Genomic DNA, 144,179 nt, shown 5'->3' with positions numbered 1-144,179 from the left:
TAAATTAGATGGAGAGGAGAGATAGTTACTTGCTTCACCCTCACCCTTCTCCACCCTATCATTTAACCACAAAAAAGACTGATTTATAACAAGAGTAACTTCTGTACTATCAGACATCTACAAGTTTTTCAGTCTGCAATTTTACTTCACATGGATAGATCCTGCAGACTTAACATGCTTCAAAAAGTTAGAGCCATTTAACGAACTACTACTAATGTGACTACTCTTCTGAGGACATGCAGTTCTTTCAAATGTGTTTCCAAGTGAAATAATGTTTCTGAGATTTATTATAACACATATATTTTTTCCCCTGAAAATTCAGGGCTCAACTAGTTGGAAAGCTGAGAGTGGTGTGTACAGACCTTGTTAGCTCTGGACTGGACCATTTTCAAGATAGATGGCTTTAAGTATAACTGTGCTTAAATTATTCTTAAGTGTTTGAAAGCTGTTTTTTGGTTTTTTTGGTTTTTTTTTTTTTTTTTAATCTGTTTTGATCCAAGCTTGGTTTAAAGAAAAACCAAGACAAACTAAATGCAAAACTGTCTATTTCTGCATTTGTTGTTTTGCAGTCCTACAAATGTTTTGCATTAGGATACTCCAACTCAGAGTAGAATTTTCCCACATCATTTCACAAGCTTCAAGATGGAACACCGATTCTTCTGATAAAATGTTTGTTTAGAGAAACCTCCCAAGCTCCTCAGTGACGGTTTTGCCACCTTGGTACATATTTATAAATGAGTCACAAGCCTCTGAACAAAAACTTTGGATTGGAAGCCTGACTGAAGGGCTGATATTAGTACCCATATTCATATTTCCCTTGCTGCCCTTGTATCTCCCACTTTTATGGGAAAATCAAGTGTTTGTCATTATTACATTAAATTTCTGTCTTATATTTCAAGCCACATCTAAATTCTACTCTTTGAGGTTCATGATGGTATGCTTCGTTATGAATCATAGAGTTGTCAGCACCATGAGTCTTGGGTAAAGTTAACACACCTGATGAAGCTAAACCATAAGAGACTTTTTGTTGGGTCTGTGAGAGTGAAACGGCGCATTTAAATTAATTCTGTTTATATCCAGTGCACAAAAGAAACTTATTTTTATACTCTGACATACCTTGGTATCAAGAGGTGAAACATCAAGGGTGATAAGAATAAAGGGGTTCACAGACATTCCACCAAAACAAATATTCTTTTTTGTACATGAGATGCCATGCCAAGGCTAATCCCATTTTTAGCTCTGTGGTGGACAGTCCATAGGGACTGTGGTGTCTCCACACAGCTGTTCTACATAAGCAGCCCATGTAACTCTCATTGGGCCAGTAGATTCCAGTAACACACTGTTTTGGAAAAACATCAGACTTAAATTAGATTAATTGTTTGGGATTTTTTTTTTAATTAAGTGCCAAGGAGAACTTAAGAATGATATGAACCGTGTGAGGTCCATCCCCAAGGGATTCCTGGCCATCATTTCTGTCCAGTTGTTCACAACCTCAAAAAGCCAGGCCAAGTTTTCTTAGCCAGTTTCATCTCAGGATCAAAACAGAGTTCAGACCAATGAGGTTCTCTAAAATTACAGGAAAAAAAAAAAAAGGAATATAGTCTCAGTTGCAATCCTCATATTGATCTTCATGAGGCCCAGATCATTCCACCTACACCAATCACAACCCCCCTGATGCAACTGGAGACCCAGAGATGTCAGGCTGATCACTTTCCATGTCTCTGTAAAAGAATGTTGGGGACATGTATCCCATCATTCTCACAACACTGGAAAATGCGCCTCCTACAGAAATGCAGGGAATGTGCTGGAAGGAAAAGACCTTTCTTTCAGGCATGCAAAGTAAAACCACAGCATACTACCTGGACCTGTTAGGTGTTGGAATTATATACTTCCTGATCTACAGCAGAACAAAAAAAGCTTTAAAACAAAGAAAAGCATTTATTCTTTTTTTTTTTTCCCCAATGCTTTAGACTTGGAAAGATGTGACAAAGAAACCCTAAAGTTGAGACCAAACAAGACAATGGAATTAATAGCTAAATAATTAACATTCTTACTTATTACAGTCACAACAGCTGATGGACTGAGGTCAGGCTGCTCATGAAAAGGTGAGGGATATAGGACACAATGGAGAAGGGTTTGAGGAGACAGTAATACAAGTGATACAGAGTAAAAAATAGAGTTATATTTCCATCAGTGTGCAACCTGCTGACATGGTTTCAAACAATATTACTCTTATTTGAAATGTGTTAAAACACTGTAATTAGCCTGAATTGTAGTGTGGCTCCTTTTTCTAGGGCTAATGGTCAGGATTGCAAGAAGAAAAACTATGAAGACCATAAACTAATGGGCATATGAGAATACCTCCATGTTTGTGGACAGACTGCCCCATTTATTGCAAAGGCATTACCTGGGACATTTCTCATGGTGTTTGAAAGGGTAGCAAGATTATCCTCAGCAATATACCAGTTAAGAAAGTGTGCAGGAAAGGCTGATTATCAGAAACAGCACAAATATTTTATTTTCCTGCCTGAAAATAGTTGAAAGCAATAGGAACAAGTATCTGGTGCCAAAAAAATACAAATATTATCACTCCAGCATGGGATTCATGAGCCAGCTCTCAAATTTGAGTCCAAACATTACTGACAATTCTTTTAAAAAAGTTCAGTAACATATTTTTAAAAAATTCAAATGTTTCTGCAATTACTGTTTTCATCCAGATCACAAAGAGGAAGTATCAGAATGTGAAGAGAAAGGTCTGGCAGTCCTGCTGAGCAAGATGAAAACACAAGAAGAGCTAGAAGACTCACAAAAACAAACAACCCCTCCCAGCAATTTTTTTGGTGGATCTTTTTTTTTTGTTTTGTTTTTCCCATTTCTCCAAACAAGAAGTTAGGAGAAGTGATTGTATATTGAAGACAATATCCCTACATTATTTCAAGTATTCTTTTCAATGCTGATTACTTATCATAATATTATTTATTCATACTTGTCAAGTGTGTCCTCTCAAACTGACTGAAATTAAAGGAATATTAAGGTGAATTCCCCTGCTTCACCCCATTTTCTGGGACAGCTGTAGAGGGCTGTGAGACAGAGGGCAAGCCAGTCCCTGAGTGCCTACATCTGCTGGGTGACTGCAGAGACAAGCAAGGGTCCCAGGAGGTTGCACAAACATCTCCTCGTACAGGAGCCACAGAGATCCACATCCCAAATGTGTATGTTGCTGAGCCCTGGACTAGCTGGGGTGGACAAGCAGCTTGTCACCATTGTCCGCAGAGAGGAGGGACAGAGGGAGATGCCTGAGCAGTTCCCGGGGTGAGATCTGAGAGGAGCAGGGACTGGGGCTGTGGAGGCAGACTCAGGCACAGGTGTCCATGACCAGAGTGCCGGAGGGAGGGTCACCTAGCCAGCGTGGGTCCAGATGGCATTGCACATGGCTCTCCTCTTGCCGGAGCTGTGTCTACTGAGGCAGCACCTAAGGTCACGGCAAGCCTTGGCAGAGACCTTGCAGACCTCCCTCTCCCCCCACAGTTGCTTGGATTTGGAAGGCCAGTGGGTTAGCAAACGACAAGCTGCTCTCCCCCTAGCTGGAGAGAGCTACCTGGTGACCTTCCAGAAGACAGTGCCTACCAGCCTTTGTTGTGGCATAAGTGACTTGCCTGCTCCAGAAAAAATAAAGAAAAAGAAAAGCAAAAAACAGTGGAGCTCCTCCACCTATCCCAAAATTACAGGCAGAGGGTCAGTTGTTCCTTACCCAGGAGACCACTGCAGCATTATTTGGCTTGTAACAGGCACCCGGAGCAGCTGAGAATATTGGATCTGGGCTCAGAGGTAGCAGCTCTCACCAGCCAGATGCTGTGCACTAGGCATGGAGTTAACACTGGTGCTTGTCAAGGTGCTTTAGATGGTAGATATGGTGCCTGATAACTGGTTTTCATGCTCCGCACAGAACTAGCACTTTCTACTCTAGGCTGGAACATTGTGTTCTTCTTCCCGTCCTTCTACAACCCCATGAGTGGCCACATACTGCAGTGAGCATGCATATTGGTGGGACCTTCATGTGGGATCAAGTGTTAGGATGGCTTTACCAAGGATCCCACAGTGACTATGGGAGTGGAGACGAGTCCAATGCATGTCACACAGTGTGGGCCCCAAGGATGACATTGAAACAGTCCAGGAGACTGTGAGGGTACCTTTCTCAAGAGGAAATGACAGGAGTCAGAGAAGATGGTCGTCTCTGGTTCACCAATAGTTAAAGATACCCTGAGATTGACATATAGTGGTAGGATAGTCCAGCTTCTGCCCAGAACCACAAACTCCAGGAGTCTTGTGCCTTATACATAGTTTTTATGGACTTTTTTTACAAGTTCCAAGAGTGTGAAAATATGACCTAAATATAATGAATTCAGCTACAACTATACTAAATCTCACTCAAGCTGAAGCAAGAGTACTGTGCTGAATGGTGCTGTGCATTTCTGTAAATTATAAATATAATAGAGGGTGTACCAGCTTAGCTTATAAAACATTCCTCATTCTCATCCTTGATTTTATTTTGTTGTTGGGGCACATACCATAGGTTGAGCATTTCAGCTCATTTAAGGAGTTATGACCCAGCACCATACCATGGCTACCGTATTCCAAAAGACTGAACATCGCTGTTAATCACAGCTTCCCAGCAGATCCAGAGAGGGAATACCATAAAATTGTTTAGTAAACAGTGTATCTGCTTTGAATAAAGATGAAAGCCCAATTTGAAATATTTGAAAGTGATTTTTAAAGAAAAAAGAAAAGGCATAAATTCTTACTACACGTTTCCACAAAATCCTTTTCTGCTGCTATTACAGTGTACCTTCCTGGGATAAATGTGTGGTTTACAGCATCTACATTACAATGTATAACTTTTAGCACTCACTCTCTTGATGCTGTAACACATGCAGAGACACTTTTTTTCTCCTCAAACTTCTTTTGGATATGATTTCTTAAGGCTTGTCTACTTGGGGAAAGTTAAGAAGCATAGCAATTCCAGGATAACTACTCTGTGATAGCTCCCTGTGGACACTTCATTGCAATAAAAAAAAAAAAAAAGACTTTATTTTGGAATAATTACCATGCATTGTGACTAGTGGAATAATGATTCTAAAATAAAACCCAACCTAATTCTAAGATAAAGTATATCCACCCATGCAGAAGGTTTTGTCTGTTTGCTTGGGGTTTGGATTTTTTACCACAGAATATTAATTCTGTACATGAGTAGTTAGAACACTTTGTTTTTCCCCTAGAATAGCTATGTCAGTCCATTTTTCCTGATGAGGTTATGATATTGAGTTAAATAAAACATAGGTCACCTGGATCCTTGTTAGTTTGAAATGTAGTTTTTCTCGGTCCAAAATATTTGTGTTGGCAGCCTGTAACAGGCTGATGTGCCTTTCCTTGACAAAGATTTTCCATTCCTTGGTAACAGGAGGACTTGTCCTCCCCAGCATATTCCTTAGATAGGAAATCTGTAGCTGGAAGCCAAAGTGTTACAAATTTTATTTGGAACAGTATGAAAATCGTGCTGGAAATTATCTTCTTTTTTGTATATATCTAGCAAAAAGAACAATTGTCTCTGGCCCATAAATCCAGAAGAATCATATTGTGACTGGCAAACTCCTATCTAATAGTGTTTTGTCTCTCTTTTCTCTCTAAAGGCGACTGGCTATTTATTTTAAGCAATTGGGTAATAGACAAAGATTTGAGAAGGCCTTGATGCTTTGCCTGTTAAGCAAAGCTGAAATAGTTCTCCACCTGGCCGAGACACCAGCCAGCCACAGGCATCTCTCCTGGTCTTGTAGCACCGATCTTTCTCCAAGTTCAGTCAGGCATTTCTTACCTCCTGTATTTATGACCTCTCCTGCCTTTGTATTTTAACTGGTTCTGCTCTCAGGCTGTGGGCGGAGAGAAATGTGTAAAACCACCTGCCCATGATGATGTGTTTCCATTCAGCTTCAGGAAAAAGGGTTTATTCAGTAATTAAAAACTCTTTTTCGTCTTTGGATATGCCTAAGCGCTTCTAGCAGAGCATAAGATGCAAACATTCCATTCCTCATCCATCTTGCTGGCCCGCCTTTCCCTTTTAAAGTCATGTAATTCTGTAATTTTGGTGGAAGGTGATCTTCAGTTTTCTTAGCCCTTTCATAATATGGCCTTTCATTTCCCTTCTTGCCCTTTAGTATTTTTAAGATCTGGCAGCAAGGGCTGTTTCAGATACAGGATGTGTTCCTGATACCAACAATGTTTTAATACATAAGCCAGTGGAGATATTTAAAGCATCCCATCAACCATAAGGAGTTAAATTCAACTGTCTTCAATATGAATCAGCTTTATGTGCAGATGAATTGCCAGGCAAAGAGCAAACTGCAAATGTTGCTCCTAATTCTGTGTACACCAGCATTTTTGGTAATTTTTAAACATTCTATATTATCTTTTAAACAACAGATGGTGTTAATAAAATTATAAACCACACCCCATAAAATACCAAGCAGCAATAGCATTTTGCATGGAAATAATACAAGGTATAATATTTCTGCATTTATAAAAAGCTGAGCCTGAAAAACATTCAGGTTGCAAAAGATAAGACCCAAAATACTCCTTTTCATTTCTTGTTAATGCGGCTTCAGCATTTTAATTAGTATCAATTACTGCGAAAGCAGTTTTTGATGTGTTTTAACTTGTTCAAAACTTTCAAAAAAGAAAGTTTTTATTTGTTTGGTATTAGTCTCACTGCAAGTTCAGATGTGCAATGTGTAAAAAAAAAAAATCTACTTTAAGAAATGCAGTTTGCTTTTAATCATTTAAACTGAAAGAGATGGATGACATGTTAAGTTTTCTGTGAGCTCTAAGTATTAAATTACTTAATAAAAGAAAAGTAAAATTTGGCAATGCTGGATAAGTAATCAGAAAATAATGAAAACACTTAAATAGGTGACAAGTCAAAGCTCTATCTAAAGGGCCAATTCATATTCCAGGAAATCTCTCATTAAGTTTGACTGAAGCAAGAGCTTTTGGTTCTTCCACAGATGGAAAAAAATACAGACTAGTTAATGTAAAGATCTTTATTCTACTGACATTTTTCAACATTTTATAAACTAGATGGAAACACACTGGCTTTCTCCTTCAGACTAAACTTGTGGTCTGAATATCAATCCAGAAGAACACTGCAGTAGTTTCTCAGCTACAGTATGGATATGGAGACATATGGACAAAACAAGTGTCTTCTATACATGCAGGAGAATGCCACCAAGCCTGTCATCACTTGGGTCATTCAGCACTTCCTCTGTCTATTTTGAGACCAGCCTGCTGCCGTATCACACTATGCTGAAGGGAGAATCTGTTTCTTCTCTCGTCCATCTATATTTCTGATATTCACAAGGCAGTTCTCTTTCCCCCAGAAGGCCAGTAGTCATGGCAGTTCAGCTACTGATCTTAAAGAAATGAAAGTGTTTGTTACGGAGCTGGGCAAGGAATCTGGTAGTGAGGATGTGAGTGCAGCTAGACTGCAGCACAATGAAGTGTGAACCCAGTCAGACTCTGCACTTAACTATGGAAAGTAGTGATTATGCAGGATGAAAGTCTCGTCTCAGCCAGCTGCTGCCAGGTCTACCTGTCTTAAGGTGTTCCAGCAAGGTGTGTGGCTGAATCCTTGTAGCTCCACCCTCCTTTTGCAGTCTCCTGTGGCATGTGTGCGTCTTCATTTTATAGTCTTCAGGGCTAGTCCTCTGAGTGCAGTTTGTATGAGTCAAGACACTCACGCTGGCATTACCGAGATCAGAATCTAGCCATTTGTATGTCTGAGCACATATTCTCCTTGAAACAAGTTTGTGGTAGTGTATTCAGGAATGTTTCGCACTCAGGTTCAGATCTGGTTCCAGCTGGAGTTCCCTTGTAATGTTCCAGATCTCATTAAGTTAATGAGAGTTTTTTCCAGCAATTCCAACGGGATTCCCTGTTTCTGTGCCCACATCCTCAGCTCAGCCATGCACTCGGGACGCCAGGGTGAGCGTTGGGAACAAGAGGTCAGACTCCATCCTGGCTGCTCCCTTTGCATCAGGACACTGAGCAATGAGGTAAGGCAGACAAGTAGCCACCCCTTCCTGCCTCCCTCATGCCTTGCCTTCTCCTGCTCCCCAGTTTTTTCTGTTTATTGGTACAGTCAGAGACTTGAATTTAGGAATGCAGGGGTAGGACATGCAGAAGAAAATTTAAACATGAATTCTGTGGGGAGTGCACAATGACATTATGGTGATGGGAAACGGTGACCCCACCTACAGGTCAAGTCCAAGCACTTAACACGTTTTTTTTTCCTTTCCAACTACATTATCAAATTGCCCTGTCACACCTGGCTGCCTTGTTGACCACTCCAAAATGAAAGAGATCTCAGATAGCAGAGCTTGCCCTCAGATGAACCGGGATGGCTGGAAACCTTGCACAGCAGGTGACAAAGCTGACATTTTCATGGAAAGAAGACAGTAGCAATCAGGACAGTCTTACCAGTACCTTTAATGAGAACTAGATTCACCCGCACAAACAAGTTGAATGGACTCAGAGATACGCATCTTCTCATATCCAAATCATATACTTCCTATTAGCAGTACAATTATTATACAGACTCACTAAGAGAAGACAATCTTCCTAAATATTTATTCAGTGTTGATAGAATTGCTTACAAAACCTCTCTCTCATTCTGAGAACCCCTTACAAGACTCCCTTGTTCCCAAGTTCATTATTGCTACTTATATTATTACTGTAAATCTTTCTAATGCCTCAAATGCTTGGCTCAGAAGAACATTTTTATAATGAGGGTGGGGCAATGCAAAACTTTTCCTCTCCTAAATCATTGCTAAATTGTATTTGCAAGTTCAAATGCCGGAGTGATGAAATCACAATATTATTCATTGGATTTTGTTTGATTATTTGGTAGTGTTGTAGGGAACGTATCTGTAAAACAACATGAAAAGCAAAGCAATAGAGCTGTAGGGGTTTTCCGGAATTTCTCTTCCGCACACATCAATTTTACTGGATGACTGTCCTGAAAGATTTATGCTTTGTGTTTTGAGGGCCAGGTTTTAAATGGCTTCACAGAATAAAAATATTAAAATTTAAATGCAACTTTAAAAATGTGTGTTGGACCTTTGGGCCTTCTGAAGAGGTCAAGTTCAAGACACTTATAAAAAGACCATTCCCAGAGAGACTGCATGGGAAAGCCTATTAACATTACTGCTTTCCCTTTATTTCCCCTTTGATCATAAAATAAGGTTATGGGTGGCAAAAGCTGTAATGGTGGGAAGATCCCATATAGGATAGTATGATTTAATCTACTGAATATAAAAAACCCCAAATTACCAACAACAATGTGGTGGGTTGCCAAGCAAGAGTATAACTACAAAATACCTTACTAAGGAGAAATAAAAACAATAACAACAAAAATGGGGGGGGAAAGCCATGTACAATTCCACAGTAGGAATGAGGTTTGCTGGTTTGTTTTTTTTTAAAAAAAAGGAAAAAGAGAATTTTCATTCTACTTCTTCTTTAATTGTCTTATTTTGTCCATATGAAAAAAAAAAAACAAAAACAAAAACAAAAACAAAAACAAAACAAAACAAAACAAAACAAAAAAAAAAACAAAACAAAAAAAAAACCAACCAAACCCTACTATTTAAAGTGTTCCTAAATATTGACTAAAAATAAACAAGCTCTGCATCTGGCTTAGAAAATACCAAAGGAAAATTTTCTGTTTAGAAAATTGACTTGAATATCTCCATATTCCACACAGAGGATATAAAAACCATTCTTTTTCCTACTTCTGCAGGTCTAATAGTGATAGTGAATGATTTAGAGGAAGACGGAGAATCTACACGTCTTCATGAGCAGTTCTGAGCTCATATTCATCCAAACAAACTGACTTTGGACTTTTGTTCATATTTTATATATTAAAAGCTGGGGGCTTTTTCTCAATTTTACTGCATGAGGTAAAATGTAGAAAATATACTCCATGACCTTTGTAATTTCTTCAATTGCTGCTAAGGCCATTTTTTACTATGTGGGTATGAAAAGGTCTATAGTGCAAAACAGACTTAAGCTCATTGATTTTAAATAGTCCCATCTAAATAAAACCAAAATTTGGCTCTGAACACCTCTAGCAGAAATCTCTGCTACTGTAATGAATATCTTAAATGTAATCTTTTTTCTTTTAATTAACATTCAAAAGAGAAGAGGAAGTTGGAAATCCAGATAAATCTGTTATGAGTCAATTAAGAAGCTGGGATTAGCATATGCAATCAAGATGGGTGCAGCAAGATTTCATGGAAGAGTTCATGAGGAAGCAACCAGGATGTATCATTTGCATGGGCGGCCTCCTTGGGTTGTGTTCTGCTCAACCTCAGTATTGTTGACTTGACTCACTGCATGAATATTGCCAAGCAGTAGCAAACCACGATTTCATTTTCCTGCTTGCACAGATGCAACTTACCTTGACATGCGGTTTTAAAAGAGACAAATATGAACTGTGACCAACTGTAGTGGTACTCTTCTTCTTCCTGTAGTTCTTTTCAACAAAATCTCTTCCTAAACCTCAGTTGTTTGAATGTCATCAGCAGACATTGTAGACTCTTCTACCCTTTCCTTGATCTGATAAATGATATTGAATACCCCAATGGGACTAAAAGTCCCACTAAAGTGGGATACTTCACACGTAGGCCACCTGAGCAATGGAAGCCTTTAACAGGGTGTGATTGATTAGCAGATGAACACGTAGGAATTGATGAACTCACATAAGTTACTATCAGTCAAGCATTTATATTCTAAAGCCAATGTCTAGTCTACAAGAGAACACAGCACTTTTTTTTTTTTTTTTTTTTTTTTTTACTAAAGCAAAAAATACATTACATTTATGGTGCAGAGCTTGAAACCTTTTACATTTTAACCTTTTACATTTAAACCTTTCAACTGATTCTTCTAGAATTTGGTCATCATGGAGCATCTATGTTTGTATGTATGTATGTATGTATCTATCTATCTATCTATCTATCTATCTATACATGATTTACCTTTTCTACAAATAAACTGAAAGTATGAGTATCCTGGGACAAAATGTAAATGTTTTCCTAGCTTAACCTTTCACAGAAAAAAGTTCAAGCCTTTTAAAATGTGATACTCAACAGTAATAAAAATAATTAAGTATATAAGTGTGATCTCAATTGTTTTGAAAAAAGCTGTCCATAACACTGCAGAACAATACAAATTTAGCACAGCTGCTGAAAGACAGTCACTACTGAACTCATTTTCAACATATGGTGTGATTTTTGCTTAGATCTACAGATTGAGGGAGTTTGATGAAAACTAAACAATCGTTCATAAATCTCAAGCCTCGGTTACCATGGTTCACAGGAAGCCATACACCTAATGCCAGTTAAGAAAACTATTTGTTTTGCAATGACTGCAACAAGATTACAGAATGTGAAATAAGAAAAACTGCATTTCAGCCACCTTTAAGCCTCTTTCAGTGTTAGAAGATCATGTCTCCTTTCACTGATTTCACATTCAGTGGTTATGATAGGCTTTGCACAACACTGCTTTCCCTCCTATTGACCAAGACTTATGTTGATACTGGTGTAACGCAAGATTTTATCCCTAGAGATTCAACCAAGAAAATTATACTACAAATGTGGTTTCCTAATTTGAAGTTTTTGAAAAAAAATATGTATAGGGGTATGTGGGTTTTTTAAACATGCTGCACAATGAAAGATGGTAAGGCCCTGACAGTGCACTGTAATTGTGGCAAACATAAGCCTTTATTCTAGGACAGAAACCTAAAAGTATTAAAAGAAACACATCTACAGGATCTTCTTTTGTCTTACTGAATGATCATAGTCAATCTAAAAAGAAAAAAAAAAAGATTAAGGAACCCTGCAATTCAGAAGTGCTCCACATGGACTGCATTTTTAGAGGGTGTAAATACATTAGAATATATCAATGTATATGAACAAATTAGGGTAAAAAGGTGTGTTCCAGAGGCTTCTGAATGTGTGCACACTATTAAAATCTGTCTGAGATCTGTTTGGCAAAAGCAACAATTATATTTCTTATTAAAGAATATGCAATTACAGCCCTCTTAGCACTTCCTGCTTCCTTCAACAATGAAGACCTGTCTGCACTGCAGATTATAAAGTCCTCCACTGTTTCTCTGGGTCACCAGACTAAACAGGCCAATCCACTTTCATGGCAATTTATTCCATATTTTCTCTTTTGGGCCAGCTGACTTCTTTTATAATAAAACTGGGCCTACCTAGAGATTTACAGGACTGTCACCACAGGAGAGTTAGCCCCTGTAAAATGGCATAGAATGCTGTTTAAATTTAAGCACCAAAAACTTTTGTCAAGTCCCGAGTGTATTTGATTTCATATCTATTATCTTTGAATTCTTCATCAGACATTGAAAAATATGATCTTCAGACTTCTCACGCTTCCACAAAAGTTACCACAGCCATAGAGCTGGTGCAAATGCTTTATATATTAAACTACTATTTTAGTTCACGCTATTTGTCTGTCATCAGAAAAACCAGAAAGTCTACAGTTCAGATTTCTCAGGATCATAAATGGTTTGATTAAACTGCAGATGTTAATTAAGACCCAAATCTGTATCTTCATGCATAGCCAGAATAACCAGCTTGTTAGCTAGGGAAAGCCCAAGATATTTAGAATATTCCATATTGTAGGATGTAGATCACAAGTGGAAGGGTTCCAGGACAGCTTTGTAACCTACTCTTCAGTTGTATCAAGCAGGTTTGGGGAAGGAAACACAGATGGGGCAGACTGTCTGAACTGTGCCCATACATCCTATATGTGGCAAAAGCAGTCAGTTATGCCATGGCAGAGGAAGTCCAAGCAATGGACTGCTGTCAAGTAGTTACCCTTTTTTTGGAGGAATATATTGTCCCTTGATTTTGGAAGTTTTCAAATAGGCAAAATAAAAGTATTTTTGAAGAAGAAATAATAATCTTTAAATATTATCACACTTTTCCTAGAGAAAGCCAAAATTTTTGTGTTTATTTCCATTTTAATTTAGATAAATTCTATAAAAAGATAATTATAACCTTGCATCCCATAGGACTCAAAACAAATACTAGTGTCTAGCCATGTTAGCCATTAGAGCTTCTAATGGGAAACACTTACAGAGAGAATTTTCATTATAAGTAATATGCAATCCAACAGTTTCCTGTGCTGTCCTTTGTGATGCAAAATAAAAATGGACCAGAAACTGTACTGAGAGAACAGTTCCCAGCAGACACCAAGTGTTGCTGTTATTATGAAATAAACTGTTATTAATAATTAGATACTGATTTATATAGTTTATGGCCTAATCCTATAAAGCCTCCTGGTGCTCCAACACTGAATTTTTTGTCCCATGGGTCCCTATCAGGTATCCAAAACCATGTTTTGAAAGCAGAACTTTCCTGTGGTGTAGCAAGAGAGACACCTGGGTGGCCTGGAAAATAGCCAGCACAGCGTGTCTTGACCTCAGCACAAGACAACTGGAGTTAACCAGGGGAAAAATGAGGCTCGTCCCACATCTACAATCCTGCCTCCTTCTAAAGCAAAGGCTCTACCTGAGGGTTACTTCTAAAGACAGGGCTCTACCCAGGGCTGTCTGAGAGATGCCTCCATCCACTCAGTATCTACACCCTCGTTCTTTTTATGAAAATAGGTCCCTGTGATCTTTCCTTCAAAACTTATGTTTTATTAAAACATAGCTGGAGGAGAAGCTAGCTTCCCATCTCCCTCTATATAACAACTCTGTGATTAGAGCACTAATGCAATCATGGGATTCATCTCTGCTGCCCTGAAAGGCCCCAATTTACAACTCCTCTCACCCCAGGGAGGACTCTGACCACCAGGCTGATGGTTATTTTAGAAGAGGCAGTCTCGACCCTTTTGCTGAAACAGTGCCCTTGAGCACAAACGAATTCAAGATTCCTTAGATCATAATCTTTATGTTTAGTTTATTCCCAGGGCTGGGGCACACACTGAGTTTTCTTGGGATTATTTTTGTCTTCACTGTTAAATTGTTGTGAAATACATACTACATTCCCCTAAAAAAAAACTAAAAACAAAAACAGAGTAAAAATAAAAATAGTCCTGAGATTAAGTCCCATTATTACCACAGTGAGCCTGCTGCATTTTGTCAAGAATGCAGTCATGTCAGCAAGTTTGGGTACTCTCCACGAGTAATCAGGAGGCCAAGCTGACCAAGACACTCAAACAGAAAAATATTGCAGGTCTAGAGGACTTGGGTGGTCATGAAGAGTCCTAAATGGCCACTTAGGAGTCCCAGGTAGAAAAGGAACTAGCTCTAAGGCAAACCCAGTGCTCTAAGGTTTAGGCAACTTCTCAGAAGAGGTTTTGTGAATCACAGCTGTTTGTTCATAGGTTTGAATTCCACCCAATTCCCACATTTCAACCCATCCAGATCCTTTTATTGACCAAAACACAAGTATTGACAGACACATCTTTGTGCTCACCAAAATATCTTTTTATTTAGGAAAAAAACAGCAACAGTTACTGAAGATCATTAACATTGAAAGCATTGAGGGGTTACCTTCACAGCATAATGCCTGTCTTAGCTCATCTGACAGCCTGATTATTCAAAGTCTGGTGCACCTATGGTTGGGAATCATATTGCAAGGCTTAGGGCTTGACACTAAAACTGCCCTGTCTGTCCACAGGAAGAATGATGCTAAGTCCTGTTTTTGCTTCACAATATTCCTGAGGTGAAAACATAATTTTGCAGAAGTAAAATGCTTATTTTGACATGGTGAATGATGTCTTCTACTCTGTGACAAGAAACATTAATAAAAGGCCTCACTAACTAGACGCTGCAAAATCCAGACCAAAGACATGTTTCTCTGAAACTTCCTTATTCTGGGCACATTCTGTTTAGGCCCTTACAAAATCTCTACATTTCTAGAAACCAAGTGTACTTTTGTCTCTAAACAGCACAGCAGTGAGGCATTTATATTATCACCTATAGCAGGAAAAGCTTTTTCACTAGATTTAACAAGAATACAAGAAAAAAAGCTAAATTTCTCTTATTTCTTCTGGGTTTGCAAACCTATTTACTAAGATCTAGTGGCACACCTTGTAACTCCTAGTTAGGTATTCAAAATTGCAACATGACTACAAGTTAAATATAATTTGTGAAATATATGCCATATTTGATAAAAAATGCATGTAGTCAGAATCATATGATGATTTAATTTGCATAGATGTAAAACCAGAATTTATTATACACAACCTATATTCATAAAAGTAGACAGTCACCTGGTTTCTCTTCACTGGTTTAATCTGGCAGTCTCTCAATATAGGCAACAGAATTTTTAAAAGCAGCCAAGACAAACCAGACACCAAATGGAAGGAGAAAAGAAGAGACAATGTGCAGGAAAAGTGGTTCACACAAATAATAATATATCTCCGTCAATCCTTTAAAAAATGATACTTTTAGGCTGATGGAAGAGGGAGACGGCAGCCAGGCAAAGCAGAAGTGAGTCTGACATCACTGATGCACCTGCAAAAAGTTGGTCTTCTTTTCCAAAATGTTTTTTCCTCCAAAGTTTTACGAGGAAATCTACAGGATGCACTTTACTTTTTTGCGGCAATCCAAAGATCTCCTGTAATGGAGATGTGGAGCAGAAAGCAGTTACCATCTCAGAGAGAGGCCCAATGGACTGAGGTACTGTGTAGCATAAGGACCTGGAAACATGGGCCTTCACTCTATGATTGGAGAGAATTTAGGCCAGTCTGGAGATAGTCAGATGAATATGTTATTATTGACATGATGCCCACTTCAGTAAAGAAATTTTCAGAACAAACATTCAAGTAGCAAGGTGATATAGGCCTGAGCTCAAGAGACTGGTGTTTAACCAACAGAGTAGAATAACCAACAGACTGCAGAAATGCACGGAAGACATATTCAGAAAAAGGCATCTGACTATCTCCCACTGATCCACTAGCAAGATGAAACATCAGAAAAGGTTGTGGTACAGCTGGTAATGGCCACTTGCATTTAAGATATGCACAGAAGGCTACTTCAGCATGGCTGTATCTGTTGATTACCATTCTCATCTCCAACAGATAACATTTATAACTGGTTGGAACACAGTTCAAACCAAGTCTTAACATTTCATCAAGCGGCTGAGACATCTATGTGTACTCCATGCTAATACGCAGGTTTCTTTGCTAGGTTTCACAAATAATAGCATATAAATAGTTTTCAAAACGTAGGCTGGAGTTTTTGTATGTTAAGAAGGAAAAAATACCCAAATGTTATTTTCAGTTTCTGATGTGCTCAGCTTAAGCAAGCCATGATGAAAGCAAGCAATTATAAAGAATGATAGGTGGCATGTGGTGGTTTTCACTGATATAGCATTATCCACACACTAAAAGCTGGAAATAAACCATGCTTGATAATGTACATATAACTTGAGAACGACACAAGTATCTGAGCTCTACTGAGAGTTCTGTTGCTCATCTGTAATTTCAGGCAGAAGATGGCCTTCTCTGTCAACCATGGGTCAACATAACTCTCAAGTAGGCACACGTTCCTGCAGCGTTTCTTCTGGATAATGAACATTTCATTTCAAGCCCCAGGTAATATCAGATACAGAAAAAAAGCCCACATATGTATGTATTTGGTTCCTGGATCCATGTGGATGCTTTTAACCCCACTCTACTCCTCGCTGAACTTCACTTTCCACCCCTCTGTACTCATGTCTAAACATAAAGGTATTTACATGTCTGAAAGGAACTGGAAAGCAACTGTGATATTTCCCAGAGCATTTTAAAGCTCTTCTCACACAAAAGCAACACATCATTATGTCACAGTAGCACTTCAGTAAGGGGCACCTCAGGAAGGGTCTCTGACATGGTTATGATTAGCAGATTCATCACTTTCACTACCTCACTTGAAAAAGAAAGACTGGAATAGAAATATTTTCAGTTAGTATTATCCTTCTCTGGAATCAGTTATGTCTGTAGGCCTTATAGAATGTGCCATCAATAAGATGGTCTTTGGATAAATCTACTTTTATGTACTGCTGGAAGTACCTAAAACTGATGGGTCTTTGAAATCGTGTGTGTATCTGTTGTTCCTTGGCAGGTTCTAAATCCACAAATTCATGAGTGGCTTATTGTGATTCATATGCCACTTTCATTTTTGGCAGGTAATGCTAATGGTATTGGAGAATGACTATTTGAATGAGATCTGCACCCACTTCCCTCAAATCAGGACTCTAAAAATGCTCAGAAAGGAGCTGTCAGCATAAATAAAAAAATAATTAAAAAATAATGTGAACACTTATTCTCTGTAGGGTTTCAACTGCACAATTCCAGGCATCAGGGATGAGCAGGATGAACAGGACTTTCTATAGGTCCTGTAGAAGGCTGGGCAAGCAAACATAGGGGGGAAAATTGAGGAAGAGTAAATATCTACATGTCAGTAATGGGAAAGTTATATTGTACACCTGGTTTTTAGGCATGCCATCTGTGCTCAGTCATACCAAATAGCTTTGATGACATGCCACAGCTAAAGGGCAGGCAATATATGTCTTGCTTCAGTGACATGAATGACACAACTTGGTAAAACTCACTGCTTGATGATGTAAATCATACCTCTCAAACACAGTATATGGTTGTCCCATAGGTTTTTCAGTGTTTAGACTCATACGAGGTATTTTGATACTAAAAGCACTGAAGGAGCATTATGGTGAAAACAAGTGCACACCAGGTAAGCAAGAGCACCTTATCTATACTAATCCTGGACTTCCCATCATAGTTTGTTGGTTTGTAACAATACCATAACATTCAGCTAATATTGTTTACAGTAGCCTAATAACAAGCAATTCTATTCCCATTACTGCTCACAGTCTGGTATTAAATATTTGTTTCCAAAGTAAACTGCCTGATGTAGTTGAAAAGTATTACCACACTTCTTTTTTTTTTTTTTTAAGCTGAATAAACCTTATCTTTTAAAAAAGTGTGACCTTAAAAAAAAAGTGTATTTTGTGTATTTTGACTAATATACAAAGTTGATGAAAAATAAGGTTTATGTTACATTTCTATTTTAAGGAAGGATTTTCCATAGTGCACTTGAGGATCTTTAAGAGGGAGCTTGGTCTAAACTCAGTCCCAGTTCTGGATCTGGTCTTAAATCCATGTGTAGCCTCAGGCAAATGTGTTAATTTTCCTGTTTCAGTTTCCCTGACTTTAAAGTGGGGATAACGTGACTAACCCGAATAGCTTAGCTGCAATTTGTAGTAATGACTAACTTGATTATTAGATTTCTGAGACATGAAACATGATTGTTATTAGGGCTTACTGACCAGCTAGTCAGAAATGTGATACAAATAAAGGAGACGGGTCTTTGACAATAGAAGGATATAGGTTAGTCAGTCAGTCAGAGTAGCTCTGCAAGGAGGCAACTCCAGGGAGTGGAGAGTTGGACCTATAAAAGAGAGAATGTTCCCTTTGTACTGATCTCCTATTTATTACCCCATGGTATCAAAAGACCATAAAAAGCTAAGTCCTCTCTGAGAAATGAATAGGTCCAAAAGCACTACAACAAATCAGCTGCAGGCAAATAAATTTTTATCTGTGTAAGTGAGCTCAATGTTATTTTCTAGTGGAAATGTCAGAATTGATTAAATACCTAGCATTTCTATTTAAAATGAGGGAGTAGGGGATGATACGTTTTAAACAGAGAAAAAGTCAGAGGACTGATAACATGGAGATAAAGGGGTGAATTAATTTCTGGTGTTGATGCAGTAATTTGGTATTCAACATATTGAGTCCAAATTTGCACCACTGTACATAGTATAAATAGTAGTGCCTTTTAATAACTGTGACAAAAATACTCTCCCCACTGGCAAGGTCAGTATTATTAATTGCTATTCCTATTATTAACCTTTGGGCTTGTGTATCCTCCATGGATTAATGATTATTCAATAACTGAGCTACAAGGTTAACTTACTAATAGCAATTAATAGAAGGACATACTGCTGGCTAACTGGGAAAAGCAATGACAAATCAACTTCTTGGCCTTGGTCTTGTTTCATGCAAAGGTGCCTACGGGAATTGTACCTGTCAGTTCCCAGAGCTGAAAGAGAAAATCTGCCTCAAAGTCAAGACAAATAAAAAACGGAGATTGGGCTGACATCCGGGATCCCCTCTCTCGTCAGTCTCCTAGGGAATAAGAAACTGCCTCAGCTTTCAGGGAAATCTGCGTTCATTGCCAGGGTCATTCTCCAGGAACTCCACTTCCAAATCCTGCAGCAGTGAAGAGGGGAAAGAAGGTCTTAAAAACAAAAACAAAACAAAACCAAAAAAAAAAAAAAAAAAAAAAAAAAAAAAAAAAAAGAGAGAGAGAGAGAGAGAGAGAGAGAGAGAGAGAGAGAGAGAGAAAAGTACTTCCCTTAGGAGAAGTTTCATGAATAAAGGCAATTCTCAAAGAGCGTTATGGAGGAGCACGTGGTGCCAGGTGAAACACCAGGCAGGAGGACCACAGTGATGCGGGACTCGGCCCCGCTCCCGGCCGGACGGGGCAGGGGAACTGCCGGCAGGCAGAGGCCTCCGGGGGATGCCTGCCCTCGCCCGGGCATCCCCAACCCGCGGAGACCGCCAGCGCGGTAGCGGAGCTTCTCTCTCTCCCTCAGCCACCTCAAATCGCGGGTGGCCGTGGAGCGCTGCCTGCCCGAAAGGGGCCGCCGCCGGCGCTCTGGGAGTAGCGGCGGGGGGCGGCCAGAGGGCGCGGGGACAGCTGTGGAAATAAAGGAGCGGGGAAATGATGGAGAGAAGGGGGAAGAGGGGGGCGGGGGCGCGGTGCCGGGGAAGGCAATGTGGGATCGGTGGAGGGTTTCGACCCGAGTTCCGGGGGGAAGGGGGGCACGGCAGGCACGGACACACGCACACCACCATCCCCCGGCACTTCCACCAAGTCAGCCCCGCCGCCCCGCGGGGCCCGGAGCCGCCGGAGGGAAGGAGCCGCCGCGCACACACACAGACACACAGACACACGCCACCGCTGCGCTGCAGCCGCCGCTCGCTTCTCCCCCGCCTCCCACCGCCGCCGCGCAGGCAGGAGGCAGCGGGCGCGGAGCAGAGCGGGCGGCGCAGGGCTCGCAGACCCCCGCCCCAGTCGGACCGGCCTCCAGCGGCCGCGCTGCCCCGACGGCACCGCCGCCCCCTCCCCGGGGGCAGAGCGCACCTCCCCGCCTGGAGGGGCCGTGCGAGGCATCGGGCGGGGGGAGCGCGGGCGCACACACACACACACACACACACACACACACACACACATATACACACACACACACGCAGGCACACCCGCACAGACACACGCAGGCAGAGGCAGGGCTGCCCCACTCCGGTACCTTGCTGCCCTGGTGTTTTCCGTCCGGGCTCCTCCTTGCTGAGGCAGCTCGGGAGCGGAGCCGAGCGGGCGGGTGCGTGTGCGTGTGTGTGTGTGCGTGCGTGCATGCGTGTGCCTCTGTGTGTGTCTGTGTGTGTGTGTATGTGTGCGAGAGCGAGCGAGCGAGAGAGACTCTCCCCCCTCCCCCTCCTCCTCCTCGCTCTCCTTCCTTTAAACGCCCACTCCTGATGGGTGAAAAGACAACTTGAACTTCAGTGCAATTAACTTCGCCGGCGCCTCGGAAGCCGGAGGTGTCGCCGGCCTCGCCCGCCGCGCTCCCATGAGTGAGTCGGTCCCGCTCCTTCGGCGTCTCTCCTCGGGGACGTGGGGGACGGGGGGGACAGAGCCGTGCCGGGGGCACCCGCCGCGGCGATTTACCCGGCTGTGCCGGCCCGGGAGGGCGGGCGGGAGGGAGGCGCGGGGCGGGTGGCTGCGCTTGGCGCTGCCGCTGCCGGAGCTTCCCGGCCGGCACGGGCTCACACCTGCCGCCGCGCCGCCGCCGGTCGCCGGCTCCGCTCCGCTCCCTTGCCCGCCGCCGGCACGGGGGGAGCGGGGGAAGGTGGGGGTGGGGGCAGAGGGAAAAACCCCCGAAGTTTGGCAAAGTTCTCACCCAGCGCCGCGCGCCTCCCGGCAGCGGCGGGGCGGCCGAGCGGCGGCGGCTGCCCCGGCCGGGGGCGCGCCCGTGGCGGTGGGTGGCACGTCCCCCCCGCCCGCCCGCGGCACGACCCGGCGCTGCCGCTGTCACGGGGAGCAGTGCCAGGAGCTGGTCTGTGTGCTCCAGGATTTACTTTTGATTTTTCCGCTCCGTCTCCGAACCCGCCGCCCGAGGTTTTGCTAAATCCTCGCCCCTTTGTCGCCGTCTCTGCCGGCTGCCGGGGGGTGCGCTCCTGACAGGCACCTGCCCGACCCGGAGTTTCCCTCTGCCAGTCTCCAGCTTTTTCTGACTGCGGAAGAAACTTCGCTACAATCTAAGTTTTCTGAAACACTTTGCACCAGCTCCTAGGCTGAAATGAGTTTAAACTGAGAAAAGATCTCCGCTGGTTTTAGTTCGTGCAAATGAGCCCAGCGCTTCTGCGAAAATAATTCACAAATTCAGATGCAGAGACTCCAGGCCGTGTGATCTGGAGGTGCCCTTTCATTCTGGTCCGTGCTACTTGGGTGGGAGTTAGCAGCGGCCCCTTATTTCTACTTTATATTATTTTGGTACAGTGCATTCATATATTTGTCTGCTGTAGTCTGCTGGCAAACATTAGCATTCAAGCTTACATTTTTGACAAATGTGCAGACAGGAATAGCATGAATAGGCATCTTAAATATTAACAACCTAAGCATCTGTTGTGAAACAAATTTAATATATTTACTCTGTTTTTCTCACATTGTTAGGAAAGGTTACAATAAGTGTAAAATTTCAGCTGTAGTTAGCACAAGGAATGCTTAGATATTTCACTATCTGTTCAAGCATTTAACACAATCACCAGATAGAAATGTGTCAAATCAGGCGCACTATTCAAAAACAACTTGAAACTGTAAGCGTAGAGTGTATAGACATGAATATAGCATGTTCTCTGCAATTACTATCTTCTAATTACTCTTCAGCACTATTTGTAGGATTTGAGAATGCTCTTTTCAGTCCCGTACTCCTATATGCTCTTTAATATGTTTATTCCTACACACATGCATTTTCTAATTCACTTTCTGTTTGAGATTGTTATTGGTATTACTTTGCTTTTCGAGTAGAAGCAATGGTTTTGTGAGGAAATGTGAAATAACATAGAGTAGGTAAAAAAATGAGCAGGCAGAAAATGCAACGTGTTCACATATAAGCATGCGTCGGAACAGATAGTGCACACACATAATAAGGCAATAGAAGAGAAATTAAAATCCTTGGCTAGTATGCTATGTATGCCCACTCTTCAGTACAGCTAGTGGAAAAGAAACAACTGACTCCAAGGAATTCCTCTGTCCCTGTAATAAAACTGTTCAGAGTAGAACAAGAGCACAGAACAGCAAAGCCTCCAAAAAGGCTGTAGAGTTATTTCAGGAATCAGTGCATTCCTTCCCTTTTTCCCACAAGTTCAAATATGTAATAAATAAGTCCTTTGTATGCAAAATAGTTTACTGAAACAAAAAATATTTAAATGAAATGCTTTTTGTGCATGAATTCTGAAAAACTGTCCATTTCCTTTTTATATTCTTTGTTCTTGATACTTTAAATAGCAAAGTAACTCTCGCAGTTTCCCCTCTCATGCTATTTTAGCGACTCGTGTGAATCCTAACCTGCTGCTGTGCTCCTGAGAAAGCAGTGTGAAGCAGAGTCGATCTGTAACTCACTGATGGGACACAGTGCTTTGGCAGTATCAGAAGCAGAGAGAGGCTGCCACGGCAGCCCCAGCTTGTAGACGAGCAGGGCACCTCTTTGGTTTGCAGCGTAGGCCCAGCGGGTCAGCGGATGGGCACCTGCCCTCTGTGCTTCCCAAGGCAGCGTCAGCCCTGCCTGCAGCCCTGCCAGCATCCCACAGGCACCAACCACCATGCTCAGCCCTGCTGGGGACGTGGGCACATCCACCCCAGCAGCACTAAAACCTCTTTAGAGAGGTTTCTCTAAAGAAAATCTTTCTCCCACGTTACAGGTTTGGGATAGAGAGGGCTTTTCATGTGTGCAACTGCCATTTAGATGATGATCTGCTGAAGTCTGGTGTTCTTCTTAAAAAAAAGATCAAAAAAAAAACCCCACCAAATCTTTTAAATGTATCAACTACTTGATTTTTCAAAGTACTGTTACCTTTTTAATGTCACTTATTTTTTTAGTCTAAATATTGTCAGAGGAATTTGAATTAATTCCTTAGGTTTCCAGCTGTATTTGAAAAAAAATTAGGAAGATTACTTTTTTTAAAAAATAGTTTGTAATATATAGAAAAATACATTAAAGTAGATTTCTGAATTAAAACTGAAGGAAATACGACTTCTGAAACGTTTTAGTCATATTTCTAGGAACTATGGTATTTTAACATAGACTCTAGTGAAGCATTTTATTGCCTTCTTGTATATAACTGCCATTGCTCTCTCTAGATATATTTAATATATATCCAGTGAAGCCACAAACTTTCCTTCTACAACAGTTTAAACACATCTGGAACATTTTACTTTCTTATAATTTATGTTAATAGATGTAGAGTGTATATACAATCTTCTCAGACATCATTGCTTTTTCCAAAGGGGAATTTTTTTACTTTCAGTCAGGGAATATATTTATAAGAACAAAATAACTCAAAGTATAGGCAATTCTATATATCATTTTATTTTCTGTTATATTAGGTTGATTATATAAAGCTTTCATTTAGAGCGATGGGATGATGAAATTACAGAGGAGTGATTGGCTTTTGTTTTTTCAAATGGTTCAAGTTGAGGGCTGCAAAAATGAATGTTTTTTTGTAAAGTTCTTTGAGTGCATAATATTTTTCATAGAATTCTGACAAATTAATTTAATAGAAAAGCCACAAGTCTCTTAGCCAGGTAGAATGGAAGTTCTGTTTTTGCCGTTATAGGCATCAGGCTTCAGTAACCTGCTGCTCTTGTGGAATGAACACTTTCTACTTAAAGCTATCATGCACCTACTGTTTATTTACGCTGCATTAAACTGACAGCACGGCAATCAGAGGAAAAAATATGACTTACTTTCCTGAAGTAAACACCAGTTTATAGGTTAGTGCCTGTATTTATATTCCTGTCGCCACTAAATAATGGCTGTCTCCATTTTAATATCTACCTGTGGTGTTACCCAGGGCAGCTGGCTCTTCCTTGTTTAAAACAAGCAAAAAAGGAAGGTGGGGGTGAGGAAGAGAAGAAAGTTTTGTTATCATTCCACTCTAAGAGGAACTTAATAGAAAAGTGATTCAGTATTCGTTTCTGTGGCAAGCCGAAGCCAGTTTTAAAGGCATAGTATTCAGTTTTACTTGGTGTAATTTAATTGCATCTCAAACAGGGAAAACAGAATTCCTTAACAGTATTTGTCTATCCAAGACACTGTAATTGTATATTCAGGCAATGGCAGATTAAGGGCAGAAGCATTTTATTAATAACTGAAAGCACATATGTGTGTGTGATGAAAAATGTTCTGCAAATCTGTCACTATGCAATCAAGTGCATTTTTTAAACTTTAGTTGTCACAAAGTTGCTACTGATTCTAAAAAAAAAAAAAAAAAAAAAAAAAAAAAAAGAAAAAAGAAAGAAGTAAAACAGTTTGACGGTTAAAGAGTAACTTACAGTTCTTACTGCCTGCTATACGGAAATTTTGCAACTTTATAAAGTCAGTCTCAGAAAGCCCTGTTGATGTTACTTTTGATCTTGGAGTGATGAGTCCAAGTAGCCAGCATTTGAACTGAAGATAACTGCAGTCAGAATAACTTCCAGTTTGCAAAAAGCTTCTCTAAATTCTCTGTTGAAGGATTCCATTAATAACTTCTACCTGAGAGGTTAATTCCTCCCTCAGATTCTCCAAGTGTTATACCTAACACTAAGCTGGCTTGTTGGTCAGTTCCCTTGGCTGTGGTATCATGAACTCTCAACAGCCCTGACCACAACTTGTAACTGTTACTTCCAAGAGGATATACTATGATGTTCCCTTCAAAAATGCTGGTGGTTTTGAACATTTGCCATCCTGTGGCATCTAAGTTTACCACAGCTATCACCAACACTTCATTACATAATGGGTATCCATTCTATTGCTTTGCAAATGCCAGCTTTCTCATGGTTTCTGCACAGCATTGCTCTCAGTAGGTTTGCCTTGATAGAGATTAATTTTAAGGAGACTTGCCAGCACTGATCTTGTAAATATGTTCTGATCTGGTGCTTGTGCCCCGTACCAGTTGTAACCTACTCTTAATCTGTTTTATCTGGTGCCGTGTACTAGGAATGGCATAGTAATAGTAGAGTACAGTAGTAGAGTGTAGTAACATACCTCAGGCACTGTCTGAATTCTAAATATTTCCTTTTAAACTTGCTGAGCCTGACTTTGCTCCCATGCACACTGGTGTCTCACTGCAGATCTTGGTTTTCACTGTTCCTGTAGAGGATCAGTGTTAGGTGCTCAGATGGGCTGAGGGACACAGTTAACACTTAGTATTTGTGGCAAGGTCCACCTTTCAGCTGTTTATTTAGAACACCAACACACAGCAATCTCTTTGGAGATTGATTCCCCTGTGAAACACCGTGCATTTGTGTTTGCTGGGAGTGGGACTGTAAGACTTGCTTCCACCGGAGCGCAGGCTAGCTGCTGGCTCTGAGCTGTTGTAAAGCATTGCTGGTGACACCTCTGCACAGCTGTAGGCTCACAGAAGTTAGCTCTTGCTACCTCGTGCTTCGCTGCTGTGAACTGCGGGTTAGAGAGGCAGAGGAGCCTGCTGGCTTGCAGATGGGCCTCGGTCACCCCAGCTGCACCTGGGTGCAGAACATCAGGATGGGCCACGTCTGTCGGCTGCGCTGGCCTTACATAACTTCCAGGGACTATCTGCTCTATCTCTTTCCCGTGGCGCATTATGACATGATATGACCTGAGGAGATGAGGGAGGTGCTTTAAACCTCAAGTGCATCTCGTCTTCCCGGGATCCTGCTCTGACAGGATTTATTTGGCCAGCAGCAATCATTTGTGGGTCGTTACACTTGCTGCGCACTAGACGAAGTGGTGATGCACTCAGACCACCTGTGCTTGGAGGACTGTCTCATAATCTTTTCTGGTGTCTTGACTCCTGGTTCTGGTTTCAGCCCTGAAAAAAAAAGTGTAATTTTGGGTTAATAACTGTCCATGCCGTATTTGCCATCTTTGATGCTGCAACCCTGATTTTGAAAATGCTCAGCACATAACTTTATATGAAGGAAAAGGAAGCTGCAGCACACTATCCTTTTATAAATGCGGCCTTAATATGCTCCTGGTTTATTTATCCAGCTATAAAATTAGTAGTATACGTGTTTCGTAGAACAGTGAAGGATTAGTATACGTGTTTCGTAGAACAGTGAAGGATTAAGTAATTCTTTATATTTGTAAATTAGTCCTAAAGTGGAAAACATTTTTAGCAGAAGTGCCAAGAATTGCTGCTCTGAACTCAAACCCACATGCAAAGGTATGAGAAAGGTATTTCCTTTTCAGTAACTGCACTTCGAATATGTGTCTGGTCATAATAGCCAGGTAATTAAAAAACATTTTCAATGAAAAGGAGGAAAGTTCTAAACATCATACACACCCTGTATTCCTTCTCCTTTTACATTAAATAAAAGACAGAAAAGAGAGGAGGGAAAAAAGAGTGAGAGAGAGCGTGTGTGCATGCAGGGTCTCAGAAGGACCAAAGGCAAAAAATGAAGTGGAGAGGAATTCCAGACTGAGTTTTAAAATGTTTGTAATCAAAGATTAAATGAATATTTTTGTGGAGAGCAGTATTAGAAAGATTTTAAATCATTAGTGCTTTTCATCATAGGTGGGCTTTCTTGATAAATGTAAGAAGTCTCAAGAATAATTAAAGGCATCTTAAAACTTAAAAATGACAGTTTTAGCTTCTAAGGATTCATTGTAATGTAATAATACTGTATGCTTTTTAGTGTTACTTCTGCACTAGACATTTAATTACAGTCTTTGTGAGACATGTTATCTGTATACTAACCAGTGCATAAAAAGAATGATATTTACTTTTACATACAAGCTCTTGCTTGCCAGCTTTCTTTTTAAGATTATAGATTAAGATCTCCAATCCAGAATGTTCATGACTTCAATGAAAACAACTTAATTTGACACAATTTTGGGGAGGAATTGAGCATTTATTGTAATAGTACTGCTTCTCTAGTCACACTTTTTACAGTAATACTTGAACTGCTGTTTAGCAGTGGAGCTTTTTCTGTGCAAGGGCCCAAACTCAGCATTTCTTTGCTTGTTCAAAGGGTAGATTTTAGAATATCAAATGAAAAAGCATGTCTAATTTTTATACTGAGAAGTAGGATTAAAAAAACTTCTAAGCGTAGTATGGTAGGTTTTTCACAGATACAGTTTATTGCTGAGAGGAAATTTGCAGCTTGCTTTTGCTATGTCAGATATTGACTATTGTCTGAAACATGCACTGGATAATATGAATTTATGGGGTTCATAGCTTGGTTCACCCACTGCTGTGAAAAAGTGAGTACATTTGCAAAAAGGTGCATACAATTAGTTTTGCTTTTGATATGTTTCCAGATTCCCCTAACTGTGGAAGGTGCTCCGTGACATAGTGAACTTCCCACAGTTCCTAGGTTCTGCACTGCCGTCATTGCAGGATGAGCCATAAGGGAAAAGAAACCGCATCCAGCTGTTTTAAAGTACAGCTTTTCAGTCAATAATATCTATTATAAATCTTCTTTTAGGTCTTGTTTCTCATTTCTTATCTAGCAGTCCTGTGCAGGAACGGTATGATATAGGTTTTGAGCCCCTAGTTTCGGTATGCTTTGTAAGAAAATCTCACAGTAAAGTCAATCGGTCAAAATCAATCTCTGTCCCATTGACTGTATTTTATTGACTTTCTTTTTCTTTTTTTCTTCACTTGACTCACTGAATACCATAATAATTTTTGCCATTCCTGATGACTTTTGTTATAATATTTTCAAGACAATTTAATAGCATGTTTGCATTGAAACTTGTGATTCCACTACTTTATTTGGCCTGCGAGCCCTACTAGTAACCAACTTATACATTGCCACTTAAAATGACAATTAGGATACTCATAGGTGTAGTTATTGTTTTCTAAGCATTCCAGAAGAATTTTATGGATACCATGCAGGAGAATTGAACCAGTAGAATTTCTTTATATGTTTGGCAGGATGACAGATGTGCCGTAAGAAGCATTATACTGTCTGATAAATTGCATTACCAAGCACTATTTCGTATAGGTTCTGTCTCTTTAAAAATGCAGTCTCCTCTATTTGCCCTATTAATTGTTGATATGTTGCCATCCACGAGACAAAAATTAGAGCTGTAATTAAATAATCATGTGATGCTCCTTAGTGCCAGTGAGAGCAAACTCATTTTTCCAGGCCCTGATGGTCACTGATTATTGTATTACTACTGGCTTGCTTTATTTTTTTTTAATGGCTCTATATTGCTGGGTTACCTAACCACTGCCCTTCTTTTCAAAATTAAAGGAATTGAAGAACATTAAGTCACTTAATTGGCCAGTAGTCTGTGGGGATACAAAGTAGTCATACCTTCTCTGCTTTTTGGTCACTCAATTGGTTCTACTGGGAGAACTACATCAGTGGTGTGGTTGTGTGCCATTTAATTTACACTGGTGTTTTGGCTGGGATGGATGCATATAGGGAATGCCAGGAGAATTACAAAAGGAGCAAGGTATTAAAATTCAGAAATGATTAAAATTGAAATAAAAGGATGCTGCTGCTTTGCCAGTACTCTGGCAGTCATAATGACACATAGAGATTAGTTTCCACCTTCATCTTTTCCTTCTTTCTCATTTCCTCTTGTTTATTGTTGACACATTTTCCTTATGTCTCTGCTTCTCAGCGCTTTTTTTTCACTGTTACATATTCCTACTTTTTCTCTTTCCTTAAGCATGGAGAAGCTTACTTAACCTTATTATAACAATAACAGAATAGGTTATTAATATTTAATATGCACATGATTAAAATTTCTCTCTTAAACATAGGTCAGCTCTATTATTAACTGACATGTTATTTTTCATTAAAAAATTTTTATTCTGCCCTTACGGTTTCTCAAACACCCTTTACTTTGGTGGTGATTTAACACATAATGTTTAGAAAACTGTGTTAGGCTAGTGAAAAAAAAGAACTTACCAGTCATGGATAATCAATTATGCATGAATTCAGATATAACAGATGGAAACTGGTGAGTTAAAGTTTCTCTTTAGCTTCGTGATTTTTTTGTTTTGTTTTTGTGACACCTGTCTCTTATGTATAGATAAACATCTAACATAGCATACTGCTTTTCATGCATCTTTGTGTTTTTTTGCTTTTTGGGTTTGGGTTTTTGTTTTTTTTTTTATTCTTTTTGGTTTTGTTGGTGTGGCATAAACTTATTTTCCCCTGTTTATAACTTACTATTTTTAATTTGTTTGTCTGTGAGCATTTCTATACTGCCTGCCTTTTTGAGAGCTGAAGTGTCCTGTGATGAAGCAGGCATTTAATCTTCTAATAAACTACACAATGTAATTTGACCTTAAAATTGTGTCAGCACGATATTTTAAATTATAGGAGTTCATTTTTGCCTTCAGCTGCTCATGGACTATAATGTTATGACATTAAAGCAACAGGGTAGACTGCGGCTGAGCGTATGTATTCATATATGCATATATGCACATTCTTGTGATTGTGATACTTATATAGGCGTTCCCTCCAGAGGCATTAATTAAATTTCTTTCAATCATTTGACAATGAAGTAGATTGCTTTACTGCTTTTTATTAAAAAGTTCAGTATGGACTGAGTGCAATACTTCTTTTGGTCATGGAAAGAATTTTACAGAACTAAATCAAGCAAAAATGACAATAACTCTTTTGATATGTCCACAGCAATGACCACTTGGTATTAAGTAAATGAAGATCTGAATATGTTTTCTTTTTCTTTTTATACAAAAGCATCTAAAAGAGTTTCAAGCATGAGCTTAGATGTGAGATGTGTTTCTGTGTAGTTCTTTTGTGGCAGTATATTGAGCGATTCTTGTATTTGAAGGTGTTTGAAAAATACAGGGGTAAGTTGATTTGGATGTTATGTTTCTATAACTGTAATAATTTGGAGCATTTATTCACCTGGCCCCATCCACTTTGGAAGTGGCACATTTGCAGATGTGGTGCAGAGAGGTTTTCCATCTGTATATGCATAAAGGAAAAATTAATTGAGAGAATGCACTGCATCTTTCCTGAGCAGAATATTCCAAAACTTCTCATTTTATCAACATTTGTGTAGGAAAAATCTAACACAGGAAGGAGTTTGTAGTATAACCTGCCAGAAGCAAATTACAGAGAAGACATCTTTCCGCACAAATTTTTGTATTTAACACAGGAACTAACTTTTTACACACCTGTTATGGCATTTCCTTCAAGTGTTTTCATGCGTATAAATTACTACCGTAACTATTAATCTAATTTTGCCCTAAAAATACTGTATTCTAGTGAGTTTCCAGCTGCTGCTCTCTATCTCAATTTGTTTCCATTGTAGCCACTTAGCAGGAAATCTAGAAACATAGTTGCTTTAAGAAAATACATACATCAAATACTTCAATACATGTTTGTTAATTTCTCTCTTTGTGTTTTTGGGTTTTTTGGTGTTTTTGTTGTTTTTTTTTCTAAATCAGAACAAGTATGTTTAACATTTTGAAGTTGTTTGGTTTTGCTTTATGTTGTTTGCATTAAACTAAGCATACTCTGGCACGTATAAATGACCTTTATCTTAGTGACACTGCATATGCTAAACCTTTTTTAGTTAGCACCTGGTAATATTAACAGGTATCTTGTTCCTTAAAAGAGCTGTGAATATTAACAGCTAATTGCTCCTGAATAGAACTGAAAAACTCATTCATTTCATCTTTGTTACTGTGGAATCATCTGAGTTTGAGATTGGAAGGAGCCCTAGAAGAAAATGCTAATTTGGCCAAAACCACCAGCTTTCATTTTGTTTTACACCAAAACCACACATTTTGCATGTATTTCATGTACAGTGAATATTGACTCCTGTCAAGTTTGGCTGTAATTAGATGCACAGTTTTACTTACAAGGTTTTGAACCTTAGAAAAAGTGTAGCAGAACATGTGCAGAGTTCTGAGTTAATGAAACTGGAAACAGGACATTTCATGTGGTTTTGTGTTTCATAATGAAAGTTTGACATAGTTCAATTCATCAATCAGTTCTAACCATTTCCTTCTACTTAAAACTCTTCCATGTTTTCAGTTTGTGTCACTAGATTTTTAGTTGTGTTATCAGGTCAGTGACAGAGATGATTCTCCTGTTGGTGAAGAGTCCCTATGTAAGAACTCAGCGTGGTTTGAGCTCTACAGCACGAACTTCTAAGTCTAGATAATAATACCTGAACAATCCTCTGTAGGGCTAAGTGCAACTGTTCAGATGTTTTCTACCGTAATGCACAGCTTTACTTGGGCTGTGTGAAATTCATCCCTACCCAGAACTGTTGGATCAAATTTTTGTATTCGTAAAAGCATACTAACTGGGATAGAAGCACAGTGGTTGCAAGTGAGGGAAAATGAGTCACAAAATGGGAAAAAAAAAAAAAAAAAAAAAAAAAAAAAAAAAAAAAAAAAAAAAAAAAGTAGAATCAGTCAAAAAATTGCAAACAACATTGAAAACCACAGGAGATAACTTGGTGTAACTTTCCTTTTAACAAGTAAAAATAACAGGTACTGTGGCTTTCTATGTCCAGGGATCATGATTTACATAATGTTAAATTAATAGAACTTCTATTCAGACACATCCCTAAAATAACCACTTATCAACTGCCAATTTTAGGTAACAATATATGCCATATATATAACATCTCATGCCTAGGAGTTATCTAGTGCTGTGATGATGAGGGCTTTAGCAGGAGCCACTCTTTTTTCATCTCTCAGTGTCCCACATTAAGCATCTTCACATGAAAGACCTAAAAATTATACCTCTGGGTAGAAAGCTGTGAAATTAGTGACCTGCTGAACATATATTTATGACATGGGAAACTTGGCTGATTCTAAGATGCCAACTTTCCTCCTTTCTTTGAGCTGCCTAATTGCATAAAATATTATTATATAAAGCTCTATTGCATTTTTTTATTTTGTTCTTTTTTGTGGAAGTAGTTGGCTGTAGTTGCCACATGGAAATTGCAAGCATGACTCATCAAGGTCCAAGTCTAGTGTTAAGGATGGAAGAGTATATGGTCTTCAAAATGCTTTTTTTAAACTTGTAGCTTTTTATTGGAAGTGGTTCTGAAGTCTACAGTCATAAAACATACTGGCTTATATAAATGACATATAGGTAGTGCTTGTGGGAGTTGATAACAAAAAGTGAACTCAGTTTGTCCACATAGCAGGCAAGAGACTGTGCAACTACAGTGTAAGATTTATGTGATTAACCACTAATATTGATTGCTGTGATCTTTTATGGGAAAGTGGGCACCTCTGTATTACAGTTTTAAGCAGCTAAGATTTCTTGTGGCAACCAGGGGTGAAAGACTCACTATTCTCATTAGCGCTCTTGTTCACCCTTCACTACATCATGCCAAACAGATTTGTTGGATTTTACTCCATAATTTTCTTCCAGCGTTTCGCCTCTTCATGACTCACCAAGGGGTGAACTGAAATAACTGTTGGGGCCGCATCTGCAGAAGTATGTATTTACTTCAGTTGCCCAAGCATCTTAGTCAAAATAGACATACAGCTATGAAATGACTTGCACAAAATTGTGCAGTAGTTTGACGAAAAGTAACTTGTTTTATCCATGATCACATTTTGCATATTCTTATTCAACTCCATTTTAAAAAAAGATTCTGTGATTGAAGTGCATTGCAGATAATATTTGCAGGAGTAAACGAGCCTCGTCACAGAGGCAATCAATAGGGAGATGTCTGTTTGTATATGATTTTACATATCTGCAAGCTAGCTGAGACATCCAGCTAAAAAATGCTGCACCATGGGACACTGTGTAGATATCTGATATTTCCCAGGAGCCTTGGGGTCTGTAAACTAATGAATGCACTACATGTAGCCATATATGTAGGTTTTTCACCTCTGACAAATATGGTAAGGATAATTTACTTCACTTAATAACCAATTAAGTGCAGTTCAATACAGCTGACTATCGTAAGTTAAATATTCGTTTTACGTAACTGTTTCAGGACATGGTGTGTGAGAGAACACAAACGAGCAGAAATTGCTCATGCAAAATGTGAGAGGGGACGACAGCTTGTGTGCGATGCCTTTCAGTGCTATGAATTTCATTTCATAGCACTTTTGCTTTTTGACAGGCATCCTATCCAGGCTGGGGCAGGTTGCAGTCAAAAAAATCTAGGTTGGTATGTAACTTTTGAGTTCAGCATGGGGGATGTCGCGGAATGCTGTGATTCACATTGGCGTGCATTGGATTCTTGGGTCGTATGTAAATTGAGATTGCTGCAGTCAGGTTGGTTGAAGAATTTGAGCAGTGTCAGGCAACTATTGTTGTTCAGGTCAATTTGAAAGGGAAGTTAGTCTGAGGAGACTGAAAAACTTTCGTCCGAGGTGCAAAACATCTAGGGCTATGGGACTGCGTTGGCACAGCAGCGGTGCTGTGCTGAGGTTTGCACAGGTAGACGTGGGAAAGGACTGCGGTGTGCATCCTTCCCCTTCACCCACAGTTCTGTCTAACCCACGTGGCAAGTAGGCACAAGCCCTCTGGGGCATCACCCACCTTCCAGCCACAGATGTTCACCTTCAGAAAGCCACGGAATGGTACTGCCATTGCCTTGCTGTCCAGCAGCTACCATTACCCATAGATGTGCACCCGTCACACCTTGCAGCGGGGGAAATGCATTCAAATTCCCACTGAAGAGAATTTCCCAGCTGTTCCGCTGCTGCTGCACAGCTCTGCATCACCTCCAGCAGGGGATGGTGCTTACAGGTTGCCCAAAGGGCTGCAGCATTGTCAGAAGTACATATGTGTAAAAGCCAATCAGCCTGATCTCCCCAAAGAAATCTGATAAAAGAGAATACACAGCCATGCTGGTTTTGCTCTGCTGCCAGGTCATTTCTGTTTGCATTGCACAAGAGCCAAGCCTCAAGATTTGGGCCCATATTTCCTAATTTATTTTGAACAAGAAAGTATTGGAACAGAGACCTTAGGAGGCACTGAAGCAGAATGCCACACTGGAGAATTTGTTTTGCTTTGCAACTACTGAGACCACTGCTTGAGAGTTAATTCACCGTGGGGTTGAAAATACGCAGCCCAACTTTTTAAATATTTGTCTTATTTCAACATAAGCTAGGGCAAAATGCATTTATATATAATAAAAACAGTACAACAACTTTATTAAGGATTAATAACCTTTATTAAGCATATATTTGCCTGCTGTATGTTGACTAGAAGCTATGAAAAATGTGATGTTACTATTGCCGCGTGTTTAAATGATTGCCTGCATATGTATCCATGACAATATCTATTCATCTTCTTCTTTATATATGTTTTTATTATAAATATCTTTATTCTAGCTGAACATTTTAATATCAAAGTTGACACAGTGAAGTGCAAATTGGAATAGGTCAAATGAAAATCAGATATCTGTATCTTGAATTATTTCCAAGTAGTTCGGTATTGATAAGAGATATCTGATTGTTGTCTATCTGTCAAGACGTAGCAGCCTTCAGTAATTCGTGCTTTCTAGTCAAAGCAGGGGTTTCACGCTCAGCTTTCCAAGTCTGTAGTAAATACTTTACCAGGCATAAGTGGTGTATGGGAATTAGATTAATCCATGTGGTAGAGAGTTTATAAGGTTTAGTGCATATATGCAATTTCAAGAAGAGAGTTCTTTTCCATAATCATTTATCTCAAGCATAGGAAGCATATGCACAATTATATAATTAACAGAATATTTGTTTGTCAGTGTTTGGTTATGTGCGTAATAATATCATTATTAGGCCTTCTGTGCTCCTGCATTATCAGATTGTTATCTCCCTGCTCCTTTAATTCACCATCTCTGCTTTTTAGAATAATCACTGTGTTTTAATCCAAACATTGTGTTGTTTCTTTGGTTTTTTGTTTTTGTTGTTTTGTTTTTTGTTTGTTTTTTTTTTTAAACCAGGAACAGAATGATTTGTGAACACCAAAGCAAAAGTTATTTTGGAAGATTTTAATCTTTTGTTGTTGTTATTTGTTTTCGTTATTGTCATATCTGGTAATCATTTTTATAAGGTGGTATTTTAGTCCCAAATCTTGTTCCAGATCATATTTGCTCTATTCTAATCAGCTCTGCATCTCTTAAATTATCTTCAGTGTCCTTTTCCTCCATCATGCTGCAGGCAGCATACTCCCAGCTGAAACTCGCCTATCCTTCATTATTTTCTTCTTTAGTGGCCTGTCTTGCTTACTGCTGAAGTTTTAAGTTTACCTTATCAGGCTTTTTTGAAAAGGTTGAAAAGATATTTTACACTGATATTTTCCATTGTGCCCACAAATTTTGAATTAGTCAATATAGTTTTCCTCCAAGTATTCAAATATATTGGAAATATATATATATATTCTTTTTTTTTTAAGAGGGACTGATTGAACTCTATCTTGTTGAAAAAAGATTGGTTTCTAAACAAACAACTCGCTAGACAGTTACCCCTTGATCATTTGTTATGGAAGATGTCATATACATTTTCCCTTGTTTTTCTTTGTGAAACATGTTTCTTTGGTTTTGGGTTTTGGTTTTTATTTTTCCTTTTCAGCAGTCTCAGTAATGATCTTAGTAAGCCTTTTCAAGACACACAACATAGGTACAACTTTTCATGTTTCATACATATGCCACCTCCACTTGCTGTGCTTTGAATAATAGTATTATGTAACAGTGTATTCATTTTCCAGCCTTGCATTTCTTTGCTTCTGAGATTATAATCTATTTTATGCACTGCAGAATATGATAAATATTTCATGCATTTCGCCCTATTACCATTTTTTCCCCTGCATGTCCTATATACTGTTTGTGCTTATTTTAGTAAACATCAATGTGATTCTTTACCTTGTCTTAATGTATTCCTCTTCTTTAATAATAAGTAATATATGCGTAGTGCAAAATTTTTTCTGTATATATTTAATGATTTGCCTTTTCTGTGTTCAGAGGCCTTACTATTTTGTGTATTACAGGACTGGTATTAGCCTTCTCACTCACCTACTTTTGCTGCTGCCTCATGTTTGTATTTTGTTGTTGCTTTGTTGTCGGTTGTTTTAAAATTACTACCCTAAACATTTTGGTTATATACCTGTCTATGCAGTAATTCATGTTTTCTTTGGCTGATGATGCAATTTCCCCTTTAGACATAGTCTATTCAAACACCATGCATTTTATCAATAAAGAAGTTTAATTTTTCCCTTATCTCGCAGCTTGTACAAACTTGTTGCTTTCAAGTTTGTCTAGTTGGGTTACTTTCTTCCAAGTGCATCATGGGAAAAAGCCATGTCTGTCTCGCAGTTACTTATTTTGTCAATACTTGACCACCTTTTAGCTTTCACCTTTCAGGGGTGGCTTTCGGTCCCGCGCTGCGGACTTGACACAGGGACAGTTTTGTGGCGTGGGGATGTGGCATCTCGCCGTCCCGAGCCCGGGGCGATGTATCGCTCTCACCCACGGTGTGTTGCAGCTTGCTGTGCTTGGCCGCGGCGCCCACCGGAGCCACCAGAGCCGCGGTGGATGATACCCTCCGCGGAACGAGGCCGGTTTCACTCAGCCTCGGCCGCCTTTCAGAACCACGGCTGGTGGTGTTCCTTCACCCTTGTCGGTATCGAAGGCAAGGGGAGGGAAGGAGAAACTTCTTTCCCCCACAGGGGCCGCTGGCTCCCCGGGGCGGCCCCCGCGGCGCGCCCCCACCTGCGGGCCAAGGGGGGAGGCCGCCGCCGTGCACCTGCCCGGCGCGGCCCGCGCAGGCTCCGCGCGGAGGGGCGGGGGCCGCGCTAGCGCGGCAGCGCCGGCAGGATATTGTTCAGCCTTCACCGCCGCCCTTCTTCTTCCTCCTCCTCCTCCTGCTGCTGCGGGTGCCGCTGCTGTGCCCCCGTGCCCGTGCCCCCCGGCTCGCCCCCTCCACCGCAGGCCCCATCTGCCGGGGGGGCGCGCTGTGGCGCGGGGCGGCGCGGAGCGGGCATTGTGCGCGGCGCAGGCAGGGCCGCCTCACCCGCACCCAGCGAGCTGCAAATTCGTGCGCGCCCGGAAGCCGCACGCCCTCTTCCCCCCTTCACCACCACCACCTCCTCCTCCTCCTCCTCCTCATCCTCCTCCTCCTCTGCCACTTTCTCTCTCTCTCCCAGGACGCGTCGGATGATCCGGGGCCGCTGGGGAAGGGCTCCGGGCAGCAGCAGGGAGGCTGCGTCCTCCTCCCGTCTCCGGCTGTGGGATAGAAAAAAAAAAAAAAAAAAAAAAAAAAAAAAAAAAGCCGGTGGCCTCGGTGTTATTTTGTATTAAAATGAGGAGGAGGAAGAAGAAGCAGCGGCAGCAGCGGCAGCGAGCGGTAGCGGAGAGGAGGAGAGGAGGCTGTGAGCAGGGGACGGCGGCGGCAGCAGCAGGAGGAGGAGGAGTAGTGATGAGTCAACTAATAATTTAATGGGGACAGAAACAGAGAGGGAGAGAGAGAGGAGGGGGGGGAGCAGAGCAGAGCGAGGCAGCTCCGTCCGGGGACACACACACATACACACACACACATATCCATGTAACATCCAGCAACAACCACCAAACCGGCCTAAATAACAACCATACCCAGCCAGCCAGGGGAAACGAGAATTAAAAAAAAAAAAAAAAAAAAAAAAAAAAAAAAAAAAAAAAGACAAAATACAAAGCCTACCATTATTATTCTTTTTCAATTGTTACTGTTTTTTTTTTTTTTTTGCTGGCTTGGTTTTTGTTGTTGTTGGCTTTTTGCAACCTTTCTATTTTATATTTTTTACCCCTTCTTGTGAGTAACTCTTCTCGGAGTTCCCAGATTTTGCTTTTTTTTCTTTTCTTTGCAGAAGCAGAACCAGTTTTTTTGTTGTTGGTTTTCTTTTTTTTTTCCTTTTTTCTTTCTTTCTTTCTTTCTTTCTTTCTTTCTTTATTTTTTTTTTTCCTAACAGGATCGGGGATTTTTTAAATTATAATTTCTCCCGGTGTTGGACTCGGAGGGAGTGAAACCTCGTCACTTTTTTGTAGTGGTGGTGGTGTGCCTTGTTGTGTGTTTCCTTCCTCCCCTCTGTTCTTTTTCTCTCTCCCCTCCTCTCTCGCTCCCTCTCTCCCCCCGTCACTCGCACAACAGCCCCCGGTAAATGAGAGGAGACAGGTCCTCTCTGCTTTTTTTTTTCTTCTTTTTTTTTTTTTTCTTTTTTTTTTTTTTTTTTTCTTCCTCCCTCTCCGGACCGCAGAGGCGAGATTAAAAGTGGCATTTTAGTGCCTTTTCCTGCAATTTTCTCTCCACTTTTTTTTTTCTCTTTTTATCTCCACTAGCGATCTCTGGGGCTGAGGTTTCCGCAGAAAGTTTGGGGGCTGTTACGGTGTATATTTTTGCGGAGGGGGAGGGGAGCGGACTCCTTCTGTGTGTGCTGCTCCTCTGGGTGCCTATTGGAGAATAATAGTGTAAGTGACAACCTAGAAGTAGACTTTCTGCTCTTCACACTGGATAGAAAAGCTGCCTTTTTTTTTTCTTTGCTTTTTTTTTTTAAATAACCCCCTTTCTCACTTGATCCTTTATGCATTGGTTTTATTTTTGAAAGGATAGCTAGACTTAAATCACCCTCCACCTTAATTTAAACCTGCTGCTTATTTTTTATTATTATTATTATTAATTCCTCGTTTTGAGCGTTACACTTGTCTGATCAATTTGATCTGCAGCTCTGTCTTCCGTTGCTAAACCTCGAAAACTGGCTCTCTCAAAAGATATTTAATCTCTATTTTTTTTTTTGTCCATTGCCATTTTTGCTCATGGCTACTCTGTTTCTCGCTATCTGTTTTTGCCCCTCCCCGCCTAGAGGAAAATAGCAACAAGAAAAAAAAAGAAAAAAATAAGAGAATATCCCACCCCCCGTCAGAAAGGGGGGGACCTAAAAACATCAGTCTTGAACTTCTTCCTCTTCAAGAGCTCGGGCTGCAAAGGAAACCTCCTTTGTTTTTGTTATTTATATGCTGTCAAGTTTTGAAGTGGTGAGTTTCGGGTCGGTTTTGCTAATTTCACTCAGAAAACTGCAGTGTTTCTGTTTCTAGATAAGTACTTTGCTTCTTTGTCTCTTTAAAAGGTCACAGGGAAAGCTTGGCCTGGATTGTGAGAGCCATATGGAACGGATAAGTGCGGAGCCTCTCTCAAATGTGATTATGGGTTTTTATGGGGGAGGGAGGGAAGAGGAGGGGAAAGGCATGGGGAGGGGGCTGATTCAGGAGGAGAGAAAGAAATAATATAATACCGGCAGCATTACATCGCGACAAAAGGAAATACGGCACCGACTCTCATTCAGAAATTGCGCGGTGTGCCTGTACGTGTACGCTGGCTCCGGGAAACTGTGCCTTGAAATTGTGCTCTTCTCTCACTGATCTGTGATGAAAACTTGTAGTTGTGAAAGATGCCTAAATGCGAAACCCGGGGAAACTCCTGGCCTGGAACCGGTGGAGATGATAGGTCTTTCCTGCCACCCTCTCCCTGGGCAGGCCATGCTGGTTGTTGCTCATCACTATTCCAAACTGAGGTTTCAGTGAACTTTAGCCTTGGGCATGGAGTTTAAATGAGTAAATTAGGTGTTTTATGTGCATGTAATTTTGCTTTGTAACATAAAGCTTTTTACAAGATGACTAAGCGGTGAAAGGATGCCGATGGGTGGGTATTCTCAGGCCAAGCGAAAATGACCCATTTGGTGTTTGGGTTGCAGTCAGTGTATTAACTAAGTGGCGATCTATCACTTTTATTCACTGTACATGATGTAGTGCGATTCTGACTCATGATGACTAGATACTTTTTGTAGCAAAGAACCTTCCTGCCTTAGAGTACTTCTGAAGTTGCCAAAAGTGATGAGGAATTTCTTTTTCTAAGCTTTTTTTGTGTGTGTTTTCTTTTACTCCACATACCCCTTTTTTTTCAATTTCTTTTTTTTTTTTTTTTTTTGGTTAATCCTCTTTTTCTTGAGGTACTCCAGTCTCAGAATAGCAGCCCTATGGTCTGTTAGCGTTGTTAGAAACATCGGAAGATGTTAACAGTTTGAGTCTGTAATTCTTTGCTTAGGTTACACTTACCACAGTTTAAAAATTTCTTTTTGAAAAGTGGCTAAAATAGGCATGTTTACTGTTAATGAGACGCATGACCTAAAACAGATGGGATAAAGATGAATGGTGAACCTTAGCCTGTCACCTAACAGTATAAGGAAAAATAATGATTGTCTGAACTTCATCTGTTTGCTTGCATTCATGAGGTTGCTTGTAAAGGTTCGAATTAATACATTGCCTTTTTCTTCACTGAGTCGGGGAAAACAGCGTGATGTTCAAAAAGAAAAAAATAGTCTACAAAATTATCACTGGCATGTATACTAGCGACATAGAAGTGTATATATATAAAGATTCCTAGATATTTAGGCTCTAATAACTTGGCTATGAAATGTGCAGAAAATGTATTGAATTATTAGGCAACTGAAAGAAAAGTATTAATTATCCGATTCACACCAGTCTTTCTAAATATGACTTCCCCAGTATTACTGTTTGTACTTGCAAATGTAAATACTAGTTCAAAGATTAATGTCTGTTGACCTGTCCTTAGTGATTATATTATTTATATATATAAAACATAATTGTCTCTATAGTTCTACCTTTCCCTGTCAGGGAAAGGTAGATAAAATACATAACAATCACAACAGTATTGATTAGTGAAATCATAACCAGAAAGATGCCTTTGCTCTCAGGAAGGCTTTTTAACATAGTTGAAAAGCAGGTTCTGATGAGTGGCAAAAATCCTCAAAACTTATTCTGTTATGTTGTAGGCTTGGGAGATTTTTAGTGATTTAACTATAATTGTTATTCATGGACAGAGGTTTCAAAAGTTTATAAAAAGGGAAGTACAAGCATGCTATACCTATAAAGGCATATATACCTTTTCTTAATTTGCTATTGAAATTCTGGTTTTTTGGTTTCAAATAGCTGTGTCAGCATCACCCAGGTTTTGGGGTTTTTTATATTTAAGGGCATCAAAAGTACTCTAGAAATTGTGGAGAATTTCCCCCCAGCTTTATGTTTGGTGAGAAACTATTTAGTTTATCTTAATTGAATAAACTACTCTGTTTAACACTTGAAACTTAATATCTGAAAAATTTCATATTTTGAACCTTGCAAAAGTTGATGAAGTCTGTATAATATTGTTTAGGAAACTCAAAAGCAACCATCTCCCGCCACTGCTTTCTGAAGTTAAAAATCAAATTCTTTTCTAACTTCTGTTTTTAAGGGAGAGAGGAATTGTAAATGGACAATAGTCTAAATCCCTGATAAATCTGTTGCTCCTTCAACTAAAGTTTTAACAATCTCTCTATTGTTGCTCGTCCATTTTATAATCAAATAGATCAAGAAATTTTTCATTAGAGTCTTTCTCTCTCTCTCCACAATAAAAACATCCGCGATTAATAACAAACCTTTCTGTGAGATTTGTAACAATACATGTCTTGGAGCACACACCTTGACAATCATCATTACTTATATGGGTTTTATACTCTCTCAGCTTTAGTAGAATATCTCCAAAGATTTTTTAAATTTTTTTTAAGAGGTACTCAGGTTGGCTTTTAAAAAACCATTCCACTAGATTATGATACAATCTCTCTGTAAACTGGGGTATGAGGTAATTTTTGAAGAATAAGTTTGTTTCTTTTAAAAAAGGCATTTCTTTCTAGTTAAAGTAGTTATCTATTCTTCTTTATAAGCTTGTGATACATATATATCTGTCTCTGTACATGTGCAGGCTGTGTACGTATACATATGCGCACACGTGTACAACATATATATTTTTTTTTTTTTAATCATGGCAGGTGATCTTTAGAGGCGGGACTGAGTATGGATCATTTGAACGAGGCAACTCAGGGGAAAGAACATTCAGAAATGTCTAACAATGTAAGCGATCCGAAGGGTCCACCAGCCAAAATTGCGCGCTTGGAACAGAATGGGAGCCCATTAGGAAGAGGAAGACTTGGAAGTACAGGAACTAAAATGCAAGGAGTGCCTTTAAAACACTCTGGACACCTGATGAAAACTAATATTAGAAAAGGTAACGCTTTTGATAATTCTGCATTAGAGAAATATGATTAATAATATTTGGGGGGAAGCATACTTTTGCAGTCTCTACTTCATTTATATTTCAGGGTTAAAATCTCTATTCTAAAATATTATATATTCCCAATTCTGATATAAATCACATTTGGGAAATGTAAGGTTCCTTCTTGGGTGGAGCATCTTGCTTTTCAGGGTGGAGTCTGATTTTTGTTAAGGTAAAGGCTAGCTGCTGTGATTAAAGCAAATTCTTATATTGAAATATAAGTAATTTGATGCATTAATTCTTTGAGTAAGTGCTGGGCTAAGAAACGGAAAAATATGTAAGAGTAAATACTGAACCTCCAAAACAAATTCTCGCCTTTCCTCCTAATGATGGTCCTATGATTGGAAGGGCAGCAGTATTTCCATAGCAGTTGCAAGTTGGTTTAAAGAAGAGAGTGTAAATCTTTAGGTATCACATTGGAAAAGTCATTTATGATGTCAATCTTCGCAGTTTATTTTCTTAAGTACAATTCATTATTGAACAATGAACAACTTGGGTGTCATATTTTTCAGTGGCTGGTTTGCTGTAATTAGACATTTACACAAGGAAAAGGCACATTTAGAATCACTGATGTTTGTATATGGATGGCTTTTGTTTGCATTGAAAATACTTTTAATGGACAATAATATGCAAATTTTACTTATCAAAATTTGTAAGTCTTTTTGACCATGTCCTGCAGGCTTCTAATTTAAATCTAAATATGCTGCATGCAATTTGGCGTATATCTTAAAACAGCCTCTACTTTTCCTAGTATAATCAGTTATGTTTATAATCCAGATTTTTCTTGTATTTGCTAAGCAAAGTGCAAAATGCAACCAAGACTATTAAACGCACAAAGTTAGAAGGCAGAGGAATTTCATTGTGTCTGATGCATAACATTTATTGTACAATCATTTATTTTTTCCTCGGTTTGGCGAAAACAAAGAATATATTGATCCTGAAATGAACAGACACAGCAGTCCGTATTGTTAGATCTTTATCTATTAAAAATGGAAAAACAGCACTTCAGCAAATTCTTTGGCCTCTGCTCATGATTACCCTATTTATTGATTGTTTGCCAAGAATGTATGCATCTTAAGAAAGCCAGGGTAAGAGCATTAAAAATATAATTTATTACGGCTTTTCAAGCAGAGTGCATTAACATTGTACAGTGAAGCAGTGGGGCTGTATAAAAAGGACTTTCTGACGCCTGCAAACATATAAGTTCCATAAATTCCTAAATAGGAGATTTCAGCTGTCTCTGGTATTATGTGATATTTGCACAGCAAACTTTAATGCCAGGACAGTTTTAGACAAGGATTCTACAGACTTCAGTGCTCCTTATGGCAGACGTGCTGTTTACACAGACTCGTAAACCTTCAGCAAAAGCTCTAACACTGCCTTCAGGTTTAAATCATGCTGTATTTTTAGCAGAGAGCACTGACCAATGCTCTCCCCTTTAATACTAGAAGGTTATGAAGTTGCTGCACTTGGAGGTCTTGCCAAGTGACTAGCAGGAGTGATCAGCCAGCTGAGATTGTGCTCTCCTGTATAACATTTTTCACATTAACAGAAGGACACTAGTGACAGTTTGCTAAAAGATTTAGTGGCTTGATTTGTAGTCAGATGATACCTGTGTCGCACTGCCGGGATCCACCTCTGTTATGCTGTGCCTCAAAATTTTGCCAGGAGGCTCTCCTGTGTTGTTTAAAGTACTACATTTCCCAAAATGCTGCAACTGAAGAAACCATGTACTTAGCAAAAAAAGGTGCTGATAAGCAGCAAAGTACCTGTGTGTTGTGTCTGATCATAGCTTAATTTGTAGGAGCTGATAAGGGGAAAAACAAATATGCTTTAGCTGGTTTAGGATGTATCTGCACTGTGTGTTAGAATGAGGCTTTGCTTACACTTTATCTTCAGGAAGTACTGGTGAAACTACTTAAGAATTTTGAGCCCTTACTCTGAGTCAGATGGTAGTAGGTGAAACATCAATTGTGAGAGCCTGAAAGGGAGAAAAAACCCAAAAACCAAACCACCACCTTTTTGCAGATGAATCGTGTGTGTCCACAGCTTATTTAAAACCAGTGAAATAAACACCATTTTGCATGTAATGCTTTTGCTTTGGTCTTCTCTCCCTTCCTGGCCAGTCTCACTCAGATTACAGAAAAAAAAAAAAATTAGAAAGAGGAAAAAAAATCCTGCACTACATAAATATTGGCAAGCTTTTGCTCTTGTGTTTCAGTCTTTCATGCTGAGCCTATCGGGCAAACTGGAGTGAGTTTGTGAGCTTTTCCTTGCAAGCCTGAAGGGGTTTGTTTGCCAGAGATTGGCTCTCTGGTGAACAGATGTAGTTTAAATATACGTGCTTAAGAGGTATCTTTTCTATCATGATTTCTTACTGTACGTTAGAGCACAAATCAGCAGACATGGTCTTGCTCTATTGTCAAGAGTAAAGCTTCCTTTTAGACTACAGTATGTCTGGTGCACCTTAGCAGGTTAGGAGGTTTCTGCAAGTATAGAGGGCAGTGGTTATAGAGGCATTAACATTGTAGGACTAATTGGAGTTCCTGGGTGCCCTGTTAAAATAACCCTTGTCATCATTTATGCTAAAGATGATACCCCCTCTGGCAGGCTGCCATAAGACGGTTCTGTACATCTCCTTTTAACCCTTCTCCTTTCTGTCATTAAGAGATCCTAACCTGTGCTGCTGGAGACAGCAGAACAGGATTGGAGCTTAAAACCACAGGTCATTGTATCATCCGTGTCCGTCTGGGAGGCTGGGAGGGATTTTCATAAAGTCCAGGAATCTGATTGCAGGGAGAGACTTTGTCCCTAAACCAACTTGGGTCGTTTGTTACTTCTCTCTCTGTCAACAAAAGGGAGAGGAAAAAAAATAAATTAAAAAAAAAAAAGGCAAAAGGAAAGAAAAAAGGTTACTTGCTTAATATTCTGTGCAGTGTATGGAAGGGTTTGCCATATGATGCTACAAAACTGGAAACTAGTAATTAACTTTCAGGCATGCCAAAATAGCATTGTGGGATGTAAAATGCGGGAGACAACAGCAACAAGAACAACAAAAATAAGCCTGAACTGCAGGTACACTTCTTAAAGTGGCACTGAATTCATTATTTTTTCCTTAAAGATGCGAGTGAAAGTAGTGCTCAATTGCACTCAGTGAATGAAGCACGAATTAGTGTTAACTTTTGCCTTGTTTCCTTGTGTACTCTTTTCAGAGTGAATATGTAACACACAAGGTGATTTGTTGTTGATGTTGAAACCAATTAAATATTTTTGGCAGGACTAAGAAAGTTTTAATGTTAACAAACAAAATTATGTGGCTGGTACTGAAATGGCTTACAGTGAAGACATCTGCAGTATGTATTTAGGTTCACATGCTGCCTGCTACTCACAACAAATCAGGCAGGACAGAGAGAATCAACTTCTCTTCAGTCAACCTTGTTATTTCTATAGAAGGTAATTCTTTAAATCTGCATCTGATCAAGGGAGATGAATTTGCATTTCTGCCTTTCAGGGAGATGTATGTTTTGTAGAACTTTCTGTTTTTTGGGGAGGGTGAGGGGAAAGGACTCGGGGAATATGTTGATCAAATATTTGTGATGATTCTTGATGCCTCCTCTGCCTGTTCATACAGGTTTTATTTACATAACTCTGTACAGACCCACCTACTCTACTATAACTCAAGTTTAATATGTTAAATTTAATTTTTTTAATAGGAAGTATGCTTCCAGTTTTCTGTGTAGTGGAACATTATGAAAATGCCATTGAGTATGATTCTAAGGAGGAGCATGCAGAATTTGTGTTGGTGAGGAAGGATATGCTTTTCAACCAGCTGATTGAAATGGCATTGCTATCTCTTGGATATTCTCACAGCTCTGCTGCCCAAGCAAAAGGTAAATAAGATTATGAAATTGTACAATGAATTGTGTTTGTTTGTGGGATCTTGGGGGGGGGGCAGGATTTCTTTCTGGAATGCAATGCAGGTTTTACTTCTTAAACTTCTTGCAGATTTTGTGTCTGTATTTTTTTTCCTTGATGTGTTTTTATTTAGTTAGTGCACATTTTGTTCATGGGGAGTGTGGAGGTAAATTCCTGGGTTTTTTCTTTTTTCTTTTTTTTTTTTTTTTTTTTTTTTAAAGAAAAAAGACTTCAACTGAATCATTAGTATGCTTATTGACCTTAATAATCTGCTCCACTGAGGATCCACAAGGAAGTGTAAAGCATATTTGAGCAGATGGACTGTTGAGAGTCAACTTGCATTTATGACTGAATATCCAGCTCTGTTTCTTTTATTTTGTTCCTGATGGTTTTGTAGACTGCAAAGTAATTTTTTTGTGCACAATTCTTGCATTGCAAAATTCTTACTATTTTGTTAAGAGGAATGCTAACTATTATATCCTATTGAATTCGTCCTATTGAATTCATGGGAACTTAGGAAAATATGCTTCTGTACATATTAAAAAAAATCTCTACTGCGATGCATTTGTATAATTTCATAATATAGATAAGGCCTATCCTTGGTGGTGTGTGGGTGGGGGTTTTTGGAGGGGGAGGGGGGTGTTCTTTTGTTTTGCCAGATTTAAGAGGTCAGAAACAAAGGTGGTGATCTTGTTAAAATCAGATATTTCTTTTGCCCCTAGGAATTAGGTAAATCACTTTCTTTCAATTTTTCCTTCCCTTCTTGCCCACTCCCCCTGCCCTCCGAAAATTACAATCCTGCAGGGCTTATCCAGGTTGGGAAGTGGAATCCAGTTCCACTCTCCTATGTGACAGATGCCCCTGATGCTACAGTAGCAGACATGCTGCAAGATGTGTATCATGTGGTCACACTGAAAATCCAGTTACACAGGTAAGTCATATACCAGTTCTGGGATGTGAACTGTTACTTGTCTGCTCTTAACTGTTAATATTGCTTGTATTTAATTCCCACTGTGCTTTGTGCTCAAGGTACAAAGGCTTGCCTAAATTCCTTTTTAGTTACTCTAATTCTTCTTTAACTTACAGTATACTATTGCAGAAAACTTTTATAGCTCTGATACATAGATTTTCTTTGGATATCTCATTAAAACTATATTGCATTTTAGTCAATTAAATGATGCATTACAAGAAGGCATTTTACATAAAGTTTACTTAAGAGAAAAATATTTTTGCATATCATGAACAGTACCATCTGTGTGCATTTTGTAAAAGAATGACTTGCTCGCACTTATTGTTGCTATCTAGGTTCTTAAATTTCACGGCAACAAAAAAGAAAAAATGGTTAATATATTAATGCTTTTCATGATCAGTCGTGAGAAAGCATTACACCTTAAATTGTTTTACCAAGCGCATCAGAGCAGGAAGGTAGAAGTAACATGAAAAAATAGTCGCCACATGCAGCTGATGTATAATTCATGCATCAATACAGCAGATGTGTTGTATAAAGTAATTAACTAATCGGAACAATCAGGAGACCGAGAGCAATCTCCAGATGCATCTGCTTGATGCGCAAAATGAAATCTGTCTGTCTTAAAGGAATGTTCTGCAGCAGGATGCAATCTTGTAATAATCCCTTTTCTAATCTGTGTTTCAAATAGTTGCCCTAAACTAGAAGACTTGCCTCCTGAACAATGGTCTCACACAACAGTAAGAAATGCTCTGAAGGACTTACTGAAAGATATGAACCAGAGTTCATTGGCCAAGGAATGTCCCCTTTCGCAGGTACTTAGCATAACATGTAATAAATAATAAAGCACTATAGGCAACGCTGATGTGAGATTTGAGATTTCTACAGACTGTAGCAAGTAGTACCCGTGGAGTGGATCTGCCAAAAATGCAAATGCATTTGACCACTTCATGATCTTTATAAATATGCCTGATTCATTTTGAACATAGTCTTACAACATTTCCCATGGGGAGTCGTGAAAGGTTGTTTACACCACACTAAAATCATCTCACAGCAAACTGGATTTTAACTGGTTTTTGTCTGTAGTCTTTGAACTGCTTTGATGCAACTACTTTTTTCAAGCACATGTGTTCAAGATGTTAAAAGGCTCTTTACTTACTGCTGTCAAAAGTACTATTGAATCTGAATGCTTGTTAGATAACCTACAGTAGTTTTAAATGCTAATTCGTAAACTGAGACAGTCTTTGGCATGCTATATGAGAAGGGAATAAAGAATAAAGCTCTTTGGGTGATATGTTTTTGCAAAGAACCAAAGGAAAATCAGGCATTTATTAGTTCTAATCAAAATATACCTAAACAAAAATGAGACCTCAATTTATGCATTGCTAAATATTGAACCAATGCATTCTTCAAGCCTTAGTTGTATTGTTCTATTTTTGCCATTCTTTTTGTTCTTCTTTTGTCAAATTACTGCAAAGGCACGACTCATTTTTCTATGCAGTATGATGTCCAATGATGCTGTGGTGGGAACATGGTATTTTTTTTACCTTTTAATATTTAAAATGCATTTCATTGTGGTGCAGTCGAGATGAATTCAATATACAAATAAATGATGCTAGTTGTGGCAGGGAGGGAGAGAAATTACATAAAGGTATTTTTATAGGGATTTTATTTCTCTTGCTTAGAATACTGGTGTCTTTGTCTCTGAAAGACTTCAGTTAATCTACAAGAGACTACTCTCCTCCTCTGTCTAGTTTTCATGAAGAGATTAGCAGACTTGTTTCCCATCACTTTTTTTTTTTCCCCTACGGTTAGATTGTTTTCAGTGATGTGGCTCCAATATAGGAAGTTTTGAAGTGGAAATAATCAAAATTATCTTCACTGGTTGCAAACCATTCCAGTAATATGTCTATAAAGTTATCTTGTATGTACCTACTGTAAGAGCATGTGAGCTTTTGCACTGCTGGCTTATGGAGGCTGCAGATAACTTGGGATTTTTCTCCATTTTAATCTAATAGTGCTACTTTTTACTTGATACTGATAGAAAGCAAATAATTTCTATTGAGGTGGAATATCTCATTTCTATTTGAACTTTGTGTTTCACAAAGGAGTTTCTGTATATATGAAGCAGGAAAAAGCTTTTAAAAGGAATGCTTTACTATAGAAAGTATCCTGGTACAGGAGACAGCTCACTAATTGCATTCTTCTAAAAAAATTCTTCCAAACTGTACTGAATTTTTATGTAATAACTTTAATGGACAAAGAAACATCTTTCTTAATAGCAGCTCTTCAAGTTACTGCTTGAGATGACTAAAACTCCACACTACAGAACTCTGATTTGGGACAGTTTGTTTACTGGTTTGTATTTCTTTATTTGTAAAAGAATACTTAAAGCCATGAGCTTCTTTCTGTTGTTAAAAGTCTGCTTATTACTGTTGCCATCTCTATCTTCACTGGTGCTGCCATAGTTGGGTTGCAAGAATTTAAATAGTTTCCGCTTTTCTTTTTTCTTTAAAAACCAAATCGTATTAAGCTTAAAGCACATTTATTTATTCTTAACTTTAGGAAAAGCAAGCTTTTACAGTAGTTGATCAAGAGTCCATCAGTCAGTCTAAGTCTTCCTGTTTTCCTCTGGGAGCTTGAGGGAAGATGAGTTGATCTGACAGTGTCCTTTTCATATGAGTAAATTGATCAGAATACTTCCTGTATTTGCCTTACCTCTAACTCCTTGTATATCATTCCTATGGAAAGGGCACTGATTTAAGTATGCCAGTGTTTTATTAAAGGTATTAAAGTTTTTGAATTGCCCTGCCATGACGTGCTCCTGCAGCAGAGTTTAGAAGTAAGAGCAAGGCAGAGGTTAGGAGACAGCATTTATTTAGGGGATCCATCAAAGTGCCAGCATAGGAAATCCTTCTGAGAGCAGAGAAGGGCTCTCTGTGTTATGTTCTTTCACGGGTATAGGTAATGCCATATTAAGTGCTTCATCATAAATGCAAACTAATGCAGTGACACCGTACCATAACTTATTAACACTGTTATGGATATAATTTATTAACCACAGAAAAATGACTCAAAGTGGAAACGAGAGTAGTTATCATTTTCTGTCATTGTCATTAGCAATACTCTGTTTTGTGTAGGTATGGAAGGACTTGCTTTAAAGTAATTAAGCCGCTGTGCTCAATGCATGGCATCTCTGAAGTCCCATTTTCACTTAGAGTTACTGTATTTTCTGAAGCAATCTTGCATTTTGTATATTTAAAAATTGCTCATATTTGTTCAGAATACTGGCATTCTATATACTGAAAAAAAAAAAAAAACTAAAAACAAGCCAACTATTTTATAGTGCAGACATACTTAACTTGAAAATATGTGAACAAAACTTTGAGAACCAGTCTGTTTCAATTATAGAGTCTTGAAAACTTAACAGTATTATGTGCTAGAGTAGTTTGGTTTTTTTTTTTTAATTTTTTAGCCATTTATTTTCTTGTCCAACTAAAACCTTGAGGTGTAAAGGTACAAACTCTTCATGCCTTTCTTGATAAAGTACCACCGTGACTCTTGCTGTCATCAGGACAGTTGAATACATGGTCCTTTTCGAAGCTGCTGTAATTCTCAGTTTGTGCCTGTGTGGCCACCCCTGAAGGTCAGTTTTATTGCTCAGTGTATGAACCCACATCATGGGGAATCCCTGTCAACATGACATGGAGTGCTTAGGACGGCCAGGAGCAAACTCACGCCTCTGAATTGCTGTGGAATTGCAAACAGCCGTTCAGACATTTAGCCTCAAATTTTTGGTACCAAGCAGTCAAGGTAAAAGGACACTTCAAATTTTGCATGGAAAACCCAAGTCTGTTTTGAGTTATGCACTAAAGTGCATATTTTCATGCTTTACATCAGGTTTGCAGATTTTATTGCTAGAGACTGGCAGCATGTGCAGATGCCGACTGAAAGAGTTTTTGCATTTGATACACACAGCTTGCTTCATTTCTGTTTCCTCTCCAGATCTCTTTTGATGGGGAAGGTAACTTGGAATTTAATCTAGGGCTCAATTTTGGGCCGTCTTGTGCATTCCATTAAATTGGTCTATCTCATGAGTGGCCTAGATCTCATTTCCCTCCTGTTTTGGCTCTTCAGTCTCCAAAGGGTTGTAAAGAAATTGTTCTACCATCAATTCTTATTTCCAAACCCTTGCACAGAAGCTCTACTCTACTTCAGCCTTCTGGGAGCTGCTCTAAAGTGATCAGGCAGGCAGGCAGCTCTGTTGCATTTACTTACTTAATGTTTGTCCTTCAATGCCTCGCCTTAGTCTTAGCATTTTCATACTTCACTTTCACAGTTTTGCTCTGTTTTGTTTTTTAGTGCAGAAGTTTCTTCTTACTTCCACAGTTAGCAACTGGAATATTATTGTACTATATATTTATTCTGATATTAATAAGGGGTTTTTTCCTCTTCTGCTCCTATTGAATTACTACATTTTTCTCTGTTTCTCTGTGTATTTATATGTGTATAAGTATGATATATATATATAGTTTGATCAACTTTTATGAGGAAGAGGAGAGCAACATTGGGTATTAGTCTAAGAGAAGGACAGGAAATCCTTTTGATAATTCTAGAACAAACTCACCGTGTACTTTTGAACATTTAGATATATCCCTTATCTTGAGTTCCTGTAACCTTTTCCATGAAAAGACGATAACAAGTCACCTACCAAATGAAGAGATTGTAGAGATTAATTAGTATCTGGGCACTGCTTTAAAAATATGGCAGTGATCAAATGACATTAACTTTTCTACTGGTATTATCTTGTCGGATTTTTTTTCTACAAAAAGATATTCTAAATGATTGTTGTTAGTATTCACAAACAGGCACTAACAAAGCACTGCAAAAGCACTTCTGAAACAAGGTATTCTTTTTTTTTATCCTGTAGTATCCTGAAATGTGAAGGTATTTGGTTGGGGATTTTTTTCCCCTCCCTTTTGCTCATCCTTTGAGACTCTTTGTATCTAGTCTGACTCTCAGGACAACCACGAGTCAGTACATTATAGATGAGAAATTCCAGGCCTGATATAGAGTAGAATCTCAAATCTCAATGGCTTTTTGTTAAATATTGTGTAGGGGACACGTAGTATTTCAAAACAATATATCCAGAGGCTGTGATACTTGGGGACATAGTAGTTTACAGACAATGTTGAAATTTTTGGAAGATATTTGTGTGTTCCCCCCTTTCCCCGCCTGTAATGTCATTTACATAATTTTGCTCTTGGTGATAAGGGAATAGCGTTTTTTCAGTCAGAGGGATGGGATGTATGCTTGCATTGCATGAAATGTATGCATACACAGTACAAGTGCTGGTACGATACCCAAGTCTGCATAGCTTTGCACTTGTGACAAATATAACTATCCTGACTGCATTTTTAACAAGCTTTCATGCTGTAGTGAATGATTCTCTTCACCTGACATGGGCCCGGTATAGACCATATACCTTCCTTTCTGTTCAGATACTCTGCCCTGAATTTGCATGCTGTTTTGATCTGGCAGAGACAACAGACGGAAAGCTTTCTTGAACATCAGTGTTTCTCAGTTCACCTGATGTGAAGGCACTTGGCCATCACAGCAAATAGGCAGCTCAACAGAAATCGTCTCATGATTCCACACTGCTGCTCTGATCCACCCTTCCAAAATCCTAACAAAAAAAAGTTGTGTTTGCTAAAATTAAAATTTCTGTACCTATAGATAATCAAGGAATGAGCTATTAAGAGTTGCCAAAATATAATACTTTTTATGAGCAGTTTTTTATTCATGCTTTACTAAACCAAAAGGTGTTTTTTGCCCCCTCCCCTTTCAATTTTACCTGCCTAGACCTGAGATCAAGTCCTTGGATTTCTTTGTTTCTTGTAAGTCTCTTCTGTCTTCCTCCCCTCCCCCAATAATTAATAACCTGAGTGAGGAATGCAGGTCTTTTTTCTGCTTTAGAAGTTACTGTACTTTAGATTTTAAAGATGTCATTAATTATTTCGGGGAAGTAAATCCTTGAGGGCCTGGGCTCAGCTTTTGGCAGGCACGACTTTTCAACCCACCCCCCAGTTGCTCAAGAGCATTCACTGTGATGTCTCTTCAAGCTGACATGGTATCTGGATTTTTAAAACATTTGCAATTAACTGTTAAATTTTGTGCCTAGAATTTTTAGTCATCCAGATAGAATGGGCACTGCAGAGCCCATTGCTGACGGGATGAGCAAGATTTGTGTCATAGGTATTTGGGTAGAGCTGTGTGAGGACATTCACAGGGTACTCAGCCTTTCAGTCGACTGATCGTTTGATCATTGATTTATGTTCTTTAGATGCACCTAAACACTCTCAGTGTTAAAGCTACACCAGTCTATCTGCAACTGTTTTATCTGCGTAGCACCCTATTAAAGGTGAAAATATACAGCTGGGTTTTTCTGCCTCTTTTTTAGAATTAAGTATAACAAGGATGTAAAGTCACTTTCCAAAACAGTTATGAGGCCTAAAATTATTGTGGGAGGAGGGGGAAAACATGTTTTGTTCTTCAAATAAATGCAGTGTCTCACTTCAGGAGTGTCTGTAAGGTGTCAGCATGTCCCTTGCTATCTGTGCTGTAATGTGATCTGCTTCTGAAAAGTGGAGGAGTCCAAGAGAGGAATGATGCTGGTGTTGAGGGTTTTTTTTGTTGTTGTTTGATTTTTTCAATTTTGTTTTTACACTCCTAAAGTCAGGAGTTATAAGCACCTGTCCTCCACCAGGCTCTCTTGTGAAAAGTACAAAATTAATGCTTTTTTGGGACTGTTACCAACCATTTTTGATTGTATCTTGGCAATTTTGAGAACTGTGTCACGTGAATGATTATCTGTATCATATGGACTTCAAGTTTTAGGGAAGTTACAGGACGAAAAAGGAACACAGATCATTTTCTTCTGATACGTTTTCCTCCTAAAGCATGCTTGCATTGTAGAACTGAGCCGTACTTGACTTCTGTTTTCACTCAGTGTTCCTGAGAATGCTATATAGAATATCCTGAGAATGGTATATAGAATAACTTGCATTTTAAATATTTGTAGCGATGTTCTTCTTTTTGTAAATACACATAACTATGGGGGTTTTTTTTGTTTTTTTGTTGTTTTTTTTTTTTCTTCTGGGTACATTTAGTGTGTTGAGAGGCAGTCAAGTGATACACTTTTACAGAATTTTGTATTCATTCGTATTCGTTCATGTTTCTTGCATAACTCTTAACACAGTCACGGCCAAGTGCTAACCCTGATTCATTTCTTTTTTCCATAATTTTATTAGAGAGTTAACAAACCACTTCTCCAGTGTTCTTTAAAGCAAGATTGCAAATAATTTTTTTTTTTCTTCTTATTGGCAAATTTTTGGCTGTGGAGTACTGCACAAGTATAAACAACATGAGAGATCCTTTAACATAACATGAGAGAGCCTTTAGTCGCTTTGCTCCCTAGCTTTGGAACTCATTGCCAATTGAAGTAAGGAAAGCTTGGCTGTTGGGACTTTTAAATCTAGACTTAAAAGTTATTTGTTCTGTTTAGCATTTTTAAAATGATTCTATTAGGAATTGTATGTGCTTCAGTTTTAATTTTAACTCATAATGATTGTAAAGCACCCTGGGATGCTTGCATGAAGGGCGCTACAGAAACCCAAGATTGCATTGTACTGTGTTGTAATGTATTGTATTATTACATGGTACTGGAGTTGGACCACGGACAATTCATATAGAAAGCATTTGAATACTTAGCTAAAGATAAGGCGGGGGGGGGGGGAACTGTCTTTTCTTGCTTATTTTCCCCCTTTTCTGTCAGTTATTTTATTAAACTAAATTAACATGGCAGTTATTCCCTAAGAAATACCAGCATAATTTACTGCTGCAAAGGGGCTCAAAATGTAAACCAGATGATAAACTAAAAATAAAAAAGTCCACATTAAGATTTAATTGCACTTCCCTTTCTATATTACGTTCTTATGTAAAATACATTACAAAACAGTACATTCTTTATCACTTCCTTCACTTTTAACTGAATTTCATTAACAATAAAGAAATATATTGTCTCTATTTTCGGTAATGTCACTTGACAGTTAATCCCTTAACTTGATGTACATGTCTTTAAGATTTTTTTTTTTTTTTTAATAAAGAACACGATAGCACTGACTGGAGCCAAGTATTGCACAATCATGTGATTTGCAAGTTTCCCAGCTCGCAGCTTTGCCAGTGCAGGTCAATTCACACCTGCCACACTTACGCCATTCTGGTCCTCATGTTGCTTTTCCTCAGTGATTGTCAGAGGTAGAGAGAGTTGTGCATGCGGCTCCTTCCTTCCCCCCTCCCTCCCCACTCCAAATGTGTGGTAAACCTTGTGCATTGGAAGTGTCTGCTCAGGAATTAAATGGAGTTTAATTTCTGTCCATTAGAAAGCTGCGATCCACATCGCCAATTAAGCCTTCTATTTAAAGGGCAAGGAGATATGTATGTCTACATCTTAATCACTGCTGTGACTGGTTTGCAGAGACCTTCTCTGACTGGTTCAGTTATTACTAGCAGTGGTGGGAGGCACAGGGTTATAAAACCTACCGAAAAGCTGAGCAAATTCTGTAGGTGCTGTAGCGTCACTGTCAGCAGATTTGAAGCTGAGGTACATCTGTGTTAGGGGACGCAGGGGTGTAGGCATAAAGATGAGCCAGGGAAAAATTACTTGCATTGATAATAATTTTTACCTGGCAGGAGCAAAAGCAAACAGGACCCACTTGTTGAGAGGCAGTGTTTAGAGATATGCAACTCTCACCTTGTCAGACTGGACTCATTGCATGCCTTCACTTATAATCATGACTTAGAAGAAAAGAGATGAGTTTCTCAGACTGAGCAAAACTCTCAAAGCTTGCTCCCCCACCATCACCACTTTTCTTCTTTTTTAATTAGTGATTAAATTCTTCCTTTTTATATCCAAGAACCATGGTAGGAGAACCCTAAGGCAAGGGTGAGCTTTGTCTCTCTTTCCTTGGACACTTCCTTAAGAGCAGCACAAATGGTATCAGATTCCGCTGGTGTCTTGCAGCAGTGATCAGAGGACAGGTTTTTCAGGACAGTAGCAGCCTCCTATGTGCCTCGCTCAAAGCCGTAAACTGCTCAAAAGGGAAAGTTCTGTTCCCCAGAAGTGGGAAAGGATGAAACGTTCTCCTCATATACACCTGTCTCACTTATTTTTATTTTGTTTTTTAAGTACCAAGATTTCCTACACTCAGAACTGCAGTTCCTCTATAAGCTTGCACCAGAAGAGGGACTGTGCCTCTGTTCCAAGGGATTTGATAATATACAGTAAACTGTCAGGGAGAAGGATGGGTTTTGTGTTGATGAAAAACTGAGACACATGCAAAGGACATTGGTATCAATGGCCTTTCTAGAGCCAGAGAGAAGACTTGAGCTCCATAAGTTTACCTAAGGTGTTTGTATTTGAATCAGTATATTGGGACTTCCTTAGAATTTTAAAGTTTGTGTATGTATTTTTTGTATTTATGTGTATATATCACAATAAAATTCCACCAAGATATATGTGCTAGCTCGCATATCCCTGAGCTCCTAAATGTGTGTTCCTTACTCTGCATTTCTTGTAAGGAGGATCTTTATGTGCTAAGTCTAATTCTGCTAATTTTTTTTTTTTATTTTATATATTTTAATGTTAATGCAATGACTACTCAAGAAAAATTTAGTAAATAGAACCCTAAAGTGCACATACATATTCCGCTTGGAAAGCTAGCTGGAACATTTCTCTTTTGAGATACCTTCATTGAATCTTGGGTCTTTTTATGAATTCTTCAGAGCGTTTACACTTTTCACAAACTCTTGCTAGTGAAAGATAGTAACACAGAGGCAAAACTAATACCTTGGCTAACACAGCTGCTTACATTGTTGCCTTTACAATTTTACATAGCAAAAGTTAAGAATCTGTAGCGAATTTCATACTATAAATTACTTTTCTCCTGACAAATTTTCATGTTTTTCTCAGTACAGAAAAAAATGTGTTCGTGTGCTTTTAGCAGCACATCCCTCATAGAATTTGGGTCTATATGATTAAGAATAATCAAATGTACATGTGGTTCATAAAGAGGCATGTGACATGAAACAGTAGAACTGAGACTTAACCATTTAAACAAAGGATAGATAAGGGATGTTGCATTTGGCACTAGAGGGGTATTTAAGCAAGCAATCAGAGGCATGAGAAATGCACTCACTAGGAGCAGAAATCAATGAAGTTCAAAAAGCTAGTCATACATTTAAAAAAAGAAAGAAAAAAGGTACATGAAAGGTACATTTAGAGGTTACAGAAAGAGATTACAATGGATGTGATGAAAGATCCAGCACAAGAAGTCTTCAGATAAATACTTGATGATTTCTCTAGCTCAGCCGCTGGTAACTTGGCTGAACTCGGAAATTGCTGGATGAAGTTCTAGGGTCTCATTTTATATAGATTCCAAAATGGATGCTCAAAATGGCCTCTTAGATTTTAAAAATCTGCAAAAACTTATGTAGAAAATGGAAAAGAGATCAAAGGAAAGGCTTATCCTTAACACCAAAAGAAATTCAGCAAGACAACTGTTAGTGCTACTGAGTCTGATGACTTCTTGTCTGGACATTGTGCCTTAGGGCTCAACTTCATGCCAGACATCTGATGCTTTGCTTAGCAGAACAGTGGAATCTGAGAAGAGACTTGCTGAAAATCATGTCCTATTTCCCAGAAAGGCAATCTTCCTTAACATGGTGGATAATATTAAGCAAAAACTAAAATGAAAACAAACATTGTGGCTGGGTGAAAATAGTGCAATTATCAACATGTCTATCAGGAGTAGGTATATACTGCAGGTTTGTAGAAAATTCTAGTATGCACGAAGCTAACTTTAATGCGTTAATAGGTCTAAAATGTCTTGTATCACACAAAGCATTTGCATTAGGTTAGTATTTGAAAGCATGTTCATTGGGACTAGCATCCTAGATAGGAAACAAGGCAGAAGTACTCTGACCTGGTTGGAACGGAGTGGTTGGAAAGAAAAGCAATCCACCAGAGAGGAATGCTGAAGGTGTCTCGTATTTTCACCAAACCAGTCTGTGAGGTCTCCAAGACTCCACCTACCTCTTTATTCACATACAAGAAATGCTGGTTTGTATCTTGGATTATTCAGATTGTCCTCTTAGTTTCTAGTTTCCCCTAGTCCCATTCATTCCATCCCAAGAAGAGGTGACTGCTGGTGCACAGGCTTCATGTAGTACATAGCCTAGTGTCGGAACAGCAGCCTTCTGGAGAGAGGCTGAGGCTGTCACCACACAGAACTGGTAACGAGGGATGTATCTTACTGTGGAGTAGCTTAATTCTGGTTCTGTGGACCTAAAGTCCAGCCCAGGTTGGAGCATGGCTTCTGGGTTTGTCTTCATCCAGCAGAAATTCTGTCTGTACACCCCAAGATGGTGTTGTGGTGGACACCAATGGGGAGGGCTTCTGAAAACATGCATCCCCAGCTTAAGCTGAAAGAGAAGTTTAAAGCAATCTATTCATTTCATAACAGCCCTTTCAAATGGATTCCTGGCTGAAATGGATAGCACGTTTCTTCCTCATGCAGCTCTCAAATTTCAGAGCTCTGCTGGCAAAGGCATTTGCATAATCAAAATCTTGGGGTGTAATAACTCACCCCTCAATTTCATTTTTATTCCATGAAGTAAACCAAGAATTAACTTATTGAATACTGGTTATTTTGCATTCTGTATTTTATCCAAGTTGTTTTTAGGAAGGGTTTAGCCAGGACTTTTACTTCTAAGTATCTGCCATTTACAAATCGTGTGCAGTAAAATCAGGATTCTTAAAAAGATTTGTGTTGGACATCTGACAATGAAGACAAAAATGCGTTATGTCTCCTTATCTTTTATAGGTTGAGGTTGTGACTTCATTTTCTTTCTTTTTTTTTTTTTTTTTTAGTCTAAGGCACTGTGCCATGAAGCTTGTAACGCAGTTATGAAGTTCTTCAAATCTGAATTAACATTTCCCACCTACCTATCTTTCTCTCTTTTAAGCTTTTAACCTTTGTATATATAAGAGTAGTATCTTGGGAAGCAGCTTTTTATTTGAGCTTTATTTATATCCATCAGTGGGAGATGCTCAGAAAACATTGGGAGAATGCTGCTCTGTCATGCAGCAACTGGGAATTTACATTACAGAATGGTAAAAATAGTGCAAGGATCAGTTCCTTCAGATGCTGAATCCTCATTTCTGATTTTCAAAATCTTCCCTTGTGTGGGTATATTTCTATCCATATATAAATATATGTGTATATATGTATGTATAATTTGGGTTCTTTTAGTTTTATATCTTCCCTCATTACACCAATGTAGCTCTATGTTTACATTAATACATACATTTATAATACTTAAAGACAACATAAGACAGAAAAGGAGGAGGAGATAATTTCAGTTTTTCAAGGATACGAGAAAGGAGGAAAGGCATATGATGTATTGGAAGAAAAGCTTATGCCGTCACTGTAAATCTGCCTTTTATTCAGTTTTAACTTATATGACCAGCGTTTGCCATACAGATCCTTATTCTCCTGACCCTGGCAACAGTATGGAGGTCAGATAGCCATCCAAGTGCAATGCCAAAGGCACAAACAAAAGTTTTTTTCTTCTCTGTCCATCTGTGGGTTTTTGCCTGATCCTACATGTTTATAGGGCATATGACAGCAAATTCCATTGCATTATTTGCTATAGTTCAAGCTAATGGACCAAGGAATTTAACATAATTCTTTGTACACAGTTAAACTGTCCATGTCAGGATTTCTTGTCCAAAAACCAGCTAGTGGCTGCATATATTTGGTCTGCTTTTATTCAGAATGGCAGATGATATTTCTCTGACATGCCAGAACACTAGGAACGACATTTTGCTCTGGTTGGGTTTTTGCAGTACGTGGGCTGGCATAGGCTAAGGCAGGCTAAAATCTTTTGATTTGGGGATAATCTTGTGTTATCGGGTTGGGTTTGAATGTTCCCTTCTCATTTGAAAAAAGGTTAACATGGAGCTTCCTGAGAAATAAGCGCTCATAAGAGTTCGGCTTCTGTTAGAACTGATACTTGCTATTTCCATGCAAACAAAAGCCACTGATAGTGACTAGAATAGGAGAAACAAAGTTCCTCTGTCCTTTTTGGAAAGATCCCCCCTCCATCTGCCCCTAAATCTTTAAGTTCTGTTCTGCAACTTTATCACTATTCAAACTAGATCTAGGGACAAAGGCTCATAGCTTTTCTCTTTTACTTTTTTTTAAAAAAGCATGTTAAGTTTGCAGCATTGGAACATGCCTCCCTGCTGGTGTCTATGGATGTAAAGCAGAGGATTTATGGGAGACAAAATAGAATAGGGTCTTAAAAGTTTGGCTTTAAAAAATGGAGCCAGTGGTTTGACAGATTGTTCAGTAAATGTTAATTTTATTGAGAATTATAAAAAAGGTGCTTAACGCCTCTGTACCATTAATATAATGCATTAAAAGGGTACTGTCAAGATTAGTGTTTCAGCTCTGAAATTTGACTGTAAGGTTTATGGGCAGCACCGTTCATACTCTGCTTGTAAGATGAGGTATCTTCTACTTACCACTTTACAAAACCATTATGTTGTTACAAGGCTTTACACTGAAAAACTTGATAAATAGTAAAACATAAATAAAATCTCATTTGAAAGGTGAGAGGATAGTTGCTGCCTGTCTTATAGCCAGATTTAGCAGATGCGAGTTTGAATGTAAAACAGTTGTGAAAATAGCCAGTGTCAAACTAGTGCAAAATTAAACTTGTGGGGTGTTCTGTTTTCAGTGTCTGTCATTGTTGAAATACTCCATTTCAAAAGCATGCATTCCTTTCTACAGAAAAAAAAAAATCAGATTCCTTAGTTGAAATTAATTAGCATTCAGAAACCAGATAGCATGTTTTTGGGTATTCATGAGATCTCTGTTTGAAAAAATGTTTTTAACTTGTAGAAATGTGTTGCAACACACAGATGGGAAGAAAAAGAAAAAAAAATCTCTTTAGCAAGCACTGTGTGTAAAAGGAATATTACATTTTGCACGCTCCTGATTACCCTGTGTAAACAGTTTTTGACATCTGTCTTTATAGTTTTCGAGAAGAGGAAGACTTTGTTAAAAGAACCATTTTTATACAGCAGTCACCATTTCAGTCTTGCTTTACCTGTATTATGAAAGCAGATGGTCTGCATGTCTTTTGAATATTTATAACTATCAAAAACAATCTCTTGCTATTCACCCTTAGGCTTATGAGATGTCAGGACTGTTCTGGTTGAAAAAAAATCATCTTGGGTGTTTACAGAAAGGGGATTACATTAAGCTGAAATGACTATACATTTTCCAGTTTAATATTTGTCCATCAGCTGTTTAATCGTATTTAGATAATTGTGTAAATAAGTTGTTGCAGCCCTTGCCCCTTCCACTGAGCAGGCTTGAAGCTTTAAACACCAATGAATGAGTTGTGAAAAAGCTCAGATTTTTTTTTTCCTAGTTAAACAACCTGGAAGGCCTAAATAAGTTTTGGTTACAGTGCTTCTTTTGAGAAAAATGTTTAAATTGCAAAGGAATCCCTGATATCTAATTCAGCCGAGTTGTTCTAGGAAGCTGCTGTGTCTGTTACTCTCTCCTAAGTCTGTTAGCATGTATTTGCTCTGTGTAAATACTGCAAACCAAGTACCCCTTCATGAGGCATGAAAACAACCTTATTCTGCCCATATAAAAATAATTTTAAGGTTATTTAGTGGAAGTTTTGGGACTGTGGGGGTTAAAAGCTTTTTTGACTGGAAGCTGAGCAATCACTGATAACAGATTTTGCTGTGGTTGGTTGATTTGGCAGAAAAGCATGAACAGTTTTGGTTTAGATGATTGAATTAACCTGATTAACATTGTTTTTGTTGTTTTGCAAAAAGGACAACAGTATACTTTTAGTGATGATCGAGCAACACTTCACCTGGTTGAAGAGCAGTATTAGAGGCAATGACTCAGAAATGCCTCCCTTGAAGCACCTGCAGCAGTGGCTGCAGCAATGAGCCGGCATGAAAGGCTCGGGTCCTTCCCATATCTTGCAGGATGCACCTTGTGTTAGATTCTGGCACAAAACAAAAGGTGTCTGATGCTACCATTTTATTGGGTTTTGTTTGATGGGCATATGAAACGATTCCTGCTTGAGATTTATGATATTTCCCCAGGGAGTTCCCCAACTTCTTTGAGAAAAAGATGGTGTCTGGTATTTAATCTCGGGTATTTAATCTTCCAGAGAAAATGGGATTTGGTTCAATCTATGCTGGGTGAACCTCAGCTGAACCTCAGAACAAATTCTACCCCTACCTTCACACAGTTGTTGGATGCCTAATTATAATTAACTTATTTGGCTAAAAAAAGAGCACTTGGGCTGCAGCAGATGGTATCATTCCAGAATAGTGGGATTTCTGTGAAGGTGGCACCATTTCAGATGAGATCTCCCGATTCTCAGAACATGACTGCAAGTGATGTGGTTGGGGGAAGGGAGATAAGGGAGAGGAAAAAAGAGGGAAATTTGAGATCTTGGAGGCTCACAATTTACTTTCAGGGATAAACTAGAAGGAGATAAGTTAAGATTGTGTATCTGTGACCAGTTTTTGCATTCTCTCAATTTTGTTTGCAACATGTGAAAAATAAGTCTGATTATGAGTGATGTATGTGATGCATTTGAATATTTGTATGATATATTTATATTCGTCAACCTTCTATGGGGAGGGCATCTGCCTCTGTGCCTCACAGATAAGGAGGATATGTGCAGTAGTACCAGGAGATGATGTACTTCACATACAATAATTTTTATTTTGATTATTGATAATTCAAGATGTGGGGAACTCCTCATTTGTAATGACCCGGGTAATATGAAAAGCATCAGTATGCCTTCAGTCTAGATAGCGAACCTCTGAAGACCACTAACTCCTGGGGTTAATATTAAGTTTTAGGTCAGAAGCATACCAGACATTTATATATGTAGATTGGCATTACAATGTACAAGAATTCTATAGCAACAGGAAATTTCTATAGCCAAGTGCATCTCTCTACTCTGATGTGACTGCACGTTTGATGACAATAAATAAAGAATAGAAACAATGAAATTCAGTGTTGTCAAGATATTTTCTGAGTTAACAAGGTAATAATATTTTATCTGGCTTGTAAAATTTTGCCTTCAGTGAATTAGTAAATAAATCATTGATTCCTCCTGATGAGGATTCTTAGCGTAGGTAATATCACTTGAATGTTTGCATGAAGTGTTCTCAAAGAAAATGCAGGATAATTTTCATTTTTAAATGTGTTCATAATGTCTGTCTTTTTTTTTTTTTTTTAATCTACTTTGAAGAGCAGGAGTAACATCACAGTGTTAGCCATCAAAGCTTGAAATTCACATTGTGTCAGAGAAGCTAAAACTCCCAGCAGTGTTTCTTAAACAGACCAGTCCCCTATTTGGTTGTAAAGTAACTGCATTAAATTTATTCCTGAAGAAGCAGGGGATGTGTTGCAAACTGCCATGCCATTTGTGTATTGTTTTTGTAAAATGACATGGAAGGGAGCACTAGGTAATCTTAGACAAACATCTTCAATAATAGGTAATTTACTAAAATTAATATACGTGTTTTCATACTTTAAGTTACTTAGGCAGGAGAACACATCTGAAAGGGGCAAAGTAAAATAAGAGAAACCCACCTTGAAGTCTAAATGACATCTGCAAAATACACATGAGCTGGTGTGGGATGATGGCCTCTGACAGGTGCAATTCCCTATTTTGCACATACAGATCTGCAGTTTCTGTAGTAGTCTGTGCAGTCATATAATTTGCCAATTCAGATCCACAGGACTTTTAAAATCACACCTTATGCATCATGTGCCCATGTTTAAGGTGGTTTAATCTATAAAAGAGCTTAAAAGATTATTTTATACATATTACACCTTAAGTATACTGCTGTTATATTGGAAACTGGAATTGGTATCAGCTGATCTTTGTTCTGGTCATTCAGGCTAGACTTGTGGTGCTCTACTAAAATTTCACCCTCCCCTTATACCACTAACAAAAGACTTATAGCTAGTTTCAGAAATGCCAGATTAGTATCAAGAAATGGCAAGAATTTTGGTGATTGGGAGAAACATAAAAATACCTGCCTGGTAGGTATGGATATCTACATTTGGCATAAATAATGCTGCCTCACTCTAGCAGTTCTGAGCCTCCATGAACAGCTTGCTACTGAGCAATGCCTTAGAAAATGGTTATAATGAACTTCACTAAGATCAGTAAGGAAGGTACTTTTAGTCAGAAATTGAACTAGCCTTTTAAGAGAAGAACTTAAAGAAACATTTTTTGCACTTTTACTCCAGGCTCTTCCTTCCAATGGCTACTGTAGTTGGTGTAACAAAGGGTTGATGCTCTAAATGATTTTTCAGACACCACAAATATATCTAAACGTTACATGCTGAATAGTGAAAAAATGTAATAATCAAGGCTTTGTCTTCTTGACTGTCATTGCTGTTTTGATACACTGGACAATTCTTGCAGTTAAGCCAAAAGTAACTACTTTCCACATAGAAATTTAAAGGGTGGCAAAGTTCAGTCTGTTGAAATTATATTTGCTAATTTTGTTGTTCATATATCATATACTAAGTATAATTTTCAAGTTGGAGCATTATCTCATTTTGCAAGGCTTAGTCTTAATTGATTTGTGAAAGAATGTACTGGAACTGAAAGTTTTATGCATTGTAAATTCCACTATTTTAAAATTGGTCAAAACTGAGCAGAAGGTAAATTTCTCACTGTAGCTATCTGATATCTCGAGAACCTTAGAGAAAAAAATCATCTTGATCTTCCTTTGGTCTATTTTACAGCTAATATTCAGTTACAGAATTAGACATGACAATAAGCTTTTCATAAGCCTGTTTTTGCAAATCACTTAAAATACCCTGTTTAGGAAAAGCAAGGGTTTATCTTGGGTTATTAGATACATATTTTATTCTGCTATAAACCCCATATTTTATCCTGCTCATAGGTCATTCAGATCAAGTTTTATCATATGATTTTTTTAGTGTCTGCTGTGTGATAAGTGGCACAGAGGAATTGGACATGGGTAACTTGGGTCACTGCTTGCATTTGTAAAGGCAGTGTAAGAATTACATGCCTGTGTGGGTGTGTGAAGGGTCAATCAAATTTAAAAGCAGAAATAGGATGAACAAAATTCACTTTCAAGATTAGCGTCTTCTGTCTAGAGCCCATCCCATTGCATGATGTTTCTTGGTCGATAACTTCGTTCTTCCTTTAGTATATCTGCTATTTTTGCTCCCATTTACAATATACCTTGGTTTGTTTTCATGCTCAGTTAATGAGTTTTTTAAAAGGCTTTGGGTCATAGGATTTAAAATGCAACATGGTTCTCAAACTTTAAAAATATATTGGTTCAACAATTGAAATAATTTGTGCTTTGACTTGTACTGCTCTGTATTACAGATTTTTTTTTTCTTCTCCCCTTTTCACACAGAGTATGATTTCTTCCATTGTGAACAGCACTTACTATGCAAATGTCTCAGCAGCAAAATGTCAGGAATTTGGAAGGTGGTATAAACATTTCAAGAAGGCAAAAGTTATGATGGGTAAGCAAAAAAAAAAAAAATTGCCTTGATGGTGGTTACATACCATTATGTGTCACATTGAGGTCTGTCACAGTCATATAAGAAGCCAGTTCCCGTCACGATAAGTTTAGGATGCTTTTGATGAGTAGATGTAGAAAGTACATATATAGTGAAAGAATTCATTTAAATAAATATTTGCTATTGAAACAGCCAAGCTGACTTGGGTTGCCAGAGATGTAAAGCTGTCATTCTGTAAATCTAGAGATCTTCTACCACCCAGAATAATTGTTTAGAAAACCTGTTCCTGGAACTGTGACGAATTGATTTTTTAATGTATGTATTTTTTTTTCTCGTGCTGGCTAATGTATATTTAAAGAAACAGGCTTCTACAGCTATTATTAGCTTCCAGCAAGAATGCTGTAATTTTATAAATTCAAATCTTTCTCTAACCTTGGGACCCTAATTTCAATTAATTTTAACAAATAGTGGTTGTGACAATTGTTTGCTTCTTGTAGTAAGCACAAGTAAATTATTGGAGAAAAAAATCTATCAATTCTGTGATACCTTTTATCTTTCTTAAATCTGTTCACATAATTTTGAACACTTTGTGTCAGAATATTTCTACATAGATTTCAACAGAATGGAGAAATAGGACCTCAATTTGGATTGAATTTTGAGCTTGACTTAGCTTTCAGTATTTGAGGCAAAATCATTCATCTACCCAAACGGGTTCCTTGCCTTTTATAGCTTAAGGCTGTAATGAAGACAATGCATCACTTTTGTGATAATTGCTTGAATTACTGTTCCGAGTGAATGGCCCACTTGGGTTGATCTCTACTTTCCCTGAGTGAAAAAAGGCAGCTTCTTTCCGTAATCTGATTTGTACCTCCTGTGCAACATGGAACCCTTCTTCTGAGACCACCAAATTTAGTGGTAAGACTTCACTTGGTTTCAGGTGGTCCATGCGTGAGGCAGCAGCGTGTCCATATGGGCAGAGTGACCTTTCCACAGCAGCCTCTCCCATGTCCTTTGCAGCAGTGCTCATGTATGGGGCAACCCCTGCAAATCTTATTTATACGGTCTGCCAAGACAGGTTCATGTTCCATTCACTTGGAGTCAGTGAAGCCAGTGAATAGAAAATGTGTGTTTGTGTATTCTTGTGTAAAATGATGCTGGCAGAAGAGGCAGCATTGCCCCCAGAGCCACCTGTGTGAGGGGTAGCAGAGCCTCTGCTTGGGTATTGATCCAGGCTATGGACACCAGAACTCTCTGCAGAACAACTGGCTTGCTTTTTATTTATCAAATTTCTGTCCATGATAAGACAGGGGAGGAAGATGGGGATGCAGGTGAGAATCCATGTGCCAATTTCTTCATCCAGATCTGATACTTGTGGAGGAAAGGGTGGCCTTGCACTGATGACTGTTAGTGAAGATCATAAGTACTGTGACAAGCTCAGGCACTGCCTTGAAAATGAAAAAGCCTTACTAGTATAAGAAAAACAATTGCTACAACAATTTTGCGAAAATACTGGACTTTTGGTTTTTAAATAAAGCTTTTTTGATTAAGGCTATTTCCAGACCAGAGCTGCTAAAGCTCTAGAATAAAAAAAGTTACAAATGCTGATAAAAAGGAGACTCCTTCATATCAACCTTGAGTTATTTTATATTGTTTAATCATGAACAAGAGGGGAACTGGAAGAATGCTTGTAGTTTAAAAAAACTGTGCTGTTATTTAAAAAGGAGGGTGTGTCAAAGACAGATGAGTTAATATAAGAAAAAAATTCAACCATGTTGCAAGTCACTGAAAAAAACCATGCATACATGGTTGCAAGATAAAGCAGCCCATCTGTGTAATTTACATAAATTATACTAGTTCCTAGCAGTCCCATACAATTGATGCAGCATCTAGAAATTAGCAGAGCATAGGGAGGTCTGCACCTCACCCTGCTTATTACAGATTTCCAGTGGCTGGGAACTGCAGATGTCATGGCAGGGACCTCATGGGAGGAGCAAAACCAGTCACCGGGGGCTTCTGTCTCTCTGGCTGGGACATGTTTTCCCACAAAAGCCCTCCTTACTCTTTGCACAGATACACTTGCTGTTTCGCCTGCATCATCTGCAGCACAGAGTGGATTTTTGTCTCTTGTCTATGCCCCATCTCTAGTTGTTTACTGCTTTGTCTGAAGTCCCCTGTGTCTGTCACAGTGGGATGCAGCAACCCGCTCACGGTTGGGTTGCATTGCACCATTTTACATTTGTTTATTTTTATTATCATGTCTTGTGAGGACAGTCAAGGTTGTGATTTTCAGTCTGATGTTGGCCTTTTCAATGTTTCTTTTCTGCTGTAGTTGAGATGGATAGCCTTTCTGAACTATCCCAGCAAGGTGCCAACCATGTCAACTTCGGTCAGCAGCCAGTCCCAGGGAACACAGCCGAACAGCCTCCATCTCCTGTTCAGCTTTCTCATGGTAGTCAACCATCAGTTCGGACCCCGCTTCCAAACCTGCACCCTGGACTTGTATCTACTCCCATTAGCCCTCAGCTGGTAAATCAGCAGCTGGTAATGGCCCAGTTGCTGAACCAGCAGTATGCAGTGAACAGACTTCTAGCCCAGCAGTCCTTAAACCAACAGTACTTGAACCACCCTCCTCCTGTCAGTAGATCCATGAACAAGCCGTTGGAGCAGCAGGTCTCAACAAACACAGAGGTGTCTTCCGAAATCTACCAGTGGGTCCGTGATGAATTGAAACGAGCAGGAATCTCACAGGCAGTATTTGCACGCGTGGCTTTTAACCGAACTCAGGTCAGTCGTCTTTTTTCTCTTTTTTTTTTTTTTAGTCTAAGAGTCCCTTCTTTCTCTCTCTAATTAGTAATTGCAATCTTCTAAGTCTGTCTTCTCATTTCTACCTTGTAACTTAGCTCCTCTGAAGGAACCATGCTTTCTTGCAGGATCACTGTCTATGTTGATACAGTACTGAAATCCTCAGGGACTGGTTTGTGGAAACATCCACCGTTCTTACAGGAAGCATGGTTCCTCTCCAGTTGTGATGGTTTATGAATAGCTGAATTTCCCAGTAAAGGAAATGAACAGCTCTATGCAGAGCCATTCACAAAGTCACCCAACAGATTGCCTTTTGTGTTGTAGAGTTGTACTCGCTCTGACCACCTGCACACACTGAACAACCTGGCTTCTTTCACAGGTGTACTGGAGATGGTCTTTTGTCTATACTTGCATTTATTTTTATTATTTCCCAGTGAAAGTCCTAATAGCATCTTTTCAGGCTTCTGAAGAGATTAAAAATTAAATGCTTCATCTCTAGATCATCTACTTTCTTCATGTATTTTTGTAGTTTGTTGCAAAAACAGTAGTTGCTGAGCTTGCCGGTGTCCACGTCAGAACATATACTTCAGCTCTTCAATGCAGAAAAAGCCAGCCCTAGCAAAGCTGATAAGTAACACTAAAATGTGTTATTTTTTACACCTGTTTTAGAAGCTAACCCTGTTATAATTTATTCTGCTCTATGAATTTAACTTAATGCCATGTTGCATGGAATTTAATCAAGCAGAAATTATGGAAGAAATGTCAGTATATTGGATGCAAATAATAAGATCTCAAAATTTTAGAAGTCTGTTATAACATGAAATAAAATATTTTTAATAGGACTTTGTAAAATGGGAAATATTTTAAAAAGACATAGGTAAATTTGCTTTGGGTTCCCTATTTTTAAATGAAAACACGTGCTTTGGGAACAATTTGCCCATTGTAGATTATAGTATAACAAAAAATTTCATAATTTGATTTTCTCTTGAAACATTTTTGTTTCTCCCTGCGTAGCTCAGAGAATAAAAATTCTGTTTCATATGCTCTGGTGCAGGTTTGAATCAGCATGTCATTTATAATTGTTCTGAATTACTATTGCCTTACAATATTTTACATCCTCCTTTAGCTAAAATAAAGTAGAGTCATTGTGTGAATTCTCTGTAGGGCTCTGTGTGTGCTTGTGTCTTTCCTCTTTACAGCAGAGGAGGTTTTCAAGATCTGGGCCTTTCATACCAAATTTCATGGCTTACGTGAACTCATGCAAGGATTATTTACATTAAGTTAGGTTCAGGCAGTGTTAGTTGTTATATGTAAAAATAAGTGAGTCTTCTTCAGTGTTTAAAAATTTAATTATTAATACTCGAAAGTATGAAAGCAATAGTAGTAGCTTCATGTTACAGTGGTTTGCAGCTGCCATCTTACCTGGACAAAAAAGCCAAGCAAGTAAGTCAGAAAATGAAGTTTATTTTATATTTACTTCTTTCTCATGTTTGCCTAAAAGTACACTGTTTTATTTAAAATTTCCCACCTCTGAAGTGGTCAGATTTTGTCAACTAGTTTTGCATACAGCTTTTGGCATTTCCTTTGTACATAAGCAGTACTTGTTACCTGAAATACAAGGATGATTGGTTCTAAGTGGACATTGAATTTATATGACAGATCAGGAGAAAATGTGATGTGATGAATGCAACTGCAGAAAAAGATTTCTAGTGCAAATACTGATTCTTTACTTTAATATTATTATTATTATTACACTAAATATATATTAAAATATGTATTGTTATGTATTTTTCTTACTACAAATGTTATTAAATATTTGTTTAAAGTTCAGTTCTTTTCCAGACTTTGTGGTTAACCAGCTTGGTAAAATGTGCTGAGAGTGACCCAGAACTGGGAGGAAACACCAAAATGAACATTGAAAACAATTCCCTTAAAGTGATATGAAATACACCTATATATTTTGTCAATTTTCAATCAAATCTACTTGGAAGAACACAGCGTAGTGTTCCTACATCCTGCAAATTGTTTTTGCTAATCAAGTTAGTATTTGCAGTTAGCTAGGTAAGATTTTGCAGTATTTGTTATGTTTTGTGGCAAACATAAGGAGCAAAAAGGAAAAATACTAGGAGATGAGAGAGTATCAGCCTCAATTTTCCCAAGAAATATCTCAGCATACTTTTTATATGAAGTAGAGCCCCACTGAAATACAGAGGAGTTTGTTGTGGGTGCATTTCACCTTTACAAACCTGGAAATTGTTAATTTTACCCATAGTGACAGCTAATATCCAAGGGTAAAAACAGGTACCAGCAATTTTTACATGAAAACTTTAAAAATTTGTTCTGCTTGCTGTATTTCTGAATTCCTCACAGCTTATTCAAGGATGCATCACACTGAGCTAAAATTAGGATAGTACTTTAATAACTGGTGCAGTTGATGAGTTATTTTCTAATAATGATGTAATATCCTAATGTGGTTTTTTTTTTGTTTTTTTTTGCTAGAAAAGTGAAAATACTTGTTGAAATTCCTGCTCTGTTTTCTGAGATAGAAAGCTAACTCAGGCTTACCACTGACATTTTTGAAACTGTCATAAGCATATTTGAGCTGTGTCCAGGGACCATATCATGCCATCAATTTCTAAAGACGTAAGAACTCGCTGAAATTGGTTAGGAGTTCTGTGCTAGAAAACCCTGGTGTCAAGATACAGTCTCAGATGAGGAGAGAGATTTGCTTTCAGTGTAAAAGTTAAGGAAGGAAGCAATCTACAAATTGGAAGTTATTTAGCTTAATGTTTAGGCAATAAAATGGACTTTGAAATTGGCTGAAGATGCTTTTGTTTTTCAGACTTATGCTCTACAATATGAATACAGAATTTGTAGAGAATTTTGGGTTGGAAATTTCTACCAGTGTAGTGTGGTAATTCAACACTTGATCCTAATTTTCAAGATTTTTTAGTGTCAATGACATTAAAAAAATGTCAACTAGAAATATTTCTATCTTTCCACAATCCAAGGATTTGGCAAAGATACTTCTGAGAACTAGCATGCCTTTTTTTTACTATTACTAATTTTCTATAAATTAGAAAAAAAACCCCTTAGCTACACCTTAGAAGTACGTCCTTTAGAAAGAGTGTGACTTTAATGTGTTCTTGAATAATTTCCCCCCTCCACCCTTAAGTTCCAAATGGTAATTTCAAAACTGAATTCTCGGGAATATGCGTTGTAAACTTTAATCAAGATCCAGATACCTGTAACTTGAATGAAACTTTCACAACTATACAGGCACAATAGGACAGCTGATACAGGTAGCAGAAGAAGTTTTGGTGGGAGGAATTTCTCTATAGTCCATCTAGGAAGTCTTCAGAGTACATACAGTAGGATCTGAAGTTTTGCTTGTCCTTCAGCAGTTGTGATTCCAACTCACTGGATGCAAAGAAACAGGTTGAATCCTGTTAGCACCTCCTTTCAGTGCACCGTGGAAAACTTTGTTGAGTTAGTACTTGTGCTGGCAGATCTGAGTTTCACCTCAAGCAGGGTGTCCAAAGGTCACCAGTCTGCCAGGATAATTTTGGTGAATTGAGACACTTATGTTTCAGTTGCCAGTTCATCAAATTAATAAATATGATATTTTGTTTTAGCTGATGACAGTGCACTGTGCCTGTGCAGATATTTCTACTATCCTGAAAGAGCAATTTCCATATTTTCTTGTGCTTTGCAGGCTAGAAAATGGTATTTGTGGTCGGTTTGTTGCCTTGGGTAGCCCCAAGCAGCCAGAGTGACAGTGAAGATGCATTGGGGTAGCCCCCTAAAGTGTGTTGCCACCGGCCCCTGTGCAGCAGAAGCTCTGTCTGCTGCTTCAAATATTAAACTAACCTGGGAGTTCCTCTACTCTGTTTTGTTCTTAAAGCTGGAGTACAACATCAACATTTGTTGGGCTGAACTGCCCTCAGAACCCTAAACAAATAAATGAACTCCTCTCCCATTTGTGTTGTGTGTTTCTAAATGTTAGCATGAGTCAGGAAGTGAAAAGCTTGAGTTCCCACAGTCTGCCATTTGACTGGAAGGTGTAGCTTAGCCTGGTGCATGGCGGGGTGACGAGCCCGCACTGTGCGAGCAAGGAATAATGTTAGTCATGGTTGTGGTTGGAACTGGAACTGGGGGCTGCCTGTCTCTGTTTGTGTACACTTTCAGCTGTAAGGTTTGCTGCAGGGACTTGGGTGCTGTTATACAGAGGTGACCTCCTGGCTCTGTCTTTATGAAAGAAGGAAGAGTGCTTTTTGCTGCTTTTCCATGTCTGAATTTTGATAGTTTTCTTTTTTCCCACAAGTGACAGTGTTTGATCTGTAGGTTTTTAAATATTTCTCAGTGTTTCTCACTTTTCTCTCTCCCTTCCTTCTACTTGAGCCCCATGCTTGTTTAAAATATTAGCTGCCAGGACGTATTGCCTTTCATTCATGTATAATGCCTTTTCTCATATGTGAAAACTTCTGTGTATTTAGGACTGCACTCATGCTAATTCTGGGCAAATGCTATTTTGAAGGAGAATGCTTGGATGCACTAAATGGCTCTGTGTAATTGTAAAACAAAATCTAAGTTTACACAAGCCACCTTCTCAGGCACTACTTTTTTTTTTTTTTTCCTTCCACTTTGTCTTTGGCACACTTTATTTTCCAGTAAAATGAAAAATGAAGATGGATTATTCAAAATTGATAACAGTAATGGACCATCATGTAATGTTTTATTGAATTTGAGTTCTGTAAATTATGTGGTAGAGAGAAATTTGCCTGCTTAAGTATAACAGAAATTGCCACTGTATTCATATAATTCTTCATAGTGTAATTTAAGAAAAAGTACACTATCCATATCACTATTGAATAAAAGGTAAAAAGGTGCTATTACACTATCATGACAGCTCTCCTCTTGCTACTAAGCGGCATAGATAAATGTGTCTGCTTATAACTTACTTGGCTGGGGTCCAGGCTTGTGAATGGAGTTTGGGAATAATCTTCCACCTGGGCATGGGATAGGAGGGTCCTGCAACCAAGACAGATAGTGTTCAGGGATGTTCTGCATGTTTTGGGAAGGTTTGGGCAAATTGCATGTTTCTTCTGAAAGCTTTGAAGTTCTATCACACTGATAAAAATCTGTTTGAATCAGTGATTATGTTCAAGGAGGAGACAAACTGGGGGCCAGACAGGCAGTGTTTTTGTTCATATTGGCAGACACTTTAATTTATCTCCATTTTTAAAGAATTTGTAATGAGCTTTTGAAAGCCTTGATAATATTTATTGAACATTTTTGTGCCATTAGTAATGAATTATACTTGTGATGACATGTAAACTTTCTTCTTTTTTTCAATGGGACCTGGGAATATTTAAAAAAAAAATATTTTTTTTTGCAAAGAGAATACAAAGGAGGAACAGTGATGAGGGTTCTGAGCCTAACAGTGTTTATAATCTCTTTGGAAAACAAGCTTAGTTTTTATGCAATTTGAGGTACAGTATCAGGAGATCTCACCAAGACTAGTACCTTGGAAAACCAGTTCAAGCCTGGTAAAATGGGCAGTTACTCTGTGCACATCAGCACAGGCCAGAATGTGAGAGCCAATATTTTCTTTCTAGGGTTTTTCTCATTGTACATCTTGTCTAACAACTTTTAGCTAAAGTTTCGTACTCAAAAATTGAAGTAGTAACAATGAAATAATATGTGAAGCAGGCAAACTATGTTCTGTTGCCTGCACCTGGTACTACATCTTCGTTTTTGTGGGTTTTCCTCACATAGTCTGACCTTTAGGTTTAGAGCCTAGAGGCAAACTCCTCCTGCCTTCTCCTTGCTCTTTCATCTCCCCTCCTGTCCCTGCATTGCTGTCCTCTGCTCTGCTCTCCTCCCAGCTCAAAGAGTCATGACAGTGACTGGGGAAGAGAGGAGAATGGATACTTTCTAATCACCAAGAGGTGTCCTACAGCACTGGAAATGCAGGCAAATGTTAAAAAAAATATCAACAGCATTTTCTTTGTTTACTTATTTCACTGAAGAGGGAAAAGTTATACAAGAAAACCAGCCTTTTCTAATTTTTTTAGCTGCCCACTATGTGGCTAAGGCTTATACAAGCAACTATTTTCTATTATGGGCTAAAGTATTTTTTTAAGGACATTTCCGGTGGCTGACAGTGGGGTGGCTGTTTGTAAGGAGTCTTCTCTCCTGACAATGATCAGTCCACTTGAGTTTAGTTTTTCTTGCTCAATTTTTCATGGAGAGGTGTCTCCCGCACAGAAACAGTCAGAAATCACACATGTTTACAACTACCTATAAGGAGATGAATGATGTGGGCTTTGGTCTCTTCTGCCAAGTAACAAGCAACAGGGTGAGAGAGATTGTTCTCAGGTTATGTCAGGGGATGTTTAGATTGGATATCAGGAAGCATTTCTTCTTCAAAAATGTTGTCCAGCACTGGAACAGGCAGACAGGGAAGTGGTGGAATAACCATCCCTGGAGGTATCTAAAAGACATGCAAATATGGCACGTGTGGACATGGTTTAGTGGTGGGCTTGGCAATGCATGATTAATGGATGGACACAATTATCTTAAAGGTCCCTTCCAACGTTATTTTTTCTATTATGTTCTCTGTATCCCATGCTCTGAAGACAGCTTTGCCTTGTCTCCAGTAGAAAAATATAATTTTGTACCTCCTCTTGAGGTGGATTGTGTAATCCTACCACTAACAAACATTGGAAACTATGGGTTTGAGTAGGTAAAAGTAGAAAAAAATGATAGACACAAATTTATTTTTCATGATGGCTAATAAGTAAATTTATTATTAGACTAACCATTAAGAAAAAAATTTAAAACATCACCCAAATGCTACTTTTGTCAGTAAGTTGTTTATTTACCTTCTGACAAATTTCTGCCTGGATACCAAAAAACAGGAGGGATCATGAAAAGTGCTAAGAAAGAACCCCCCAAGATTATTTTTTTCTATCCTCCTCTGAAATTTTTTTCATGCTTAATGCTGGAAAGATTGTTTGGGATTAAAAAAAAAAAAAAAAAAAAAAAAAACAAAAAAACACCAACCCAAAAAAACAACCAAAAAAACATGTGCAAGCGCAGACAGGGCCATGAGGATCACACTGGCTGAGGTTAGTACCTCCGTCCTCATTGCCCAACAGGGAAGTACAGAGCTCACACCCGTGCTGGGTGGGCCCTGGTCCTGCCTAAGCACAACTGCTTGAGAGCAGTGGCTTTGCAGCAGCACCTCCCTGAGGGTCTTTTGCCTGATAAGATAAGACCTTTGAGAGAGGTGACAACTGCCACAGGTGCTGTGGGCATTAAAAAGACTCCCTTGGCCATATCATTCTCTTGTACCCTCTTAGGAATATATATATTCAGTCAATATTACCTGTCTTAGTTTTAGCTTTTTATTGTTTGCTTCCCTCTCTCTATTTACTCCTCCATTATCCTGAATAACTTACAACAGTTCTTTAGGAAAAGAAACATTGGGTTATCTTATTCCTTGAAATTCATGTGTGTGTTCCCTTGTTACACTATAAGGAAGAGCCTCCCATGCCAATCCTCTCTCTTTCCCAGCACAGCAACAATATTTATTCTAAGTAGTAGTTCACATCTGCTTTTCCAAAAGTTATCTTTCTTATCACCATCTTGTTACTCCAAGACAGCAGAGCATTTTGAATGCCTGATGTATTTAAAAGGAGAATCTGGCAGGGAGAGGAGATGTCAAGAACCTGTTGACATGAAATATAAATATCCCAGGCAATGGACTGTTTGAGTATTAGGGTTGTCCTGATGAAGAGAGAGGAAGGTGCAAGAAGAAGGCGGAACATGAGGGCATCCAACGAGTTTCCTCACTTGTTAAACTCCAATATGCAACTCTTAGAAAGAAATACTGACTTATAAAAAATATGGCCCTGAGTCAGTGAAGCAGTACTTTAGGAACGTTGCAAGTTTATAGTCTCAGATTAGTTGTGAAATATCACATCCTTTCAAAGATCTGTTTAAGTTGCTGGAAATGTGGAAAGTCTATTTTTAAGGTTGAGTATGCATTTTGCCTGTGAAGCCTGAGAACCCCCCGGTGTATCTCACTTATCCTTAATGTCTCGTGATTATCTGTGGACTGTGAAAGATATCATGGCAAATTAAGGCAATAAAAAGAGGAAGACATGTTAGGTAGATTCAGTTTATGTTGTATTTAAAACAGGTACTTAATAAAATTAAGGGTACAATTGAGGCTCTCTTCTCTGCTACCTAAAATGCCAGTAATATACTCCTGTGTGGAATGAACTGTGCATTTGCTGTTCTCATTCCCACCCCAGTGGTAAGAAGAATGAGGACTGATAAGCAGTGGCTTTGCAGAGCACAGTTTTACAGCCACTCACCTAGGCTAACTCTCGAGCCTATTTTTTGTCTTCCCCACAGGGCTTGCTCTCAGAAATCCTCCGAAAAGAAGAGGATCCCAAGACTGCCTCGCAGTCCTTGCTGGTAAACCTTCGGGCTATGCAGAACTTCTTGCAGCTGCCAGAAGCAGAACGAGATCGAATTTACCAGGACGAAAGGGAAAGGAGCTTGAACGCAGCCTCTGCGATGGGCCCGGCGCCTCTCATAAGCACACCGCCCAGCCGGCCTCCACAAGTAAACCACTCTCTCTGCCTTTGGGATTTGCTTGTTGTGCTCTCTCACTGTCCCACTAGGTGAGACCTTTCTGAAAAAGAAAGGACTCACCCGGTTGCTGTCGCACTTTTTAAATACTCATAGAATCATTACTTGCAGTGCATATTGCAAATTAAATTTAAGAAATATAATGGATGATAGTAGCACTTTATTACTACCTATTTTCTAATTTTAAGATAAATTCTATCCATTATGGTTCCTCCAGAATTTTTTTGCTCATTTTATTGAGGTACAAGCTTTACTGGGCATGGAAGATGATAGCTTTTAGCTGTCATCTTTTCTTACAATTCTTAGGTTCTTAATGTTATAGCTTCAGATAGGGATTTTGAAGGATATGGACCATTAAACTGAGAGGGAATGAAAGCAGAAGTGTGAGTGCCTTCTAGTGCCTTAAAAATTATTTTTCCAGAAAGCAAACAGGTAAAACTAAAGTGATAGGGGAAAGAAGATTCCATCCCAAAATGCTGGGCATGCTTTTACCATCTTGAGCTACTGACAACTGTTTAAAATAACAGCTTGCTATATCCATTTCTCTGAATGATTTGGATATGTTCATTAAAGCTTCATGTACTATCTGTTAAAATGAAACTCCTATTGATTTCTCTAAAATTTATTTGATTTAATTCTTCAAAAATTACAAAGTTTGATAGAGTGGGATTGTGAGATTCAATGGTGCAGTCCTTGTGTCAATCAAGGAAAATCTGATGCTTGTTTTAAGGTACATAAGAAATGCATGTGGGCCGTAGGAAAGCACAGGATTTCCACAAAGAAACATGGTTCACTCCAAAACCTGTATATTTTCAGAAATACTCTGCGTTGCTCTGGCTCAAGGTTGTACTCATGCAAGGAAAATCCAGACTAATCTGCAGATATGTGGGAATCGTGCTGTATACACAGTACAGTTTTGCTAAACAAAGCAAGGCTTTGGGATTGTGGGAATTTTGTGACAGGTGATTTTTTTTACAAAAACAGCAGGTTTTTGTTATCAAGTCATAGGCTTGTGACTGTGAGTATGTTCTATACCCGTTCAGAATGCTATAAATTCCTCTTGAGATTATCTTCTAAGTTTCCTTCAGCTAATGGATACTAAGAACCACACTAAAGTAACAAATAGCAAAATTGCAGGAGGGAGGACAGAAGATCACCTTGACCTGCTGCAGTACTTTTCACAAGAGAATAAATTTTTAGCAGAAAAAACCAGACTGTACTAATGATGTAGATGATGTAGTTTTGTTATCATTAGCTGAGTTTAGTCTATAAAATCCACTATAGATATTTTTTTAAGATAAAATACTAGAATCTATTTACATAGTGATGCTTTTGTGGGAAATAGTTAAATAGAGATAACTGTGTTTAAAATAACATTTGAGTTTGTTTTAATATCTGTACCTGCTCCCACAGCCCAGGTAATTCAGAGCCAAGGCTAACCCTCCTTCTTAACTTATCTCTTTCTGCCAAGGTAATGTCTCACTCTGTCTCAAGTGGTCTTGGGTAATTTCACAGCTAAAGAACAGAGTTAATTACAGGACCTTCCTGAAGGATGTCAAGTCAGAGGTAGTCCTTGTACTGGTTTTAATTCACACTTAAAACTGTATAAATCCCTTGCAGCCAGAAAGAAAGTGAGACTTAGGGGTTTTCTTAACTGACAAAACATACTGTAAGTCCAAATTCGATGGGAAAGGGGGGCTAAATCTATCTGTCTCTAATGTGCTCTTGTTCATAATTACATTTCATTTTTTTTTTAGTGAATCAGGAGTGTAGTTAACCTAATTGTGACAGTTCAAAGTGGAAATGGCATACGTTTTTGTTTTAATCCTTTTCAAAAGGAAAGCAAGTTTAAAAGGAAACATTATAGACTAATACTCGAGGTCTACAGAACAAAGCACTTATTTTTCCAGTTGTTGTGCTGTTCTCTGTCATTCAGCAAAACACACATATTTTCCTAGTGAATAGATGGAGAATGTAGAAACCTCTGAGCTGTGATTCTTTGTGACCTTCTTACATGTTTCAAGAATCCTCCACTATAAAGATCTGAAGCACTTTTCACCTGCTGCTAAGTGTTCAGAGTCCTAAGTCCTAACTACAATACTTGACGCTTGAAATAATAGTGAAATTGTCCTAGTTGTAACACTGGCAAGTATAACTATACAAATCACAGCAGAAATAAATTACAGTCAGGCTACTGCAAAATTTTCAGTGCAAACTGCTACTGTATTACCCCCCCAAAATGTCCACAGTTTATTGAATATTTGATACTAAGGAAATAAAACTACTATCATCCTTACTACCAAATTTATTATAAGCAATTATTTAAAGATCACTTTGCAGGAATTCAGCATAATATTTTTCCAGCTTGACTGTGAGCTTCTCGGATAACCATTGAAAGAGAAAACAGACCGTTTATCCTGACAACAGAATTTACACAAGAGCCAACATATTTAATATTAAATCTTTAGACCAGTGTAACGTTTGAAACAATTAAACTATGAAACCATGAAAAATGGGAGCTAATATGCCACACATGAAGGTTTATTTTGCAATTGCAAGTTATCAGTTTCGGAAGGATGTGAAAATAAACATCCTGAAAAGGATCTATTTTGCATTTTTGTGTTGCCAACTGGTGGCCAGACAGTAGAGCAAACTTAACCATTTAGCAGCTGAGCTTATTCTGTGTAAATTTTGCATTCTGTTGTATGCAAAAACAGAAAGTGTGACCTTGGAGGTCTGATTGGATAGTAGGAACTCACCAAGCATAAACCCTGGTGCCTAAGTTAGAAGGAACAGTTTTGAATTTATCTCATTTTTACAGCATTCTTACTAGTTGCTACTTGAGCTAATGTATCTGGATTGTTTCCAATTCTTTTTTGAAATCCTTTAAGAAGCTCTTTGTCCCTGTTACTTCTTCCTTTCTCTCTGACTTAAACAAAATGCAAAATCTTACTTTTTTTTTTTAATTGAAATCATTAGCCTCTAATGCATGAGCTTTTGGGATGCGTGTATAGCCCTCTAAGCTGGTCAAGTTGTAAAAGTCTGCTACTATCTTCCACACTGGTGGACTGAGCACAAGGAGACGGCGTACACAAGGATTTTTCCCTTGGACATTGTTCGAGTTGCCACCCCTGGGGCAGAAGCCTGTCTGTCAGGCTGTTTCCTGGGGCACTGGAATTTATAAGTGTTAGCATCTCCATCAGGTAGGTACTGCATGGAGACATCATTTAACCTCTGCAAGCTAGAAGGAAAGGAAAAGGTCCTTTCACGTTCTATTTCTTTTAATCATTTCCCCCCACTCTTCAACACCTTCATCTTGCAGATCACCCCACAAAGGCCCTTTTGAGATATTCCTAGGTCAGGTTGAGAGAATGAGTCTATTGCATGTTATATGGAAATGAGAGAATCTGGGGGTACTTTAGAGGATGATGAGGTGCTAGGGATGGCCTTTATGTCTCGTCAGGGCAGTTTGGGATGTGGAGGGAAGATGACTCCCTCCTCCTCTGTACAGTTTGTTGAGGAGGATAGAGACAGGTGGCCAAGTTACAGATTTTCTTTTCCAAAATATTCTGCTTAAAGGTTTTTAGCCATCCTGCAATTACAAACACTTCTTTCTCAGGACAAGTAATCTCAATTTCTCCTGAGCCAAGGAAGAAATCTTTCTTGCTACCCATATTCCCCAAAGAAAATTTGTGTTAACCCTGGGGCCCATTATCATCCTGTGTAAAAATAGAGTGTGTGATGTCAAGAGCAGAATATTATTTTAACAAGGCAATGTTTTAAGAAGTACCCAAAAACTTGCATGATTCATGGTTCTAGGTACTCATTGACCAAAACCTTCATCTCATAAATACAATCCTGGCCTCTCTGACTGTAGATGAATTACAGTTCCTTCAAGTTAAAGCAATTGTGGGTTGGGTGTCAGAGATAGGATGTTACTCTTGAAAGGATGGTATCTAGGAGAGCACTGCTTTGATCGTGTTTGAGGACCAGTGAATCTCCATTGCAAGGAGTTATGGATAACAGCTTCCTTGGAACTTTGTGGTGGAGTCCTAGTCCCATATGCATGTGCCATGTATCACCACCAGCAAAATTTTTAAGTTGGCAAAATTTTAGATTTAAGTTGATAATCTTTGTGCCAAGTTGCATTTTAATGAAAGTAAAATGAACAAAATCATAAATGCAGTCCTCTCCTCCCACCCCCACAAAAACCACCATGGATGAGAGTTAATGGAAACCCTGACACTTAACTATAACTGTACTTCCAGGCGCCACTGTAATAATGGAGTAGTAAACCTTGTCCTGATAAAAGCTGTTCTGAAAGCAACAGCATTTATTCTACCTCCTCTGCTATTTGCAGAGCAGAACTGAAAAGTAGTTTGTTTTGCCTGGAATGAACTACTTTATGAATTTTAATGTACAATGTAATATTAAAAGCTAAACCAGGATTAAAGAAGATTTTTGTTCCCAAGCTAAAACAGTAGTTATGAGAATGTGTTATATAAGATTTTTTTGTTTCAGTTTTGATGGGGAAGGAATGAGCTTCCATGTTGGTGAAAACCTCTTCATGCTGGTTAGTCCTTTTATGACAACTTACTCTTTTTTTAGGAAAATTGAATTAATCCAGAACTTCTTGCTGCTGTAATCAGTCTTGACGAGAAGATATATCTGGGTAGGCCAGGAGATGGATATGTTATTTTTTTTCAAGTATTCTTAGAAGACTAGATTGATTGGTGATAGGAAGATGGCCAAATGAATTCCTGATTCTCAGTGTGTTTTACATTTGTAAAATAATGCTCCCCTCTTCAGTTAGTATTTGCAAAATTTGGTTACTGTCAAAAAAAAAAAAAAAAAAAGAAATTAGCTGATCTGTGGTTTCTTTCCTAAACAGAAAATGTGGCTGTAGGTGTGGGTGGGGTGGGAGGTTGTGCTTAAGTGTGGATGAGAGATTATGTTTTGTTTTGTTTTTCTCTCCAAAATGAATACTTTTTCCACCTCCTCTCCCAAGTCCTGAAGTTGCACCATTGAGAGCTTTTTTGTTTTCTGTTGGGCTTTTTGAGGAGGAGGATGTTTTTTCAACCCATCTTCAAAGAGCCTCTGTCTTGAACTCAATTCTAAATTCAACACAACAGCCTAGATGCTGCTTATGTATAAATTATGAAACAGTTATATGTATGGATATTCTCCAAGAGGTTAATTGGCATTATTGCATGGAATTCATCAGACCAGAACAGACCAATAGTCTATCTAGACCAGCCAGAGTCTACACCTGATCATTGAAAAGAAATTATTAAGACACAGGAGAAGAATTTTTATACTTGGCCAATGAAGTGAATTGGAGAGGGAGAGGGTATGACTGCAAATCACAACTCTTGGTAATCCCCCAACCCATCATTTTATAACTTTAAGACTTTATTCCCCTGAATATCTTTGGGCTAATACTGCTTTTTGATTCAGATATTAGTGTTTTCTGAATTCAATTAGTGTTCCCTAATTAAATACCAACAGAAGGCAATAGGAGTTTGTTTGTTTGTTTTAACTTTGATGACATATTAGATGCTGTTGAATTTATTGTACCTGTATAAAGACAGATGTGATTTGCAAACGAGAATAAGGATTTTCAGTAATTCCCTTGGGTTAAATGCATATCCGTATTAAATTGGACATTGAGAAGTGTGGACCGAGTAGCATAGTTTAAATTATGTCTACAGCATGGTGTGTGATTGTTTTTGATGGTCTGCATGTTCATAGCTCAGTTAAGTGATCTGTGAAGTACTGCTACAACATGAAGCTGTCCTTTGAAGCTCAGTAGCAATCAAAAAGGCAGTGTGCTTGCAGAAGAGACACATTTTGATCAAGATCACAAGAGCAAAGTGTTTCCTTCCCAAAAGACTTGTGTATGCTAACTGAATACCTTAATCTTCTCATCTTCCCCTTGGGTCCTTCAAAGATTAGTTACAAGTTAAAATTATTTTTGGGGAGAAGGATTGAAATTTTTTTCCCAAAATTTAAACCCAAGGTTCAGGAAGGCATATTGACAAAGCCATTGCTTCTTCATTCTCTAATTTAGCTTAGGCTGATTTTTACATGTACAGAAATAAGTCTGTCTTCAGTTGTATGTTTAACATCCCCACCAATTGTCAGTTATCTTCTGGCATGCCCTTCTTATTTAAAGGTTATAAAATTGCCACTGATTTTGTATTTTTAAATTATTTCACTGTATGATGTTCAGGAGATGCACCTGCTCCCTGTAGTGATTTGTCTGGTGTGAGGCATACCTTTTCCTGCTCTGCAGCGGGAAGGAAAGAGTTTTGTGGTGCTGATCCTCACTCCCTGCTGCCAGGTGCCTCAAATGTTTCTGAGTAGCTTTTGGTCCAGGCTTGGCCATTCTCTTCTGCAATGTCACTGGTAAAATATCACACTGCAGAAAAGGGTATGACTGCAAAGCACTAATTGTTTTCAGATGAAAAAAAAAATCACATGATTAACTGTATGCCACAATCTGGGATTTTTTTCCATTTCCATTTTTACTTAGAACCCTTGTTTTTAGACACCAGAAAGTGCTAATGCCTGCCAGAATGGGGGCAAGGGGAAGTGCTTGTGGACACCTTGTTCTTCTCAAATTTTGCCCCTTGTAGTTAATGGGCGTGTGTTAGACCAGTTCCTGAAAAGCTTGATGGACAAATCACATTCAGCAAAAGCAGCATGCCCTCCCAGTTTCTGGGCTAGATTATGTTATATTAAAAGCACTATGGATGATAGCTAACACAAACTGAGCATGGCATTTCTAGGAAAAATGGGTTGCTGATTTGCCTAAGTACATCTCTCATCCAAAGCCTTCAACTCCCATATTGTGAGACCTGTGACATATGAAAGCTCATAGAGAGTGAGATTAGAAGATGAATTATCATGTTGTCATGATTTCCTTTTGAACCTCAAGGGACTTCAGAGCACAGGAACATGCTGACTTGCACTGGATCAAACTGATAGTGAAAGTGTGGGTTTAGACACGTACTTGAGAGTAGGCTGAATCACCTTCTGGAAGTTCCAGGCTCTGTCCATTAGATCTAGAATTAGGCTGAATGACTGTGTTAAACTAGCTGTGTAACTTCAGAACAACCAAATTAATTCAGGTCTCAATAACCTCAGTATGAATCAGTATGTTTGAATTGAAATCTTAAAGTTTGATTTTGTGTACATCATCACCTTGTGGGTTCTTGGCAGAAATCCAGTTTTCCTTTCTTCTAATCCACTTTAGGATTAGTGGCCCATTAGGTCCACTAATCTTGAGCAAGCCTTGCAAGAGTAACTGCTAAAGACAGATGTTGTCCTTAACTACTGAGAATATTGTAGGATAAGCTGAGTACCTGCTGATTTTTTGTACCTCTCAACTGATATTGCAGAAACTGCAGTCTAACCTTGGTGGGATGATGCTTGGTGTTGAAACATCACTTCCATCATTTCCAGAGGATGAAGGAAAGGATAGTCTCCTGCACATCATGTCGCTACTGATGTATTTTTTTGTTATTTTCCTTAATGCTGCAGATGCAGCATAAAGGTGGTACTGTAATAATTCTGTCTTGTTTACATGTTTGGTGTTTATTTAATCTGGACTGCAAGAAGAATAAATATTTGATGTATGTAAGTGAGATACTACTAGAATCAGTAGCTTTAAGAAAGTCCTATCTTGGTTTCAAGAAGGAGTGGTTAAAGTATGCATTATTGTAAATGGTGTCTAAAAAACTGCTTAGGAACCAAACTGATAAGATAAACTTTTAAAAATTCAATCTAAAGCCACAACTTTTCAACATTATCATGCATTTGAGTGTACTGGGCATAAGACATGAATCAAGATATATCTGTCAGATTTCTATTTCATTAGAGAGTCTTTTATGTTGCACTTGCAATTTTTATTTAATTTGTGTGTGGCAAAGAAATCATGTAAGGATTCACAGGTCTCTACAAGACTGTTTGACAGGTTTCCACCTAATTTATGACATTGAAATTTGCAGTGGTCTGTTAATGGGAACTCGTATTTCAGATGCACTCGCCTGTTACAATGCACTGAATTTTCCTGTTTCCCAGTTGCTGGAACCATAGATAACTTAGAATGTTTATTCTGCAAAATGCAGAAAGAATATCAGAGAATGATTGGATAAAAGGAATAAAATGCAAAGGGGAACTACTTAGGGAGGGAAAGAGAGGAAAATAACTTTTTCATAATGAAAAACATCTCATATTTTCTAGGTCAAAACTGCTACTATTGCTACAGAGAGGAATGGAAAACCAGAAAACAATTCCATGAACATTAATGCTTCCATTTATGATGAGATTCAGCAGGAAATGAAGAGAGCTAAGGTGTCCCAAGCACTGTTTGCGAAGGTTGCGGCAACCAAAAGCCAGGTAAAATTCCCAGGGCTCAAAGAGCTCCATGTCCTGTGCAATTATTCCCCCAGATCAGTTTCTATGTGATTTAAAACGGGTAGCTGGGTCAGTGTACCAGCCCAGTACAAAAACTCAGAACTCCTTGCTGAGTCTGGAGGTAACTTCTGGTTCCCCAGACAGGGTAGACAAGCAGCTTCCTGAGATGTCTCACTCCCTTTTCCCCACCAGCCAGACACCTTTCCTTTGTGCCTATGGATCTTGGTGGCTCAGGAGGCAACAGGTTCATCACTTCTTAGCTGGTGTGGATGTGGCAAAAGCTGTGGTCAAGATCTGGATATTGCTGCCAAATTCATCTTGAGGCTTTGGTGTTTTGCAATTACATGTACTGCAATGAGGAATACTGGGGTGCTGGTTTTTTCCAAAAACAAAATTTAGTCAGACCCACTTGTGAGACTGTGCATGAGAGGTGCACTGTCAAAAAAAGGGAAAAAAAAGAAAAAAGAAAAGCAACAAAAAAAGACCCCCCAAAAAATTACAGTTCTACAAGTTATAGCTGAGAAAATATGTATAATTTTGTGGAACACAATGTCTGCTTGGTTACCTGCTTGCATGATACATATATGTTGCATATTCAGTTTTAAGCCTTTGTTTTGTGGTTTCCTATTCTCTTTTCTTTAACTGAAGATTTTCTGTTAAGTTTAGTGGCAAGAGGGAAATCAGCAAGCACTTGTTGGGTGTGATTATCATAAATGACATGTCTTCTGAGAAACATCACTGGAGTATGCAAATGCATTGATTTAAGTGAGAATGTACTCAAGAAGTAAAGGAAAAACATAGAGGAAAATGAGAAAGAATATAGTTAGACAAAAGCTTGAAAGAAATCAAATGTTGAATTTTCATATTAGATTAAGGGTTAAATCCACTTAATCACTACTTCTTTATTTTTGTAAAACAACTTCATAGAAAAATTCATCATCTTCCAGGGAAAGCTAGTGAAGCTCAGTTAGACTGATGTTTCTTGGGCCATCAGCATTTTAGTGCTGGTTTTCTTTTTAACAGGGCTTTAACTTTTGACTTCTGCACTGTTCACATTTTGGAGTGCACTTCATTGTACAGAAAGGATGTTGTCTCTTAACTTATATGGTGCAAGGAGAATTTAAAGGGATATTTTGGAAATGTTGTATCAAAATGATTAAACTCAAGCTGTGGACTGTAAAAATTATAGCTTTATAGGCCACATGCCTGCCTACCCTTCAATCACTGTCAAAGTGATAATTTCAACAATAATATGTTTCTTTTATTGTGGGATTCTAAACACCAAGTGCTGTTTAAACATTAAACTGAATTGTTTATGTTAGTGCTGTACTCAGTGTGTCATACATCAGGCCACTATAATCTCCCATGGAATGTAAAAATTCTGTCATGAATCATGGCTTGTATATCAGAAATTACTGTAATTTTGATTGGAAATTACAGAGCTCTTGAAATGTTTCTAATTATGATAGAATGTTACAGCAGCTTCCAACCTGTGTGCTCCTCAGATGTCTTTATTTACATGTCAAAACTTGGGGTTAGGCAACTGTCCGTTTTCTGCACCTTCCCCTTTCTACTGCAGTCTTCTGTAAAAGTAAGGTATGAAGCCAGTCAGTCAGCCCACATAATTTTATTCTGATCTGATTTGTGCAATAGTGTATTTATTTAAGTGCAAAGCCTTAAAATTTCTAGGTGGGTCAGCTCTTTCAGTGCTGACTTTCAAAGGGACAGGCAATCAAAATGAAGCCTGAAAGCTTTCAGAGGATGCAGTGCAGGTTTATTTGAGCATTGGTATAAAATTTAGATTCTTGTACAAACTTTGCTACTAAGTACAGAAAACAACACCAAACACATAGTTCTTTTCTATTTTACTCTGGTGATTATACCTGTGTTCCCAGGGATTATTTTTCTCACCAATTTCAGCAATGTTAATTTATGTCGAGCAAGCTTTCAGGACTATAGTTAGAATGTCATTGGTACTAGAAAGCTGCTTTGCAGGAGTAACCTCCTAGGTAGACTAGGATGTGCTGTGTCTTCTCGAACTAGCAGGCTGCTAGTAACCCAAGTAAAAATCTTTGACTCTGTAGCACTGCCACATATACTAAAGGAGGTGCATGTATTGTAAAATATTCTTCATTGGAGCTCTTCAGTGGTACAAGTAAACATTTCTTGGGGGCAAAAAAGTCTCCTTTGTGCATAAAAGAGGCTCGTTCAAACATATTCTCTATGAGAACCTCTCTTGAGAGAGATCTCTTTCTGATATTTTTTTCAATTTGGAGATATTGATTCCATACTCAGAACTGGAAATCATGAGATAACCCAAGTTATAGTGAAAAGTGTGAAGGACACATATTAGAAAATGATGTGTTGATTAACATTTTTGGTTTTAAAAATTGCTAAAATTGAACATTGCTGATTTTATCTCATTTTGGATATAAAAAAATTAATTTCTGAGTCCAGTCTGGAGTTGTGGTGTATAACCATATGTGACCTAAACCAGCTCTGTGAAGGGACAAAGGCCTGGAAATCCTTGCCATTTATTTTTTTTTTTCCTTAATAAACTGATTTGGGGCAACATTAGATTGGATGTCTAAGCAGCCAGCATCTGCAAGATGGCTGGACTTGCCTGAGCCAGGAGACTGCAGATAATGTTCTGCTGACTAGAGCACTTTGTACAGAATTGCTACTAAATGATGCGCTACAGGAGTTTCTATTTGGGTAGCGCCAAGGTAAAAAACAAGCATCTTCCCTAGCTCTGTGTTAGTGCCTTTGGCAAGAGTGGAACTGGAAATCCTGGGATAATCACTTCATTACAGTGAAAAGTCTGGACGAAACATATTAGAAAATAATGTGTTGATTAACAGTTTTATTTTTAAATCCTCCTGAGTTGTGGAGGACCATCCGCATGTGGACATGATGCTCAACAGAGCAGCTGGGGCCTGCTGTGGCCAAGGTTGTGGGATCAGACCGAGGTTGCAGCGTTGTTAAGAGAGTTCATTTGCTGACTCAAGTGGGGGATGATTTGCCTGCTTGAAGTTTCATGGTGCACTTTGCTGGCAGTTTGTTGGTGTTCCCAAAGGAAAGGGCCTATCTGGTATGTGGGTTTGAATGGGTTTCGGGACACAGCTAGGACATTCTTTGAATTGTTGAGTTCTTTTCCCATACAGGAATGTTTCTGTATGGTTTTTATATGGTTTTTAAGCTTCTATGTTTTTAAGGATCAATATATTATCTACAGAATAAATTAAAAATCTGTTAAATTCAAAATATACACTTCAAAGGTTACTATGATTATACTGAGGAGCTAAGGAAGATACTACAATTCAAATTCCTGGAATTCATCATATCTTCAGGGAGTTTTAGAACTTTAATTGGCAAAGCACCTAATGTCCGTGTTTAAAATCTTGTGTTTTTATAGTAGGTTGTCTTTCTAATAGGCCTGCATGGGGCTTTTTTAAGATTATCTTGAAAAGAAAGCTTTGCAAAATGTACACAAAAGGAAGACAGAAAAGTTTACCAAATGTTTTGTCTCTTCCCGCAGGTTGTTGATTCCTAATGGCAGAGTGGCAATGCCAACAGTATTTTTTGCTAAAACTTAATCAGCACACCTGAATAACTCTAAATTAAAAGAATCCACACATAAAATTTTGTGGCATTACTTTTACAATTTCATCATATTGGGTTTTTATTAAATTTGTAACCTGAAAGTCTGATTTGAGTATTTATGGAAGCACATTCTTAATTTTGTTATTAAAAAAAAAAAAAAAAAAAGTTGATTTGTATAATGATCATTAAGATACCATGGTTCAGTAACTCTGCAGTGGTTACAATGTTCTCATGTGGGAGCCAGGGATGAGTTTTCCTTGGTGGTGACAGATGCTGAAATCTAATTTTATTCCACAAAAACAGATAAACAAGCAAACAAAACCCCCATACCTAAGAGCCCTGAGATATAAGGTAGGTAGAGACTTGTAGCGTTTCTGTATGTTTGCTATGTTCTGAGAAGTTAGATTTATGTTACAGCTTATCCTGAAAAGCTGTGGCTCGCATGTGCTAGTATGAAGCAGGGAAGAAAGCAATACTTTGCTGAAAATCAGGTTAAATTGCTAAAGCTTTCTTAAATTTAGGAAATTACAGTTTGCAAAAACTGCAGTAATATTAAGCTCTGTACCTCTGAGAGTCCCATGCACTACAGTTTCAGGCTGCTAGCCTGCATTATTTGCCTAAATAAGTTTAATTCTTATTGAAATAAATAGGTGAAATCAATACTCTTCTGCAGTCAATACTGCCGATGGCTCTTTATGGCACCCATGGGTGCCAAATGCCCTCCCTTCTCACCGAATGAAAATGCCTGTATGTGGAGGGTGAGACACTTGGTTCTCACAGAATCATGCTTTGATTTTAAAATAAATCTAATGGAGTACTACTTATACCTCCAGAAACCTGATCTAATGATGTAGTTCTGACCTGTTACTTCTGAGCTGTTGTGTTGTGTTGCCCAGTTTCCTGTTCTTCCATGTCTTTCGCTTTGATTAGTAGTAGTTTCACGTACAAAGTGTGGAGGTAAAATCATGGTTTTCAGACTGTGCTACAGACTCCATCCTGAGCCATCAGACAAGTATTTCATGCAGTGGCTATTTAATTAGAAGGGTTTGACTTTTTGCCTTTGTATGCACCCAGAGTGTTCTCTTCCAGGAGGCTGCATGAGGAGATCCGACCGGTAGGTACTAGGCAGAGCATCTAGCACTCATGAGTAGATGGGAAGGAGTTAAATGGGAAGGGAATGCTAAACATTGGCACTAAAAATGCTTTTGGCATGCAAATACCATGCTTTTCCTGACATAAATATTTTCAGAATAGGCCATTAGAGTTCAGGTATATAAAACCCTGCTTTTACTGGAAATTTTAATGTTGTAGTAAACCTAGAGATTTATAGTGAAGAACTGATGTCTGTTATCTCACTTTTATCTTTTTAACCAGCAGTTTTATAAATGCTATATCTTTGATCTGGCTTTTTCCATCTAGAGACTAAGCTATATACTCTAATAGGAAAGTCATTTTTAAACAGCTTCCCACACTGAACAAGCACGGTATTGTGGATCTGGCACAGAGATGTAACATGCCATTACCGCAGATATAGAACAATCTATTCAACTATTTTCCAGCTGGAGGAAAAGAAACCTTTTTATTACCAAGAGTAACCCTCTGGTAACAATGTGGCTTTAGGAGGGGATTTTGAAATTTATTTCCAAAGCTGTTTCCTCAGGGCACTGCACCTCAGGCTGCCCAGAGGGGTGCAACCTGCAGGGCAGGAGGGGGCTCGGTCCTTCGCCCATCACCCTGATCTCAGTCAAGTTCTCTCCTGCCTTTGTCTCCCTCAGAGCAGCTGAGTCACTTCCTGGGTTTAAATCTTGGCTTAAAAACCTCCTTCCCCATCCCCCTCTCCCCCCCAACCTCAGTGTACAATGGATTCTCTGTGGAGCAGGGAGGGATGCTGCACAGGGAGACGAGAGGTGGAAACACAATGTACTCTGAGGTCTGCTGTTTCACAGGTCCACCTGGAAATAAACCCCTCACCCCGGTGCAAAGGCGAGATACGGTAGTTAGAAAACATTAGCTGCAAAAACACACAACATCTATTTTTTATTATTTTTAATGTTGTTTTCCTCCCCCCTCTTTGCCTGGGGGTGATTGCTCTGGCAGTTGAAGAGGTGCCATGAGCAGCAGGAGTCGGGCTGGGATCGGGTGTCAGCAGGGATGCAAGAGGAAGAGTGTGAACTGAGAAAGCAAGATGGGCTTTTGCATGTGATCAAGAAATTGCCCCATAAAGCGGCATGTCATTCAGTGAAACTGTGAAACTTGGCAGATAGAGCTGATTTGTTTCTTTCACAAAATATCGAGTTACGGAGTCATAGTGTGTTCTGTCTTGCCCAGGTCAGAGGAAAAAAGATTTTCAGGTTTCTGGTAGGGGAAAAAAAAAATGAATGTTCCATGTCCTCCCTCTGCCCCATGTCCTAGTCTCTCTTACAACATCTTCTCTCAGAAATAAAGGTAAAAATCTCAGGAAATTTCCATAGCTTAAAAAAAAAAAAAAAAAAAAAAAAAAAAAAAAAAAAAAAAAAAAAAACCAACAAAAAAACAAACTTCTCAGAAAGGGAGTAGAAAAATTGAGTTTAGTTGACTCTCTTACCTCTTGATTACGGTAGACCCAAGAAAGGCTGGCATTGATCCTGACTGTATCCCACATTATTGGTATGGCTTTGGTGGAGTGGCTTGACTTCAGTGAGCCTTGGGTTCCCCCTAATAATGAATAGACAGTAGCTTCAAGAATCAACAAAGATGCATTGAAGAGAAACAACCTTAAAATCTTCAAGGTGGTTCACATCAGCATGTAATTGCCCATTAAATCTACATAGAGGAGGGAGAAAAAGGCATTAAAACCTGAAATAAATTAAAAAAAAAACATAAGAAAAAAGAAACAGGTACAGAGAATACTTAATTGGTAAGAGGATTCTATTGACCTCTTCAAACACCTCCTTGGAGCCAGGTAGCCCTTTCAACACGTTAGGCAGAGGCTAGATTTGTTGACACACTGATGAAAAAGAGTGCTTCCTGAGCATGCTTTACACGTGGGGTCGAATCAGCTGAGGCTGGAGGTTCCCAGCCAGACCGGTGGCAGCAGGAGCTGTTCAAATGCTGCCGTTTAAAGGACTGGTAGCAGCTTCAGGAGATGGAGCATATTTGAGCCCTGAGGAGAGCTTCCCTGGAGGGATATGGTGCACACCTGCCCTGCTCTGGTTGGGAGTTAATGCTTAACGCTCTCGCGGCCGCAGCCTGTGGCGCGTTCTTGGGAGGCGCTGGGACCGCTGAGTGCCTGGCAGGATGTGGCCCGCAGGTGTCCAGAAACAGCAGAGTGGGGGGTTTGGTTGGATGGTTTTTGTCTGGTGGAAAGAGCATAAATGAGTGAGAGAAACTAGGAGAAGTACAAGTTTAAGTCATTAAATGTACAAATGAAAAAAGAGAGCCAAAAAGAGAAAGCTCTTTACAAAATATAAAATTATGTTAAAGCATCAAGACGGCACAACATAAGGAATGTTTGCTACATGTTATTGAAACTGAAAAATCAGAGTATGGAATGAATTATAATTTAGCATAATCCATAATTTTACAGTTTTCATTTTGAATTATTTATCTTATATGATTTGATTAAAGATAAAACTGGCTGACAAGATCTCTAACATCTCTGCATGTCTTAATGTCAAATGAAAAAACTCCATGTTATAATTTTACCATATTAAATTTTTTATTTGTATTGTTTCTACATAGCTCCCTTTTATTTTTAAAGCATATTTCAGCTGCTCATTGTGTACATGCAATTCCATAACCCATCAGGCTTCAGTGTTGCCTCAGTACCTCTGATTCAGTAAATCAGATCATAGGCAGCATGCTGTCATATAATAAGGTGTCTGATCCTTATTACCAGTTTGTTGATGCACAGACTCCTTCAAATTGACCATTGCAACACATGGTTTCCCCTGAAACTAGCTGTGATAATTAGCGTGGCTCTAATGAGACAGAATGTCACTGATCTTGTGCTGAACTGTCGAGTATCGACGCTACGGATGGGAACTGTCAAAGCTTGCCATCTGTGACAGAGCTTGGCATATTCCATTTGCAAGGTAGAGCATGCTCAATAGACTGTTTTTAAACAAATGGTCCATTTCTTGATTAGGGCTCTGTGTTCTGTTACTGTGGAAGACTTTATATCATAGTTAAACTTCTTGCTTTTTTCCCCCCTTTTTCTTCTGCTGGGGTAAGCTCATTAGGAAATGAAAACATTAATGATTTTCAAACCAGTCCTTCAGTCATCTGTAAGACTTTTGGGGAGAAGTGGGGAGGGTCTGATCACATTTATTATTCTTCTTCCTTCCCTCAGTTATCTTAATGTATTTCTTCTAGGGCTTGCGATCCCACAAGCATTGAGGGGTAGGAATGGCATAGTTTTGAAGTATAGAAGAACAAAAATTAAAAAGTCTCAGGTGACGTGCAGCAGGAGCATGTGCACCTGGGATGAAAGATCGAACTGGTCAGGAGAGTCAGGCACCCAGGCTCCTGGGACTGGCCCTGCAAAATGCTGTGAAAAAAGTCCAGCGCTGCTTATCATTCCAAAATATGCTTTGTTGCTTTTTATTTCCTCCTTCTCTGGCAGACCACACAGGGCTTGTTCTGAAGAACATTTTCACTAATCTGATCAGGCAGCCAAATACGCCGGGAAAACTGCTTTAATGATCCCACTAATTACCTCAAGTCAATATGAACTGTATTATTAGACTGAGGGAAAATATTCCATTAGGTCTCCCCCTTGGGAGTTTCTCCGCTTTGTGATGTCACCGAAGCCTTCGCCCTCTCGCTTGTAATTAATTTTATTTACACACGCAGGCACGCACAAGGTCACACCTGCACAACCGGAGCTGGCCAGGGAGCTAGTGGCACTCAGGCTTAATCAGATCTGTCATAATTACCATTCTGCATGTTTCTGACACACGCTGTGAAATATTTCAATTTAACTGCCGCTACCAGCACAACCAGATGTAGTGTGAGTGTGGCTGCATTGGAAATATTATTCCTCAGGATAAACTCTCTCCTCCTCCTTTTTCCTCCCACCCCCTCTCCCTTTTACAGCTAATGTGGCACAGAAGCTGATGTATCCTGTAAATCTTGAATGCAGTGCTAGATTGATAACAGCAGATTAGACAGTTTAACCACAAACAGCTTGTTCATTTTTCACAAATGAAAACCACATGTGGTGTAACTAAAATTTCAGGCTTTTTTTTTTTTTCCCCTCCTCTTTGGTTGTTGTTTCCTTTTGTGTGTCAGTGTGTGTTAAGGTCTGCCTTTAGCTGTAAAGGGGTGAAATAAAAGAGTAAACATACAGGGGGAAGAGACACTGCTGTCTTTGGAGATTATTTGTCTTTGACCTTTATTAAAAACCTACCCTGTTTTGGCAAAGAAATCAGATACCGCACAGGGGTTTGTCACTCACTCTGAGACTTTCTAATCTCTGGAGTTTATGCCCATTTATTAAAGAAGTGATCCTACCGTGCTGGTTTTCAAAATAACATGCCAGCAAACACCTCACTTTAAGAAGAGCTTCTAACCACAAAATGTAGCCTTCACTGCTACCTAAATTTAACAGAAATAAAATTTTCTGGCAAAGTTTTTCACCATGGATTTTGTCTCCCTGCTAACCCTTCCCTGTACCTCTTCCTTTTGGGAAAAGATTATTTTTAAAAAAGAATCCTCAAAGTCTTTAGAAATTTTTGGAAATGGAAAATTGATCATATTTTTATTAAAACATTCCCATATTTATTTTGAAAACAGATTATGAAAAATTAAATATTTTCTTATGCAAACACTTTTTAGGAAACTAGAAATTTCTGTAAATTGTTTTGGGTTTTTTCATAAGTTCATTTTTTCAGGTAAATTGTTCAGCTTTCCCTAATTAAACAGCCATCAGTACTTGGTAAGGTGGTTTTTTTTAACCATCTACTCTTTAGTAGATCACAGTTGGCTAGTTTACCTACACAGAGAAAAAATCTATGCTATTTTGAAAGTTTTAATTATAAGACTCTAAAATAATTTTTGCAGCAAGGAAAAAAAAAAGTAAGTGTGCAGAATGGAACTGAGCAGATTCTCCGAAAACTGTTCCAGGTATTGTCAGGCAGGAGGAGTGGAGCAGTACATGGGATATAAATTCATCAAATCTAATCTGTAATAAGGCTTCCAGGGGAGGTTTAAAAAAAAAAAAAAATAAAGTAGCTTTAGTAAGAGGTTGTTTTATCCATTGGCAGTGATTTGTGATGCAGTGGCAATATTGAAAGTGCAAGAGTCAGGGAGCTAAGACTCAGTTTGAAGTCAGTCACATGAAGGTGAACAGGACAGGTTTTGAAAGCTACTGAAGGTGCAGTTTGTAGCAGGAAATTTGGCTGTGTTGATGACCCCCCAGGCTGCTGCAGACAAGGTTAAAGACCCATGCTCATACCAGTTGGCCAGCAACTACTGACTGCATTTCTGACTGCATAACTAGTTTCCCAGATCTGAGTTGGTTGGTGCAGGTGTGCCATCAGTGTCCCTCACTGATGGCAGTGCCATCTCCATTAGTGACTCCCCCAGGATCCGTGCAGGCCCCCAAAAAAGTGAAAATCTTATTCTGGAGGAGCAGCCAAATCCCTGGAAGTGCTGTGGCTGCATATATCAGAAAAATAAGTCTGAAGTAAGATGAAGAGGAGGACAGGAAGGGTTCATATTGGATGAGGCAATGCTGAAATGAACTGTCAAGATTCTTGCAAAGATCTGGAAATACAGCATTCATTTCTCCAGAAAGCTATTCAAAAAATGTCACGCAGTTGGGAAGCACTGGATTGCCAAAGGAAGAAAGTATGGCACCCTCTGCCACCTCCTCTGAGCCTTTTATTTTTAGTTTTTCTCTCTTAGGTAGAGGTGTTCTGGTTCCTACACTCCAGATGTGTGAATCAGTTCTTCCCCAGGCAGCACCTGCTGTCTGCCTGACAAGAGGTGCTGTTTCTGGCAGGATGGATTTTCTTAATCTCTCTTCCTGCTTTCTATACCCTCACCTTCTGTTTTGTTTTTATCTCACCACCTTCTCTTATTCCTCTCAATATGGCTCTTTAAGTTCTCGTTGGACTTTTCCCACCCCTTCCTGTCCCTTAAACACCCTCACCACCCACTTTTGCTCCATCTGCCTTTTTATCCTGTCCTACCCCTGTCCCCTGCCTGCTGGAATCCCACCCCAGGCACATCCCCACACACACCATGACTTTATACACGTATTCCTTTGTGTGTGGGGCACAGTGTGGGCACTCCATGCCCTTGGCCTTTGCTGGACTGGTCACCAGCACTGCTGGCTTTTAGGGTGAAGCATTGTTCCTTTCTCTGCATGGTGACACAGATTTAGCCAGGAAAAGAGCCATACTCTGATTTCTCAGGTTGCTTGTGCCTTCTGTGAGCATATACTAATTCAGGAGGTTTTTGAAGATTGAGTATATCAGTGTTTTTACTATTAATAAAAAGGGGGAAAGTTTGAGTGAGCTGTATGAGAGTTAACTAGGGGCATAAAAGAAAACAAAGCTGTGGTGGCAGAGGCGAGGAGGAGGCTGAGGAGTTAGCGAGCAGCCTGTGGTTCCCGGCTGTGGGGGAAGCAGGGTACCAAGTAAACAGCACAGAAAACAAAGGCGAGCTCAACCCGTAACTAAACAGGAAATGACAGGGTAGAATTCCTGCTGAAAAACCGAGAGCTGCTAAATATGTAACTGCCATGAATAAAGGCATCTTGTGCAAGCACAAATATACAGTAACAGTCCAAGAAGTAATTTGTTAAAGGAGTGACCAATTACAAATCGGGTGAATGGCTGCTGGGCAAAGGCAGGAGTAAGAAATAACAGATGTGTGTTTTCTCCCCTAAGCTGTGGAATTCAAAACACATTACACTTAAAAGAATGTTGGAGGATTTCTAGGTGCAAGGTGAGAAAGGAGATGGTATTTTGTTCCAGATAAATTTTTATTTCGCTGTTCCTAATAATTTCGCATTGCATCTTTTTTTTTTCCTTCAAATTCAACCTCTAAGTCAAACTTCAGATTTTTGGTTATGTGTTAGCCTGAACTGTTGGCATCTATTGAATAGACTAGAGCAGGCATGCAGCTAGCTAAGTGGGGAAATTTCCAATTTGCAAATATTTATCTAATTTCAAATCTGCCAGATTATATCTGAAAGCACATTGTTATTCAGGGGGCATCTCATTTTTATTCCTGTGCAGTGTTATGCTCCCTTATTTCAGGATGGAATTTTAGAAGCATATAAATATATGATATTTATGACTAGATTTCTAGAATCTTTGTAAAGCAAAGATGTTTGGACTGAGAAGTCCTTAGCAGAATTCCGTGAACTTAGCAAGAATGACACACATAGCAGTTAACATCTGTGGCTTTACTCAAGTGACTGGTTATTTTGCTGAGCCTGGTGCTTAGCATCTTTAGTACCTGTAGCATGCGATGCAGGAAGTTCCCCCTCTTTATGTAAGACTAGTTATTAAAAAAAAAACAATAAAAAACCCAAAACAAACAAACAAAAAAAACCTATGAAAGGCTTGAATTAGTTTCTTTTTTTTTTTTTTTTGCTTTAAGGAAGCCAATTTGCTTCACCTCCAATACATCATTTGCTACTCCTATTTTATATAAGGAGTCTAAAGGGATTGATATTTTTTACCTGAGGAACAGGATGGGAGGGCTCAGGGCAAGAGGACATGTGCTGCTCCCTGCAGTCCCTGACTTAAGGACAGAAGGCACTGCTGAAACTGCTGTCTAGAAATACAGCTGGGACTGGGACTCAGCTGGGCTGGCACTCTTCTTGGCCATTGAGGAAAATTGTAACACTAAGAACTGCTCTCTCTAGGAACTTTTCCCTTGTGGCTGTTCTTGACCTCATCCTGATGGCAAACTACCTGGAAGCACTCTTGTGTTGGTTCCCACCCAGGAGAGAGAAACCTGATCTCTCCAGCTTCCCTTTTAATCCAGCTTTCCTATTATTTTAAGTTTCTGCCGCAAGCAATTGTTCTCCAAGTAAGGGTATTTTAGCTTTCTGAGGATTTCACTGCCTTTCTTTTTCCATGGGCAAGATACATGCTTCTGTCTGCTCCCTTCTCATTTGCTGGGAGGCATTGAACTCTCACAGGTGTGGATTTTAAAGATTTTTTTTTAACTGTTTTGAGATAATGAACGTTATTAATTTTCTGACTTGCTGTGGTTAACAAAATCTGGAGGAAAGTGAGAGAAAAGTTTCTTTTCAATTTTCTTAAGACTCCCTTCACCCTTGGCTTTATGAAGGCATTAAGTGTTCTTCACTGTGAAACTGAGAGCCACAGAATCCAGCTTAACTGCAAGAGATGAGACATTTTCTCAGAATATTTAAATGTCTAATTCAAGTCTATATGAAAGCTTTTAGTTAGGCTGTGAAAATTTGAAGGAATGTCTGAAAATGGATTTGAGCTCTGTGTGTTTTGGAATGATGTCACTTGTTGGAATATCTTGTCAGCTGAACTGCATTTACAATGAAGTCCAAATATCTGTGCGCCTGTGATTCCTCAATGTGTGGTAGATCTTTCCCTGATCCGAAATGAATTCTGGAAAGAAAAAAACATGTGACAAGAAGCCATGAAATTAAATTGCTCCATCTGGGAAATTATAATATTTTAAAAAATATATGTATATAACAACATGATGAGTTAACATATAAGTAATTACAAAAGTGACACTTTGGCCCAATGGCTCTTTTACTGGAGGTCTTTTCCCCCAAAGCAAATGTTAAATCTCTTTAAGGAATGTAGTAATAAACATTTGGTGTTCATTGTAAATTGATAGTAGTAAAAAAGATTTTTAAAATTGCCAGGCTCTTTCTATTAAAGACTCTTCTCTAACTAAACTGCAGATATAGCTGCCATACAAAATTGATTGCATGTTTAAGAAAAAATAAATGTGGGCTGTTAAGAGTCGTGGTTGAATTTAGGGTTGTATTTACTTTCAAGGGACACATTGATATTGCAGTGAAATCAGTACTTCTTTCTGCTTAAATAAAAGATAAAGGGCTGATATATATTATCAGTCACCCTCTGTGAAACCCATTGACCCATTTTATATGACTGTACTATAAAAAAGTAATGTACCAGACTAAGACTGGCTTATTTAATAATTAGCAGGTGGTTTTTCTTTCTATTTTTTTTAAATTATTGTTAAGTCCATTTTTGTCAGATGTTCTCTTACGCTTACAATGCCAATTGAATCAGGTGTGTGTGAAAGAGGAAGGATCTGGAGGACAGGAAGGTAGAGTAAAGCTGCACTCATTTTTTTTACATCTATTACTTTTTTCTCTTTTTGCATATGAATGTAGTTGCGTTTTATATAAGATTTTCAAAGGTATATACATTGTGGTTTTGATGAGGGCTTGTGCCTATCTGTCATTGCTGGGTAATTGAAGGCAATGTTGTAAAAAAGATACATTTGAATAGGGGAAAGAAAAGGTGAAGGAAGCTGAGAGCAAAGAAACCAAGCTTGGGAGAAGCCCTTAATTTAGATTATTGAATTTCCTCTCTACTCAACTAAAAAGTAATGATACTTATGTTTTCAGTCAGGTCTAGAGTTACAGGTTAGGTTTTTTTCTGTCCATGAGCTGGTGGTGTCTGCAGTGCTCATACACAGGGGACACATGGACCAGTTTTGATACAACCTCATTCCTTAATATAGGTAGATTTTGCAAGCCCTGGCTTTTGGCCTCTCACCATGGCTCTGTGTAGAAACAGAGGTGTGGTAGGACAGACAAGGCTGTGGGAACAGCAAAACAGCTCTCCACCTCATTTTGCTTCTGTACTTGTTTGATGCTTGCCATTGAATTTTAGAGGTTGCTTTAGCAAGTTTCCCTTTCTCATTTATTTGTTTGGATGTTGACAAGAATAGAAATATGTATTTAACTTTGAAATGCTGCAGCTAGGGAGAGGAAAAGGCAGAGGAATGAAGAGACATTAATAAAATAAGCTAAAATATCACTTCTAGGTATTTGGTCATTTGATTTTCACCACACAGACAAAAGGTGGAGGTACCATGCAGACAGATGGTGTAGCTGAATAATAAGGTTGGATAAGAAGGTTAAGGAATGGCATAATCTGTCTCAGTATTTTTCAAAGTTTTTTTTCTGCCAGTGAAGTTTACCTTTCTTCTGAAAAGCCATATGAGGTTGTGGGGTTTTCAGTTTCAAATCTCATCTATGATGATGGTAGATACAGATTTACTTAAAATCCACATCTGGCTTCCTTTTTCAACATTCTAGTAATGAAAGCCAGTTAAATAGATGAACCAGGAATATCTGGAGATAAAGAGACAGATTCAGGTTTCAAACTTTCTCTGATTTAGGACAATGCTCAAAGGCAAAGCCTGAAACTTAAGGCTGATTAGTGTGAATAAAATACTAATGCAACCATTGTTCTGGGTACATTTATTATCACTTTAGGCCACGTATCAAGAAGAGAATTCATATTCTGGTATCTCTACTCATCTTCTTGAACCAGCTGAAAATGAGCTTTTGCTTCCTAAGTTCAAGATGCACTATTTTCTTAGAAAAACAGGGAAATCCCAAAGTATTGAATATTCACTGCAGTTTTTAAAATTAGTTGAAACTATGAGCCTCACAGAAGGAAATCAGTGCTTAAAATTTCCTAAAAAAATAAGCTAAAATGAACTCTAACAAATGTTTTGGTCAGTATCAAAAATTGCTAGGTCCGGTAGGTTATTAGTTATCCCAGTTCTTTATAAAAATACCCAGTGGCTTTTCTTTTAATAGACTACAGTTCTTCTGTGAAGCACTTAAGTCTATTCAGCTTTGCATAGGAGCTAGCCAGTACACTTTATGTATTTTAGGAAAGATAAACCTGCAGTCAGAACGAATTTTCCTACAGCAGGAAATTCCAGAATAACATCTAAGGGTAAAAGGACTGCTCTTGTCATGTCGGCTTGTTCCCACGTCTAAACCCACAGGTATTTCACACAGAAATAAGTCAGATTTAAGGGATCTTAGCATGAAAATGAATTTTGAATTAAATGCTCTGTTCTTACCCTGCAGTGGGTGTTCCCTGATTTCCCTGTTCTATTTTTTCAGATAATGTAAATCTAGCACAAACAACATTTCCCAGAGAAAATAAGTAGTGTCCATTGTTACTTACTGGTCATATTTGTTTGTGCTGAAGTGACATTTGCTTATTTTTGCTTCTCAATGCCATATGCATGAGTTTACTCATTCAGAACTCCCTGAATTTTTGGTCCTGTCCAACACTGTGAGAAATCTCAGTTGAAGGGTTTAATGCATTTTCCAATTAATGTGTAGGGGAAATTTGGCCTTATCAATTTAAATGCTGGAGATCCTTTCATTGCATTATGGAAGAATCTTCTCTAAGCAGAGATTATTCTTAAGAACTTCATAACATTTAAAGGTTAATATGTTAGGTAAAGAACAATATCTTAAGACAAACATTTTTATTACAGGACATGAAGGGATAGTTCTGATTAAATTACACGATTATTTGAATGGGAAAGAAGACAAAGTGCATCATTTCTTGCCCTCAACTTTAATGCCTTTAATCAAATAATGACCTTCTGGAAATAGTTAATTTTAAGCATTTGGAAAGATCAATACCACTTTGCCACCAAAAAATGGCCCAGATGATGAAATTTGATGTATTTAAAGTACCATTTCACCCTTTTAACCTAGTAAATAATTTAAAATGCTTTCAGTACTCCTTTGCTACCATTATGTATCTCACTCAAAGTCTTATGACTTTTCCAAAAGCAACCTTTCTGTGCAATGTGCAGCTTACAAGTTTAATACTAAAGACTAATACTATATGTGTATATGGTAGTGGTTGTGTTGGCCCTTTTTCTTCCCTTGTACATGTGGAATCTGTTGAGTAAAGAAATATAAGTATCTAAGATGAGTGCAGTCATTTGGAACAATAATGAGATTGTAAAGCAAGTTGGATGGCTTTTGAAGGGGAAAAAGTCAATATTTAAAGTTTAGTCCCTGAGTTCTTTTCCTTTGTTTTGTCTATAAGCTTTCCTGTTAAAGGTGAAGGATTTGGATTGCTCAGACAATTAAGAGCCCATTTTACCAAGTGTAATTTCATATCTGCGTTCTATAAACTGGAGTGCCTTCAGCATTGTAAATAATAAAAATTGCCCTCTATTAGCATGTTTGTGGGCAGATTAAAAACAGTCTTCATTAGCATAAGTAACACTTACAGATTCTTTTAAAAGTAGAAAATTATTTGTTGAATGATAAATTGCTAGCTTTCTAGTTAGTTGCTGAAAATGTGCTCATTCAAAATGCCTACTTTAGTTTAGTCTACAATTCTCAATTTTTTTACTTAGAAGTACTGTTTAATGGATTATGTACTTAGTCTTTGTTCACGGTAGATGCTGAAATGCAATTCACACTTTCTGCTAAAATGTTGGTATCAAATACCTCCCTATTTAGATTGATTTCTTTTAACACCATATATTTTTATTATACTATATGCCTCAGAGAATGATACAAAATAATCTTAAATATACTATAACCAAAAAATCCTGAGCATGTCTTAGCATTGATACTCTAAAATATTTTCCCTTTTTAGATTTAAGCTACAGCCTTTCTAAAAAATGCTGAAGTCGTTGTTATTCTGTAAGAAATATTCATAATTCGGCAAATTATTATCAACGTAACAAATTAACCAAACAAGTTCAATTGCTTGACCTTGTAGCCTTCCCTTCTCAGACTAGATGTGTTTGTTGCTGATTTGGAAAGCATTGGCCAGAGAACATTTTTCATTATTGTAATGCTATCCTCTTTGATGTAATTAGGGCAGATATTTACACCTTAGGTGTAGATTTCTTTTCAATAATAAAGAATGGAAGAATATTTTATTAGAAATTCCATGTGAAAGAGCAGAAGATTTTTTTAAAGCACAGCAGAGGTCTGACTGAAAAGAATAGAATTTAGATACATGGATAAAATGCATGGACGCTTTCTTTAAAATAAGCATGCTCATGGGTATTGCAGAGCCCAAGTTTTGGCAGTTATCCTCTTTGCGCTTTTCCTGCAATAGTTTGGCAGTTCAGCTTTCACAGGTTTTTTTCCTTTAATGTCTTGTTTTTCTTTACTAAATCCCTATCAGAAAACCAGACAGAAGACTCTTATTTATTTTAAATATCTTAGGTTTAGCATCTTTTTTTTTTCACCATTTTCTTGCTTACTGTAGCAAGACCTTTGCAGATGGTACTTGGTTACTTGAAAGTGCATAACAGTATTTTCTTTGTAGCAGATGGATTTAAGACTTTTAGTTCCCAATAAATGTAGGTTTACAATACATAACTTTACAGGATTTGTGTTGTATATAACAGGTTTGAACATATTATCTCAGAATTCATCTGCATGGCATTTTCAGCTTATCCAGGGCCCATGCCAGTATTTTAAGTAATAGGGAGAGCATAGTGATTGATAGCAGCTAAAGGCGTGATTTTGAATAGAAACAAAGGTTTTAGAACAGAAGGTGTCAAATTAAACTTTGTCAGTTTGAAAAGTAGTAACATCCTGAAAGTTCTCCAAACATATTTACATGTGGCTAATGTTTATATTTTGCTTTGTACTCTCTTTATATTCAGTGTAATGTTGCCTGGCAAATTTACTCTGTTTTAAAATCAAGGTTGTTCCCAATGTCATTGCAGAGTTTTTGGGGGGTTTGCCTTTCTGCATAAATGCATCAACCTCATTATTTTAATACTGTTTTCTTAACAATGTACTCTATATGCTGCATAACCGGTTGTGATCTAATCTGATTTATAAATATTTCCTTATTATTTTGTGGTCATTTCCACTTCCTGTAAAACTATAAAGACAAGGAAAAAAGGAAACTAGGCAGAAATTGCTCTAGACTTAAAAAAGTATGAAAGGAGAAAAACCAGCCCTGTTACATTTGCTTGTAGATTCAGCTGCATTATGTGCAGCACTTCATTCCTTTTTAGATCAAATAGAAACAAAATTTATAAATTTTACAGAACTTAAAATTAACTGTTAGAAAAGTCTGGATTATTGTTTTTCCTAAATTTTGTGAAAACATTTCATGCTTTTTCATATAGGTGACTTTTATGAATGAGCTTTATTTCATGTACAGAATTTTTAACCAGAAGCTAAATGAAATACTTTTATTTTGAATTGTCTTGAACCAAAAGAAAGCATATTGGGATAAAGTTCTTACTCTCTTAACAAACTAAGCCCCTACAGCCTCTCTTGCTGTCTGTCCACTATCTCATCTGAGAACATTGGTGAGATCAGGTTTCATAAATATATACAGAAATAAACCAAAACTATGAATGACCAAAAAATTGTTTCTATCTTGTAACTGTAAAATAATTCAGTTGTTTGTTTCCATGTTTTCCATCAAATGTTTCATCAGAGTGTGTCTACTTCTTTAAAAATGTGCCAAGTCAATAGAGTCGTTTTGGTAGAACAGTAATCTTTTCTGTGTACCCTGTCAGAAGTATCTGTCTTCATTATCTCAAAATCCCTGAAAGGCTAGCAGAGACATGTTTCAGGTTACAATTCATCAAATAATTTTAGATAAGGCATTAGAAGTATTGTTTCAGTGCAAAAATTGAGAGAAAAACGTTGTAAATACAATGTTAGCTATCAGTAGTTAATAAAAATAAGGTCTGACCTAGTCAATACAGAAACAGAAAAGACAGTAAGGGCAGAAGGTATTTCTTAGTTAACAAAAACTGTTGCAAATATGTTTAATCAACAGAAAATGTTATTTCCTAGGAATTTTTTTTTTCTACTTGATATTTTTTAGTTATAAAGGTTTTCTACTGCCTTTTCAAGAAAAAACAAACCCTGTGATTCCCATGGTCAGCAGACAAAACATGTGCAGCTTCTAAATGCATGGTGCAACTTCTTTTCCAGCCTGTGCGTGTGCCTTGGAGAGGTATCGGGGTGAAGATAGGTTGTCTTGTCTTTTTTTTTTACGTCCACCAAACTATCATGATAGACAGCTCTGCTCTTTGTTTCACCACTTTAGAAAGAAAACCAACACTTTCAGTGTAAAGCAGTGCAGATTCCAGACAACCAAAGGACAATTTTTACACTTTAGCACGGGATGGTTTGTGGCTTTGGGGTTCTTTAATTAAGAATTTTGTAACTGCTCTTCAGTTAAATTATCTAGATTGGTTTATCTTCATCATAATTTCTCCTCCATCCCCAAGAAGCTGCCTCTGCTTTCTGAGTGCACCACTTTTAACTTACTGCAATAAATGAACACTGCTGTTGAGCATCATCCAGCACTCAGTATCCCCGTGGATGCAAGGTGAGCAGAGAGCCATAAGCAACACCTTGTTTTTGTTAGGGGCAGGGACAGCTCGCCCTACTAATACATTCCAGTGAGATTCCAGAGACCCTTGCTGCTGTTTTGAAAACATGCCATACAATTCCAGCCAGGACAGGCTGGGTGTTGTGTGCTCTGTGTGAAGGCATTTGGCCACATTTCCAAGTCATGTTGCTAAACCCTGGGGCAATACCCATCATCCCCACTTAGTGCATGGTCAAGGAATGGGGTGTGCTCCATCCCCAGGGTGTAGGGGAGCCCTGCTGCTGCCCCTGCTCTCCCCTGTCTCAGCTCCCTCCCTTGCACACCTCATGAGCACCTGGCAGATTTTGGCCCCATTTAAATTTTTGCTTTTTCAGCTCTGCTACCACCATCTCTATAACATTTGTCATTTTGATAGTTTCTTGGGGGCATTTTCTTCTGTGTCATTTGTTCAGTTTTTCACTTATATCCAAGCAAATATACTTCCAATTTTTATACACACTTCACTAAATATTTTCATCTACAATATGAATGCATTAACATTATTTGTATACTTTTACTCTTCCTGTTGTGGCAATATTTTTACACTGCATTTATTAACTATTAGCTAAAGATATGAGTATCTTCAAGAAAATACATATCCATATTGTATCTATGAGTCTATTGTATGTGTTAGTGAACCAGTCTGGATAAACCATTAATCCACTACTGGTACATGTAAAAAGGATCTAAAAGCTTCTGTACATTTATATTATTTGTTGATTCAATAAAATGTCGCATTATCTTTCCTACCATATTAAGAAATAAAACTGCATGGACCTATTTTGAAAACAGATCCTTGAAGCTAAAATAAAGGAAATATGCATGTTTTATAGATGTAATATTTTGTTCCTAAATTTTAATATATTAGAAAATTTCTGCTGATGTACACTGTCCTAGCTAGAGGGTTTGCATTCCTCTGTTAGAACTACCAGTGCACAGTTGAGAAAAAAATCCTCAATTAAATTTTAAGATGTAAAGAAACATTAAATTTTCCTGATGAACTCATACATCTCTTTTGGAAGCAAATTAGCAACTGCTTCAGTTCTTGCAGAGGATTCTGTAGCCACCTTCATATTATGTACCCCAAAGACTCATAGGCACATTGCTGTCCTTGACATGGAAATGTATAAAGGGTGTATCAGAAGCTAGAGCACATCTTCCTTCCCCCCAACCCCTAATAATCCTGTACATAAAACTGAGATTGGTTTATTTCTGGGTCTATGAGGACAATCTGGAAACAGTTATGTATCACTTGAAATAAGTTCACCTGCAGAGAAACCTCTACTTGTAGGAGAAATTAAGAAGTTATTGCTTGGCTGCATCTAGTCATAGGATTCCTGTCTTTTGAAGAGATATTAGGGAGTTCCTGTACTGCTGTGATTTACGTTAGGCAGCCCTACAGTCAAGCAAACAAATAGCAGCACTGTGGTGTGAGACCAAGGGGAAGATTCTTTCCAAAATGCCTGTGGTTGGTAAGGGTCTGTGGAAGGGATGGGCATTGGTGCATTGGTGTTTGCTTTAAGTCCAGTCTGTGCAGAGAAAGCCCTTTTGATCAGGTGAGAGGATGAGAGAATGCAGCGCCTCTAAAGTACATATTTCGCCCTCATTTTGCCTCTTGCAGTGTGACTAAAAAATACCTAATGTGTTGCTGGTTTTGTCTTCAAGGGGTGGCTCTGTGAGCTGTTACGTTGGAAAGAAGATCCATCACCAGAAAACAGGACCCTCTGGGAGAATCTCTCCATGATCCGAAGGTTCCTCAGTCTTCCTCAGCCTGAACGCGATGCCATTTATGAACAAGAAAGCAATGCAGTTCATCACCATGGTGACAGGCCTTCCCACATTATCCATGTGCCAGCAGAACAGATTCAGGTTAGTTTACCTTGGCCAATCCCGCAGAGCACTAAGTAAATAAAGCTTTAAACGGAGCGAAGGAAATTAGTGTTTCTTCCCTCCTGGTCAGGCTAAATGCAGGTCTCCCGGTGCAAGATAAGAGCGCGCTGCCATCACCACCGCAGTTCAAAGGAGACCGTGCGACCACCCGCAGTTCCTGCTTCGGTTCGCTGCTTGTTTGCTAATGTGTGTGGTGGTAGCGCAGAGGCAGCTCCGCGCGGGGCAGGGCGAGCCCCGTGCTGGCTGTGCCTGGCTGGACAGGCACCAGCGCCAAAAGGCAGGGGTGTGTGGCACCGGTCAAAGGTCTTCCTTCCCAGCAGATCAGGAGGATCTTGCTGTGCTCCTGTTTGAAAACCAAGCAAGATCCCTCAGCAGTGGTAGCTCGTCCTGGGTAGGAGTGAAGGGAAGGGGATTTCTCATCCCACTTGAACCCCAGCTGAGACTGGGGTGAGTCAATATTTGTTTGTTTTTCCTTCAGAGCCCCTCTCCCACCACCCTTGGGAAAGGAGAGCATAGAGGCGCTTTCCTACCAGGCCTGCTGACCGCTGGACCTTGGCTGGGTGCTGCTCCGCAGGTGAGCCGGCACAAGGGCACCATGTCAGGGAGAGACAGGAGGGCATGCAAGACCCACACCATGAGGCTTGGAAGAGCTGCCCTCTGCTTCAGGGCAGCCCCAGCGGGCCTCCTGCAGGAGCTGCACACACCCTTTTTTGCTGGCACAGGTGCTGCCAGCCGGGAGCGGAGCTGGCTGTTGTGCTAAGCTGTGTAGCCCAGGTTGTCAGTGGGGACTGCTGTCTCTCTGAGCTGGGGACTCTTTAATCACTTCTCACAAAAGGCCTGAGGTCACCCTTGTAACTGCTCCTTCTTAAAGGGCAGATATTACCCCACGTTTTTCCAGCCTCAGCTGAGACCCTGTGTATCACTTGTATTACCTATACAGAAAAATATTTACAAAGCTAGGAAGGATAGAGTTATCTCGCAGCCAGAAACAACACGAGTGTATATTAAAGATAAAGCAAACTGAATAAGACAATCCCTTAGGATATCAAGTACTAAAATAATTGTGAAAGCCTGGAAACTTGCTGTTTGATTTAGCAAAAAGAGAGAGAAAGATCTATATTAAGTAATAAAACAGCACTTGTTTGAAAATGTACATTGTTTTTAATAAAATCGCTTCTTAAGGGGATAAAAGGAGAAGCTTACGCACAGTATAAACATTCAACCACTATGCCACTTACTTAGATTTTCTTGCCTTGTTGATAAAAGTTGTGTGTTTGATCTCATAAATATTATTCACATAAGCAGTTGCATTGTAATCTCTTAATATGACTTGTAAGAGTAAGGATTGGGAGTTTGGGCCTGAGTTTTGTCTCTGCTGTTCTACATGGTAATTGTTGTAGATGCATAAATATGTAGCTCAGACTCAAGTTTTCAAACTGTATATATAAAGCCTCCAGTCTTATAAGTATTTAATGTGGTGGGAGTAGTCTTGAATCTCTTCAGGACAGGAGCCTTGAATGGGACTGCTCACAGACCATAAAACATGGAAAGACCTGAACAGGGATGAGGAAGGAGCCCCTATTCCAGGGCATTTGTGTCAGATCTTAAAATATGAAGATTACTTAAAGCAGTGGCTTCTAAACCAGTTGCGGATATTTGTGTGAAGTCTCCACAACCACAAGAGTCCCTATGAAGTGGACAGAATTACAATCCCTCCAGTATTTGTACCATTTGTACAGGATTTTGTGCTTCTTAGGGTCTCAAAGAACTGCTACTAGAAGCCTGGAAGCCACTACCAAAACACAAACATTGTTGAAGGGAGACTCTCAAAGGGAAATAAAAAGCAGTGATAGCAACTGCTTGTTTTGCTGTGGTTGTTTTTTAATAATAACTGGTGGTTTGTACCATATGACAAGAAATTTGCTGATCCAAAATATCTTACTAACCAGTGCTTCCTGTGCTGTGCAGCAAAATAATTGTCAACACAAACAGTAGCTGATAAATTTACTTTTGATTGTAAACATGATCTTATAGTGTACTGTACTCTGGTGGTAGATGAGAAAAACATTTCTATCCCTAGGGCTCGGTGCCTCACCTTTTAAGAATGTTTCTGAATCCATGCTTGCAAAACTTCATTTTAAGCTCTTGTTAATTATTTACATCATGACTTGCTTTATCTTATTCTTCTGATGTGCATATTGGCTCATTTTTATTGCCTGAGTTTTTGGAATGCAGCATGTTCCCTTCTAATAATAATAGTGCAACTTATTTAGAGCTTTGCATCTTAGTGCTTTATAAATATTAACTAAATAATCCCCAGCACAAACACAGAGGCAGGTAAATAGGTCTGTTCCCTGTTTATTTGTTAGGATACAGGCAGTGCAGGCCTGCTCAGAAAGTACAGGCAGAAGAGGTCAGATCCAGAAGGAGAAACAGATTTCCTACCTCCAGATCCCTTTGTCCTTGCTGAGGCTGGGTTTGACAGCGCCACGTTAGGCACTTCCAGCCAGCATATTCTGTTGTAATATTTGCAAGTTTGACAAGACTTCAGTGCATGCTGAGGTCAGATCAGCAGTGAGATATTTCTGTACTTAAAGAGATAAAATGCTCCCCTTCCCCCTGACTCCCCAGCCCGTTCGTCTAGCTATTGCTAGAGAGTTGCAGCCCTTGTTTTTGGGCAGCAGCTGCCGTTGCTGGCAGAGCTCCGGCACGTTTGCCCTCATCTGGCACTTTTCTCACTTTGCCCTTGCTACAGTTCTGGCTAAGCTGGTCAAGTTAATCCTATACTATGTCATTTAGCATTTTGTCTTGTCTGCAGTTGACTCATGGAGCATGTTCATTAAAATTTGTCAGCTAAACCGCACCGATGTTGTGTTGTCGGTACTTTTGGTCTGGCAAAGCTACGGTGTTCTTTTTGTTCTTTCTTTCTTTTCCCTTCCTTTTTTTTTCTTTAAACTTACTAAGCCTTTGTTTCTAGCTCTGCAATTTCTTCCCCCTACTCCCTCCTCAGGATTTTCTCAGTAACAAAATATGAGCAAGAATACATGTACAAAAAAATGCTGTTCTTTGTCTTGCAGCAGCAGCAGCAGCAACAGCAACAACAGCAGCAGCAACAGCAACAACAACCAGGTCCCAGACTACCCCCAAGGCAACCGACAGTAGCATCACCAGCTGAATCTGAGGATGAAAATCGTCAGAAACCCCGACCGCGAACAAAGATTTCTGTTGAGGCCCTAGGGATCCTACAGAGTTTCATACAAGATGTAGGCCTGTATCCAGATGAAGAAGCAATCCAGACTCTCTCCGCTCAGCTTGACCTGCCCAAGTACACCATTATCAAGTTCTTTCAGAACCAGCGATATTATCTCAAGCACCATGGGAAGCTGAAGGACAATTCTGGTTTGGAGGTGGATGTTGCAGAATACAAGGAAGAAGAGCTGCTCAAGGATTTAGAAGACAGCATCCAAGACAAAAATGCAAACACGCTTTTTTCAGTTAAACTAGAAGAAGAATTATCAGTAGAAGGGAACACAGAGATTAATGCTGAATTGAAAGACTGATCTAAAAGTATTATTTTCTTTCAACAGTGCCGCTGGTATTTACTAATGAAATGAAAATTCCATCTTGTATTGTGTCAAAAACCCTTATTATTCATTGTTTGGCCAATGAATCTTCCAAAACTTGCACAAAAGTTGAAAAAAAGGATAATGCAGACTGCACTAGATGTTTTACTCTATTTTACAAACTGCTTCGCAGCAACAGATGAAGCGTTGAGGATTGTTTGATATTAATTTGTGTTCACTGGATACACTGTGAGTGTACCCAATAAGCATGATACCAGTGATTTTGATTCTGGAGCCTTCAGACAAGCATTACAACTTTTGTGATTTACTGTTTTTCGTTTCTGTTTTGTTCTTGTTTTTTAATTATTACTGTAGCACTCCACACTTGATCTTTGAAAAATCACATTTATTTAAAAAAATAAAATAAAAAGAGTTTGTAACTCTTGTTCTATTGTATGTTACAAAAGAACTATAGACTGTGGAATGCAGTTTAAAGATAACATATGCCAACAAATGCCTTGTATTATATGGCACTGCCGTAATTCAGATTTGTTTTCTTTTGGAAATAAAGGTCACTGTATTTTTTTTTTCCATTCTCATTGTTACATGGTTTTAGAGAAAATGAAAAAGAAAATGTGAAACACGATTTAGTCCTCATTATTTATTTGTAGATCCTGCAGCATCATGTTGTAATTAATTTTTTTGGAAGTTTCCGTTAAATGTAATATTGCTTCTCTTGTTACCATACTGATTTTTTTTTCTATTTATAAATGTATTTTGATGGGCAGTAAAACAAAGTGTCTTAAAAGTTTTAAATAGAGAAAATGTGCTTTACACAGTTGCCTATAAAAAGTGCTCTATGTTATCCAAGCAATTCATACTATAAGCTTCACTCTTATTGTTGTATGCAATTTTTACTATCATGCAAATAAGCTTAGGTAAATAAAACTAATAGATCACCTTAGAAACTTATGCAATTAATGTGAAAATAATTGATGTTTGCAATGTGTCTTCCTTTGGTTTACAATCAATTTTAAAGCTACAGCTGTATAAATTTTCTGTATAAAGGTGTATTTCTTTTTTATGAGTTTATTGCTATGAAAACACCAGTTATTTTGTTACAGCTGGCTGTTTTTATAAGTGTATCACAATTTTCTTTATGCAGAAATGTTCTGACTAGGAGTGGTTATTGACTGTAACTACACAATTAAAATTGTTTGTATGGTATGATATGGCAGGGTTTGTCTGTGTATGTGTATATCTGGGAGGAATAACTTGTTCTTAGTGCACATCATACCTTCTTGCCACCACTTTGTTCTCCTTTAAAATCACAGGCAGATTTTTTTTAATGACCTTCTTAAAATTTGAATTTAGATAACATACTTCAAAAAGAAACACAGTTTGGTTATGAAAATCATAACCTGTCTTTTCTTGGTTTAAAAACTTGCCTGCCCAACAGAGATAGCAGGATATTATTGAGTCAGAAGGCTATCAGGCATAAACATATTTACAGTTCCTGGCAGTAATGCACTTATAATGGATACAGCTGGTTTTATTTTACACTAGAATTATGCTAACACTGTTCCTTGCACTAATGTATAAACATTAAAAAAAACCATTAATAGTCATAAAATAAATAGGAAAGATGGGCTTTGCCCATAGCAGTCTCCTTCTAAGCAAGATTATTTTTAATGATCACTAATAAGGTTCTTGATAAAGCCGTAACAATTGGTGACCTCTGAATTTATGCAAGGCTCATGTCTAGGCTGAAGAGCAGTCTGCAGCTACAAGTTATAGAGTACACAATGTTGTTCTCCTAGGAGAGAAATAACTCACACGTGGTGTAACTCGGGATGGGGATTCAGTTCAGTTCTTCCTGAAATGACTAAAAGTTTACAAAACTCAACATGAATTTCAAAGGCACAAATTACTCTTAGCAAAAGTCTTGGTTTAGTTCCATTAAGTTCATAAGGAAAGTTAAAACTGCTGGAGGCTGTCCTTTGTCGCAATGTCCTTTGTGGGTCCATTGAGCAGCTCTCAGCTGCGGCACCTCTTGGCTTCTTCCAGGACTGTGTTGGGGCTACACTATGGTTTGGGCTTGGGATCCAGTCCAGTTGAAAGAAAAAGCCTTAGTACCACTCTGGAAGGGAAATAAGCCTTAGGAGGGACACATCTATGTAATTTGGCATTGCATTCCAATAAAAAGGCAGTAAAACTATGTTCTCGCTTAAGGGACTTGTAGTAGCTATAAAACTATCGATAGCCCAAAGCTATGCTGGTCACTAATAGGGGAAAATAAGCCTAGTCTAGGGAAGTGACTGTGATAATGATTGTATTTCTTCCCTGATTTCAATGGCATTGTTGCTGTGTACAGCCATGCAGATGGAGCTAGGACTGACCCCTGTACACAGCTGAGGGGCAGAGCATGTAGCCCAGGCAATGCAAGCTGATTTGGTGGGCAGGAACATACTGCTGGCACCCTTGGGTACACTCTATAACTAATAATGTGTGCAGATACAAGGCAGAAGGGGAAGGGAAGACTTGAATGTACCTCTCTCCACACTAAACGCTAGTACACACAGCACTCCAAATACCAGAAGGAGGGCAACCCTACAAAAGCATAAGAAGAAATGTTTAGTCTTTGCTATTTTGCAAGCAATTTCCTTTTCTTTTATCATTTTAAGTTTTATGGGTGCTGAAGTAGAGGCCATGTGTGCTTGCAGATGGTTATTATAGCTGTTTCTTTTCCATTATCTTCGTTGTTCTTTCTCCTGCTGTAGCTGAGGTTATCTTCCAAATGGTTCAGCCTCTGTAGTCACACATTACCTGCACAGGAGTTCGAATCATTGCCTTTTTGTGTCCCAGTGGGTGGGCTGCAAGTACAGTCTTTTAACTTGACCCATGTGACCAAAGCATTTTTGTTAAATATTTGGCAGTGTTTTCAAAGGTGATATGGGTATTAATGAGTCCAGCTTTCTGTGAATGCAAGAGCTTTGTACTGTTAGGAATTCAGCTACAGCAAGCATATGCCACCTTGACTCATAGGCCAGCTAGACTACCTAGAAAATTACCTTATGTCCTTTTCTGTTCCTTAAGTTCCTTTTTCTCACCATCTGGTGAAAACACAAAAAAAGCCCAAAAACAAACAAACAAAAAACCCCAAATGAACAAACACACCTTTCGACTTCAGCAAAGATTAAGAAATCAGACTGGAATTCTGTAATGAAGCACAAAAATTGAGACATAAACCCACTATTAGATAGGAAGTTGTTAGTAAAACTCACTGAGTGAGACTTCTCTAAATGTATGAAATGAGTATATACTCATATATACATATATCTAATATGTAATATTATATACTACATGTATACTTAGGGAAGAATGGGGAAGGAATATTACTAAGAATAGACTTTAAGCTGCACAGAAAGCCAAATGCCTAAAAAAGAGGGAACTGAATGCTGGGAGGGGATGGCGGGAGTTAGTTTTTACTATAAAACTGAAGTTAAGTATTTACCATGTTTTATGTAATGGCGTTTACCACAAAAAGTGGAGTATTTTTACTCTCTAATGATTCCCATTATTCTATATTGAACTGACAAGATTTATGTGTATATGCTATAATCCCCAGTGTGTGTTTTTCCACCCTGAAAGAAACCCAAATAGGCCCCAGATTCCAAAAAGTCCATGACTTGGGGACAGTCTCAAGCCCCAGTCACATCTGCAAGTTGCTTATAATTATAAAGACTCACTACCCAACAATGCAGGGGTTTAGATTTTGTGTTTTGTATAACTACTTAAATTGGTAAGATGACCCAGCAAAAACTGTCGATGTATAAAAGCAAATTATTGCACTCAATTTTTTTCTTTAGTTGGGAAGGTGCAGCAAATGGAGAAAGCAAAAGGTTCCTCCAAACTGGTGATTTTGTTGCAATGATTTACAAAGTCAGTACTTTGATTGTGTGCTGGGAAAGCACCAAATATTACAAGTTCATTTGACAAAGCAAATACTCCATATGTTAAGAGCACTGTAAATGAGATATTATAGAGGCTCTACTAGAACATCAAGTATTACCAATTCTGCTTAACTTATTGAACTTGTGCTTTGAAGTCAGGTACATTGCAGAGACCAAAGGTATTTTGATTTTTACATAATGATTTATATTGTGCTTTGAATAACAGTCCCATAGCAAAGCAGGGATATAAATATACTCCCAGGCCTTTTTTTGCACACAGAGGTAATTTAGGTTGGTCTCCTCACAGTGCCTTGCGTCCACACACTCTTTTACTACAACAAATGAGCTAATAATTCAAACTGCAATAAGTGATCCTCCTTGGAGCAGGAGTAGTGCTACTTGGCAGTGAGTTTGTTTGCTTTCAGGTTCATACGGGAGCCTTCCTGCCGCTGTGCTGCTGGCAGCCCTCCCACTATCTCAAACTGCATTGTTTCGTTTTGGCCTGACCCAGGCACTCTTCCTGCTCCAGGTCGTCTTGGCCAAATGTCCTCTCTCCTGCTTATAGGCCGTTACTCAGGTGTATGTGCCACGGTTTAATATGAGGCAGCAAGGACTGTATGTGTCTGATGTCACCTACTCTTTGTCATCACCATTCATGCCATGAGCCCTGCAGAGTTGCTTGAATAAGCCACTTGCACTGGAAAGAGAGTGATGTCTGGAGCAAACTCACCAGGAGACAGGTTGCTTGTGAGCTGATGGAGTAGAGGGGGCAAGGGGACGTGCATTCCACAGGGGAGAAAAGAAGGTGCCAGAGAAAGATGAAAGAATCAGAAAGGTCACAATAGCTACCTTTGCGTGTGCAATTGAGCTTTTTTACAAGGCGTGCTGCGGCAAAACTCAAAATACTACAGTGCACTTTCAATCTCTGTGGAAAAGACACAATTGTCTCCAATTGAGGGATTTTCCCTGTCAGACAATATCTAGTTTAATACAAAAACCTTCTCAGCTGTCCATGGCTGAAGAGGTCCCCTATCAGTTTGTCCTATGGTACCATCCCTGTACATAAGGATTCTTTCTGCCAGCTGCCGATATGTTACCATGGCAGTTGCAGCTGGGACTCTTGTTCTAGGTTACTTGCTTACCCATACAATGTGCTAAAGTAGCATCCAGGCTGTAAACCCTCTCATTTTCTTCCAGGATCACATCCAAACGCAAGCAGTGCGCTTCCAGGCTCAAACCCACTTTTTGGAGTTGTCTCCTACAGTGCTCCTTCTCCTCAGACCAGATGTGCCACAGCAAAAGTGTTGCATAGCTCAGATGTTTATCATAGTGCAAGAGAACAGAAAAAAACATGACTTTTGTGGGTGCAGAGATGTATAAAGCACACACAGGTCAGAAGTCTTGGAGCAAGTAAAATGCCCCAAGAGGCTTCAGAGAGAGATTTCATACTGCTGTAGTTGTCTCAAAACATCAGTTGCAATGATGGGGCCAGAAAATTTCATGTACAATCCCACTATATTTGCAGAAGACCTTCTGCCAGAACAGAATTTGAAACAAATGGCACCCTGTTTTGTTATTTGCATTACAAAATAAACATTCTCTGCTGTATGAACCTTGTTGCCCTTCCACATCTATGCTAAAGCAGGACCCTGTCCTGACAAGAGCAGCACTGCCTCAGCTGTTTGTCCCTCATGTGTGCCCCATCTTCAGGGCGTTCCCCTGAACGTGGCATGCCCCAAAACAGCTTCACTCATCTTCACTCTCCCATCATCAGCCATGGCCTTTCACCGGCAGTGAACATATTCACCTGGGGGAAGCAATTAAAAAAACCCAACAAACTTACCTTACAGCAAACCAGGGAAGGGGAAGGTGAACTGGCCTGTCTTTTCACAAAGGAGAAATGATTCTTTATCATTAACAGCATGCAAAATAAGCAGAGGTGTTGTTGTTGGCTTGCCTTAGTAGGAAAAATGCTATATCCCCAACTTAGTAAGGGTTTAATATCAGCTGGAAGAAGAGTAAAGGAGACAGAAAACAAGGAAAAGGGAGTGAGAAGAAATATCTAAATAAAGTCTTATTGGGGGCAGTCATGACTAGAGATGGCTGGAGAACTACAGGACTAGTTTAAATTAAAGGAAATCCAAGTTAGCCAAAAGAAAAACTAAGTGAGGACCACTTCGTTGTTCACATACTGGATGTCCTGTGAAAATGGGGAAAGATTGAACACAGAGTTGTTTCAGAGGAAATATTGAGTAGGAAAGGCTTCTAAAAAGGCAGCTCAGCTTGCTGCACAACCATAAGTGATGCACGGAAGGTGAATACAGAAAGAAAATTCAAACCTTCTTGTAACACAGCTAGAGGCAATGCTTGAAATTATCAACTAGCAGTATTAAAAATCAGTAAAAGGGAGCTTTTTTCTGCAGGTCCAACTGCTGAATTCACTGCTATACATGCCCCTTCATACCAAAAAGTACAAATAGCTTTTAAAAAGTGCAAAGAAATTGTGAAAACAAAGAGTTGATCTGACCTTCTTTTGGAGAGGCCGAGGACTGTTTTCCACTCTTTTACTGGACAATTGGCAACCCAGTGATGGCATCCATATGAACAGTGTTGAGCATCCAGCCAGTTGCTTTGAGACCTCCATAGTCACAAGTTTGACAAATTTGAGTGGGCTGAAATTTTCTGTCTTCTTGGTCCGGTACGCTAAATGCAGTTTGTGTACTTTATTCCCTATATTCTTCAAAACCAGATTTTTTAAAAAACTTATTTGAATAGTTTCATTGAGGAGTAGGTCACCTCATATTTACAAAACATTCCCTCCCACGCATGACAGCAATGAAAATTTATACCTAAATAACTTTGGTCATTGCCATGGTATCAGTGTAGTTGCTGTGCACAACTGTGCTCCAACTGCAGCAGGAGTAAAGTAGCACTCCTTTGACCCCATTTGCCTACAAAACTGGGCCATTTTCTATCACTTGTTACCACCATTCTTTCAGTCTTCCCTCTGCACAACCCACTTCCATTCAGGTTTAGCTGACCTGTTCCTTTCTCTTCTTCAAGTCCTGAGGAAAGGTTCACACAGGATTAAAAAGGAAAAATAAAAATGTATGTATTTACACATGCCTTATAGGCCATCGCTCCCAAGCTTTTTAAGGAGGCGCTACAGGATGGCCAGGAGAAGAATCACAGGAATGTATTAGATTCCAGGTCTCCTCCTCCAGTTCTCACTGGGTTTTCTGGAACACACTCAGGATGATGGGATGGTCACTGCTGGGGGTACGTCCCCAGGGCACCACGCAGCCCATGAGCCTGACACCGCTTGCAAACACTGTTGGGCAAAAGGAGCGCAGTGTGAAGGCAGATCAAAGCAATGTGATTTCATTTCACGTTTGATGTGGCTCATTCCTGAAGCCAGGGTGAATTGCCTAATCCAATGTATCATTTCTGTGCAGGCAGACCCTTGGGCTGGCATCGTGTCCCATGGAGCACTGCTCCAGTGTGCAGCATCTGCCACCATCTGCCCTAGGGCTTGGCTTCAGATTGCCCTCCTCCTTTCCACCTCCTTTTGGGAAATGCTTTGCACAAACTTTGAAGGCCAAAGCTCAGGCTGTTTCAGGCCCTTCAGGGCATTTATTTATCCTCCCACTTCCTCAATTAATTGATCTTTGATCCACACTCCTGACCTTTAAATATTCAAAGGGGCATATTTCCAGTGATTTAGCTTCAATTTCACTTGCTATTATTTTTGGAAATAAAAGTTATATCTGCTTACCCGTTGTCTCTCCTCTTTAATCAATATGTCAGCTGTTGATCACAACCTCTGCCAGCCAGCCAGTAGATGGGACAATTATTCTCACAAGGACTTTCAAGTCCAGACTTTTAACCCACAGGGTCTAACACGGAGCAGCTGCAAGAGCTCTGAGTAGCAGCTGCCCCTTTTCTATTGCAGCTGCTGAGCTGCTCTCCTGATGGTCTCTGGCTACTTTGCTAGGGCAAGGGGAAAACTACCTTATTTTCTAGGCATCATAGTGTAAAAGCTTTGTTCACTGTTGCTGTAACAAACAAGCTGAAATGCCATGGTCAGCTCCCACCCAGCATAGTTATGATGCAGGTCAGGGTACCTGGGGGAGTTCTTTCTACCTTGTACCCAGACAGAAAATGAGTGAGAGGCACGAGACACAACAGGAAAGCTTCTCCTGGTCTTATAGTCACATAGCACTGAGACTGGGGATAAAAACATTTAATTTAAGGCCATACTACCCCACACATCCTTGTTTTTGCTGTAAGCACTGGTCATCAGTATCAAACCATCTGTACTGCCAGAGCCGAGGGATATAAAGCTATAGCTGCAAAGTGTTACTGCTGATAGTAAGAAGTTATGTGCCACATGCAAGTCAGGCAGCTATAACTGCAGTTTTCTGCCTGGACATGTGGTCTTTATCCACTCCTTCAGCATTGGCGTCTGGCAGGATAGGCAGGAGGGCATTCCTGACATCAAGGAAATTCCCTCCTTCTGCTGATTTCTCCTTCCTGGGTTCTTCCAGAGCCTGGTTCATGTGGTTCATTAAGAGAAAGCAAGAGACAAAGTGAATTCATATCCACCTGCCCAGTCCTTTCACAATATCTCAAAGTGAGTTACAGGGCTGGCTGTAGGGTCAGGAAATTGTTTCAGAGGATTTGTGATGACTTTTTTGAAATGTTCTATCCAGCTGTGTAATCAGCTGTTACATCAAGGCACCTTGATGCCCCACAGAGGTGTCCCTTCCATTAGGCAGATGAGAGGGTCCTCCAGCACAGAGCAATGAGTCTGGTGGGTCTGTGTAACAGGCCCACCACCAAAGTGCCCCAAGAGAACAGCATCAGAAGCAAGCAAAAAACAGCACAGGGGAGAAAACATGTGAGTGGGAAGGATTTCCTCAATACTGGAAAAGTAGAATAAACAATAAAAAGAGGAGGGAAAAAAAAAGAAATAAAATACAGACAACAGAGATACACCCTAATATCAGTAAAATGTCTTACTTTTCATCTATACTAACGTTATGCCAGCATTTCCTCTCATGTCTTGCACAGACTTGCTAGTTTTTTACTCAGACAGAAAAAAAGAAACGTAGAAACTATTTCTTCCCCAGTGAAGGAAGTGCTTTAAATTTTGATGGACTTGGATTCTTCTAAGTACTTTTTTATTATTATTTCTTTTGGGTCCATACACATGATGTTTATCTCATCCACGTATGGGAAGAGGGGGAGGAATGGGTAGGCTTGACTTGTGCTAACTGTTGACAACAGTTGTTTAATTTTTTGCAACATGCACCCAAAGTATCATGAGACTGAGTAAAATATAAATAAATATGGTCTTTGGAAACCCCATACATCTTTATGGCCTACAATACCTTCAAATCATGGAAAAACACATGTTTATTTGTTTGTTTGTTTTAAAAAAAGATTTTGGTGGCAATGCTACCTCCCATCGCTGTAAACAAGGTCAGGAGGCCAAAATTAGTCTGTCCTATTTTGCACAAAATAGTCAACAACTTAAGATGTTTTTGCAATAATCAGAAAATTATTGACCGGTGTCAACACCCCCTTTCTGATAAACTGTTGAAATGTTAATATTCTTGGCAAAATTGTTTTTGCTCTAATTACTGTATCCATCTGGTCTATAAGATTGATTATACTGTGAGAATGTTTGTTCTCTTGTCTCCTGCAATGATGGGCCTCTCCTTGGCGCAGAAATAGTCCTGCCTCATCTTTACACAGAGACAAACATGCAGCAAAAATCAAAGCAACACTCAGCTCCTATGGAGTTGAATAAAAATTCCTTGAAGGAGTTAATACAGTAGGCATCACCTGCCTCTTGGATGGACCAACGCTTGGAAAACCATTGCCCTGGCCCAGATGAAAATAGCTGGCTTTCACCCAGCATGGGTATCGGTGACCAGGAAGGCCACCAAAAACCTGGGAGCCCACAAAATCTGGCATTTCTGCAGCGTTACTGATTCAGCTGAGGAGAAGTTTGGCTACTTGGCAGTGCCAGGCCCCCTCTGCAGCAGCTCCTTGGCAAAGAGCAGCCGAGCTGAGGAGCAAAGCGTTTCCTGTCCGATCTTCCATCAGCACCTGCAAAGGCTAATGTTACCTGGATTGCATTGGTTATTTCTGGAGCCAATGTCTAATATATGTGCTAACTGTGGCACGTGCCAATAAAGACTCAGTAAAAGTCATGTCAAGTATTAATCATTATTAAATCTGATTAAAACAAAACAAACTGCAACAAAACCCCCATATGTTTTCTTCTGAAAAGAAAACCAAAAAATAAACAAATATATAGCCAGTGGAAAAATGATTGCTTTATTAAAAAATCTGCTTTCTCATGGTAAGTATGAGAGAAATTAAAAATTGCATTTGATTTTTCACTAGTATTTCAAGATACATGTAAAAAAAAAGTCATACTAATTGAAAAAATTTATTTTCCTTGAGCATTCTTGCATAGCACCTGAACATATTCATTGGAAGATGATGCTTTTCTCACACACACAAAATAAAATTCAGCAAGAGCATTTCTTTTAGAAATACAACTCTCCGTTTAAAAAAATTAAAAAGCAGCAATTATTTTCCAGCTAGTGAACTGTGTAGTCATGTCTAAAGCATTCAAAAGCCACTGATACGTGGGCTGAGATTTTTTTGCTAGGTTTTTCATTTTAAAAAAGATTTAAGGTCTTTGTAAAAATATTCCAAGTTCTTGATTCCATAGGGTGTACTCAGTGCATATTATTATCCTTGCAGAAAGAAGCTTAAGGGCTAGAAACTTCCCAAAAGGAAGGACGACTTTCTAGATATTGGAGGGATGGCCTTTTCACAGTTTTAAATTCATGATGTTTGAGTACATAAAACTTTTCTGGAACTGGAACTGCAACACAGCCTAAAGAGCACCTGCATTCATTTGCACCTTTGTGTTAAGCCTTCGTTTGTGCCAGCAGGGAGTATTAAGTTGTACTCAACTAATATAGGCTGCTTACAGTGTCCCAGCTACTGCACCATGCAAGAACACTTTCAGAAGAGTTTAAGGGAGAAAGGGAGAAAAGTAACAGAAAAAAAAAAATTGTTATTAGATTTATTGGAGGTAGTATGGGAGAATGAGGTTTTTAAGTGAAATTCCTCCTCAGAAAAATATGTTGTATGCCCACTTTCTTAATGTGGTGTTAAACTGCTTAGCAATTTTTGGTTTTTTTACACATGAGAAATATTTCAGTGGGAAGAAGGTGTCTGTATTCCAGACTTTACATAACATTTCTCCTGTCTTATTCTGGGCGTACCTTCTCTTCCCATTTCTCACAGCAGTTTCCAGCTTTAAGAGCCAGCATAATGTCTTATCATTACTTCCATTGCATTAGCAGGAAAAATGCAGGGAGACATCCTATAGGACAAATGTAGTAGAAGTTTCTGCAGACTTCTTGCTTCAAATAGGGTTTCTCAGGCTTGACATCAAGCAATCAAGACTTCTACTCTCCCTCATGTCTTTGTGTCTGGTGACCACCACTCAAGGACTTCCCACCCAGAAAAAACAGGTTTTGGCTATTGCAAAAGCCAGGGAGCAGGAAGATTCCTTTCAAAATTAGCAAAGTCATAGTTAGGTACCTGGCAGATATAAGTCTGGGGTAGCTTATATCAAAAGGGATTTCTAATCAAAATTTAAGCTGACAGCTACTTTTAAATTATTTTTTGAAAAAACTTTTTCAAGATGTACAATTCTAGCAAACACCATGGCAAACATATCGCAGAAAGTTTTGACGTGAAAATCTCTCCATCTCAGAAAAGAGAAGGATTGAAACTTACAATCCTTTCCTATAACAAATACAAACAACCCAGAAAATGACACCAGCAATAGTGAAGACCCCACATTCCATGAAGAACAACTGGGAAATCCAGAAGTTCAGAGATAAATTAGGGATTTTCTAAACATTAACCACTATGGTTACTCTTTTTGCAGAGACATGAGCACTTTCCTATTGTTCCCTGCACAAAATACATGGAGAATTGCAGCGACCGAATTAGGCTTAATAATTTCCTGTCTGCCTGCAGACTCAGACTGACATCCTGACGCTGTCCTACACTGGAGGACTATTTTAAAAGCTGCCTTTACAGGCATGCTGGATGTAATGCACTCTTATTTTTAAATGAAATCTTTGATTATAGAGAACAAACCCATGGCTAGGGAAGCAAGCTACAAAACCACAGTCTGTGGGGGACCATGCTTATCACAGCAAAATCGCCTTCTCAGTGTTCAGCATTGCTGCCGTGTCATGTTACAGTAATAACTGCAGATGAAGAGCTTTTAATTCATTGATAAAAGCAGAAGGCTGTAGTGGCTGGCTAGCTGTAATGAAGCTTATTATTCTGCAGCTAATTTGCCGATTATATTAGAGTTTTATTTCTGAGCACTTGTACCAGAAGACAGCGTTATCAACATAACATCTAAGCATAAAAGGTCCTGGGAAGAATGTTAATGAGCTGTCACCTATCTCAGCAAAGGTCCCCATTATTAATAGTGAATATCCTAAGTATAGATCAGAAACTCTCCCTGAAGAGTGTGCAACCTGTGTGAAATATGATTGCTCATTTGGAACATAACCAGAAAGTAATGGCAAAGTCATGTCTCATTTAAAAGATTGTGGTTTCTTTAATGATGGTAAGTGGATAAGGGCTCAGATGAAGCACCCTGGTGTGGCAGCAGGATTCCCACACACCTCAGCAGCCCCAGCTGGAGACTTATCCTTGGAAAAAAGCTGCTCATAAAGGAGAACTCTGTTGTTCCCTATTTCTACTTTCTTTAACACTCCTGTTTCTTTTTTCTTACTCTCTAGAGGCCAGGAGCCCATGAAGACTACTGAAACACAGGAAGTCATCCTTTCTCTTACTTCTACCACTCAGATCCTCCAAAAGACTGAAAGAGGATAATAACACATCTATTTTTGTGTCAGGGAATAAAAGCAATGTCATGAGAGATGCACAGTTAAAGGATATGGCATCTGGGGACACACCTGTCACCAAGATCCAAGCAGATCTTTAGTCAATCACATACAATCATAGCATCTTCCTAGAAAAACCAAGACAGGTTTTTGTTAACCTAAAGTTCCTTCAAAATCTCACCAGAAAAAGGAATTCTTTCATATATTCTTGCTTTGCTATGGCTGGTCTCCCACCATTCCCAGACACAGAAGTCCAGCTCCTGTTATGTGTGCTTAGCAGAACATAACATCATATTAAAACAGCACCTCCTTGGACCACCCCCTGACCACCCTGTCAGGAAAAAACATCACCACTGATCTTCCCTGTGCCTTAGGAGTGAGGAAGAGCAAGAAGTACTTTAATTGTATGGGAATTTTGTAAATATGTCCACTTGTTGTTAAGCTGATGAGAAAGTCATATATTGAGTTAGACTTTGGCAGGTTCAAGCTAGACCAAAGCACAGCAGATATTGCTGTAGGATATACTTTGGGTCTGTATGTAACAGCACTGTAGTTCAGAGAGGTTATTTATCCTAATCCACAGAAGCCCATAATTGCTTTGCAGGCTCACTGCCTGTTCAAGGGAATTACAGGCCTGAAAGTTTCTTGCCTATGTTGTGTCCAGCCAGAAAAATTGATCTTCTACCTCTAAGGAAGAAAAAAAATAGAAAAGACAAAATGCAAAATTCTTCTCATTTTCTTTAAAGCACAATACTCAGCAGCAGGTACAGTCTCTTTCTCTTTCCTATTCATTTAAATATTGATGTCAAAAAACTTGCTGTCATATCCTCACGGCAGTGTGCTCTCATTGTTAAAATCAGTTTAAAATTGTACTTCATGACTGATTTGTAAAAGCGTCCAATTCCTGAAAATATTAACATTAAACTGATATAGCTGACATAGATAATCATTGTCTGTCTCCACAGGAGGAGCTGTGGCAAGCCAAGGGGTGAGCGTGGTTGATCCCAAGGGCTTGCCAGCCCACTGGCTATCCCAGAGGATCTGTGCTCAGGGGTGACATGGCTATAGGAGCTGGATGACAGGGGCATCCCCACCTGATCTCTACCCTTCCTTTTGGACAGCTGGCCTTTGCCATGCTAGGGACCACCTAGAGCCAGGAGAAAGACTCAAGAGAGCTACCTCAGTCATGAGATTTACTTAAATCTGACCCTTGCTTTTTTCCAGAAAGGGACACTTGGGGGTCAATTCCACTCTAAACTGTGCTGCCTGTTCTCCAGCACATGCTGATTAGCCACAAAACACCATGCTGCCAAGCAGAGCAGGCACACTGCATGCCAAGCAGCTTTCCAGGGCAATGTCTGAGCTGCATGACCCCAATCCCATGCCCGCATGCAGAGCTCCTGACTCCCAGAGCAGGAGAGTGTTCACACACCCACAGAGAGGAGAGACTTACCACTGTGAGTGGTGGGAGTCTGAGGTCTGGCACAGGGGATCCATAGCCTTTGCAGAAGGGAAAGGAATGATTTGCAAAACAGATGAGGAGATGGACAGAGGTGGCAAATTTCCCTTCCCGAGCACATGTCAATGAACCAGCTCGACCTCCTGTGCATATAAGATATTTTGTCTATTAGAGACCAATCCACGTAGCTACAGGCAATCTAGACTCCTTAGGGAAACAGAAGGTTGCCTACTTAGACTTATTAGGATGGGAAATGGCTGAGCAGCTGGATGAACAGCAAAAAATAAACTACCTGATATTCTTCCAAGTGCTATACAGACACCATCCCCATTTCTCTTCAGTCCTCTTGGCTTTGCAAAGCCAAAGGGATTTAGATGCTTAACATTCAGGACTTAGAAACCCAAATCACCAAAATGTAAACAGGCAGCTTTGAAAATCTGTCTTAGGAGACAGTACCACTGATTTTCCATTAGACTTTCAAAACCCAGATGTGCTTAGGTCTGGAAAGAGCAAGTGTAATTGCCAAGACATTTTGAAGATGTTTACATTCATGATAGCCTGGCATTTGGATAGCAATGTAGAATATAGCACTCATCCCCAAAACCTGCAAAGATCCAGGTGGATCTTCCTAATAAGGAAGATCCCTTCCTAATACGATCTAATTCAGGAAGGAAAAGATCTCTACTGCTTACACCACAGAAATGTACACGGAACATCTGACATCAAACTCAGATAATGGAGGAGTCATCATTATGTCATGTGCCATTCAACCATGACAAAATTTTAAGGAACTACAGGACCAACTCACATTACTGTGTAGTTAATTTTTTGTGTGGTTTTTTTTTTCATCAAAATATTTTCTCAACAAACCACTCTTTGGTATTGATGGCATTTGTGTAAAGCTTTTCTCACCAAACAGTTACAAATGTTTCGTAACAAATGAGTATGTACAAATAGTTCAAATAGTTCTTGTAACTGCATTACCTTGAACTCATGTCCCACAAACTCAGTGCAACCAGTGTATTGATTTTCTTTTCAATCTTTTCAATGATTCCTTTTTTTTAACTTGAAAGAAAGAAATACAATGTAGCTTTCTGTGCATCTTTATATTGGTGGGAGGCTGAGAAAAACTCTATTTATTTGCCATTCCATCTCTAAAGTCTGTTATCCTGTGTTCCTTGAGCATGGAGGCCAACATTTTCCAACACACTGTGCAATGTTAGGCATTTGAATCCATATCTATACACGTAAATAAAGTTAGCCCTGCTTTTCAAAGGACTCTCAGATCCCATCAGTGGGAGTTTTTATGGACAGAAGACTGAATAAGCATTGCAGGATTTAATTAGTACTATTACCCAAAGGAGTGCTTTAAAGATGGCTATATCAGAGGACGCTGATACAGTTCAGCAGATAACTGTTCTCTTTTTTTCCTATGTATAAGCTTTCAGTGATGTTTAAGTGAGGAGAATATTGTTCCTTAAAAATTAAGTTCAGCTATGTACCACTTGAAGTAGTATTCATTTGATTAAAATTTCATGCATTAAGGATGTCAATAGTCAGAAAAAGGGAAGCATGGAAAACTAGAGTCACAATAAGAAAACTGTGTCTTCAGAGCTATGCTTAACTGCTGACTTAGTAGAAGAACAATCAAGGACAGTTAAAAACACCTTTAGGAGTAACACATAACACAAACCCACACAGCTTCTGAAAAGGAGTAGCACTCATCACACATATCCTTGAAAAAGGAGGAAGTCCGAAGTCAAAAACCACCACAAAATTTACGACCATCTTCAGCTGGTGCCTCAGCGGGTGTAAATCAGTGTAGCTCTGTTTGTTTGGAGGGAATGACACTGATTTACACTGGCTGTACTGGACTGCTGTGCAAATGTAGTTCTTACATACCTAAAGGAAGAAAAAAATTTTGAAAAATAAGGAGGGGGGAAGGTTTTTAAATCTTCAATAGAAAATTAGCCCGGAAATCTGTACCTATATTTGCTGTATGAAGACAGGTATTTTACTGCTTAACAGCCCCAGAATAAAAGTAAAGTTTCAATTTAGAAGGTATCACAATGACAATTTAAAATATTTGTGTAACAGAATTAAATTGTATGCATCTATATTGCTGTGATGGTTTGGCACATCTGTCTTTATGGAAACAGTGAGTTCAGCTGGACATTATGAACTTAGTTTACAGTCTTGATTTTGCTACATTCTCAGTTTTTACTGTATTATATATTTACTTGTAGTGAGGCTATGAAGCCTGAGCCTGAATGTCTGTATGTGAATAGGTCAGGTAATATATTGCTCATAAACTGAATAAAATAAATATACTGAACAGATCACCCCTAACAAATACTAGGATGACTTCAGCCCAGCTTTATGCAGAATAAGGTTGCTGCAGTGGGTTTTCTTGTCTCAGAAAAAAAAAAAAAAAAAAAAAAAGACATGTAGAATAGGCTTTTAAAAAGAATTTGTGTAAGGGTGAAGGACAAAAAGGGATGACTATGTGTAATTTCATGCTCAAGACAAGAAAGCTGAGCTTACAAAAATTAAGAAGATGTTACAAAAAGGAATCTTCTAGTGTCCCAAAAGGACATCACTCAAAATCCAAAGGCCTGTCAGGAGAAATGCAAGAAGAACAGCTGAATTAATTTTGCAATTAATTCAGTCATTTTTGTCCTGACCATAATAAAGAGAGCTATACTTGGGAAACATTCTTCAAAGTGTACAGCTTATTTATTTAGACAAGTATTTGTTCATGAAAGGGTACACTGGGAAAAAAAGAGTGCAGCAAACACCTTTGGAGGCAGCACTTGAGGTCTTTGTGGTGATTCCATTGGAGTGGGCTCTTGCAGGGGGCAGTGGCAGAGGCAATGAGCCCCTCTGCTGGGTTGAGGCAGGCAGAGGATGAGGAAGGTAGGGGCCTGCCCACAGAGGAGCTGCTTGTCCTACAGTCTAGGACATCTGTTCTGTACCAAAATCTCTGCAGTGACCTTCAAAGACCAGGTACGGTCTGAGGACACCCAGAGCTGCTTTTCTATGAGACCTCCAGTCACTCTCAGAGAGGGCTTGAGCTGGTCTAAAGGCAGTCCTTCTCTGCTTCTGCTAAATCTTACACCTTGCAGATAGCTGAGCCAGTGGGATCATTTCTCAGTTCCTACAGATTTAGTCATTTAGTCACACTCATTTCACCCACCTCTCACGTTACAGCCCTGCTTTTCATCAGGTCTGAATTTGTCTGGATGTACAAGCCCCTCCTCATGAACTGAGTTCATAATAGAAAAGTAAAGCAAGAAAAACAGCCAACAGAAGAATACACAGAGGTTTATGCTGAAAATTTTTATCAGTTCTACTTACATTTTCTACTTTTTCTAAGGTTTTTGGAGTTGGACTAGACTGAAGTGACTCCTATGTGATAAAGTGTGGAAGGCAAGGAGAGTCTGGTTAAGAATGAGGTAAAGAATTTGAGTACAAAGTGGTTGAATGGGGACTAAGATGAAAAGGATCTTCCTGACTGGCATAAACATCCCTTTGGCATGGTGGGGAAAACTGCAAAAGTGAGCAAGTATTGCGGACGTAAGTAGTGACTGCAGCGGGTGTTCACATGTGTTAGAGACAGATGAATGATTTAGTAGATAAATGGCAAAACAGGTGACACGACTTCTGATTCTGACTTATGGAAATTGATACCTCTGCTGAAGTACAACCTGTTCTCCAAATCCTGACATTAAGACGAATAGCAGCCAAAAGGCAACCCCAGCATTTGATATTTGCAAGAGCTCAAATATTGATTGCACTATTTATTAATGAGTTTCATTCATAATAAATACATGGTATGTTTGCACTGAGGAGGTGTTTTCTAGGGGATGTATTACATGCTGTATTAAACAATGAATAATTTCTTAATCTTAAATGTGAGTAAACAGCAGGATAGTAAGTGTCGTGGTTATAGGCAATTTCAGAAAGGTGCAAGTGTAGCAAGTGCTCCAGCACACCTGATGAGGCATCTCTCTCTCCAAATGAAGATTTCTTTGATATCAATCACTACATGAGGTGCTATGTGCTAGAAACCACTGTCCTAAGTTATAAAGGGTTTCCTTTTTAAGCACTAAATTCCATGTTGTTCCATTACTGTATTTATTATGGCAATTTTCTGTGTTGCCCTTTTAGAGCTTCTCCTATCTTAATTATAATTACTTCTACAATATCTGGTCTTGGCCGAACCCCCATATTTTTATTCTCCATGTAGATCTATTTCAAAGAAAGTGTTTCCTTTATAGGACAGATAACACACTTTTCTCTGAAATCCAGAGAAAATAATGTATCACAAAACCTACACAAAATGGACTTTTTAGAAATGGATGCTCGACATTGCCTTTTATAATGGCTGTATTCCCCAAGTTGCTAGTCAAGTTGCCATTTACTGTAATGAAACAGAATATGAGGTCTTGTGTTTAGGAACTGAAACTCCAGAGCTCTCAGCATTCACTCCTCTATTTTCCCTATGTATTTTTCACTACAGTTCCTAGGTGTTAAATTTCCCTGATCAGCTTTTAATATAAGAGGCAAAATAAGTGAGTATGGATAAACAGAACATCCAACAAACAGTAAAAATTATCACTGTTTTATACTAAATATGCAGGTTTTTTTGCATGAATGTTCTCTCAGAAAACAGAGCATTACAACTGGGCTACTTGAAAAATTTAATGTAAAACTACTGTGGAATGTTTTCTTTCCTTCGCAGCTAATACCCACAAGCCTCTGTTTGCATAGGTCTCCTGGAGTTCATTCCAAGATTCCCTGAAGGAAAAGAAAACTCAGTAAACATGGACATACCTACACTGCCCTGCCAGCTCAGACTCTCCACCGGCCCAGCCTGCCCAAATCCATGGCTGAGACAATCCACCCTTGTACCTGGGGAAACCCCACCCCTGGAGAGGACAGAATTTTGGCCTTAGCTGCCACATGAGGAATGGTCATGCAGTGGGACAGGTACAGCTCTTTTAGACCACACAGAGAAGCAGCTCCTGTCTGCAGACAGGCACAGCTAAGAGTACAGAGCTCAGCAGAGCTGATCCACTCCGTGCTGCTGTGGGAGGAAGACTTATAGGAACATTCATGTACAAGGGAGCAAACAGATAAAACTCTTCCAAGGTTTGATACGACTCACAGAACAAACAGCAGACTGGTAAAGTATTTGCTGTAGTAAAATTTCAGCATTTTACCATCACCGTAGGCACCAAATTTCCCATCTAATACTAGCAAGCAAGAATGTTCTCAAGAGGAGCAGACAACAACTCTCACACTTGTGCCTGGAGCTCTGTCTAGGTCTCGGACACACAAACATTGGACTGAATCTGCAAAGTGGCATCTGCAAAGTTACATCATTGGCTCCAATGCAGATCCACTGAGACCCCAAACTCTTTTATTAGCTTCTTGACAGTGGTGGCAGCTTCTTGGATAGGAGAAGCATCACTTATTTTTGAGAAACAACATATGGTACTTAGAATCCAGTGGTTGCCAGCTTGTGATGTAATTAGCCATGATCTCTGAACATCTGCACTCATCAGTTAGCCTTTAAGTTGGTGATCTATTGTTGTACATCAGAATTGAGATTACTCTTTCTTTGGGCATGCTTCCTTCAAGAATGCTTAATACCTTTAGTTAAAGTTCTTAGCTTCAAAACCCTGTGAGTACTCTGTAGGCAGAAATCCTATTACAGATTATCACCTCGTCACACTTGAAAAGTTCTCCTGAGACTAGAAAAAGGGGACTGCTTAAAAGGCACTGTAGGACAGTGAAGGACCACAATACATGATGGTATTGTCAAAACAGAAATGTTCTCCTCAGAATAAAAATGTTTACTAAATCATATTTGTAGCCTGATACTGTCAGACTTACTGTCATGCATATGCATGAGGTAAGTCCAGTACATTTGTAATAGGAAAACTGGAGTTTAGAGATACTAGTCAGAAAAGCCAAGAAGATGAAAATGTTTCCAAATTTTGCTAGAGCTTCTCATTAGAATTAGAATTTTCGTTAGATTTTTTGAAGTCAAAAGGGACAGCCTTCCAAGGGAGCAAGGAGTAACCATTTACGCAATGTTTGTTTTTCTTTTTGAATTGCAAAAGCAAATTAACCTAGTATTTGTGACCACTTATAACCTTGGATTACCAGATGGATTGAAAGAGACAGTAAGGCAAGAGAGGGAAACTATTAGTTAAACAAGTAATCTCATTGAAGCCATATGGGCTGTTTAGGCAATTAGGATTACTCATAGAAGAAGGGACTTAAGGAGTTTTTCAGAAAGTCCATTATCTTTGATACCAAGGTTACACTGGGCAATGTGAACTATCTGGAAGAGAAATGATGATGGAAGAAAATTGAAAAGAAAGAAAAATTTTGAAAAGAAGGGTGAAACCCTGGGAATAACAATTACATCTAAAATAGGAAAATCAAACAATAAATGAATTGATACATAATTTCCCTAGATGTCTAGAAAATACTGTTAATTAGTCATGTGGCAGCAGAAGGAGAAAAGAAACAGTTACTATCACAAATGCTGGGCATTCAGCAACAAATCACTCATTTTTTTCTAGCTCTGTATTAGTATTATTCATGTACATAACTGTAGTACTTCTAACACAGGTCAAGGACATTGTTAATATTTGAGATTTTCAGGCTTAGTGCAAATAATAGTCCAGCTTCTCAGTAAATAGAAGAAGGCTACCATGTGGCCTATATTGAATTTTCTTAATGCAAGATGAAGAGTTCCTGTCACGCTACATTCCCTGACAGAGTTTCTCTGCAGCTCCTGCAAGGTAACTAACATTCACTGAATTTTGCACTGAAGCTTTATTCCCAGGCTAAACACACCACTGAAGCATTCCCCAAAAGTTACACACTGATCAATATACCTGGGAGATAAACAGATACATTCAAAACAGCCCAGACACAGACTGATGCAGAGTGAGCTGGCTGAACTTTCAGCACAGTCAATCCTGTTGGTTTGCCCAACAGTCATTAAGTCTTTCTAGGGAATTCCAAGCAAGATTATCTTCCATCACCACATTACACCACCCCTAACAGGTTTAAAGACTCATCCTGATTCACAGTGGAAGCTCATTATGAAGCATGAATCCTGCATGCTGTCTAGTATCAAGATTAAATCCTTCCATATGTGAGGGATGAAAATTCTTCCTTTCTGACAAGTTTTTTCTAGAGTAAGCAAGTTCCTTCAGGTGAAGAAATAGTTGAGCCACGTAATGAGGCCCTGCAAAGTGTCATTCAGCTGAAATCAGGTTAAGATAACCTCAAATTACAAGCAAGAAGAGAATGTTTATTTTCTCTGATTTGCAGTGGCTTTGCTATACTTGGCTGTGACACAAAGAATTGAGCTCTGATGAGCATTGCAAGAAGAGAAGATGATTGTTTTACCAGCTTGAAAGAGAAGGGAATCTGGGGAATTCACTCTTATTTATATTATTGCAAATATCTTTTGGTTTTTGGCCTGAGGAAAAAAAAAAAAAAAAAACAAAACCAAAGGACATTTAAAGCCTGCACTTTTTTCTGTAGCATTTTCATCAGCTGACACAAAGCTGGCCAATTTATTGCTCTGACTGACAGCAGCTGATCAAGTGTTCCCTCAGCCACAATCACAGTGTGAAACATTGGGTTCAAAATGGTGATGGGTTCATTTGCTGTAATTCTAAATGGGACAGAGCCCAAAACCAGGAACCCAGCTCCCTTGAACTCGAGCTGTTCAAAATTCAGATCCATATCAAAATCTTACTGCCCAGGCCCATCACTACTTAATTTACCAAGGCTGTTACTGGCACAGCACTTCATTCTGGCTGTCTTCACTATCCCTCACGTGGCAGCCACAATAAATTATGCAGCTGGGAATGTAATAGCAAGCAAAACAATTGACCTGTGCAAGGATAGTGATCTCTCTCACGTGGCTTTGCTGCAGCCCCATGCTGGGCAGAGCAGCACTGCCCTCTGCCAAGGGGACCAGGGGTGGATCCCCTACTCTCTTGCATGTGAGTAAATCTGGCCTGTTCAGCAAATGCTGCCTCCCTCCTGTCAGGTAGCAGTAGCACTGGATAACATTGACCACGAAAGATTTCCCTTAAGCAGGACTGCTTCCAGCTTTTTTGAGAACCCTGTTAGCAAGCAATGCTAGAACCCATAGGAGGATTTCTCATGCAGGGACTTAGGTGTCTTCAATGAAACCTTCACTTTAGCCTGCTTGTATACTTGCTGGAGACCTGGATACAGATTCAATAGCTAATGGGATCAGTACTCCTACCTCCAAAGCCAGAATGTGGTGTCTAGCTGACTACCTACTGTGACTGCCTGAACCTAAAGCCCGGAGGATGGCTCATTTGGCTGAGACTCAGGAGATGCATGAAAAATACAGCAAAAGCAGGTTACAAACAGGAACCAAAGGAGCCAGTAAAGTGCACCTCGTGGCTCTCAGTAAAGAGTATGCAGCAGTAAAGGCCTGTCCCTAAGCGCTGAGTGGCTCCAAAATGTTCCTTTATCCTGGCTTTTATGGGAGAGGACCCCACTGCAATGATCCAGATGCCACTCTGTGCTCCATGCACTGCATTCTAAGGTTTTCAGAAGATGAAGCCAGTGCAAGATCTCCCTACTCTTGTGCTAACCTGAGTTTTCTTCCAAGGGTGGCACTGCACAACTTCAGCAACAGCAATCACACACAATTCCTGGTAGTGTTTCCAGATGACAAAGCCCCCTACAGATGGGGACTCCTCTTTCCTCCTCACCACTGCCCTGCAATTAAGTGCTCTCAAGCCACTGTTCCTAGATCCTCAAGCATAAAAACCTCCCAAAGGAGCAGAGAGGGACAAACTACAAGTCCCTGGCTTAGCTCCAGAGCCTAGTAGAGCTGCTGGCTCGCAGATCACAGAATGACCTTCCTTCTGCAAAGGGAGAAGGGGGCAGCTGTGTTCCCTGTGAGATTGGGAGCTTTCCCTCCATCAGAAAAAGGAGCTTCACCGCCTGCCCTTATGTCCATGCAGAGATTCCCAAAGGACAGACACTGAGCAGCATGGCCTGTGCTAATGCTCATAGCTAGTTTGCACCTTGCTTTCTGTCTGAAGCATCAAGTATTCACCACAAGTGCTGAGCTACATATGGTGCAAGGTATACATTATTCCACTGGCAGCAGTTATATGACACTGTAAGTAAAATAAAGTAACAGGTAGATATATTTTTCTTGTTAATCACAAACCTAATTTTCTATTAAAATGTATGAGATGACAAAATCTCTACAAACTCTTTAAAGCTATTACTAGAGGATAAAGTATTCCACCAAAGTATTAATATTAACATCATTAAAAGAGTTTTATCAAGTGTGCCTTTATCTCCAGATTGCAAACAATAGCAGCCTGAAGGAGAGATATGCCCTTGAGTATTGTGGTATGAAAACCAACAGCAGTTTTAGAGCCACATAAAGTCTTCTTGTGGCTTCAAAATTAAGGGAAAAAATTCTTGGAGCCACAATTATAAGAAGTAATAGAGTAAATGAATCTATTTTTCATCACCTTGGGCTCTGAAAAGAAAACATTTGAGAATTATATTGATAAGAGAAAGAGCTGAGATATTCAAATGCATTTAATGTTGTTTTAATTGATTAAACTAGATCAGGAGCATTTGAAAATGCATAAAGGAACTGTTTCTGCATAAATATTCAAAATATATTTGGTTCAGAAGATAGGTGATGCTTTGTACATGCAACTGATACAAGATATCGATCTTCTATAAATCCAATAATGTCTTAGAGTCCAGAAGATTAAGAGTCTTACATTTTTAGGGAGCATTTTTCACATCACAGAACTCTTTCCCCCTCCTAGTGGGGAGGGAGTTCCAGAATTTTATAAAAGGGATTTTAGAGATAGGAAGACAATGAAAGATTTTGATTCTACTCTGACAACCCATGCTAGGTTTGTGCAGAAGTCTGGTGGTGTCAGTGAGTTACAGATCAAAGCATGTGAAAGGACAAATCTCCCCAAATCTCCCAGTTGCTATTTGGAAAACTGTGTCTACTTCCTAGCATCTGATTTCCAAGAGAGAGCCACACCATTTCACCTCTGAGGACAAGGGCTCAGTTTTTGAAAGCACTAAACCATTGAGCCATTGTTGATAATTCAACCCATGGGTATCAAGAGCACCCCATTTGGTATCCCCAGATCTCAGATCACACAACACAAGTTTAGGAGAGCCTGCAATGTCCACTGCTCCTGTCCAGGTCCTGGCAGTCCTGTGATAACAGCCCAGAAGCAATTCTTCTTCCTCTTGCTAAAATCAGGGTATTTTATAAATGCCAGCATTGAATTACTTCAGCAGATTTACCAAATGGGTCTTGTGGGCATGAAGGGATGGTCTAGGAGAGAGGACAGAGGTAACCAAAAGCCAGTCCACCAGAGGACCTGTACCAATATCAAAATTCCCAATCTTGACAAGGTCCCTTTAAAATGTTTCTTTGTTTCATGATCATAAACTCAAAATAGTCCCCTTTGCCACATCACTATAACACTGCTCTGAGATGAGAAAAAGAGAAGAATATTGTAGTGTAGATGTCTGTCTCCCAGCTGCATTGAGTGATGAGACTCTCTCTTCCCTGTATGTTCATAAGAGGTAATTTCTTCTAGAGTCTCTCCATAAAAAACTCCTTACAGGGAGCCCACCATTAATCTTGAGCACAGTAAGTATTAGCCAACATGGTAAAAAGAACATTAAAAAAATCTTGTCCCTAAGCTGTGGAAGCCTAAATAATGACAGTAATAGCATAATCTCACTCTCACACACAAAGTTGTTAAATGACAAAAATAGAGTTCATGCAAAGCAGAGTACACAAGCAGAGCAGAAAAGCACAACTTTCTTCACTAATTCCCAAATAAATAATACCAAATATATTGCTTTTAAGTGCTTCATTTATTTTAAAGAAATACTTCTAAAAGAAGTGTTCCAATGACAGGCCATGAAGAGCACTTTATAAAAGATTAATTATATCCTGAAACTTACAAGTGTCACAGAGTAAGAGGACTGCTGTATAAAACACCAATATACCATCCTACTCAGCCACCCATTCGAGCTAGGCCTGATCCTGAATTTCCAGCTGAGAACTGGAATTATTTAGCAATTATTTAGCTGAACATAAATATTTAGAGACAGATTCTGCTAACAAATCTTGCCTCTAGGAGCCAGGCCCATAACAATATTCTTGGCACTAGTTTTCCACATATAAATCACCCCCCCTAACTTCACACCTTCCTTATTTCATTTTTACAATTTTGTAGAATACCCAGTCTAGTTTATTTATGTGATGCTGCATCTAGGAGTCTCTATATGAACACTGTTATTAGATCTAATTCTGGCTACATTGTCACCATTAAAAGCAGCCCTACGGTATTAAAACAAGAGACAAGGGAAATAGGATTCTTAGAAGCAGTGGCTGAAAAAAATTAAAATGGTTTTCTAGCTGAGGAAAGCACAGAAAAACAAAATATCCTCCTTCTCCCTGAGTTCTGCCACAAATCTCTGCACTGCTTCCTGCTATTATTTAGATAGAAACCAGCCAACCAACTGGCTTCCCTTGGGGGACCAGCGAAGTGTATGGTGGACCAAATCTGGTAATCCAGGTGCTTATCAAGCATGTGGCCAGGGAAGGCCTGACTCTGGCTGGAGCAGCTGGCACACAGCAGCTGGTGCCCAGTGCCTACACCTGCCTTTTGAGATTTGCCTTTTCTGAAGGAAAGCCCAGTCAGCTCAAGATCTGCAGCTCCATACAAATAGTTTTGCAAGGAAACCAGTAATGAAAGAGGTCTCTTAAACCAGGACAAACATTTACTGTCTTAAGTGGCCCAAGAGGATCTGCTGGAGGTGAGGTTGAAGAGTCAGGAGTAGTCTGCCATGGACCACCTTTCCTTCCTTCCTTCCTTCCTTCCTTCCTTCCTTCCTTCCTTCCTTCCTTCCTTCCTCCCTTCCTCCCTTCCTCCCTTCCTCCCTTCCTTTCCCCCTCCCTCCCTCCATCACCGAGAGGGGTGTACTGGGGCAAAATTATAGTAGTTCAGCAAAGATGTGACACGAAAATATTCCCCACTACCAAAGCTCATTTTAAATGCATCATTCCCAGCCCAACTCTCTTTCTATCAAGCTACACAGAATTCAGGGCATCCTGCAAGTTATTCCTTGCATCTGTTTCAACCTGGCTTTTTTTTTTCTTCTGTGGAAAAGCACCTTTTTTTTTTTTTACAGCAAACCCATAGTGCTGCAATAAAATTTGCTACATTCCTTGCTTTGTTTGGTTTGCATTTTTTAGACACAAATGGAACATGTCACAAGTTCACTGCTTCAGTTTTCTAGAGCAGAGCTTGAAGCCTTACAAGAGGAAACAAGTTTTGAGGATGCGCTGTTTAACTGCAACTGGGGAAGTGTTGAGCAGGCAGGGAGAGCAGTGGCCACAAGGAACATCCCTTGGATACAGATCTGCCTGTTCCTGATGTGGTAAAGTGCCACCTCCCTTACCACAAAAGCAAGTCACAGTTCAAAACATGACTCTTCAAGCCTTCCCAATGCTCCACAATGTGTTAGGGAGAGAAAGAATCAGAAAGCCCCTGAGCCAACCTCTGCTGCATATGTTTGTTCAAACAACTGTTCCACACTACTGCAGATTGAACCTTGCAGTTCCAGCACACTTTAATTCATGGAAATGTGCCCCAACAAAGAGCTTACCAGTTTTCAACTCTAAATGCAGAGGGAAAAGCAGCAATAGCAGCAGTACCACAGCTGAGTTCTCTATAGATGGTAAATAAATCATGGGAACAACAATCCCCAATTTCACATTAATTGTTTGGAAATCTCTACAACATCAAACATTTTGTTAAAAATCTAGAAAAAAATCAGCATGGCTCTTTTGTTGTTTCTGTTGTTGTTTTGCTTTAAAATGATTTGTTCTAAATACAGCTTAACATGCAGATGACTGGTTTGCGACTAGTGTATTTCTTCAAGTCAGAAAAAAACCCCACAGTAATGGTTTGATATGGGGATATCAGCAAAGAGACTACTTAATAACATATTTAATAGATACCTGGAAGTTCACTCAACTCTTTCACAAGGATGGGGACAGCCAGGCCTTAGGATGGTCCAATGAATTGGTTTCTATTTGACTTAATTTGGGCAAGAGCATTTTTCAAATCAGAATGAATAGTCCCTCATTGATTATGAGGCATTGGAGGACAACAGATAAAACAAATTTGAACTTCCTCACAAAAAAATGAAAGAAGTTAATGACTTGTTTGGTTTGGTTTTGCTTGCGTTTTTTTTTTTTTTTTTTTTTTTTTTTACTTTGCTAGTGTGACATTCAGAAAAGAAGAGACAACCCCGTTTTTTAAGAACCACTGTCTCTGCTCGTGTTGCACTTTGACATATACAGCCTGATCTTGCCCTTGTCCTTTTTTCATTTGTTTATTTTTTTGGCTGATTTATTTGCAATTCAAACCCATATCTAATTACTGCCCAGTAACAACATTTCCTTTTTTACAGAGCAATTGCTTTCCATATTTTGGCTTTCCATTGAATTTCAGTGTTCTGGATCACTTGCCTCTATTGTTCTATCTGAGCTACTGTTTTTCCCCACACTGAATCCCTTTATGCTGTTTTTGCCAATGATTCTAGCCTCTCTATAGCCTATTGTAATTTTTCTATCTTCACTCAGATTTGCAACTTCTTTTGACTTTGTATCATCTGACCATGAATTACATTAGCATAACTATTTCTTTCCTCTTCCAAATTTGATGCCTAACAACCAGCTCCTTTGTGTTGAAAACAAAGAAGTAGTTAAAATATAACTCTCCAATGTGTTGATAAAAGCTGTCACAGGATTTCCCTAATTTATTCCCAGCAACTACCTGGCCTATATTAATAGATTCACCTAAAAGGTAGGCTTTTCTAGCCCAGTCCTTCCTCAATGGATAGCAAAATAAAAACCCCAGCAAAATGAGGAAACAACATGAAAAAAAAATCATTACATTTCTTTATAGTCTTCACTTTGCCCTGATTCATGCCATGTTCCTCATTATAACCTTTCTGGCTAAATTCTTAATGGTGATGTGGAAATAAAGAGAAAGCAAATTGAACTAAAGTCTGTAGTGCTGAGTCACTGCTCTCCCACTACTTTCAGCTGTGTCTGTTACAGATAGATGGCTTCAAAATCAGCCTCTGGGGGTTGGTAATTATGGGAGATGTGGCAATGAGACTTAGGGACAGGATAGGTAGTAAAGACTTTTTTTTGGGTGATGGGGGAGGTTTTCTCTAGTTATTAAGGATTCTAAAATAACAGGAATATTCCTTTCAAGCAAAGAATTCTGGCCAAATTTTCTTGCACTATGTACCATTTTAGATATATAGTAAGATGAGAAAGGATCGTGGGTTACTTAAATCCCAAAAGAAAAATGCTGAGAATGAAGTGGCTACATCTGAGAAAGACTTTTGCAGAAGAACTGAGTAGAAAACAAATTATTTGCTAGTGATCCTTGACTTAAGTTGCTTTTAGTGCAAGCAGCCATATTGTATTAAGGGAGTTTTTGGTATGACTGTAAGATGTGGGTTTAAAACTGTGCTGAAATTGAACTGCATTTTAAATCTTTATGAGATAGTATTAAAGATTCACTGATATCAGAATATCTACCATCTGGGCTATTCTCTAGTAGTTGGGAAATGGCTATTTCTTGGAGCCTCCAGGTCTATTTTAACCTGCCATCAGCTGCAACACCTGTTCCCCAGACCATTTTGTGGGCACTAATGTCTTTTCCTCTTCTCATGGTGTTGCACAGGCAGAAATGAATGAAATTCAGACATCATGTTCTCCTGGAGGTTTCACATGGTCCTCAAAGTTCCTTCTACTCTAACAGCAAGTCCTCAAATTAATGCAGCCAACGCTGAAACACCAATATTTGTTTCAGAATGTGCCCCAACAAAATGTGTTTAGGAAAAATACTTCTGATGAATAAAATATTTTCCTTCACTACCCATCAGCCTGCAAACCAGTTGGTGACATGAGCCAACTGTGTCTTGGCTGCCCGTTGCGTGCAGTAATGTATGGCCCCAGTGTGGATCGGGGACCGTAATTCACTTGCAGGACTCTGCTGATGTCAGACAGCGCCTGAGCAGTTTATGAACAGCCGCAGAGCCTTGAGAATGAGTTACGACCCTGCATTCACTCCTAGGACATCTGTTGTTGTTCAATATAGAGTATACTTTCTGTAAATTAAAAAACAAAAAACCAAAAAAACCAAGAAACAGCAATAATTGCACTACTTCTTCACCCACTCTTTAGTTTCCGAAGTATCTTTTTTCCCCACTTTATTTGAAACCAAGCAGGTTCACTAGAAAAACTGAGGTTTGTGTTGCTATTTTCTTGTCAGAGTTCCAGGGCCATCATTCAAGACTATGATAGCTTTGTAGCACAGGTAAAAGGATGATTTCCCTTTCATGCTTGTGTATGCATAACCATTGACTCTACAAAGCCAAATTCCAACTAAATCAGTTTAATGCCACTGTTATTTGAGAATTATCAATTCCTTTTGCCTGATCTGAATGTAAAAGCCTCTTGCCATGTCACTTTAATTCTATTTCTGCAGTAGGTTTGCCCCAGTTGCACTGGGGCAAATCTGAAGTAATCTGGTGCACTTTGTTTCTTCACCAGTACTAGTGACTCACATCCTTGGAGTTATTCCAGTTTTTCAGATTCTGGCCCAGAGAAGCTAGTTACAGCATGTGACATCAAAGAGGCGTTTGTGAAAAACTTTGTTAAATGGTCTATTTATGAACATTTCTGGCCATGTGTCATGTTTTCTGTAGGTTTCCCCCCTCCTCCTATTTTATTACTAGGGACATTTGCCTGAAAACAGACTATTTGTTACTTAGCAAGTTCATTTGCTCCTGCTGCTTATTCCTCACTTGAAGTCACTCCTGTGATTGTGGCATCATAATTAGTTGCTCTGGAGATGATTATGATGTCACAGAGGACTGTGTGTTATATGGCTGCAAGTGATGAATAAGCAGCAGGAGCAGATGATCTCTCAAGCAATAAAGACCATGTCTTTATGAAAATATCCCTGGAAACAGAAAGGCTGAAATTCTATATTAAAGCAATGGAATAGTTTCTACCATGTCAACACTTTCCACAAAATAGAAGTGTTTCTTTTAAGGGGAAAATGGTGTTGGAGGGGAGGGGTTATGCCCTTCCTACCAGCTATGTGCATCACTTTTAAACTATTTTTGAAGTATCTGGCCTTCACTTGTCCCTAGTGAATTACAGAGAGACTGAACGAGTTATACCTATCAATAAAAAGATGATGTATCCTACATAAAATAGCACTTTCATTTCTGATGGTCAGTGACCCCCTTTACTACCTCTCAGTCATCACAGTAAATAGTAAATTATGTGGGCACTGACACACTGCCTAAATCTCACCACTGTCCTGCTCCAGCCAGAAGGGTCTTTGCCAAAGGGGTGTCCTGCAGGCCTGGGTAGGCAGGATCTACACACACCCTGCCCTGTACCTGCAGCAGAGCCTCAGTGTCCTCCTCACACAGGACACTCTCTCACACAGAAAACTGTCTCCCACCAGGCACTTCTTGGCACGTCAATTTTCTCCTGAAGCCTTTCTCCTGGCACATGTGCCCTCAACTTTGGAGCAATTTTTAAGTCTGCTCTGGGTCAAGGAAAAAGTTCATCTCACCCCTTTCCTTTTTCACACTGTTTTATTCTCACCTCTACCTTCTTCCCAGCTGCCTACAATGGACAGGAGACAGGAAGACTGACTGCAGGTCACTTACATAACAATACCTTACGTAATACCTAAAAAAGACACGTTTCTGCCAGACAGAGTTGAAGGCAGCATGCCACCTTGTTTGCTTTCTGTACATTTGGTTTTGACCCACCTGCATACTAGAGTTGCCCTCTCTAATCCTTTAAACCCCATAGGTATAACTCCCACATAAGACCTTATCTCCATCACAGCACTTCAGTCTTTCCAAATGTCAAAGCTAATGAATTAGGCATTCCTAAAAAAGTAGGATTTAATTTATTGTTTAATACATTTTGGTGTTGCTCATTTTATCTGACTTAATCTAGTGGGACAAAAAAATCTGATTGGCGCCACAAAATACGAGGGAATGCTTTTCCTACTCTGACTACAAAGCCTGCTGTTTAATTGTACAAATATTTGTGGGTTTGGCTAAGGTGAGCACTAATTTGTTATTTTAGCCAAAACCTTAAAATAATTTAGAACATGCTAAGAAAATATTCACTGCCTTTTTGCAAACAGGGACGTGTTAAATGTTTAAGAGAAACTATCATGCTACTGAAAGGACTTTGCAAGTAGAAGCTTGCAAAAAAAGAAAGCAAAATTTTCAGTGGTTATTTTCCGGAATGTTGAAAAATACAGCTTGCAAGAACCTGCCTTGTGGGCAGACAGTCTCACTGTGTCCCTAGTTATTTATTTTAATTAGTGTTTTGGGCTTTTTTAACCTCTGACATAGGTTTATGTTTCAGAGGGCTTTACCCTTCTAGCCTTCATGAAGAAAAGTGTCTGCTGCTGCAAAAATAAGAAAGGCAGTGATTGAGCATCTGCACAGTCCTGTTGCCAGGCAAATGGGGACCCACTGAATTCAGATAAATACCCCTGGCTCTTGAGGAGGGGAACTTCAATAAATCTCAGCTTCATCCTGCTTACAGACCATGCCGTAAGGGATTGTTTACAGCAACACTTGGGGGGATCAATAACCACATGCCTGGAGTTTCTCTGGCAGTGCCTCCCTTGCCGGGCAGGGTGAGCCAGCGGCACAGTGGCTGCTGCTGAAGGGCAGGGCGAGTGCTGGGAGGTGCTGGGGCCATGACATGCCGTGCAGGCTTCTTCTCCCATCCCATGCAGAAAGTCCTGGAGTTGCAACCCATCTGCCAGGAGGCTTTTTGGCAGCCGTGAGGGGCCTCTAGGGAATTCTTCCTGAAATGTTTAAACCCTGGCATAAACTCCAAGCTCAGAAATCTCAGAAAACCCATGGCTTTGGGTTCACATGGAGCACTCTTTTATTTCCCTCCTCACATGCCATGAGCTACGTGCATGGATTTAAATGGCAGAGTACCTGTTGAAAAAGGGAGAAAGGAAAAAGAAAAAAAAAAAAAAAGAAGAAGAAGAAGAAGAAAAATATGAACACATTAGTAATGGCTAACTACCAGCCTCCATAGCATGCTGGCCACAGTCCAAGCCTTCCCTTGGCAAGGATGACTTACAGCATTGGTGACAAGTTCTTGCTTTCCTCCTCCAGCACCTCATGGAGGTGCAGCATTTCCACAGCTATTGCCTCTCTGGGCATCAGGCTGCACCGCC

At 39.1% G+C, this 144,179-nt stretch overlaps 1 protein-coding gene across 6 annotated transcripts; it reads left to right on the top strand.

The window, feature by feature from the left end:
* The first annotated feature begins 38,724 nt into the window (after positions 1-38,724).
* Positions 38,725-112,611, top strand: SATB1 (SATB homeobox 1). Of its 6 annotated transcripts, none has more exons than XM_041411517.1 (13): positions 39,241-39,341; positions 39,434-39,503; positions 42,188-42,423; positions 46,185-46,361; positions 47,191-47,317; positions 48,045-48,168; positions 65,940-66,051; positions 68,378-68,832; positions 77,278-77,490; positions 85,765-85,920; positions 107,595-107,798; positions 108,298-108,393; positions 110,900-112,611. In XM_041411517.1, exons 3-13 carry the CDS (start codon positions 42,213-42,215, stop codon positions 111,377-111,379), a joined length of 2,355 nt encoding a protein of 784 aa, XP_041267451.1. In that variant the 5' UTR covers positions 39,241-39,341; positions 39,434-39,503; positions 42,188-42,212; the 3' UTR covers positions 111,380-112,611. The 6 variants fall into 6 exon arrangements, with proteins under 6 accessions (XP_041267450.1, XP_041267449.1, XP_041267451.1 ...); XM_041411513.1 differs by having other exon boundaries at positions 110,897-112,611; XM_041411516.1 differs by lacking the exons at positions 39,241-39,341; positions 39,434-39,503 and adding an exon at positions 38,725-38,777 and having other exon boundaries at positions 110,897-112,611.
* The last annotated feature ends 31,568 nt before the right edge of the window (positions 112,612-144,179 follow it).

Source organism: Onychostruthus taczanowskii, unplaced genomic scaffold, assembly GCF_017590055.1.
Source record: "Onychostruthus taczanowskii isolate IOZ18803 unplaced genomic scaffold, ASM1759005v1 scaffold36, whole genome shotgun sequence".
NCBI lineage: Eukaryota > Metazoa > Chordata > Aves > Passeriformes > Passeridae > Onychostruthus > Onychostruthus taczanowskii.
Note: the sequence above shows the minus strand (reverse complement) of the source record. Positions and strands in the feature narration are given on the sequence as shown.

Excerpts from the sequence above, each read along its gene's own strand:
- SATB1 (XM_041411516.1), top strand. The coding sequence starts at position 42,213 with ATGGATCATTTGAACGAGGCAACTCAGGGGAAAGAACATTCAGAAATG. Across the intron at positions 42,424-46,184 it reads GAAAACTAATATTAGAAAAG|GAAGTATGCTTCCAGTTTTC; the intron begins GTAACGCTTTTG and ends TTTTTTTAATAG. Across the intron at positions 85,921-107,594 it reads TTGCGGCAACCAAAAGCCAG|GGGTGGCTCTGTGAGCTGTT; the intron begins GTAAAATTCCCA and ends TTTGTCTTCAAG.